Source organism: Chlorocebus sabaeus, chromosome 18 (assembly GCF_047675955.1).
Source record: "Chlorocebus sabaeus isolate Y175 chromosome 18, mChlSab1.0.hap1, whole genome shotgun sequence".
Classification (NCBI taxonomy): domain Eukaryota; kingdom Metazoa; phylum Chordata; class Mammalia; order Primates; family Cercopithecidae; genus Chlorocebus; species Chlorocebus sabaeus.
Window position 1 is genome coordinate 51,284,228 of NC_132921.1, and position 144,179 is coordinate 51,428,406.

Genomic DNA, 144,179 nt, shown 5'->3' on the forward strand with positions numbered 1-144,179 from the left:
TGTGGAAAATGGAGATAACAAAAAAGGATTAAAATTCTGGATTTATTGTGATCAAAGACAGTCTGATGGTTCGCCTCTTCTGAATCATAAAGCACTGACTATTAACTTTCAGAATAATGTTTAAACCTCTTACCCCTGCTGATATATATGCAAAAGAACCAATGCAAAATACTTGAGCTCAGAGCTTTACATATTTCTCCATATGGATTCTTAGACATCTATGTGAATACCTGAGACAGATCTGTCCTTGAATGCATTTGTTTAGTTCTGCTTTAATTCTCTATGTATCACACAGCTCCCCAGGCATGCTCAAAGCACAAGCTATTTAGGCTCATACTTTTCCCAATACTGGCTTAACCTCTGACCTCAAATATGGTGAAAATCTGCATCTCTCATGTACTGCAGAAGACTTTCTAGGGGCTTATGTTTTCTCAAGTCACGTTCTGTCCCAATTTCTGGTTGAGGATGAAAATTTCTCTTTCGTATTGATCTAACAGTAACTCTTTTTGATTCTCAGTCTTAAAACAATCCAAACAGGAAGCAGAGTCCCTATTCCTTTAATTTCTTCCCCTGACCCTAACTAACCACGTACTATAAACAAGGCAGTGGATGTGGCTGGCTTTTCTGAAGGCTATGCGTAATATAAAACTGAAAAATCTTGTCCTTAGAAATCTGTGTCATTCTTGTATTTTCTTTTCTCCTCAGACCCCAGCTACCCAGCATTTTCTGAGCCCTTGTATCTCTCCTGAAATTTTTCACTTTTCCCCACTTTCTGCCCATTCTTATGAAGACAGAATTGGTTATTTCCCCTCTTTTCCTTGCTCCTTTGCTTTTCAGACCTCCCTTTCTTCAGTTAAGATGACTGTCAAGATGCTTTGTCAAACCAAAGAGTTTTCCCTCTAAAAGAAATTCTGCCACCAGCTAATTTTTTAAATCAAAAGAATAATGCATGCATAAGATTAAAAAACTTTCAACAGTAAAAAAGAGAATGCAGAGAAAGTGTGATTTCCTTTCATCTTATACTGAAGGCCCCAATTCTCGTGGTTCTTACTCAAAGGCATCTCTTCGCGGCAGTTTCTTGGGTACGTAAGTGTGTCTATGTCCCCATGTTTTGAAAAGTATTGTGCTGCGTACCTCCCGTTTCCCCTCCATATCCACTCTTGACCTTTCCTTTCTCACTTAGAGCTCCCCTTGGATGCATCCTCAGGCTCCCATACCTTGGGCTGCGTGTTGGAAGATTAATGAAGAGAAGAGAAGTGAGGCCTTGGCCTGGTTTCCTGAGATCCCACTGTGGCTCTCTCCGGCTACTCTCTTTTTCCGTTTATGGTATTTGTGCCTTTCCTTCACCTGTTTAGGCCTTTTTGTGGTTACAGTGGCTCATCCTATTTCTAGAGGTTTCTCCGCACCCCACCCAGAACTTATAAACAGTCTCTGTTAAAACCGAGATTATCTTGCATGACTGTGCTCATTGCTGCCTATAGGGATCCCAAAGATACAAACGGGAGCACCACATATATGATTTTCCGGAGCTTAGCTGTCAGCCTGTATCAGCTTGCATGCAATCAACCTGAGGCCTTTATAAGCATAATTTCCAATTGCACCTATGTAATTTCTTTATTCTGTCCCTTATTCATGGCAATTAGGTTGTTTCCAGTCACCCTGTGTATAACTTTACTGCAAACATAGATCCCTGTGCTTGTATCTTTGCACATATGTATAAGTATTAACTGCAGGATAATTTTTAAAAATAGTAATCGTTACACCAAAGAGTATTTGTATGAGAAATATTAATAAGTACTGACAAGTGTGCCACTTAGAGATTTGTATTAGTCTATACTGCCACTGACAGTGTCTTGCCATTATAGCATATTATTTGCCAAACCAATAGGTGCAAGAAGGTATCTTATTGCCATTTTAACTTGCATATTCAAAATCTAAGATGTATAACAACTTTCCATGTACTTAAAATGATTTTTTCCTTGAGAACCTCCTTTCCCTATTTCTCTTATGTAAGTGATTTTAAAAATATTATGTAATATATTCTTCTTATATAAGTGCTTTTTAAAATATTATGTAATGTATTCTTATGTAAGTGCTTTTTTAAATAATAAGGAAATTAATCCTTTGTCTCTCTTACACATTTCAAATATTTATTTTCATATTGCATTGATTTATAACTTTACTTTTGAAACACTTCCAATAAAGAAAATTTAAATTTTGTATAGTAACATTCGTCAATCATTTATTTTCTTTGTTAGCAAGACCTTCCCCACCCTGAGACAATAGAAAGGTTCACACTTTCTCCTAGTATTTTAAACATTTTACTTTTTACATTTTTATGTTTAAAACATTGAACTGTGGAAATTTTTGATATAAAAAATTAAGCAGGCCTAGTTTCTTCCAGATGTTAGCATTGTTCCTTCTCCACTTAATGACTATTCCAATGTTTCCCCATGACATGAAAAATGCCACTTTTATATATGTATTAGTCTGTTCGTACACTGCTATAGAGAAATAGCTGAGACTAGGTAATTTATAAAGAAAAGAAGTTTAACTGGCTCACGGTTCTGCAGGCTGTGCAGAAGCATGGCGACTTCTGTTTCTAGGGAGGCCTCAGGAGATTTACAACCATGATGGAAGGTGAAGGAGAAGCAGGAATGTCTTACGTGGCCAGAGCAGGAGCAAGAGAGAGGAAGGGAGGTGCTACACACTTTACAACAACCAGAGCTTGTGATAATTTACTCACTCACTATCACAAGAACAGCACCGTGGAGATGGTGCTAAATCATTCATGAGAACTCTGTCCCCATAATCCAATCACCTCTCACCAGGCTCCACCTCCAACACTGGGGATTACGATTCAGTATGAGATCTGGGCAGGAACACAGACCCAAACCATATCAATAGATACTAAATTTCCATGTTTATTTGGGTCTGATTCTGAATTTCTATTTTGTTCCATTGTTTTTGTTAATCTAATTTATTAGTTGTCATAGGTTACGCTATGCCATGATGTAAATTAGTCCTGAAATATCAGTCGCTTAATAAAACGAAGGTCCATTTCTCCCTCAGACTCTGTATCAATGTGGATTGATTGCTGCAAATGGGTGTGGGGTAGGTCTTTGATCCACATCATCACTCAGAGAACCAGGTTGATAGAGGCAGCACTGATCTTATGACACCAAAGACCATCCTTGTAGTTTAACTAAAATATGGGCAATTTTGTCTGGGCATGGTGGCTCACGCCTATAATCCCAGCACTTTGGGAGCCCCAAGCAGGCAGATCACAAGGTCAGGAGATCGAGACCATCCTGGTTAACTCGGTGAAACCCCATCTCTATTAAAAATACAAAAAAATTAGCCGGGTGTGGAGGCGGATGCCTGTAGCCCCAGCTACTCAGGAGGCTGAGGCAGGAGAATGGCATGAACCCGGGAGGCAGAGCTTGCAGTGAGCTGAGATTGTGCCACTGCACTCCAGACTGGCCGACAGAGCAAGACTCCGTAACAAACAAAAAAAAGGTCAATTTTATAAATGTCTCATAAGCACTTGAAGCAAAAGTATATTCTCTTTCACAGAGTATGAAGTTTCACATATATTTTAGTTAGATCTACATGCTTAATTACATCATTTGATTCCTCTATATCTTACTCATGTCTACATGACTTTCTAAGATTAAGAAGAATAAATTATATTTATTCTACTATTTTTTTCATTTCTTTAGCTTTGCTGAACAATTTTTAAAAACTTAATTCTTTGAATTAAAAACATGTATTGAGTTATAATATACATATAGTAAAGGACACACCTCGTATGTGTAGAGATTGATGATTCTTTATGCGTGACCACCAGGATCAGAGGAGATGCTTTCTTGCCCTCTCCCTGTTAGTACCCTGCCAAAAATAATTCATAGATTAGTTTTGCCTGTTTTTGATCTTCATATAAACTTCCTTCTTTCCCATCATCTGATTTTGCTGGATTAAAATAATTATTTTGTAATTTCCTCTTTATTTTCAAACACATTAGATCTCTATCACTTGACTAATCTGCTTCAAACAAATTCCTTTTCTTCCCTCTATGATAGATGGGGAAACAAATAAACTTACGTAACTACTATCTATCTTCTCTTTGCTTCCTCCTCCCCATTTTAGTGAGTTATTACACATTATATACAATAACCTAAAATTGTTCAGTCTTTGTTCATTCTAAATTTCTATTGATTCAGTGGTCACTGTTATTCCCTTCACTATTGTTTCTTCCTTTAGCACTTTGAGAGCCACAGTTCTCGTATAGCAGGTTTTTTTTTCCCAAGAAGAGACTCATGGGAAGTGTATTTCCTGATTTCTTTCATGTTTGAAAGTATCTGTCTAGGCTGGGCGTGATGGCTTATGCTGGAAATCCCAGCACTTTGGGAGGCTGAGGCAGGCGGATCACCTGAGGTCAGGAATTTCACAACAGCCTAACCGACATGGTGAAACCCCATCTCTACTAAAGATACAAAAAATTAGCCAGGCATGGTGGTGCGCTCCTGTAATCCCAGCTACTTGGGAGGCTGAGGCAGGAGAATTGCTTGAACCCGGGAGGTGGAGGTTGCAGTGAGCCAAGATTATGCCATTGTACTCCAGCCTGGGCAACAGGGCAAGAAACTGTCTGGAAAAAAAAAAAAAAAAAAAAAAGGAAATTATCTGTCTATTGTCTTTATTCTAAGCAACCATATGTGTGGGTATAAATTTATTACATGGTGTTTTCTTTCCCTGATGAGTACTTCTGAAAATTATTTTACAATTCAATGTCCCTATAGACAAGTCTGAGCCATTAAAGCCAGACAAAAATTACTCTTTCCTTCTTTCTCTTTGCCTTTCTTTCTTTTCCTTTCTTTCTTCTCTCTCTCTCTCTCTCTCTCTCTCTCTCTCTCTCTCTCTCTCTGCAGTGGTACAATTTCAGCTCACTGCAGCCTCCACCTCCCTGGTTCAAGTGATTCTTGTGCCTCAGCCTCCCAAGTAGCTGGCACTACAGGTGTGCACCACCACACCTGGCTAATTTTTGTATTTTAGTAGAGACAGGGTTTCACCATGTTGGCCAGGCTGGTCTCAAATTCCTGACCTCAGGTGATCCACCCGCCTTGGCCTCCCAAAGTGCTGGGCTTTACAGGCGTGAGCCACCATGGCCGGCCTTACTTTTTCTTTTTAATGAGCTGACCTTTTTTTGCTTGGATGCCCTTAAGATGTTTTCCTTTCTGCTATTTACTGAGTATACTGGTCAGTGATGATCAAATCTATATTAATTTTTTCTTGGTACATGTTGTGTTCTTTTTTCCTTTTTTTTTTTTTTCTTTTGAGACAGAGTCTTGCTTTGTTGCCCAGGCTGGAGTGCAGTGGCACAATCTCGGCCCATGGCAACCTCCAACCTCTGGGTTCAAGCGAGTCTCCTGCCTCAGCCTTCCTGTAGCTGGGTTTACTGGTGCATGCCACCATGCCCGGTTAATTGTTTTGTATTTTTACTAGAGACAGGATTTCACCATGGTGTCCAGGCTGGTCCTGAACTCCTGACCTCAAGTGTTCTGCCCACTCAGCCTCCAAAAGTGAAGTGCTATGAGTACAGGTGTGAGCCACTGCAACTGGCCAATGTTGTGTTCTTTGAACCTGTTGATTTAAGATTTCAATTTCTTGTAAGATGGTAGACTGAGTATCTAAGAGGGAAGCCTTCTTTCCCTCTTAAAGACATTGTAAAGGTCAAAAACAAGAAGAGAAAAGTAAGGCAATAATTGAATTAAATATACAGCTGAGAATCTAACACAGAATGAAGCATATAGAGATGAAGAGATGGAAAATTAAAAGAGAAGGCAAAAGACAGGCAGAGAATGGGAACATCCAACATATGTGAAATAGAATCCCTGAAGGAGCCTATAGAGAGAATGAGGGGAAAGCAATATTCAGAGGGCTAATGGCTGAGAACTTTCCAGACTTTAAGAAAGATATCATAACACTGAGTCTCTACCAGGATAAATGAAAATACATTATTGAGAAACAAGATATTGAAACCACAGAGCATCAGAAAAAAAAATGTAATAGTGATAGAAAATTACCTACAAATGAATGAAAATTAGACAAATAGCAGCCATAGATACCATAAGACAATTAAATAATATCTTCAAAGGTTGGGGAAAAAACCCATCAACCTACATTTCTATACCAAGCTTACAATGTAACAGTGAAAAGGAGGCTTAGCATAACTAAATCCATTTTGTTCCTAGTCCCCTCATTCATGCAATATTTTTAGGTTAACTGTTTTTGCTTTCTTCTGCACATAGGCCAAGCTAACTATGAGAGGAATTTAGTTTGTAGTTTGACTTTAAAGCAAGGATGATAATAGTTCCCCCTAAACTAACCCAAAGAGATAATGAGGGTGTACACACAAGTAACAATGTTATGTTAAGGACTTCTAGAAGTAAGGACAAAGGACAAAGTTTCTCAATCCATCCCTCCCACCTACCCCCGACCCTTGCTGCCACCCAGATGTCTGTGATCACTGGTCATCTCTGTACCTCAACCCCCTCCTTCTTCCCCCTTCCCCTAACATTCAAGAAGTCTGAAATTTCTATTAATTTATGATGGTTCTTTAGGACATTAGTCTGTCTGCCATCTTCTCCATTTGCTGGCTCTCTATCTCTCTCTCTCTTTTTTTTTTTTCTGGGGGGAGACAGGGTCTCAGTCCACTGCCCAGGCTGGAATGCAGTGGCACAATCTCAGCCATTCTCTACCTACCAGGCTCAGGTGATCCTCCCACCTCAGCCTTCTGAGTAGTTGGGACTGCAAGTGTGCACCACTATGCCCAGCTAATTCTTGTATTTTTTAGCAGAGATGGGGTTTTGCCATGTTGCCCAGGCTGGTCTCTAACTCCTGAGGTCAAATGATCCACTTGCTTCAGCCTCCCAAAGTTTTGGGATTACAGGTGTGAGCCACCGTGCCCAGCCTAGCTGGCTCTCTTAAAGTCACTTGCTTTGCCCCAACACTTTGTCTCTCTGTCATGCTGTGAGTGGTATGAGCTTGGACTCAACTACACAATCATTAGTAGTGAGGGCAAAATAAAGACAAAGTTCTGTGTTAAATGACTCAGGGTTTAATATCCACAGACCTTTACTATTAGAACTATAAAGGCTATACTGCAGGAAGGAAGAAAATAAGCTCACATGAAGCAACAGATCTAAAAAGCCATGGTGAGAAGAGAAATGGGTAAAACCTCTTAGAAAAATCTACCTAAGTATTACTCCTAAAAGCAATAGCAACAATTTTTTAAAAAGCAATTTGATGGTGTTTAAAGCAAAACGAAATGAAATAGTAGACATGGCATGTTATATGGAATGGAAACTATTTGGAGAGAAGCTAAATTGTTCTGTATCTTTGGTTGAGAAACAGACACCAATAATTTCAGAACTACTTAAAAATAATAAAAATTTATACATTAAAAATTTGAAGATTATCAATAAAATAGTAGAATGTAGAAAAGTGAAGAAGAAGAAAAGGCAATGAAGTAAAACTTGATAAATCAAAGGCAAGACTTGATAGGAATAAAATAAGCCAAGAGAATCTAAATTGAATGGAGGGCCTCCTTCTTTTTAGTTTAATTGTATTTTTGAACTTTTTTTCTATTGCATTTGTTTTCTTCTTCAGCAATGCCAAATATGCATATGATGGATCATGTTGCCTGTCTTCCATATTTATTTTTTCTCTATTATTTTACTTTGCTCAGTTATCTCAAGCCTGCTATCTCACATCGAGTTGTGTTTTCAGCAACATCTGTTATCTTTTTATGTCTGTTCTCCATGTGCCCATGATTTTTGTGATGATATTGTCCTTGTCTTTCATTTTTCTTCTTGAGCTCTGCCAGCTCATTTTGCATCAGCTTTCGTGAACCCTTCCAACTCTCTCTCCATGTTTCCCAGGGATTGTGTGTCTGTGTGTGTAAAATTCATTTGAAATTAAAAAAAAATCAATTTCAATCTCATTCTTCATATAATCTTTCTGGCATTTGATTATCTATCTTTCATATGCCATATTCTTTTTCTTCCTCTTCTTTTTGTGTCCTGGCTCCTTCTTGGGTATTTCTGCTTTGAATGGAGTTATTCCTGGTCTATTTGGAGGTATGGTCTAAGGAGTGACCTGAGGAGCAACTGGATTACAAGATGTTGCCTATGAAAGTTTTCTCACTGACATTTTGCCTTGTGGCATGTTTCTAACCTGGTTGGAAGAAGTTGCACTATTTTTCCCATGAATCTCCATATTATATAGTTTTCTAGTGTGTTTACCTTTGCCTTAGCTTTCACAACTCTTCAGATTACAGAAATTGGCAGCTCAGGGCTGTGAGATGATCCAGGGTTTTGCCTCTAATTGCACATCAGTAGCTTGCTTCTTACAGAAACGTTGTGTCTATGCATTGCTGGTTGAAAACGTCTTCCATTCCCGCATTGTCAGAAGACGTCAGAGAGGTCCAGGCAGCCTAGATCTGGCCTCTCCTCCTACAGGAGGCAGTGGCTGCTTTGCCTCTGGGGGGGTTCCACTACAAAGAATTATGTTCTGTCCCAAGTGTACAGAGCAGGAATCCTCATGTGGCATTCTCCCTAACTGTAGGGACAATATTCCCAGGCTTTCTTCATATACCATTCTTCAGGATTTTAGGCATTTTCTGGCATCTTTGAATTTTTTTTTTTTTTTTTTCCAGGCAGGAGAAGTGGCAGAGCTATTTTTATTTCATTAGTTTAAACTGGAAACCACCTTCTGCCAGTCCCTCCTTTAACAAGTTTTTCTCCTGCTACATGTGTAAGACTTTTGTTCTAGCCTATTTTCTCTGTGGCAGTGGGAAATTTTTTTCTCAAAGATAGAAAAAAGTCACCCCTCTTTTATTTTAATGATTTGTACTTGATGGCATTAATATTCCTTCTCCATAGTATAGCATGATTCTTAAGAATTGTTATACAATGAAATCTCCTAGGAGATTTTAATGTCATTTTATAAACAGGGGTCAGGAACTCAATCAAGAATGTTTAAAATTAAATATCTATGTATTAATCACTATGCAATTCATATTTCTAAAATTATTCTACCATTAACAGTTTAAAGACAGGGTCTGGGATAACTAGTATGTGAAATGCAGAGGGGTAAAATTTGAGTTGTTTTGTACTCTTAGTTTCACAGTTACACATATTATTTTGAAATTTCATGTTGGTAAAGTGATATTTCAGTTGAAAATTTTCTATCATATAGCAAAAACAGGGAATATTTCTATTGAAAGATGTTATTTTAAGACAACTTATATCAGGACTACAACCTAAGTCAATTATAACTCAGTAATAATTGCCAGTTGCTGCAAATATCCCTGTGAACAAAAGTCCTATAGGCATGTTTCATTCTTTATAGCAAAGGACTTTGATTGAAGTCATTTATGGCCTCTCCTTGGTACACTGGCTCTTGCAACTAACTGCAGAGTTTAGAGAGAGACTCTGAGTGATTGTTCTTTATCTAGTGCTCGGTTGTCCTGAAGAGGTTGGTGTGTTTGAAGATGTTCAGTTTTGCTTGGGACACATCTGTGCCAAGGAAAGAAGTGTTGTGCTTAATGCAAGCAATAGTGTTTCCATCTACAAAGGCAAGTCTTGTTTGTATGTACTGATCTCTGTTTCAGACTCTAGAAGACTAGTCTGAAAGCTATTCCTGTTTACAGCTTCCTGGAGGAAAGACTTCATTTATTTATAGAAAGATTAATCTTCTTTCTCAGGCATATTATTCATGCCTAGTCAGGTGAAGAATAGTGGAAACATAATTGGTCATGATTGTAAATATTGTTATGTTGAAGGGTATTTTCTCTTGCCATGGAGGCATGCTTACTGTCCTGCCTTTATCTATTTTAAGATAAGTGATTGTAATTCTCTAGCTTGGTTATTCTCCAACATTCATGGTTATATTTAGGAAGAATTCACATCTTTATAGTATTGAATGTCCTATCCTTTTCATTATTTATTTATGTATTTTATTTTTTTAAACACAGAGTCTCACTCTGTCACCCAGGCTGGAGTGCAATGGCACAATCTCGGCTCCCTGTGACCTCTGCCTCCTGAGTTCAAGCGATTCTCTTGCCTCAGTCTCCCGAGTAGCTGGGATTACAGGTGTGTGCCACCACACCTGGCTAGCCTTTTCTTTTCTTTCTTTTTTTTTGAAACATGGTCTTACTCTGTCTCCCAGGTTGGAGTGGCACGATCATGGCTCACTGCAGCCTCGACCTCCCGGGCTCAAGTGACCCTTCCACCTCAGCCTCCTGAGTAGTTGGGACTACAGGCGTGTACTACCATGCCTGGTAATGTTTGCATTTTTTAAATAGAGACGGGGTCCCACTATATTGCCCAGGCTGGTCTTGACCTCCTGGGCTCAAGCAATCCTCCCGCCTCAGGCTTCCAAAGTGCTAAGATTACAAGCATAAGTCACTGTACCTAGCCAGCCCTTTTCATTTTCAAGCCTTCTTTTTTGTCTTCACTTTGTTGAGTATTTTCTTCATATTACTTCTGTATATTTCCTTTTCAGTTTATTTATAGTATTACGTACATTTTGTTGCTACTGCACTTGAGATCTTTTGGCTATTATCATGTGATCTCATGTTAACATTTGTATAAAGTAAGTTATAATATTTTATTAATTTTGTAATATAATTAGGTATATTATATCTCCCATTTGCTGTTTGTCTTTATGATATTTTAAAAAGTAGAATATGCTATATGTGTAACAGGTATTTACATATTCACCTATGATATTCTGTTAATAGGACTTTTCTTCATGCACTGAGTGCCATCATATGTTCCACCAGTGATGTACTGGTGTACTTGTGTACTGGTGTGTGCAAGCAATAAGCAAAGTCTAAACCATTGTGAGCTGAGTGGTTCCACAACGTGTGTTGTGTTCTCGTGTTCTCTGTCTCAGCCTCTCCTTCCAGTTTTTGTCTTGAGTTCTAGTAAATCATTTTTATATGTATTGACTTCCAAAGCTATGGTACCAACAAGGGCAGAGAATCAGAAGGTAGCTGAGGACACACATTTTCTGCCAACTTGTGACGCTTTTAAGGAAATATTTGAGGAAGCAGAGAATAAAGAAAATTAGGAGATTGGTAGAAGTCTTTGACATTTTGAAGGACATTCTAAATATTGCTAAAACTGAGGATTAAGCAATCACTTAAGTACAATACCTATACTACATCTCCATAGAAACTACAGGACCCCATATAAGTAAGTTCAGTTAGAGCCCTAACATCTAGGAATGTATCCCCACGCTAAACTGGGTAAGTGTGGACGTTTCTTGATTGACTGTCTTCTGTTAGTCCTAATGAGTTTCCTAGTGAACACTATTTTGGGGGGAATAGTATAAACTACAAATAACAATAATTTTTATAACTTTCTTTTCCTTACTTTTACCTCTTAATTTTCTCATCCACATGCATTAGCTAATTCTTACCAATCATGTCTTTTTTTGTTATTTGAATGGAGATAATCCTATATTAATCATGTTGATCCAACTTGTTTAAGATAGCTCTTTACAAAATAAGAACATATCCTCTTATTCTTAATTTATGAAGTTTTAATATCAGAAATTGTTTAATCATATCAAATGCTTCCTAGCCTCTATAAAAGACATTGTACGCCAAAAATGTATGAAAACTGCTCAATCCCATTAGCTCTTAGAAAGGTACAAATCAAAACCAAAATGAGACATCACTGTGCTCTACCTGAAATGGTAATAGTAAAATCGGGTTGGCTATAGAAAGTACTGATAAGAATGCGAGCAACTTGAATTTTTAAATGCTGCTGGTAGGAGCATAAATTGGTAAAACCAGTTTGGGAAAGTGTTTGCCAGCATCTCTTAAATCTGAGTAGACACACATCATAAAACCTGCAATTTTGACTACTAAGTATATAACCAACAGAAATGCATGCATGTGTGCATAAGCTAGTTCAATTTATTGACTCAAATTGAGAAGCAATGTTCATTAACAAATAATACGATAATAGATATTTAGAATAGATATTTATATAATCATTCTAAAAAAGAAAAGATACTGTGTTTTTCTCTTTGACTTTATATGTTGAATTATGTCAATAACTTGCTTAATGTTGCCAGGTGTTTCCATTTCTAGCTGTTTCATATTGGTCACGGCAAATTGGTATTATTACTTTGCAGACTGAAAAGGTCGGTTTCTTTCTCTCTTTTGAATAGCTCTGATATACCTAAACTTATTTTTTTTTTTACAGTAACTTAAATTATTCCTGTGACCATAAACTTGTGGATTTTAGCTTAAGAGAGGACCTTGCTATTCCAGAATTCCTGTTTCAGACACAGAAACACTGAAATCCTTTATCAAATTTACCTGAATCCTATTTTTTAATTCAATATTAACCCATTAAAGCTTAGAAACTATTTTTCCCCCAGAATGATTCAGTCACTAAAACAACAGACCGAGAAAAATTTATGAGCCTTATGACATTAAATATGATAATAAATGAATAGAAAATGGTCTAGAAATATTCTTCATTAAAAGTTATATTCTGTATCATAATTACACTTCTTGAATTGCTTCTCTTGGTTACAGGTATAAGATTCTTGATATGATAAAAGGACACTTTCATAGCATACTACCTTTCATCTATATATTTTATCTTTTGCTTTTGTGAGTCATTCACCTATGAAGATGGCCCTTTTGATAATATGCTCTGGATGAGTTAAGGTGAACTAACTTGTATTCCACTACACAAAACCTGGATATATAGAATTTTTTAACATATATATATATATAAAATTTTGTGAGAGGTTAAGACTATGTTAATCCACTCATTTAATAATTATTTATTGCCGTTTTTGTACTAGGTTCTAGGATAGTAACACATATCATGAAAATAGAATCATGTTCAGAAAATGACTTTTTAAAAAATTTAAGTTCTGGGATACATGTGCAGAACACACAGGTTTGTTACACAGGTATACATGTGCCATGCTGGTTTGCTGTACCTGTCAACCTGTCATCTAGGTTTTAAGCCCCACATGCATTAGGTATTTGTCCTAATGCTCTCCCTTCCCTTGCCCCCGACCCCACCGACAGGTTCCGGTATGTGATGTTCCCCTCCCTATGTTCACCTCCCTCTTTGAGTGAGAACATGCGGTGTTTGGTTTTCTGTTCCTGTGTTAGTTTGCTGAGAATGATGGCTTCCAGCTTCATCCATGACCCTGAAAAGGACATGAGCTCATTCTTTTTTATGGCTACATAGTAAGAAAATGACTTTTAAAAGCATTAAATGACTGGGGACTGGGCGTGGTGGCTCACACCTGTAATCAATCCCAGCGCTTTAGGAGGTCAAGGCAGGCGGGTCACCTGAGGTCAGGAGTTTGAGACCAGCCTGACCAACATGGTGAAACCCCATCTCTACTAAAAATACAAAAATTAACTGGGCGTGGTGGTGGGTGCCTGTAATCCCAACTACTCGGGAGGCTGAAGCAGGAGAATTGCTTGAACTCACGAGGCAGAGGTTAGAGTGAGCCAAGATCGTACCATTGTACTCCAGCCTGGGCGACAAGAGTGAAATTCTGTCTCAAAAACAGAACAAAACAAAACAAAACAACAACAACAAAATATTAAATGACTGCAGGGGTTGGGCATGGTGGCTCATGCCTGTAATCCCTGTACTTTGGGAGGCTGAGGCAGGCGGATCATCTGAAGTCAGGAGTTTGAGAGCAACTTGGCCAACATGGTGAAAACCCATCTCTACTAAAAAGAAAAAATTTGACAGGCACGGTGGTGGGCACCTGTAATCCCAGCTACTCGGGAGACTGAGGCTGGAGAATCGCTTGAACCCAGAAGGCGTAGGTTGCAGTGTGCCAAGAGATCGAGCCACTGCACTCTAGCCGGGGCAACAGAGAGAGAGTCTATCTCAATAAAACAAACAAAAAACTCCCAAAACATTAAATGACTGAAGGTAGGCTATTTTGGCTATAATAAGTTAATTCTTTTGAACTGTGTCAAGTAACAGTTCTTTTATCCTTTTAAGAAAGATGCATGTGTCTGCAAGAAAGCTATCTCTTAAGATTCTCAGGAGTAACACTGTGTAGAATTCAAGGAAGATCTAGTATTGTGGATACTGTTTTGTCTGTTCAGTAGCCAAGTTTATGAACTTTCTCTCTAGGGTTGAGTTGCCCAGCTGGTATGCACAATACCTAAGGTGCTCTGTGTGTCTGGGTTACATAGGTGCCAAGACTGATTTCCCTCAACCTTCAGGGGGCTGCCCGGCACCCAGACAGCTTACGCCTCAAGCTGGTGAAGGCAGCCTCTTTGTTTCTTGTTTTCTTGCTCTGTCACCCAGGATGGAGTGCGGTGGTGCGATCTTGGCTCACTGCAACCTTCATCTCCCGGGTTCAAGCGATTCTCCTGCCTCAGACTCCCAAGTAGCTGGGACTACAGGCATGCGCCACCATGCCTGGCTAATTTTTTATATTTTTAGTAGAGATGGGGTTTCACCATATTGGCCAGGCTGGTCTTGAGCTCCTGATCTTGAGATCCACCCGCCTTGGTCTCCCAAAGTGCTGGGATTACAGGCATGAGTCATTGCGCCTGGCCCAGCCTCTTCTATTTACCCTGGTGAGTGCTTATGTATCATCCCTCACTATGGAAGGCAGTGGGCACCATTTTGTGTGACTGGACTCTTTCAGTCTTCTATCTTTGCTTCTCCTTGTCTGCCTTCCCACCTTCCGACCTCATGGTTTTCTGAACAAATTCTCATTTCTGTTGGGCTGGCTTCTTTTTCCAGTCAGCCTAGGATTTGCTGGCCTTGAGTCCAGTCAGTGGCTACTGTTTGGCAGCTCAGATCCCCTGTAAGGCAAAACCAGCAATCTACTGAATAAACCTAGCATTAAGCTGAGAAAAATAATGAACAAAGCTAACACCATCCATTAATTTTCTCATTTTGACTTACCAACTGATGACAAGCAAGGACTAGATAGTGGGGCCTTCACTTTATGTACCAGTTTTTTCCCAATCAGTGTACCATGTAGTTGTACACTTTATATAGTTTCTTGGCAGAGAGGTCTAAGGCAAAATTGGTAAAGAAAGTTTGAAATATGGATTATGTATATTTATTTCTAAAAAATGAAAAAAATACATGAAGAAAACACCCTGATAGGCAAAATAATCTGTGTGAAGATGAGAGCTGGTGTGGTTTGTAGTAAGGGCAATGAACTAGGCTGATAACATCTGGGCTTTTTTCCCAGCTCTGCTACCTTTATACTATGTGACCTCAGGCCTGGTATTTTACTTCCCTAGCTTGGTTTCCCCATCTCAAAAGGACATAATAATACTTGCCATACCAACCCCAAAGGGATGTTGTGAAAACGATATCAAAGTGGTTGGAATGCCTGAAAATGCTAGGACATTCGTATGATGTCAAAGAATGATCTTGGATCTAAGATCAAAGAGTTCAGGCACTTTGAGATTAGTAAGAAATTTGGGTCAAATGCTGAAGTAGGGCTGCTACCACTACAGCGGTTTTCTTTCAAAATTTTAACTACAATACAGAATTATCATAGAGTTATATATTATTTCACATAAATAGAATTATTAAAATTTGGCTTTAAAGTGATCATATTTGTTCTGAAATGAAAATCTTATTTAAAATTTATTTTATATAATCTAAATAAGATACAAGGACCAATATCATTTTTCTCACCAGAGATCTGACCATATTCACAATGCAAATTTGTATTTATGAGAAGTATCTGTACCACAACATTCTGGAATTACATATGTATATATACATATATATACTCAATTATATGTATATAAATATTCCATTTTATGAATCATGCCAATGTCTTTTATATGATCTACAATTAAATACAAATCCAAGAAAGAAAATTCTTTAGCTGAGTCTCAGATGCTGAGACCATGCATTTAAACAGATAAAATTACTATTTTTAATCAGTGATTGTAACATGGAGATCTGAATCTTTAGCTACCGTAAAAGTGAGATTCTATATGCTATTTCCTTTCATTTCTTTCCCCCCAATTCACTGAAAAAAATTAGATATTTTTATTTTACCATGCTCACGAGCATATTCAAAACACAGTGTATATTGTTCATCCTCACTCAGATAGCACAGACCAAGTAAAATGCCATCCATCTCATTAACAAGTACATTTTTCTTTCTTTTGTTTTAATTGTAAACTCTGCGTATACTTCTTATTAATACAACTAGAAAACCATTAATTATGACTTAATTTATTGCGTTTGATACCCAAATATTTAAGAGCATGGTGTCCCTAGTGGACAGAAAATAATAAAAGGAATACTTGGTGGTAAAAAACTTAGAACAAAGCCATTAAAAAATATTTATTTCCGTCTTACTGTTGTAAGTTATATCTTACTATTATAGGATTAAGATCTTTTTAATGGCATTGAAAGATAGACTTTTAGATTTCTGCAAGGTCATTCCTCTGTTCTGGGGCTTACTTGGCTCCTGAGGAAGTATCAGTTGATATTGTGGGTTTGGAAAGGTTCAGTTAGCATTTCTTGGGCACTGAGTATTTAATCTATCTCTGTTTTAAACATGAGCTGAGACCCTGAGGCATCCCTCAGACTATTAGAGACAGACTTAACGGGTGACCCACTAGGAAATTTGGTGTTTAAACAGAAAGAGATAACCATCATTTGTTACTGTGGACAGAGAGTGACTGAGAGATTTCTAAAAATATATTTTACATATACTCAAATAGTACTTACCATGTACCAGCCTCTCCCATGCTCTTTACAGGCATTGATTCATTTAATTTAATCCTCACAACAATGACTGCACCGACTAGGCTTGTTTTCTGGTACAACAGATAAAAATCTACTCCTGGGGAGAGATAATCAGTCTTAACAAGTACTGTGGGGGACACTTGCCAAGAGATAGGGTTAAAATCAGGAGAGATACCGATGGCAGTCATCTATGCCAGCTAGGTTCATCTGTACAGTCTTCAGATTTCTTAAAGATGAATCATCAAATTCTACCATGTTACTACTTCTTAGTTTTATCGTAACCTTTCCTTTGAATAAGCCAACCTTGCCTGAGAATGGCCTACTACTAGGTGAGCAAAGGTATGTGACTCTCTTTTGACTAGTGGTATGGTGGTATCTGCTTTGTAATCAACCAGTCGAACTCATACAAATAAAGAGAAATGAAAAGTCAATGGGATTGGAGAGGGGAATACCACAATTTTTGCTTCCTCAGCATTCATGACTTCTTTTGCTTGCATAGGTTTTCTTTATTTTACAAGTGAGTTTCCTTTTAATGTTGTTCCACTTTGCATTTCAAATTTCCCTAAAGCAACTAAAAATGTTACAAAAGTGTCATTACCTTTCACATTAAATATCAAATTAGCCAAAGAAGTTGAGTTGTGAGTACTCCAACAAGCAAAATATTAAAAAATGAATTTCAACTTGCTGATTCCACCTAGTGAACTAACGGGATATAAGGGAACCTCTTACGTCCCAGACACCATGCTTAGCATTATGCACAGTTACCCATTTAATCTCACAGCCTTGCAAGGGGGTATTATATCCACTGTTTGAGGGTGGAGAAAACAGGCTCACACAAAGTAGTAGCTTCCAGGGTTCTCACAGTTAATACTAATGAAAGGCTTGGGCTTATAAATTAGGTGTTTCAGGTTCCACATTGCACAGCACTATCCCAGAGACTAGGGCATGGGCATCGTGATAAAAACGTACCAAATTTCTTGGTTATCAACGACAGTTCCATTTGCAAATACTGAGCAAATAATGGCAGTAGGGCATCCCGCCATTTCCTGCATGATTAGTTGAAACACAAACACCTGCGCACACAGATTTGAACAATGTGATATAGCTAAGGACTTGGACAAAGTCAGCTAGCAGGAAGAAGCATTTGAACAAAGGGTAGACCACGGCCTAGGACGTGGATGAAGACACCCGTCCGTTTGCCTCCTGAAGCAAGATGGGGCTGAGGAGCTCAAGGGCCTATTGGCTGCCCAGAAGCCTTTTCAGCCCCGCCTGAATACAGCAAGGACGACCCAGGGTTCACCTTCAGCGGTGAAAGCAAGTCCTGGTATAAGGGAGGCACATAGGTCCGCGCCACATCCTGACACAGTTTCTACAAGAAGGGCGGGATGGGAGGGGGGATTCGTTAATCCAGGTCAGAAATACACCTTGTTCCTCGAGGGAGGATTTTGGAAGGAAATTCCACCCGCGAAGTCTCCTTTTGGAGATGCCCTTTTCCTTTCAGGTACAACATCCTTCATTATGTACCCCCAGGGTAGAATGTATCCGGGGCTCGCAACGCGACCCTTAGTCCTCAGCAGTGCTGCCACCGCCAGGTCCCCGGGGCGGGATCGGCGGTGACGCAGGCGGCGGCGGGGGCCCGGTGCGGCCGGCGCGAGGGGGCTGCTCGGCGCGGACCTATCAGGACGCGCGGTGTTTCGGGCGCGGGGAGGGCGGCGGCCTCCAGGTTTCCTCGGGGCCCGGCGCAGCGCCGCCTGCCGAGTTCCGAGCGAGCCCGCGGAGCCCGCGGGGGTCTCCGGGCGCGCCCGCCGGTCCCGGTTTTCCTCCGCGGCTCCCCCGCCCTTTCACGTCCGCCTCTTTCTCCAACCAGACGCGGCTCCGACGGCGCTCGGCCTCCTGTTCTTCGGGCTCCCCGGCTCTGCCCGCAGCTCGCGTCGCCCGGTCGCTCTTCGCTTGGTGTCCGCGGGCCCGGCGGGGGCGCCTCACCCCGGGCGCGCGACGGTAATGCCGCTGCCGCCCTTGCGGCCAGGCAGGCAGCTGGCGGCGGCCGGAGTCGGAGCGCGTTCGTCGCTGGCCGGGACGCCGCCCTGGCCTGTGCTCAGCTCCCGCGGCGGCCGCGGGGCGCCGGGGCCCGGCGCGGCATGAGGAGGAGGCTCGGTGGAGGCGAGCGCCCAGCTCCTCGGCCCCCAGGGCCCCCGCGGGCCCCCGCGCGTCGCGCGCGCTGGTCGCGGCCCCGGCGCCCACGCTAGCCCCGCGCAGGCACGAGACGCCGCAGCCCGGAGCAGAAGGCGGAGCAGGAGGCGGTGCAGGCCTGCCGAGCGGACGCGGGCGGCGCGGACCCTGAGCGCGGAGCTTCGCGGCGGGACTCCGCCGGGCGCGGGTAGCGGTGCCGGGCGTGCTGCAGTTCGCTGTCCCTCTACGCAGGGGCGCAGCCTGCGCCTCTCCCCACCTGCAGCTCCTCCTCCCGCCGCTGTCAGGCGGAAAAAACGCGCCTCCTTGCCTTTCCCCGGCCTCCTAGGGTCCTGCCGTCCCCAGGCCCCCAGCTCCCGTCCCTTCTCCCTCCTCCACCTCTTCCCCCTCGGCCTCTGCGCCTCCCCTCCCCCGACTCTCTGGCCCCCCATTCATTCCGTCCGTTCCCTCCCATTTCCTCCTTTCCGCTCGGGCCCTCTCCCCAGAGCCTCCCTGCACGGACCCCGCTGCAGTCTCGGGGTTCTCAGCACATTTATGGAAGTTTAGGGCCTGGACAGTGGCCCCGAGTCCAGCGTGAGAGCGCAGCCTGGGCTGCTGGCCGGGAAGAGGAAGATGTCTGTGCTCAGGCGGATGATGCGGGTTTCCAATCGCTCCCTCCTCGCCTTCATCTTCTTCTTCTCCCTCTCTTCGTCCTGTCTGTACTTCATCTATGTGGCCCCGGGCATCGGTAAGCACCGAGACACACCCTCGCTTCCCCAGGTCACACCACAGCCAGCGCAGGCTGTTAAGGATGTTACTTCTGGGATTTGGAGGCTGTTTGAACAGGGGCCCGCAGAAAAGCGTTTTGTTTTAAATACTATTTCAGAAGTGTCAAACTGCTTCAGGGCATGGCTTTGGTATGTGAGTTTTGTTAATTCATGCATTTTGTTGATGCGTGTTTGTTAATAAAGTAAGAGATTGCATTAAATAGACATAGCAAAATTAGTGTGATGGCCCGGGATGCCCTAGTCGCGTTCTTGAGTGTTCATGACAGCTTTATCCATTTAATGTTAAGTCTTTAAGCCTAAACTCAGTGCTTAATCATAGTTTTATTCAAACACTCTCGGGTATAAGAACTGGTTGTAAAATTATGGAGGAGCCAACAGCAGGGAATGTGATTGAGTCCAACGATGTGTGTATTCTAGGGTCCTAGGTCGCTTTTTTAGAATGGGGTCACTGGACATTTGTGCCATACTTGGGGAATTTTAAGGCGATGAGTTGTCTGTAAAAACAATGCTCCTTTATTTTAGTCTGCTTGAGTCGGATTTTCAAGGGTAGGTTGCCTTTGCTACCTGTTAGGATGACTTCTGAGAAAATAGTGATTAAAATAACCATTATCTAAGGGAACTTGTAGTTTAAAATGTTAACCTGTTTATCGTTTTTTGGCCTTTGGTGCAAAATACACTTTTGTAAAACTACTTGAATTAACTGTATTACATATCCTAATTCCTTGTCCCCCTTTTGTTGAAAAGGAGCCAATGCGACGTTAATTATAGTGAATGAAAAATAGGAACTTCACATGCATATTAAAATAGGTCATATTTCCAAAACTTTTCTGAGTTTCTCCTGGCTATTATGTATTTAATGTTCAATTACTTAGTAACAGTGACCATCTTCTCTCATTTCTCCTTACACACTATGGTCGTTTGAGCCAGTGCTGTTTGTTCCGAGTTATCTAAAAATAAAATGCCCCTTACAGAGTGAAAACACCTGCAGAATTTTGAGATGGAATGATCAGGGTATTGTCTTGAGTGTAGTAAATTATTGTAATGAATTGCAGCCGGGAAGGAAGATGGAAACCTCACCCAGACTGCTTCATTTCTTAAAATTACTATGAGACTTTTCCTTTAATACATTTTTGGATTCAGTGAGATGTATAAACCCAGATGATGATGTTTGAGAAGAAGTGGATTGTGAAATGATATATCCCAAAATAGAAGTTTTAGGGTAAAGTTTGAAGAATATTTTAACATTATTGCAGTTTTCCTTTAGGCCAGAAAAAAACAAAAAAAAACCTCACAAAAACCTACCCCTTGAAGCCTATAGTACAAATGACAGTGGTAGCTTAGTGGATTTGATATTATCTAGATATTCAACAAGGGCTTGCTTTATTTTTTGCCCTTTTGGAGTCTTATAAATTAACTCTTCATTCTATAGCAATTTTTACTTTCTCATGTAACTCTTCAAAAGTTCGGACATCTTTGGGGTATGTTATTTTATAGGGATTTAACTTTGAAAGAGTTTGGAGAAAAAGTTTTTTTCACACTTACATAACAATTTTCCCACTTTCTTAGTATTATGAGTAACATGTTAGTTATATTACTCAAAAAGCTAACCAAAGGAAATCAGAATTCTAGTCATCCCTTTTTTTTTAAAGTTAGTGCATCAGCATATTATTTGTAGGTTCTTAATTCAATTTGTGTGAAATACTAATACATTTTTCTTATTTGAATGCTTAATGTTTGCCATAGAACGGTCACTGATATAATGTAAAAATTTTGGCAGATGTCTTGTAGGCAGTTAGATTGACATGGCTTAATCTACTCTGTTTTTGTAGGTCTTATAAATGATAATAAGTTATTAAAACCAGTTAGAAGAGTGTAAACCAAAAACTTATAAAATGCTGTGAACTTGTCAAGCTGAATCTGTTTCCAAAACCCTGTACCATTTAGCCAAAAGAAGCCTCCTTTTTAATCTTTTGTATCTTTAAGTATTGGGAAGCAGTTTTCCAAAATTCAAATTTTTGCTTGAAAGTTTGAATTTTATCATTGGTAACAAATACTGTCAGTTTTTCTTGAAGTGTCCGGCTCACTTTGCTCATTTTCGAGAAAATGTAGGTCAGATACACAAGTTTAAATAACCATAGTTTTTCAGTTGTTCTTTCAAGGAAAAATGATGTTCCATGAAAAATGTGGCTTGTTGAATTCATACTGCAGCAATCAATCAGTTGTGCAACTGCTTCAGATTTCTTATTTATGAGACATATCCAGAAGTAATTAGGTTCTTATAACTAGTTTTTATTCGATGTATGTAGATTTTTCTTGAAATAATAACTTCAAGAAAACAATTCATATTTTAGCCTGAATTACATCTTGGGGCAAAATGTGTTTATGACTAAAATATGTGTTGTATGAGTACTTTTTATGTGCCCTAAATAAACGTTTCAGATCTCCTCTGTTAAGAAATTACTATTAATCCTACCATATCAACCTGTTTGGTAGACTTTAATTCTATTTCCCTACTTCTTTTCTGTCCTGAGCCCTGTGTATGTCATGGGCCTTCTTCCCAGGTAGATCTTCTGTCATTTTAGCTCCTCCTCTTTGCCATTGTGAGCAGATACATCACAGTTGTAAACGGCATAATCTGTTTAGTTTCCAGTGTTTTCATATGTTCCTCAGCATTTCTGGACTATTTGGGTTGTCAACTGCAGTGAGTTCCGTGGAACTCAAAGCTCATTATTTTCAAGGAAACATTTTTCTTGAAGTGTCTAATGCATACAGGAAACACAGGGATTGTCTTTACATTATAAACCTTACTACTCAGGGAAACTGGATGGCAGACACCTGCCCCATCACCACACCATAGGAAGTCCATGGACAAATTGCTCTAGTCCACCCAGTAGAGGCCAGAGCCATAAATTATTTCTTACTCTGTGTCTACCTTTGTGCATGACTGCAAAGATGAGTGCAGTTTCTCTCCAAGGTTTTGACTTGGCTGGATTGAGAATAGAATTGCATTTAATAGGAAACCTTTATTAATATAACTTCCAATATAACATAGTCATTTTCTTGCTGTCATATCAAAGATGAGCTGACTTGTAAGTTCATTCAACAATAGGAGTGGTGCACCCAAGAGAGGCTGGACATTGTTTGAGGTATGGAAGACAGATGACTAAGACTTAGTTTCTTCCCTGAAGTACAATGGGATGAGCCCCATAAAACGGCTGTAGTAAATCATTGGAAGGCATGTGGTGGGGAGTGAGGGCTGGTTAAGGATTTCCAGAGGAGAAAGTGGTTGAAATGGGATGGATAGGATTTATCTGGACTGAGCAAAGGGATCCTAGTCAGAGGGAACAGCATGAGCAAAGCTTCTAGAAGATGGGAGTAGCTCCATCCAGCTACTGCTTAGGGCTTGGAGTGGCACATGGGCCGGGTTATGAAAGGTCTCTAGGGCTCCCGTGCCCAGCCCTGGTGTTCAGATGCATGAGATCTTTAAAATTCCTGGCAGAGAGAGATTGGTCTTTGTTCATACAACTTTATCAAAGCTATCTGTGATTACAAAAACGTGGATAGTGCCTCTAATCAGTGGGGCAATATAATGGGAGGAGATTACATAACTTCCCTGGGAGTGGGGATTTCACTGTCCGTTTGACTCACCAGAAGCCCTGACCTTTCCTGGACACACTGATGGGCTGTTTTACTCTCTGGGTAGAGGTGAAATCTGGTGGGGCCACTTTGGTCTGACTTATCTGGACCCTTAGAGGAATTATCTGGCTGAGTGCTTTGTTATTTGGGCCTCCCTGGGGTGTGTGCCCTGCTGGGAATGGTGGAGGTGATGGCGACGGGTAGTCAAAGTGTGGGGTCTGTGTGCAAGCATGTGTGTTGTAGGGGAGGTATCTTAGGTCCTTTGCTCAGAGTCCCTCTGGCATTTTGGCTGGGGTTCTTCCTGGGCTAGCACAGAAGGTAGCTAGTTACCCTGCAGCTTTGTTATAGCCCTTTAGCCTCCTGGCCCTGGCAAGTGGGCCTGGCTGTGTTCTTTGGAGCTGTTATAGTCTGCTTTGTTTCAAAGGTCTTTCAGTTTTATTCACCCAGTGCTCTGATCTGCATGACCCATTTCAGGAGTTCAGATTTGGGCCATGGTACTGGGCATGTCTTTTCTCTGGGCCTCCCTTACTGGCCACATATCCCATGCTTTTTTTGTCTTGTGAGTAGCAGGAAATGTGACAAGTTTTGAAAACGATGCAGTCCATTGTTTTAGAGTGACCCTTCTAGCATGAAGGTGGGTTATAGGGGGAAATGGACAATAGAAGATTAGAACCATTGAGGTTGGTAGTTCATCAGGGCAGAATTGAATGGATGGGAATAGTGGGTTTGAAGAAACAGGAACAGGTTTAAGATGAGGCTTGGATTCTAGCTTAGACATTCAGGTAGCTATTAGTAGGGAGTATAGAAAGGCACGTCTTTGGGGAGCTATTTTGATTTTAGAGAAATGGAGTTGGGATCCCTGTGTGATATCCAGGAAGAATTATTAGGTAGGCAGGTGGAAGTAAGGGCTTGCAGCCCAGGAGAGAGATTCGGTTGTCTTCCTCATGTAGGTGAATGGTATTTATCTATTTATCCTCCAACACGCCTGAGTAATAAAACTCACTTCTGCAACTGGAAGTGACTCACTGTGTTACTTCCTCTGGAACATGGAATCACAGGGGTTAAATTGGAATACAGAGGAAGACCAAGTATATTTTCAGAGTATCCAATGAGATTTGCTACCCTCCTTCTCACTCCCTGGCTTTGTTACAAGAGTCAGTGGGTCCACTTCACACTCAAGAGATGAGTTGGCCTTCTTAGAGATTGTTTGCACAGTCAGATTGCCATTCCTGAGTAGCATATGTAACTCAGCTATATCTCTTTAGTGTAAATTAATCCAAATCTCACGGCCTTGTGGGAAATTAGGCAATATTGAACGGAAACTTGATTCATTAAAATCTGGCAATGCTAACTGCTATTTTCCACCTTAGCCTTTCTTTTCTAAATACATTTGGTAGGTCTGTTAAACAATGTGGCAGAGTAAGGCAGTGATGTGTTTTTTTCTGCAGCAGTGCTTATCAGTACTGCCTTTAATGTTTATTAGAGATAAAAATAGCCATGTCTGTGATTACTTTTAGAAGAGAAACTTCTAACCTAGGTTTGTAGTGTCTGTATGTAATAGGTATTCCAAACACTATTTGTAATTTGCTTGAGAATAGAATGCATTTTCCTTTTGAGGCAATGTGGTACATAGTTAATTTGCTAACCCATCCTGTGGAAAGCCTGTTTCTCACAGGTTGTCCTGCAGGGCTTCTCAGGGCACTTGTTCTTCTGGGCCTCATCTCTGATGGTTCTAGCTGTGCTTTTCCTCTCACCCTCAGAACCCTTGCGTTTGCCCCTCTCTCCAAGGGCCCAAGGCCAGGGGAAACTTGGGCACGGAAGCATTGGTTTCTGGAGCCAGAGCTATGGGCAGAGAAGCCCCAGGAGTAAAATCCCAAAGATAGCCCACCGCCTTGTCCATATTTGGAGATCCACGTCTTCCCTGCCACACCCCTGCCCCCTTGCCAGTAAGGCTAGCCTTGTTTGTGAAATGAGAGAAGGAAGGACAGGCTCTGGAAGATGGCCACTTGCCTGAAGTGTCACACATCATTGTTGGAAGAGCTGAAGTGTACACCTTAGGATTCCTGACTCATTCTACTGTGCCCTAGTTGAAGGAACTGATCATTTTTGTCCTGGAAAATGGAAGATTTTGGGGAAATACAAGCTCACTCTTCTTCAGTTTGAAGGAATACTGTATAGACAAGTGATGAAATTTTTTGGATAGCCTAAGCAGTGAGGGTAATTACAATGAGACAGAGTTGAGGCTTATTGAAAAGAGAGACAGAAAAAAGACCAGCCTTTTAACCAACCTGCAATCAGTGAAATAAGTGGCCTTATGAGTGCTCCTTTCCTTACACATATCAGGTGAGGGTAGATGACCGCCTCTTAAGGCTGTGATTACTCTGGAGAGGGTGCTTTGTTTGGGAGACTGTACAGACCTCTAGGATTCCCTTAAGCACTGGTGCTCAGTGCTGTGTTTATACTGTGTGCTTAGACTCTGCAGCACCCTGACTTACCCTGCAAAAGGGCAGACCTGCTCCTCCACCTGCCTCCCGCCCACATTGTCTTTTGTGACTCCTTTTCCCTTTCAAGCCTGCCTTTCATGTTTGTCTTAGGTAGAAATGTGAAGGTGGAAGGGGAGGCTGAGGTGAGACGTGTGGGAGGAGTGATTTTTCTAGAGCTTGGGTTTCCTAGGTCGCCCTTGGGAGTTCCTCAGGCCTGTGTGTTTGCAACATTCTTTTTCTAGTGCATTTTCTTGGCCGCCTTGGACTAAGCTGGCTTTTGTCACAACTGCCTGAGTCTGCGGTTTGCCAGCCTAAGCAGAGCAGGTTGTCCCCACCTCTTTGCCTTTCTCTTTTCTCCTTTCCCCCTTGTCCCTCTGAATCTGTTTTGCCTTTTCTTAATTCCTGGAGGACACGGCGATTTAATATTTAAAAGGCGTTTTCATTCAAATTCTGCCTTTTATCAGGATAATAACAAAGAGAATAATATACAAGTAATATAGTGATTCAAGTTGAAGATCGATTCAAGTGAAGATTGAGAGTAGGTTTTCTGAGGATACCCATAATGCCTTTAACATGCCTTTGGAAAATTAGGCATTTACTCCAGTTATAATGAGATATTTTTACCTTATATCTTGGGCCCACTGGAGACTTTCAGGTAGCACCCTGATTCTGTTTTTCTTGAGCATTTACATCCTGTATTGGGCCAGTTTGATTTGCTGTGTTTCATGGTCAGACTGCCTGTGGACGTAATTATTTTGGGTCTTAGCAGAATTTAGCTGAGTTTGGTTTAAGATACAGCAATACCCCTCTTCAGTTGAAATAAGAGAGCTAGCTTAAAGGATGTTTATGTCAGTAATTATATTTTTGGCTGTGTAGCACAGCAAAATGTTTAGGAAAATATACTTGGTAATTTCAAATCTTAATTTTTAATTTTTTTTTTCCTCCAGAAATGTAGTATGACTTTTTGCTTGCATCTTTGTTTTTATGTTTGATTACTTGAATTAGTGAAAGTCTTTGGCTTCACCAAATTGTTGTGTTATATATTCATTAAGGCTGAAGCAGATACTCCTATGTCCAAATGAATTGTGGTATATTCAAAAGCTTTGTAAAAGAAGATACATTTAAGGCTGGGCGCAGTGGCTCAAGCCTGTAATCCCAGCACTTTGGGAGGCTGAGACGGGCGGATCACGAGGTCAGGAGATCGAGACCATCCTGGCTAACACGGTGAAACCCCGTCTCTACTAAAAAATACAAAAAACTAGCCAGGCGAGGCGGCGGGCTTCTGTAGTCCCAGCTACTCGGGAGGCTGAGGCAGGAGAATGGTGTAAACGCGGGAGGCGGAGCTTGCAGTGAGCTGAGATCTCGCCACTGCACTCCAGCCTGGGCGACAGAGCTAGACTCCGTCTCAAAAAAAAAAAAAAAGAAGATACATTTAATATAAGTTAAACTGATTTGGAAGGGAGGGTCTACTGTTTTACTTGTTACAAATGTTATGTTTAGAGAATTACTACAAGAAATAGTTTTCAAGTATGAATGTGCTTGAGGCTTATTTAAGGTGATACGCTTTAATAAGTTTATTTCCCAGGTCTTGAAGATTCTGAATCTGATTCATTTTTAACATATATCCAGATGATTCTGCACACTGGGAACGATATTTCTGAAAAATACCCCAAATGGTGGGGAAAAAATAGTGCTTCCTACTTTTCTAAATTGATTACTTACATCATTTGATATATATATATATTTTTTGAAGACGAGTTTTGCTCTGTTGCCCCAGGCCTGAGTGCAGTGGCTTGATCTCAGCTCATGGCAAGCTCTGCCTCCCGGGTTCACGCCATTCTCCTGCCTCAGCCTCCCAAGTAGCTGGGACTACAGGCGCCCGCCACCACTCCCGGCTAAGTTTTTGTATTTTTAGTAGAGATGGGGTTTCACCGAGTTAGTCAGGATGGTCTCGAACTCCTGACCTCGTGATCTGCCCGCCTCGGCCTCCCAGAGTGCTGGGATTACAGGCCTGAGCCACTACACCCGGCCGATATGGTATTTCATAGAACGAATCTTACCTGTTGAAAACCTAATTAACTTGTTTATAACATCATGTTTTACTGGCAATAGAGATGGCTATCATCGTGAAGAAACTTTTCCTTCAGAAGAGAAATGGACAGATACATTATTTATGCCTGCCAGGATCATGTGTTCCTTTATGAGTCTGCAGTGACTAGGTGATTGGGTCCTGGGTTATCCTAAATTTGTTTAGTGTTTTTAATTATTAGAAAGAGACATTGTAATTCACTTAAGAGCAGTAAAACTTATTAAACTGTATAGCATTATAGGTTGTTCAGTGGAAGTAATTTCAAAACGTTTCCTAGCATTTGGCTAGAAAAGTCATTTTTATAATATCTTTACAGTAGTATATTTAAGTAGCTATCTGAAGTTTGTTACTATAACATGATATCTTGATTGAATACTATGGCCTGTTTTTATATATTTGAGGCAAATGTTAATATGATTTTACTGAAATCTTGTTATGTATATTGCCTTCCTGATAATTAAGTTAATTGCTCAGAAATTATGACTTCTAATTATAGTGCAATTTTCAGTTTGACTCATAGGAAGATAAATTGGACATTATTTTCATTTGAATCAAGAGACCAAAGGTAGAGAATTAAAAGGTGCCTTGTTTACTGATTTGAAAATATGCTTTGAAAGTCTTTGAAATTCATTTCCTACCAGTTCCCTTCTCTGATTCTCGTTTTAGGCTCATTTTCCTTTCATGAATACTAAGTTGGAATTCTGAAAGGTATTTTAATTGTGAAAACACAAGTAAATTGAAGATGATTATAAAACATATTCAAATAGTTCACATTTTACTTCATTTTGATAGACTTCTTATATATTCTACACTTATATACTCTGACATCACTAATTTTCAACAATTTTATAATGTTTCCTGGGCCTGCTTATTTATGGCTTGGTCTTTTAGTCTGTAATGTCATTAAGTGAGTTTCCTGATTAGATTTTTAAGATCTGTTTAATTGCCTGCATTCTTCCTTCCCTGATTTCCTAATTTCCTCCTGATTCCACTTTCCGCAGTGTGGTTCATAACTCTTAGGGTTCCTGTCATGCTTTAAAAAAGCTATATAGTTATTTTAAGTGAATTATACGGTGCGTTAGCAAATGACAGGGCTGATAGTTATCTTTTGTTAGATAGTGTTTTCATATCACTAGGTTCAGAGTCTACTTTTTGAATTATCAGCTAGGGTTAAAGTAGGCTGAACTGATGATCTGGTTGTTGCAAAAGTCCTTCTGACGTTTTGGACAGTTTGTGCCTTTGCAGGATCTTGGTTCTTTACAGAGGAAGCCAAATGGCCCCTTAACTTTTGGCATTGCTTGGTAAACGGTAGGCACTCAATAAACACGTGGATAAACATGTTTCCATCCTGAACATTTTTAGTAAGATCATTGGAAAAGTCAGTTTTTATTAAAAAATGTTTAACCTTGATCAGTATTCCAACACAAAGAATCTCCAGAAATAACTTAAGATTGTTAAACTGCAGAGTGGAAGTTGTAAAGACACCTAAAGACACTTGTTACAAAGATTTCTTGTCAGTTTTTATGGGTTTGCATCTGCAAAATCTGCAAAGCTTGAGTTGTTAGCTAAGATCTGAAATAGATCTCCCATATGTGATCATTGTATTTGTTGTTTGATAAAGTGGGGCTCTGAACACAGAATTCTTGCAGACTTTGTCAGCTCATAACTTGAAAAGTAGAGGTAAGGATGTTATATGTTAGTAATAATTTGCACTGCAGATTTCCTTGAGTCCATACCTGGTTTTAAATTATTGTTACCATGGTCAGACAAATAGTACTTTGACATAAAAGAATTTTTTTTTTTTTAAAAAAGCCTGGCACATCCTTGATGTTTGTTATTTTTTTGTTTTTAATCTAAGTAGTACCTGTCTTCCTTAGTCCTAGCTGTAGTATGAATAGTATTTCATGTATAGTCTGGCCTAACCTTGGGGTTTACACCATAGTTATTGAACATAACATATTTTTCCTTTACCCACAGGGATGAGTAATTCTTGGGGATTTATTGAACAAGAGGCTAGATGTGGAAAGAAGAAAATTTTTCAGCGTCAGAAACAGATATTTAGAAGATTATCATAAATTCTTAGAAATTCTTAGAAAGAGATACCTGATTCACATATCTGTAGTTAATATTGAGTGGTGCATTCAGATTTTTACTTTTGTCTATATTATTTCCTGTGTTCTGTAGATAATACAGGAAATCATTTTCTCTTCTGTAACTTTTAAGGATCCCTTCTGGCTTTCTCCTCCTCTTTGTATTAAAGGAAATCTGGTTAATCTCTCATATGTTCACTTCCCTTATAACTTTTTACAATGAAGATTTCTTTTTCCTTGTCTCTCCCTCTCCTCTGTGGCCTTGAACCAAGGTTTCTTCCAAATCCCTTCCCATCAGAGTCACTCAGGCTTGTGCTTGAATCCTGAGTTGTTAATTCTACCTGTGTTAACTTTCTTTTGAGTTTGTTTTCTCATCTTCTAATGGACAAAGTTGTACCTGTCATGGGGTGGTGTGTTATTTTCCTAGGGCTGCCGTAACACATTACCACATGTCGGCTTAAAACACCACGTTTATTTTCTCAAAATTATGGAGGCCAGAAGTCTGAAATTAAGGTGTTAGCAGGACAGTCCCTCTGGAGGCTCTGGAGAAAATCCTCCTTGCGATTTCCAGCTTCAGGTGTGTGGTGGCCATATCACTGCCTCTGTCTTCACATTGCCTGTGTGTGTGTGTGTGAAATCTCTCTCTACCTTTCTGTTAGAAGAGTGCTTGCCGTTAGATTTAGGGTCCACCTGGGTAATCCAGGATGATCTCCTCATCTCAAAATCCTTAGCTTAATTACATCTGGAAAGACCTCTTTCCAAGTGTCACATTCACAGGTCCCGGGAATTAGGGTGTGGACATATCTTTTTGGGGATTTCCATTCAACAAACTCCAGGTGGTTGTAAGAATGAAAGAAAATATAATTGTGTATGTGTACTTACATATATTTATATGTGGACTTCAACTCAGTGCCTGACCAAACTCAGCACTTAGTAAATGTTAATTCATCTACTGCTCTTCAGAAACCTATGCCCATCAAGCTTCTATATCCCTGGAAGATTTCAGCAGTCAGTGCTCAGTTCTGAATGTTCCCTTCCACTTTGTCCCCCACCTCCGTCCTCGTTGGTGACCACCAGGATGTCTAGCTCTTGTCTTCTGCCCTCACTCCGCCTGGCCATGCCCTGGGTGTCAGCATAGCTGTGGCTTGCTCTCCTTTGCACCTCTCCAGACTGCAGCCTTCTTAACCTTCCGCTTCTAGAGGTTTCTCACCTCTGTTAACAGTTATGTCTCATCCTCACAATGACTTCTTGTCCTCTCACTCTCCTTTGCTTTTTTTTAAACTCTCTATCCCACTTGGCCCTTCCTAACTTCCGTTACTACCCATCTCCACTCAAGGCAGATTGTCATTCCCTGGGTGTGCACTGCTGCTGTGCACCTCAGAGCCTCTGCTTAAACTTTCCCACCAACAGAGTGGTTTTCTCTCCTTCCTCTTGCTTCCTTTAGTGCCTAAAATTATTCACCCTTTCTTCTAGTTTTTTCCACTCAGGCTGCAGACATGCTCAGGGCCCTCCTCTTACAGAAAACCTTCCCTTGACCTTGCTAATCACTTGTTTGCCTTTTCTGAAACTTGCTGCTTTCACTTTGTCAGTGTCCACTGAAATCTTTACTATTTTCCTTTTGTTTCCACTGCTTCCTGAAGCTGCTGTCTTGAAGGCTTACAGTGATCTCCTATAGGCTTTTCAAAGAGGCTGAATGGTATGATGGTCAAGGGCTAACTTGCTGGAGCCAGACTGCTGGGATTTGAATTCTGGCTCCACCACTTCCTAACAACTGTGTGACCTGTGGCAAGTCATTCAACTCCATGCTTCAATTTCTTTATCTGTAAAATGGAAATAATAATAGTACTTGCCTTATAGAGTTGCTTGTGAGGATTAAATAGGTTAGTGTATGTAAAGTATGCTTGACAAAGAGAGTATGCTGAATTTTTTTAAGCTGTTGTTTTTAAGTCCTCCTTAGCATCTGCAGCATTTGATATGGTTGACCTCACCCTCTTCTTTAGTCCATTAGCTTTTTCACTGTGTTCAAGCTGAGATTAATTCACTTTGGGATCTTTTATCTTTGTGCTGCCTATTTGTGGTCTGTTTTCACCTTTTTATCTCCCTTTTGGATAATTTTTCCTCTGGGAATTTATCACGATAGTTCCAGCTTTAACATTTATTGAATGTCTCTCCAAATGGTATTTCTAGCCCTCTTTTAGCTTCGGTCCTACATTTATAACTGCATCCCAGATTGCCTGACCAACATCATCATCTCCCTCTCAAAATCATTTATTCACTTGACTTTTGTTAAGAGACCTGGGAACTGTGGCAGCATGTCATAGCAGCTAGGAACAGAGATGTCAGGATCACAGGGATGCTGCGTTGGTGTCCTGCAAAGCCCAGGAAACAGTTCTGGATCCCTGCAGGCAGGCAAGTTCTTCTTGTCTTGAATCCTTGCAGCACTGTTAGTGAGCAAAACTGGATATGGAAAGGGGCTGGGAGGCAGTTTTATAGCAGATGTGTCCCTTAATTTCCTTAAGTGAAGAATTAGACGAGTTCATAAATCTCTTGCCTTGCAAACTCGGGATAGAATGCCTGGCCTAGAAGCTTTCATAAACTGTTGGAAATAGGTTTTATTATTTTTATTTTTTAAATTTTTTGAGATGTTATCCCCTGGGAAGCAGAACTGGTAAATAAGTTAGATTTATGTCTCTCAATGCAGAGTCAAATAGAAAATGAATGAAATTAGAGAACAAACAGCATGGTTTTAATTGAGCAGTGGTAGGTTTCCCTATTTGTTTTCTGAGATGAGGGTTCTTATAAATTGGAATAGAAATTTTAGACAAGGATTTTCTCTACCTAAAGACTTGCCAATATGACATTACATTTTATTTTTTGCAATCTATCCATCGGACAAAGGGCTAATATCCAGAATCTATGAAGAACTTGAATTTACAAGAAAAAAACAACCCCATCAAAAAATGGCAAAGGATATGAACAGACACTTCTCAAAAGAAGATATTTATGCAGGCAACAGACATGAAAAAATACTCATCATCACTGGTCATTAGAGAAATGCAAATCAAAACCACAATGAGATACCATCTCACGCCAGTTACAATGGTGATCATTAAAAAGTCAGGAAACAACAGGCTGGAGAGGTTGTGGAAGAATAGGAACGCTTTTACACTGTTGGTGGGAGGGTAAATTAGTTCAACCATTGTGGAAGACAATGTGGTGACTCCTCAAGGATCTAGAACTGGAAATACCATGTGATCCAGCAATCCCATTATTGGGCATATACCCAAAGGATTATAAATAATACTGTGATAAAGACACATGCACACATATGTTTATTGTGACACCTCGCTACAATAGTGAAGACTTGGAACCAACCCAAATGTCTATCAGTGATAGACTGGATAAGGAAAATGTGGCACATATACACCATGGAACTATGCAGTCATAAAAAAGGATGAGTTCATGTCCTTTACAGGGACATGGATGAAGCTGGAAACCGTCATTCTCAGCAGAAAACTATCACAAGATCAGCAAACCAAACACTGCATGTTCTCACTCTTAAGTGGGAGTTGAACAAGGAGAACACATGGACGGGAACATCACACACTGGGGCCTCTCGGGGGTGTGGGGGTTAGGGGAGGGATAACATTAGGAGAAATACCTAATGTAGGTGACGGGTTGATGGGTGCAGCAAACCACCATGGCATGTGTAAACCTATGTAACAAACCTGCTCGTTCTGCACATGTACCCCAGAACTTACAATTAAAAAAAGACATTACATTTTATCCTACTACTGATAAGCAAGTTTTGGGTTTGGGTTAACATAGTTTTAAGTTTGGAAAGCAGACAATTGGAACCATTCTCGTGCTGGTTTAGTGTGTCTTGCAACCCTTTGACATAGCACTTTCTTCCTGTTAACGACCAGTCTCTATTTAAACACAGCTTCATTCCCTAACTGGTTTTGGTCTTTAGGGATTAAACCCATGAGGACCATTAACCTGAGGAATGTAACTCAGCTGTAAATGATTTGGAATAAAATAGATTTTCCATTTGGAGAAATTGGTGTCTAGCTTAATTTTGGTCTTCATTTGTCTAATGAATAGTAAACGCACTCTTTTTCACCTTTGTTAGAGGTACCATAAAAAATCATTTTTAAGGCCAGGTGCGGTGGCTCACGCCTATAATCCCACCACTTTGAGAGGCTGAGGTGGGCGGATTGCCTGAGCTCAGGAGTTCGAGACCGGGCTGGGCAACATGGAGAAACCCCATTTCTACAAAAAATTAAGTGGGCGTAGTGGCAGGTACCTGTAGTTCCAGCTACTTGCGAGACTGAGGTGGGAGGATCGCTTAAGCCTGGGAGGTGGAGGTTGTGGAGAGCCAAGGTCGAGCTACTGCACTCCAACCTGGATGACAGGGTGAGACCCTGTCTTAAAAAAAAAAAAAGAAATCATGTTTTTTAACGGTTTTGTTACCTACAAGTTAGATAAGTTAAAAAGTTGTTTCCAGGAAACACAATAATGCATCTAATGCTCCTACTTAGCATCTCATTTCTTAGGCCAGGATCAGTCCTGGAAGTAGAACTTTTTTGCCTTAGGCTGAGTTCTAGTACTTTGTAGCAGGTTTTCTTTTCACAGTTTGGTGTAGCACAAATATAAGATGTTTATGTTACTGACAACAAATTTCATATGTAACTTTAGGATTAAATAATCCAAGGTGTTGGAAACCAGGTGTCATTAGTAATCTGTGTGAGGCTGCCCCACCCACATCATTTCAGTTGAACTTTGGGTCTTCATTTAGGCCGAGTTGTTAATGTTAGCTTGTCTTTTATTGAACATTTTCCTGCATTTTTGTTGGCTGTTCTTTTAGTTTTCTTTTTTCTCTTTGTGTCTTTTCTTCCAGTTTTTCATAGTTATCAAAGATGAATTTATTGTTGTAGATACTTTCATTATTAAAAATTAATATGGATTAATTCAATTAGAAAAAGTCTAAATGTACAAGAATGGGATCAGGAACTAATACATTTAAAAATAGAGGAAAATAGAATTGAGATATTCAAGACAGATTATTTAAATATAAGCAATGGAATACACAAATATGACAAGTCTTATAAAAATAAAAGGGAGTGCTTGCTCTGGCAGCAAATATACAAAAATGGGAACAATACAGAGAATATTAGCATGGCCCCTGCATAAGGATGACATGTTTATTTTCAAATTTTACATAGAAAAGAAAAGGGAGAAAATAATTAAAAATCAAAAGTAGAGGAGATTCAAAAATTATATAAGATTATGCGTAGCTTTACCTAATTTGAATATCTCAATGAAATTGTTGAATCTCTGGGACGAAATACTCCAAATTGAATCAAGAATGAGTAGAAACTGAAATACGTCTAATACAGTTTCTGGCAGAGGGCAGGCATTCAACAAATCAACAAATTGAATACATGAACAGACAGGAATTGGAACAGGTGTCTGATTACAGCTTCTTTTTTTGACAGAGAGTCTCGCTGTGTCACCCAGGCTGGCGTGCAGTGGCGCAATCCCGGCTCTGCTCACTGTAACCTCCGCCTTCTGGGTTCAAGTGATTCTCCTGCCTCAGCCTCCCGAGTAGCTGGAGCTACAGGCATGTGCCACCACGCCTGACTAGGTTTTTTTTTTTTTATTATTTGTTTTTAACTTTTTAGTAGAGATAGCATTTCACCATGTTGGCCAGGCTGGTCTCATACGCCTGTCCTCAAGAGATCACCTGTGTTGGCCTTCCAAAATGCTGGGATTACAGGCATGAGCCACCATGCCTGGCCAGATGACATCTTCCTTTTATGAGAAGTCAGTTCAAATTTTTAAGGGCTTAATATCTGCCACACTGTATGTTGTTTCAGAGTTCAGAAAATGACAGCAATGTGTACAGTCTATTTTATGAAACTAACATTAAGAACAAAGCAGAGATGGCGAAAAACCCAAAAACCTTACTTATGAATATATATTTAAATTGTTAGGAATAAGTTTTTCCCCCATATGGTCTATTTATTTTAATTATTTTCAACTTTTATTGTAGATTCAGAGCATACACGTGCAGCTTTGTTACACGGGTATATTGCACGGTGCAGAGGTTTGGAGTATGATTGATCCTGTCACCTAGGTAGTGAGCATGGTACCCAATAGGTAGTTTTAAACTTCTGCCTCGCTTTGTCCCTCCCTCTTCTAGTAGTCCCCAGTTTCTGTTGTTACCATCTTTATGTTCATAAGTACCCAGTGTCTAGCTCCCACTTAGAAGTGAGAACATGCGGTATTTGGTTTTCTGTGCCTGTGTTAATTCGCTAGGATAATGGCTTCCAGCTGCATCCATGTTGCTGCAAAGCACATGATTTTGTTCTTTTTTATGACTCTGTTCTTCATTCTTTTAAAGTCCACTTAAGTACAAAAATGTAGTCAAAATGTGTTGTATTTGTAAACTAGTATAGTAAATTCAGGTGTAAGCAAGTTAAATCTAATTACAGGACTACTTTCTAGAAAGCCTGTAGACATGCTCTTAAAAATGATATCTGTAAAGCTTAGGTGAAACCTGGATTTCTGTTTCTCTCTTTTCTCTGGAGGTGAAAGAAAAGTTTTATTTTACTCTGTTTTTCTCGTAGTTTTATTTATGCTCTGCTCGTATGTACTTTGAGCAAGTTCACATTTACATAAGAAGTGGGAAAGACGGTAGTAAACATTAAATTTCTCTCATCCCTCTATTCCATCTGGAGAAATTAGAGCAGGACTCAGAAAATTAATCAGCATTCTTAATTTTTTTTATTCAGCATTCATCTTTTGAGAGTGTCATTACTGTATTCAGAGACAGCTTATGTTAAAATTGAGTCATTAACTGAGACTTGCAGTTTCTTGGTTTTTGCCATGATAGTGAGCCTCTGCCTCTCACCTAAATGGAGTTTATGATTTTTAGCTTTGTGTTTAGAGACTTTAAAGAAGAATGCACTACTTGCACAAGTGCCTTGTGGAAATGAGGAAACTGAGATCCAAGGAGCTGTACAAAGTTATGCACAGCGCTAACAGAATTGGGACCAGGAAAGGAGTTTCTTACTTAGTTCTGTGCCTCTGGGGAGTCTGGACATCTCAAAAGTTAGGGATTTTTGTGATAAAGCTTTGTCAATTTACCAGTTTCTCCCAGCAGAGGAAATTTGGAGCCTATTTTTGAAGCACTTATTGTGAAGAATTAAATTGACTCGCTTTAAAAATACACATTGATTTTGATTTTATTTGCTTTTACCCTGCTGGTAGATAGATTTGTGATTGAAAGGGAGTGTAAAAGTTTAATTAACTCTTAGAAGTGTCCCAAAGAGGTACTTATCCTAGATCACCCCTCTCTGCAAACACATCAAGAATTTTCAGGACCATTGCAAGATCTTTGTTCATACATTATGGGATTTATAAGGAATCCTAGCTTTTGTGAAGTTGTTGGTAGGAGGAAATTAATATTATAATTAGAGAAACTGAATTATAACTAAGATTGAGTACTTGTAATAAAATGCCTTTTTGAAATTTCTAAGTATATTTTATAGTAGAAAATCACTTATGGATATGGGATTTCATTATGATATTTTAGTTTGTTCAGTTAGTTTCATTTTATTTGATAGGTGGATATTTCAACTTTTTTTGTTTTTATTGCTTTTAAAAAATCAGTTTGTTTTTGTCAGTTTTTATAGTAGGCAATATTTTGTATTTCTCTTTCCCTTTGGACGTGCTGATTGAGTCATTTTATGTTTATTGGGCACTTCACCAATTCTGAATATTATTTTATTAAATATTAAAGCTTACTGAGTTATGACATTTTTTCTCTATTTTTCTTTTATAGCCAACACATATCTCTTTATGGTACAAGCTCGAGGTATAATGTTGAGAGAAAATGTGAAAACAATAGGTCATATGATCAGGCTGTACACAAATAAAAACAGTACGCTCAACGGTACAGGTAAGACTACTTCCTGCTTAACCCCTCGTAGTCACAAAGCAGTAAACCAAATCTTTTACAGTCTGTTCTGCCTTCAGGTAACTTCCTGTTAAAGATGAAGGTATCTTCCCCTAAGCGTCCTGGCAGATTATTTTACTGTGCAAATCAAGACCGTTACCTATTTTAGGATGTATGAAGGTGTGGTCACAAAAGTGATGAGATTTTGTACAAACACTTAAGTTAATTCTTGCAAACAAAATATAGAAAGCAGCTTCTACTTTTTCAATTCACATATTGTATTAAAGAGAAATTAACCAGAGAATAATTTATTCATCTTAGTAAGCCATACTACCATCTGTCTTTATGTTCATTCTAGTTCCTAAGTTGTTCTCCCAACTAGGTCTAGAAAATAGTTGCTTTTAATTGTAGAAGATTGTTAGTAGTTTTATGGCCTTTTTAAGGAACTAAAGGAGAAATTTTATAAAATTGGAAATTGGTAACTACTCTTGTCTTTTTATTTTATTTATTTATTTTTTGAGACGGAGTCTCGCACTATCGCCCAGGCTGGAGTGCGGTGGCGCAATCTCGGCTCACTGCAAGCTCCGCCTCCTGGGTTCACACCATTCTCCTGCCTCAGCCTCCCGAGTAGCTGGGATTACAGGCGCCGGCCACCATGTCTGGCTAATTTTTTTATTTTTAGTAGAGATGGGGTTTCACCGTGTTAGGCAAGATGGTCTCGATCTCCTGACCTTGTGATCTGTCCGCTTCAGCCTCCCAAAGTGCTGGGATTACAGGTGTGAGCCACCGTGCCCGGCCTACTCTTGTCTTTAAAATGTCACCTGGAAGTAGAAGCTGCATTAGAATCCCAGGAGGTTAAAATCTAATAGGCTGAACCAATGATTTAATGATGGTAGAATTGATGTAAATAGATCTCACTGTTGTGGAAGAATGTTAATGCTCTTTTATGGCAGCGTTGCCACAGTGTCTCCCAAAGTTATTAGGTGTTACTTTAAAGGATTCAGTGGGGTTGTCAGTTGTTGTACCCTTTATGGTCTCATTTTGAAGTGTTAAAAATAAAGATTTAATTTGTGTTAGTAATTCTTCCTTGTGTCACTGTAAACCTACACATTCTACTAAGAGAAAGTCAGTCTTCCAGCTGTAGGTGTTCTTTCTTAAATGTATGTCAAGGTGGGTGATAGTTTTAGACCCTTCTAAAAATTCAAGATTGTGACATATTGATCTCAATGTAATATCACATGTGCTTTTATAAAATCCAGTTTAGTCATTTGCCTAATATGTTTATGATGCCACAAATCAAAACACTCTTGTTTTATTTTAATTTTTTAACCTTGAAGGATTTTTTTCTTTAGAAGGACTGTCTCAACATAGTTGATGTTTTAATACTACAGTAAAAGTCTCGTTAACTATTCTTTAGCATGAATGAGTCTTCTGAATAGTAGATCAATTTTAGAAGTTTAAACATTTTAAAAGCTTCTGTAGGATTTGTGCTGGTTGAATAAGTTGATTGTAAAAATGTTCACTGAAAGTTTGTTCAACTGAAAGGAAACAGACATCTCTAAGTTGGTATATTTGTGGGAGTGCTAAAAATTTGTGCATATCAGGTTGTTTTCCCTGGGGTATGAATAAGGTGTATGTGTGGATGTTGAGCATGATTAGGAGGAATGATTATATGGACAAGATAATCTTTCCCCATAGTACCCTGCAACTGAAAAAAAAAAAAAACTTTGAAAACTTTTCATAGGGTTCCTTTACTGATGGTAAAACTGTTCTCAGGAAACAGTCATTGTATACATTAGGGATTAAGTTTGGATGTAACAGAGACTTGTCTGTGGTGGTTTAAACACATGAGTCTTTCTGTTCTTATGTGAAAGAACTCTGCAAGTTGGATATCTGTGGCTGGTTGTGGAGGCTCCTTAAAGTAAGTCATCACACTTCATTTTCTGCTATCTGTCATGTAGCTCCGTGGTTAACTCATAGTCTAAGATGGCTGCTTGGGTGCCATCTTGGTGTTTGAACTTGGGTCAGTAGGAAGGAGGAAAGGGAGAACAAAGAAGAACAAATAAGGGACCCCTTTTCTGGAGCCTTCCCAGAGGTCCCATACAGTATTTTTTCATACAATTAGTTGGCTAGAACTTAACTGCATGGCCACATGCGATAACACTGGGAAATAAGTCTTTGACCAGAGTGTGCTGGAACTCTAGTGAAAGTGACATTCTGTTACCTAAGGGGAAAGGGAAAAATGGAGTTTGAGTCAGCAATGAGGCTCTGCCATGTTCATTTAACCAACATTTACTGAATATGGGTAGTATATTTAACCAGATATTGGAAACACAATATTAAGAAAAACAGTCTCCTTTAATATGAGGATCTCTAGGCCTCTGGGAGAGATGGAAACATAAATAATTATTTATAATGCAACAGGTTATTTCTGCATAGACTTCTATAGATACAATATCCAAAAAGGAAGATAATGGTCTATAAGGTGTACAGAAAGCTAACTGAGCTCTAGAGGAGAATTGATTAATATGCAGTGGCTCATTTACAGTTTAACACTAAATGATAAACAGATTGTGATCGTTATAAGCACATTTGATTTCCAAAAGGGGTTTTTAATCCTGTACCTGCCTTTCTGTGGCATCAAAATACAAATAGATGTATACTATTTTTGTAAAGAAATTACACACTCTCATAATCAGATGATGCCGTGTAGCCCACAGAGCCAGTCAAATTATGAAAACAAGATGTATTCAGTGAATTCATCTAATTACTGAAGAAGATAAGGGCCATGCAATGTTAGAGTGGATAGGTTTGTTGGAAATAACCCAGCATGCCTCCTCATTTGATGGATGTATGAATTGAGGCCCCCAGACACTGCCAGACTGACAAGACAAGTTAGTGGGAAACAGACTAGAGCTCTCATCGGTTTCTAACACCTGTTTTAAGCTGCTGTTTAGCAGGAAAATAAAGCCATTAAAAGGTGTTCTTGGGTCCTGTTCTCCTTTTCCTTTAGGTGATAAGGTCCAGTGAGAATTACTAGGGGATCCATCTGGCAGTTTTCATTCTTTGTTTCCCTTTTCTTTGGTTGTGTTTCTGGAAGGGAGGAAGAAAGTAGGGGGCCCAGAGCTCATCTTATTTTTATCCATTCGTTAGATGAAATAATGTCTACCTTTTGTAGCAGTTGTGGTGGATCCCAAATGCATCTGTCGTGTATAACCTTTTAAAATGGTTCCTGACTTTGAAAGCAGTGGTTATACATGATGGACATTGTTCACCTAACCACTTTTGTAGGAATAATAATTCTGTGGGTTTATTACAGTGAAATCTCTAAAAGCTTAAATCATTATTGGCTGTATTATCATTTGTGAGGTGTTTATTTACGGTATGTTCCTACTATGTTGTAGGTACTTTTATTAGGTGCTAGAAATCAAAGACAATTTGATTTTAATTAAAAGAGATATTCAGAATAATAGATGAGTTGGTAGATAGACTATATACACATAATATATTGAGAAGACACAAACACCACTGAACAGAGTACTCCAGGAGTGTGGAGGTGTTTCTCTAAGTCTGGCAGTGAGTTGAGCTCCTTACGATGTGGCCAAGAATAGCACGTTTAGTTCTAAAACTTTGTATTCAGTGAAGTGAATATAATGATATTGCGTAACTTAAAGGCACTTAAATGTGGTTCTTTAAAAACTAATAAAAGTGATGGAATGTTTACTTTGTGATTCAGTCATTCTAGCACTAAAATAAAAAGTAGAACAATTCTTTCTGGCCCTCCTGTTGCCATTTGACTCTCCAGAAGGAGTTAACAGTTTGTTTTGTGGAAATGTCTAGAGAGCAGAGCACTTCTGTGAATTGGATGCGGGTTTAGAGAATCATAGCATGTGGCTAAGAGAAGGAGCCCAAGCATTAATGACAAAATTAATAAATCATGCAGTATAAGAAAATACTCTATTTTAAAGTTAGTGCATGACATTAACAAAAGGATTGAATGAAAACGTAGATATTTTTCTGCCTCAGTATTACAAGACAATGAGCCTTGTAACATCTCAAGGCAGATGACCCCCAGGGACAAACTTACTCTTTTGGTTTTTTTTGTATTTTAAAATATTGTTATATCATAGTTGTACATCCAAGGACAACCTTATTTATTGTTTCATTCTTGTGAATGTGTAGTGTATAGTATGTCCTTAATAAAAATTGAAGAGATTCAGAAAAATTATCATCTCTATATAGCTAGCCCATCTTTTTCTGGTGGTATGTGCAACAAAAGCTATAATATGAACTCTGTGTGTGTGTGTGTGTGTGTGTGTGTGTGTGTGAGAGAGACAGAGACAGAGAGAGAGAAAGTGAGCACACGCTAGCTAATTAGTGAAAAACTTGCCATTCACTATTGTTTTAACTGCTCACTTATTCATATTGAAAAGCACACTAACTTTCTTGCATTTTTATTTTAAGTAGAACTTTTTATATTTTAAAAGTAGAAAAGGTTATACTAACAACAGTCTCCTAGCTTACTCCTCCCTGAGTCCCAATCCTCAGAGAACTAACAATTTATTATCTTTAGGTTTCTATCCTGCTGTCTCTTGATTTATCAATTTTAACTACTTCTGTTATGGAAGAAAGACATTTAGTGTTATAGTCTCACCCCAATTTTACGTATCTTTATCCCCAGTATAATTACATCACAATTTAAGTTCAATCGATATTGTTAATGTTGTTAAGAGAATGTAGATAATGGTTTGTTTTCCTGAGTCTAATTGTAATTATGTTTGTTTTGTAGACCTGTTTATTTTTGTTGATGTTACTTGTTAACTCTTTTTTCCCTCCAATTTGCAGAACCTTCTTAATCTGTCGCTGATTTTCCCTTAGGCACATAAGTTGACCACTCTAAGGGGGGTTTCCAAAATTCCCATGCCATTGTCTTCTCTCTTCCAGTGCTGCTTTTGAGAAGTCTGTTGACTATCCTGATTGCAATTACTGTTCATGGACCAGTTTTTTCTTTCTGGAGACTTTTGGGATCTTTTTGTATTGTTAAATTTCACAAACAGCATCTTGGAGCTTTGTTTTTCTTCTCTTGCTGGGAGCAGTCCTATCAATATGAAATATCTTACCCTTCAATTCTCCAAAATATTTTTGTGTTATTTCTTTGATAAGTTGTCTTCCTGCTATTTTCCTTTCTTTTTGGAAATCCTATTATGTATCATCATTTCTCTCTTGTTTTTCAATTCTTTTTCTTTCCTTTCTGTCTTTCTGGGAGATTGCTCTGACTTTATTACAATGCTTTGATTTGATTTTTAAAATTTTGGCAAACTTACTTTTAAGAATTCTTTTTGTGTGTTTTTCTTTTCTTACTGTCTCCCTCAAATAAGAATGCCTTGTCTTCCTTTTCAGGAATATTGAAGATAAATAAGTAACTCTAAGGTATAAATCAATGAACTTGACTAGACACTGTTACAAAACTCATAACAATAGTGATCTTAAGCAGTTTTGGTGGGAGTGACAGAAACCCAGTTCATGCTTATTGCACTGGCTCCTACCACTGGCAAAATAGGAGTCCCCATAAAAAGAGAAGCCCTTTAAAAAAAAAAAAAACTTGAATTTTGGTATCTATCTATCTATCTATCTATCTATCTATTTAAAGTATCTTAAGTAAAGAATCAGGCCAGGCATGGTGGCTCACACCTGTAATCTCATCACTTTAGGAGGTTGAGGCAGGAGGATTGCTTGAGCCGAGGAGCTGGAGACCAGCCTGGGCAACATGGCAAGACCCTGTCTCTGCAAAAAATACAAAATTAGCTGGGTGTGGTGGTGCGTGACTGTAGTTCCAGCTATTAATAGTTGGGAGGCTGAGCTGGGAGGATCACTTGAGTTGAAGAAGTTAGTGCTGCAGTGAGCTGTTATCATGCCACTGTACTCCAGCCTGTGTGACACAGCAAGATCCTGTCTCAAAAAAAAAAAAAGAATCAGAACTTTATTGGACTTCCTTCCACTTGCTTTTGCTTGGTATCTTTAAATCTTTCAGACACATGCGGAATGCATTGAGCATGGGCTACCAGAGTAGCGTCTGTGGTCTTGGTGTGTCACTGGGCATATAAAACGATTAATGTTCACTGAATTTCTCCTCCCCTTGTCATTTGGAAGATTTTCCTTGTCGAATGCTTGCCAGCACTCCTACAGGGAGAGACAGTGGGGAGGATTGTCTCATTGGGGCTCTCCCACTTCCTGATAGAATAGGCCTTAGCAGTTGTACCATCATTGATCTCTCTCATGTTGGGGTTTTCTGGGAGTGCATTTACCTTAACACCTTACTGATGCCCTGTGAAATTTGTAACTGGGGTTTCCATGCAGTTCTTTGGAATTGGACCTTCTCTTGTGGCTTCTGTTTCTTCCTTGGTGCCCGACCTGGAACCTTCGTCCATCCCAACACCCTCTGCTTAGCAGCCGTGGCAGGGCCTCTTTCATTCGACAGCCTTGCAGGTGGTGTGAGGCTCTGCCCTGAAGTACTGTCCTGACTCCCACGCTGCATCCTCACCGACTCCATTATGACAATGACTGAATATTGATGTTAGGGAAAGGTGTGCAGGGGAGGTGCTTAGTTTTCTTTGGCTCATCTCACATACTTCTTATCTAATTTGCAGGATTAGCCTATGGTCAGAGGGTTTAGCTCCTACATTGTCTCTCATTGGAGCAGATTACTCAAGATTCAAAGAATATCTTCACATTTTCCTAAAGTGTCTGCCTGAGTTTCACTTTCTGTGGTACATAGTTTGTGATCCAGGAGACAGATACTAGTTTAATGAGCTGTTTCCATCTCTCATTTCTTACTCATTGCACGTTGATGTCATTCTCTTAGACCAGCTTCCCTACATAACAGGAAACCTGCGTTTCATGATTTCTAGAGTTGCGTCTCAGAACTTTGCTCCAGAAAGGGACTGAAATGTGATCTCTCTGGTTCCACATTCAAAAATTCTAAGCCTGTGACTCTCTCATGGGTCAGGTGCTCATCTCTAATCGCTCATAGCTACAGTTACTAACTATTTCTATGGGCCAGGGATTGTTCTCAGCACCTTACACATTTTATCTTATTGAAGTTGAAAAATGACAGTATGAAGTAGGCATAGATGGGAAACTACATCATGTCCTGCCCTGTGTCACACAGCTGCAGTGTGTTGGAGCGAGGATTTGAACTCAGGCATTTGACTTTGGTGCCCTGTATGCAGTTTAACTTGCTAACTCTAAAGATCATGGGCCTAATGTAATGATAGCTCCAGGGCTCCCGTGGGGCTGCAGCCCGCAGGCTGGGAATGACTAACTTAAAGGTTTAGAATGAGCTGTATTACAAAAGTAAGTTGAGTGGGTAAATCTCAGTTTCTACAGTGTGAGGTGGTAAGAAAACATTACTCCCACCCCTCTGCTCTGTGGATGCTAGTAGCAAGCACGCAGCAGTTTGGAACACCCATGGCTGTGCCATAGTGGAGGGGATTCCCTGTTATACTTTCACACTCCCTTTAGATCGGGCTCAGCCAGAGGAGGGATGGGAGCAGGTGTTCTCACATGGTTGCAAATGGGACTGCTATGTCTGTGTGCAAGGATAAGGGTGTGCTGCTCTCTAGATGTGTCTTGGGAAATCATGCGGAGAGGTCTGTTCCCAGCAGCAGTTTGCTGTTCTCTAGTTCTTTAAAGATAATTGATTTTAAGTACTTCTGTAGATTGTGTGCTGTAGTTTTCTCACAGTGACAGTGACGTATTTCATTCCAGGGACAAAGCAAAAGGCCTTTTTGTTTTTGTAACTCTTTTCTCTCTCTCCAAGATTATCCTGAAGGCAATAATTCAAGTGATTATCTTGTTCAAACAACAACGTATCTTCCGGAAAACTTCACATACTCACCATACCTCCCCTGTCCAGAAAAACTGCCTTATATGCGTAAGTCGTCATCTAATTTTGACTTAACTATTTACTTGTGTTACAGTACGGTCATAAAAACCACATGATTTGAGTGCAGCAGGATCAGGTCATGTGCACCTGGGTGCAAATGTTTGTATTATGCAGCATGTTATTTGAACTTTTTTTTCTTTTTTTTGGCAAAGTGCTTTTTGAAGGGGGATGATTGAAAAGCTGAAGAAAAATACAAAGGGAGAAAATGACAAATACCTATCTTGCTCCCACCCAGTTTTAAAAACGAATACTTTGGCTAACCTATGTCTAAGTTCTTTTAAAACAGTGTTTAAGAGAGTAATTAATGTGTAGTCTACTTTTGAATATGTTAAAATGTTCCTGGTTAAGCAATCCTTTTTGACCACCATCCCCAGCACCGACTCTGCATTCCTTCCTCAGAAGTAACCTCACCTCTACTGAGAGTTTGCTGAGTATTCTTACCGGTTATGAAAATTGTTTTTTACATAGATAGATGTCTATATAGAAAATAGATATTGTTTCAAAGGAGAATTTATGTAAGTTGGTCCTAAAAAGTGCATTTCATTCTTATAACTTGCTTTTTTACATACTTTTTTGAGAACTACCCATGTTATTACATATAGATCTAATTTTTTCCCCTTAACTATTACTGTGTAGTAATAGTCTTTGTATAAATGTATCACATCTCATTTACCTGTTTTCCCACTGATGGACTATTTAGGTTGTTTCAACTTTTTGCTATCACAAAATAGCAAAATATATATATATGTGTGTGTGTATATATATACACATATATATGTATAAAGAACAACAGAGTGTGGGTTTTCCTGTGCATATATACTTGAGGGTTGATGGCTAGTGGTAGAATTGCTGGGTAGGTTGGCTCAGTTTTTCCAGATTTTGTTAGTTGCTCTCAAAAGCAGCTCTACCAGTTTATATCCATAACAGCAAAGCGTGAATGTACCACTTTGATACAGACGGACTTTTAAATTCCTGCTAATCTGAAAGATGAACAAATGGTTTCTTATTGTTTCAATTTTCACTTCCCTTATTCCTGGTGGGTTTGAGTAGGTTTTCCCATGTTTGTGTTCTTAAATTTTCTCTCCTGTGACCTGCTGCATCATGGGCTTTATCAGTTCCTGGTTGGTTATTGTGTGTTGGTATTGATCTGTAAAAATTCTTTATATTCTGGCAGGGGCCTGTCGTCTGCTATGTGTTTCGTAGGTATCTTTTCACACATTCCCGGGCTTCTCATTTTATTTTGTCTTTTATTTTATGGAAGTTTAAAATTATAACATTTTCAAATGTTTTTATCACTTTACCTAGGAGTTTTGCTTTTTTTTTGGTCTTAAAGCTTTTCTTACCCTGAGGCCATACAAATAAATACCTTTATTTCCTTCTAATGACTTTACTATTTTGTTTTTAACCTTTGTGTGTAATATGTCGTAGTGATAAAGCTACTGTACTTTAAATATATATTTTTAAAATTATGAAGATAATACATTATCATTATTTAAAAAACACTATACTGTACTCTCAACACTCAGAAGCTACACAGCTATTAGTTTGGCATTTCTTTTTTTTTTTTTTTATGTCTTCTACCCCTGCCCCATGATTTTTAAGCATACTTTGTACGCGTAGGTTTGTATCTTGGATTTGATATAATTAAAGATTTATATAAACATCTTTTTGAATTGCTTATTTATCCATATTCTGATGTATTTGGTATCTGTTTTTCATTCTTTACACGAGCTTTTTAAATTGAGGAAATTAGCCTTTGCCTATCATATCTGTAGGATTTGTTTTCGTTTATTGTTTATAGATATTATATATCGATAATAAAAAGAAAGATTGACCTAATATCATATAAGGCCATGGCTTTTAGTCTTGAGGGTACATCAGAATCACCCTGATCATCTTGTCAAGCCCCATTGCTGGTTCTTGCCCTCAAGAGTTTCAGACTCAGCAGGTGTGGAGCGGGCCCGAGAATCTGCATTTCTAACAAGTCCCAGGAGGTGATGCTGTTGCCGCTGAGCCTTGGGCCATGTATTGAGACCCACTGATCTAGAGTAGTGGGCCTGGTCCCTGGTATTTAAGAAAAAATAAATTCTCAGGTGATTCTAATCTTGCTGTCTCTTTGCTATACCATAATAAAGAATGGAACTCAGTGATTTTTGTGGTTGTCATTACTTTGTTATTGCAGCCTTGTTTTCTTAAAAATGAATACTTTTGTCTGTGTAATACCGAAACCGCTGGGTAATGCTCTGTTGAAATATTGATTACAATAATTTCATCTTCATCATTTTCATATTCAAGGTTTATAGTTTCAGGAAATCTTTCTGTTCTTGATTTAGTTGCCATTTTCTTTAATTAGTGCTTTATGAGTACTAATTAAACTCTATTTCAAAGCATCTGTCTGCCACTTCCTCATTCTGGTACTCCTCTCCTCCTGCCTCACAGCCCATTGTACCGTCTCTGTCATGGTGACTGAGAGATTGCGTCGTGCGTGGCTGCTGTGCACTGCCTTTACACTGGGGGTGGGGAGCGGCCTCAGCACTGCTGCCCCTTCTCTCTGCTTCCCTGGGATCCTTGCATTCTTTTGTAAGAGAGGTTCACACTGGTGTGGCCAGCCATCTTTTCACAGCAGACCCTCTCATGGGCTGCCAACTTTGGGTCCTGTCCCAATTTTGTGCCCAGTTAGTGGTGGCCATGGTGGCCATGATGGCAGGGTGATTTGGTAGAAAATACAGCCACATACAGGTAAGGCTTTAGAAAGGGGCCATGGGTACAGCCAACATAACGAGGCTTCTGCCAAGAGAGCCTTGCACGAGCTGTCCAACAGAGCGCTTCATTAGTCCTGTGACCTCCGCAAAGTAGAGGCTTAGTTTACGTACCTGTAAAACCTGGGTTTCTAATATCGCCTGCAGAGTGTGGTAAGGATAGAATGAAGCACAGTGCCTGAGTTTGATAGGCGTTAATTTGATTCTCCCTTTCGTCTCCCTCCTTCTTTGAATAATAGAGCCAGACTTTACAATGGTCAGGGGAGTGAGACACCTAGGAGAAATGTGTGGAGTTTAGAAGTTTTATTCTTAGCTATGTATCCTTACATTTTTTTTACTTAGAAAGATAGTTTTCATTGATAATAGAGAACAATGCAATAAAATACATAAGTATAAAATCTTACAATAGTCACACAGAATAATTGAATATGATTCTTTCCCAAATAATAGAAGAGATTTGTGTAAGAATTAGATCTACTTGGATGAAAACCATTCAAGTACAAGTGATATTTACTTATAGTCACTAAAAGTGAAGTTAAGGCTTAACATTGGTGTATTTGATTATCCTGTTGTAAACTTTGATTTTTACCTAATACAGCAATGGAAACACTGGCACTGGATTTCTGTAAAGATAAAGTGAATTTTTCAAACTAGAATGCAGATAAAATGTGTTTCATATATTTCAGCAATGTTTCATATTCAATAGTGGCCAATTACACTGTAAAATCTATTTTAATGTGTATTTTTATATAAAGAATATGAGTGAATACTTCTTTCTTGTTAGTATTTATAGATTCTCCAAAGGGCAAATCCACATTCAGCTTTATTGCATTTATGTAAGATTCTTTGTGCTAACAAAGTAAAATAGAAGTTTCACCTTGTCTGAGGCTAAAAATTAATAAGTGCTTAGTGTGGATGTTTTGATTTTAATTTTTATGGTTGAGGTAGAAATGGAAAATGTCAATTGCATACTCTGCATTAGACTGAAAATAGACTTACCTTTAGTTTTCCTATCTTTTAATTCTTATTCAAATAGAATACGTTTGCAGTGACCTTTATATATTCTGTTCTTACTATTTGTGGAATAGTTCCCTTTATGGTTTAACCCTGATAGTTTCTATAGTTGCTAACCTTATGAATATAACAAAAGCTCCAAGGACTTTTTGAGATGAATTTAAATAATTCAAATGAAAATCAGCAAAGAAGGAAAAGATAAGCAAACAAACTTCAGCAAAGCTCAAATAATGCTCATGTAACAACCATCATGCATATGTTTATTGTAAAAAAAAAAAAACAATTAGATGGGAGCCATTTGCCATTTTAGAGTCAACCAGTCATTGATGAACAGCTGCTGTACAGCAGTCCCTGTGTTGTTTATAGAAGCAGGCACGGGAGAGACAAAGCTGAACATGGTCATGTGTGTGGCAGCCCGGTGCAGGTAACACACTTGGAGAAAGGCACGCTATGAAAAGCTTATCAGGTCGGGCGTGGTGGCTCACGCCTGTTTCCTAGCACTTTGGGAGGCCGAGGCGGGTGTGTTACCTGAGGTCAGGAGTTCAAGACCAGCCTAGTCAACATGGTGAAACCCGTCTCTACCAAAAACACACACACACAAATTAGCTGGGTGCAGTGGTGCGCGCCTGTAGTCCCAGCTACTTGGGAGGCTGAGGCAGAGAATTGCTTGGAACCTGGTAGGTGGAGGTTGCAGTGAGCTGAAGTCACACCACTGCACTGTAGCCCGGGCGACAGAGTGAGACTTTGTCTCAAAAAAAAAAGTAAAAAGGTTATGAATGTGACAAAAGGGAGACAGCAGTTTATTCTGCAAGGGAAAGGATGATGTCAGAGAGAGGTGTCATTAGAACTGGGTCTTGCAAGATAACTGAGAGAAAACAGCATCACTATGAGGAGGCTCTGTGTATTCTGGGACTGGAGAGTGGTCGGCTCTGCCCGGAGAGGGTGTGTAAGTGGCGTGTATGGGAAAGGAGGCTGGCCAGAAGGGTCTTGTGTAAAGGACTGAGGAATCTGAGGGCCTTATGGGTTCCATTATTCCTAGGCATCCATGAGGTGAGCTTCAGAGGGAGAAGAGCCTGTGAGCTTATATGCAGATGGTTGATTTATGAGCCTGTGTGCATTTCTCTCAGGCGAGAGTGCATGATTTTCAAAGGGTCTAGGGGCAAAACAAAAACAAAAAAACAAAACAAAAAACCAAAAGCAAAAATAAACAAAAAACCCCACTGCTTTAGGGAAATGGAGAACCATCAAAGGCTTTAGGCAGATGAATGATGGACTAGGATTGTATTTTAGGAAGATTATTCAGATGAGAAGCTGAAAAATGGGTAAGAATGGAGAAATACTAGGATCACCAGGAGACCAAAGAGGAGCTTGCTGCAGGGAGCCCACAGGCAACAACAAGGGCATGTGCCAAGGCTCTGGCGTTGGAGAGAGGAGGAGGCACAAAAAAGAACCTACAGGGTACCGTTGGCCAGATGTGGTGACCAATTGAGAGGTGAGGATTAATTTCCAGGTTTCAGACTTGGTGACCATGAACTGAAGCGATACAGAGTAACCATCGCATTTGGAGGATGGGGAAGTTAGTGGTTTCTGTTGGGGCTGTTTTGTTTGAAGTTCACGAGGGTTAACTTGGGGTCTGACTTTCATAAGAGATCTGGACTGAAGATTAGAGGAAGTGAGGTGGGAAGAAGGCTGAGAGTGGGTCCCTGAGAAGATCCATACTTGTGAAGTGAGTGGCGGTTAACAGAAGAAGGGGAGACAGGAACCTAGAGAAGCCAGAGGATGGTGTCTGGGGGGCCAGGGAGGAACACATTCCGGAAAGAGACTGCTGTGTCTTGTCACACACCTGCAGACAGCAGGGAGAGTGAGAAACTGTGAAAGGCCCACTGAATTTGGTGCAGAAAACGGATGGAGAATACAGCAAGCACGATTTCAGTAAAGTGGTTGGGAAAGAAGCAAAGTAGACTGTCTTGAGAAGTGAGTCAGATGTGTGTGAAGACTGTAGGTGAAACGAGAGAAATTTGGTGGCAAGGGGAAGGAGATTAGAGGAATTGAGGTGGGAAGAAGGCTGAGAGTGGGTCCCTGAGAAGATCTGTACTTGTGAGGTGAGTGGCGGTTAACAGAAGAAGGGGAGACAGGAACCTAGAGAAGCCAGAGGATGGTGTCTGGGGGGCCAGGGAGGAACACATTCCTGAAAGAGACTGCTGTGTCTTGTCACACACCTGCAGACAGGAGACAATGCCTCAGGTTGAAGAGTGAGCATGGAAAGCCTCAGGAATGCCTCCTCCCCTGAGGAAGCCTGAGGTTTATTTGGAGATGAGGTGGAGAGGTAGGGTTCTTGTGCCTGCTATGTCTGTTTTCCTGAAGCAGGAGGCCTTGTGTCCCTGAGGGGATGGCCAGGAAGGACTGAGCAGCTTGAAAGGGAGGAGTAAGTATTTAAAAAGTTGTTGTAGGGAATGAAAAGTGGAGTCAACTAATCATAAATTAAAAGGTGACAAGTTAGCCTAGAGAGCCCCACACCCCACCCTGGTGGGGTCACAATACAAACAAAAGTGACACTTGTTTTTGCTGAAAACTTACTATGCTTAAGGCAATATATTAGGTATTGCCACCCAAATGATGGGATTAATCCATATGCTTATGTGCTTTCTTTAGTTGTGTTTGTTAGGTAGAGAATTGGAGCATGGATAATTGTCGCCACAAGGATGGGACCTGTAGCCCAGGTGTGGCAGGTTGGGGCGGTGGTAGATAAGGTGTTTGTCATTGTGTAGGTGCTGTGATCGGGTGAAGGTCATAGAGCTGCATTTCTCTAAGTGTGATTCAGATGACATACACTTGTTAAAAATGCAACTGGGGGCCGGGCGCGGTGGCTCACGCCTGTAATCCCAGCACTTTGGGAGGCCGAGGTGAGTGGATCATGAGGTCAGGAGATCGAGACCATCCTGGCTAACATGGTGAAACCCCATCTCTACTAAAAATACAGACAATTAGCCAGGCGTGGTGGCGGGCGCCTGTAGTCCCAGCTACTCGGGAGGCTGAGGCAGGAGAATGGCATGAATCCGGGAGGCGGAGATTGTAGTGAGCCGAGATGGCGCCACTGCGTTCCAGCCTGGGTGACAGAGCAAGACTCTGTCTCAAAAAAAAAAAAAAAAAAAAAAAATTGTGGCTGGGATACTTGTTAAAAATGCAGCCTCTGAGCTAAACCCTAGACTGTGAAAGTCAGGGCTCTTGGTTGCAAACCACAGAGTATAGTTTATCTGATTTAAGAGAAAAAAGAATTCATGAAAATATATTAGAGAGCCCAGAGACAACCTGGGTGGCTAGAGAATTAGGTTGAGAAATTGAGCAGCCAGAACAAGGCTCAGACCACTTTGAAGCATCCCCTGCTGCCACTTGTCAGGGCTTACACCTCCTACCAGCATTGCTCAGGTCTGGAGACCAGAAGTGCCACTTGTTGGTTCCCGTAAAGCTAGAAGCTTTTGCCACCACTTTTACTTTTGAGAGATAGTTTTGCAGAGTACCCTTGTCCTGATATTGTTTACTACTGCTTCATTCTCCTGTGGGTGCATTTGGTCACATGACCACTCCTACCTGCTAGAGGGGTTTGGAGAGTGGGTTCTCGTTTTTTCCTTTGAAAGGCAGGACTCAGTGGTGGGTAGTTCAAGCTGTTGAAATGTGTTCAGTTAAAGCCAGTGGACAAAACCATGACCCATGAGCTTCAACTGACACAGAAACTTTGACAGTGTGGCCAGTCACCTGCATTTTAAACAAGCACAGCTGGCAATTCTTGGACACACATCAAAATTAGCAAACCACTTTATACAGAGGCCAGATAGAGGAAAATGTGGATATAGCAGAGAGGACTTCAAGTCTTCATGAAGTTGAAGAGGGACTTCATGGGAGGGGAATGGTAGAAGGTGAAAGGGAAAGAGGCTTTAATGAGAGGGTGCAGTGTCAGAGGTGAAAGCCAGTCATTTCTAGGTGACTGTGATTCAGGGTCTGTACACAGAGCTGGGTGTCACTGTGAATTCACTATCATGAATATTGCTGCAATGAACATAATAGTGCATGTGCCTTTTTGATAGAATGATTTATTTTCTTTTGGATATTTACGCAGTAATAGGATTGCTGGATCAAATGGTAGTTCTGTGTTTTTTGAGAAATCTCCAAACTGCTTTCCACAGTGGCTGAACTAACTTACATTCTCACCAACAGTGTATAAGCATCTCCTTTTCTTCCCGAGCGAAGCCAGCATCTGTTGGTTTTTGACTTTTCAATAATGGCTTTCCCTATTGGTATTTGATGGTGTCTTATTGTGGTTTTAATGTGCTATTTCTCTGATGATTAGTGGTTTGGAGCATTTTTTCATATGTTTGTTGATACCTGAATGTTTCCTTTTAAGAAGTTTGTATCTTTTGCTCATTTTTTAATGGGGTTATTTGTTTTTTGCTTGTTTAAATTCCTTATGGATTTTGGATATTAGGCCTTTGTTGGATGCACAGTTTTGCATAAATGTCTTAAAGAAATATTTTAGCACCTGATGGAGCCAGGGAGTAGACATGCAGGTAGGTGGAAGCAGGGATGAGACAGGACTCTTCCTACTCATTCATTCATTCATTCGTTCATTCATTCATTCATTCATTCATTCATTTATTCATTCATTCTGTGTCCAGGCATTGCCCTTGGCAGTGGGGATGTGTGACTAATACTCTGTCTTATGTTTAGAATGCTCAGGTTTGGTTGCTTCAAGAAAACTTGAGTAAGAAATCATTTGTTAAGCAGCGGTTGTAAAATTTTAGAAGTCGAGAAGCTTAAGTAAAGCATTTGAAATTAGCAGTGTCTAGTGTTGGGTTCAGAAAGGACAGGAGATGACCGATGGCTGGATGCGTCATAACTGTTCAGTCTCAGAGCTATGCTCAGGAGGCAGCGCAGAGGCTGGGGGAGGGAATGTCCCATCTTATCATAAAAATGCTTTTCTAGCTTTGGAGAGGAATTTACCCTAAGGGACATTTCTAGGGGAAATTCAGGTCTTTCTCTGACACTGTCATCAGGTCTTTGAGCTGTGCACATTTAAAACCCTAAGGGTAAAACAGACAAAACCAACATATCCAGAATTAGGTTTTAGATACCAAAAACTAGATATAGGCTCCAAACAAAATGAAACAGTCATTTAAAACTATTGATTTATAGAGCAAACAACTCTGTGGAGATTATATGCCTTAAATTTTACTTGAAATGGTAGAAAAATATAAATGTAGGTAATTCATAGGTTTTGAATATTTGTTATTTTAAGAATTACATTTTAATAGAAAAATCCTAAATCATGTCGTGTGATACATTATCTACAGCACAATAAGCCTGTTGTTTTGGCCCATGCATGCCTGGCTTTCCCAGATGGGCAGCATTGCTGCATATCTTGCAAATTCAGTATTAGGAAATTATAGTAAATGTCCTACATAACCAATGGTGGAACTAAGTTACCCTCACACATGACAGAAGCAGTTTGGCACACATGACTGGAAGGTAGCTTCCAGCTGACTTGAGTTCCCTATCCTTCACCTTGACCCTCTAGGTGCTTGGCAGCCCCTCCACTCTTCAGACACTCAGTTCTCCTGGTCTTTCCTTTCTAACCCCAGCACCACCTTCAAAATAGTGAAATTCAGTAAATTTACATTCGCTGATTGTGATTACACTACTGGGTAAATGGATTTCAGTCAATGTATTTATTTTCTGATCTTTAAATCTCTAACTGGGAAAGAAACCACTTGTGCTAGTTAAAAATCTCAGATTTATATGATCACATCTGGGATTAAGAACAACAACAACAAATCTCAGATTCACCACAGAGGAGAGCGAAGATTGGCTCTCCAAGGAGTTCAGTGGATCTCTTCAGTTGCTCTTGAAATCTCAGCAAGTGAAATAAAGGGGACTGGCCCAGTTGAGGGTGTCCTTCTTTACAAGGACATTCCCTCTCTGGCTTCATTCATAGCAGTTGGTTTTCCGAAGCCTTTTGTTTTGTTTTTAAAGCAGTGGAAGGCTTTCTTGAGTGAAACCTAAAGGGGACAAAAGAGTACGTGAAAGAGATGAAAGTGGCTGTGTTGGGGGAGCCAGAGTCCTCCCTCCTCCAACCACAGGATCCCTGAGAGAAGTCCTTCCTGAGGGCGGTTTGGAAACCATACCATCATTAGTTTATCTGCAGTGTCCTTCTTCCCGGCCACTCTTTTTATAACATGCCCTTTTCCCTTCCCTTCCTGTATAAAGGATCTTCTCCCTAATACCACTCCCCACAATGTTGCGTGTTTGTTGTTCCTCTCTTCTCTGATCATACTTTTGCTGTTCCCAGTGGTGGCAAACCTGTCCTGGGAGGCCTGCCCCGCACACTCCCCAGTATAGCGATGTTGCTGTTACCACGGGTAGCATGCCACCGGGTCAGTCTTTAGCCTTCCATCAGCAAATTATTAGGATTTCAGAGCAAAGGGCAACAAGCACATAGGAAAGCTCCCGATGGACTCTGAGGGGTGTGGATGGGGTTGGGGTGGGGGGCGGCGCACAACCCCGAGGAGTGTGAACTTAGGATACCTCAGGCATGGGGATAGTGATGGACAGAAAAAGCCGTCTCTACTGAGGGAAAGAAATAAAGCCTGTCTCTTGCCAGCACATATGCGTTGGAGATGGAAATTAAACTGCAAATGATGCTGGAGAAAACTGCTGACAATAATGATGATTACAGCTGTTGAAGCAATAAAGCTGGAAAAAAGACAAAAAATTTGGTTTAACAGCACAGAAAGAATACCAGCTTCTGTTACTTATATGAACTGCTGATTATTTAGCCTAATTACTATCATTTTAGCAATCATGCATACTATTAAATGTATCAGATTTATTTGTGTAAATTTTATTTGATTACAATGTTAGATTCCGTTCTTTGTCAGCTGAATCATGATAGTCTGTACTTATGTTGACCGATCAATCTTACATTTTACTTACTCTTTCTCTGCAAGTTCATAGGTTTCTCTTTCTTTTAGATGACTCTGACCTTTGTAAGATTAGCTCGTTTGCGTAGCTTGTCACACTGAAGGCTGAGTGTTTTGTTATAAAAGACTGCTTATGTTGTCAGTAGAACAGGCAGGCATTAGAAGATAGCAATTCTTTTTCTAACTTGTTCTGGGAAGCAGGTATTTCGATGTAAAATAGTCTAGCATGCCTGCGTGGAGGCTACTGACAGTGCTGCCTGGTTAGGATGAAGTGGGGACAGGAAGAGAGGCTATTGTGAAAACTCATAAAATATAGAATAGCAGGAGCAAAGAGGCTCTCTGGAGAGGAACTGAGTGTTTTTTATGTGAAATTGTGGCTACATGAAACTCAGAAGACTCGAAATGGGAAACCTCAACATTTGTTGGTTTGTATTTTATGAGATGAGGTCAGAGAGAAGAATTTGGCTGGAGGGCGCTCCAGAGCAATTTGTACCTATTTGGAAGTTAACAGATGACATTAAAACTGCTAAAAAGATGATCTGTAGTTTTGCTCCAATAGCCTTTTACATCCTGTTCTCTCTAACAGTGAAATCATTGAATATAGCATTGCTTTGAAGGGATGTGAGTGATCATGCAGCTATTTTAATTCAGGGGGAGATACAGAGACTTCCTGATTCTTAGTTCTGTTTTGGGGTTAATGGAAGTGGTTTTCCATTCAAGATTCATTCCTGTTTCAATGGTATACATTAGAAAAGCTGCTAGTAAGAACACCTCCAGTAATGTCATATATTTGTTAATTTGGAGAACGAGTGTCTGTTAGACCAGGAATATCTCAGAAGTAGTTTTTCAGTTTTGTATGCCAAGGGGCCTGATATATGGTAAGTGCTCAGAATCAATGCTTTGAATTGTGTTTGCAAATTCCCTCTCTTAAGGAATGTCAGTAGGTAACAGTAATAGTAGCTAACATTTGTTGGTTGTATCTAATGCCTGACACTGCATATGATGCTTCACACAGGTGATTTCTTGGAATGGATACAACCACCTTGGGAGGCAGGCATTACTGTCGTTTTTACAGAGGTGAAAGCTTAGGCACAGAGAGGTTAAATAATTTTCCCAATAGACAGAAGCTAGGAATCAGTTCCCAATCTGACTGCTTATTTCATTAAGTACTGTGCTATTGTGTCCCCTATGTTGAAAATGTTAAAATTAAAAATGGTATTAAAATATTTGAATAGTTGTTAAATTGCAGTGTTAAGTTATAATGACATGCAAACATTTTCCAAAGAATATTAAATTATTTGATATGTTACCCAAAAGCAAAAAGGTTTTTAAAAAGAATTTGATTTTCTTTGGCTGATTTACCAAACATAGTAGGGTGACCATATATATTATTGAAACTAAAAGTGAAAGGGGGTGCTATTCATAATTTTGTGGTGGTAATAGGAATAAACTGTATTTTCCTGGCAACTAAGTTACGCCATCACCCTGCTGATTATTATTTGTTCTACTAGATCTTTGAGGCAAAAAATATTAAAACAATTCTTCACATTTTTAATTTGCAGGAGGATTCCTCAGTGTCAATGTAAGCGAAGTCAGTTTTGATGAAATCCATCAACTCTTCTCCAAGGATTTAGATATTGAGCCAGGGGGTCATTGGAGGCCAAAAGACTGTAAACCCAGATGGAAGGTGAGGTAAATTCTTTTCATAAGCAATTTGACTGTTACTATGCATTTGAGGAAAGAATGTGCTTGATTCAAAATACAGAGACAAATGTCTTTAAGTCTTGATAAATTTAAAACATCAGTATTTTTGTCTTTAATGTTTACTATTTATAATTCAAATGTGATTTAAGTGTTAACATGTGAAGACTGTAAATGCACCTGTGTAGATACAAAATAGATGCTCGGTTCATTCTCTTTGAGTTCCTGGTAATAAATACGTGACTTGAGTTTGGCTTGGAAAACAGATTTTTTCTGTTGTTCTGTTCTATTTGGAAGAGAGGCTGTGAGTTCCCTGCCTCCTGCAGCTGTCCCTAATGATTACTGACACCTGCAAGCATAGCCTCACCTATTTCTGGAATCGTGAGAACTCACTCGGAGGATATTAATATCCTGATTTTCAGTTTGGTCTGGCGTTGGGGTCTTCAAGCTGTGTTTCTCAGAATCCAAGATTATAAAGAGGCTGCTCAGAGATCACTGTGGGACTTGAAAAGTTGGACTTTGGGCTCTTCTTGGCTTCAGAAGGCACAGCCCAAGCTTTCAGTCTTTTTGGTATGTCAGAATTCTATTCAGTGTTTTGTTTGAAAAACTGTAACGGGGTGGGTTTGCCTCTGCTGCTTTTGAAAAATTGAAAGCGATAATTTAAACCAGACTTGCCCTCAAAGCTGTGAAATTGGTTAATAAGTGCATATTCATCTAATGTTATTACGTTTGAGTAAGAAATAACATTTATGTAATTCCAATGAAGACTACAACTGATTAAATCAAATGTTATTTCCTGAAGAATTGTGATATAATCTTGATCTGGAGACAGTTTCAGTTTTCTCTTTTAAAACATTAGTATACTTCTAGAATATTTGTATGTTCACCTCCCCCGCACAAAAAAAACCCCACTGGTAGGAAGGAAAATCATATGCCGTTAAACTCATGAAAAAGACCCTCTGACTTCATCTACCATGAACTCTTTGTGTTTGAAGATGTGTATTATTTGTATCTGTATTCCCAACACAGAGCACATTGGCTTGTGTGAGTTAAGCACTAAACACAGTTTTGTTGAATTAATTCTATAAGGCAAATAAAAGCCTTTTTGGCCTTGTTACAAATGATTCAGTAAATGGTCAGCTTTCTTATTGCCTTGAACAAATTATGAAGCTGCTTAAATGGATTCCAGTACCAATTTTAGCAAAACATTTTATTTTATAATTACCTTACACTATTTCTCAGATCAGATTCATTTAACAAATGAATCTCTTCATATTTCTTGATTGATTTTCCTCACATTTGTATCTATATGAAATGCGGCCCAATTTATGTACATTCCACCTTTTAAAAATAACCTGGGCACATAAATTATTTTTAACATTTGGGTATTGAGGGTGTATATTGAGTGCTAATAGAAAAAGAAGCACACTCAGTCACCGAGGCTGTGGGATAGCACGGAGGCTGATACTCAGATAGTTGTTTGTACAGGATATGGCACACCCCTCAGGTGTGCTCTACTAGTAGCATACTAGTAGAACAGTTTGGGATAGGAAAAGTGAAGTCTTCTTGTCCCGTTTCCAGTGATCTATACCAGATGAATTTTAAATTTTTTTGTTTTCTTCTCGTTTTCCAGGAGACCGGTGTATCACATGAGTAGTTCCTACTTAAGAGATATTAGTAGACTATAAACTACATATGACTCAGTAGGTAACAGTATTGAGAAGAGTTCCTGGAAAGAAACTAATTCAGGGATCTAAGATTCATACCTGTAATCCCAGCACTTTGGGAGGCTGAGGTGGGCAGATCACTTGAGGCCAGGAGTTTGAGACCAGCCTGGCCAACATGGCGAAACCTCATCCCTACTAAAAATACAATAGTGGCACATCCCAGCTACTCAGGAGGCTGAGGTGTGAGATTTGCTTGAACCTGGGATGTGGAGGCTGCAGTGAGCCAAGATTGCACCACTGCGCTCTAGCTTGGGTAAAAGAGCAAGACTGTCTCAAAATAAATTAACTTATTTTATTTAGGAACTATATGATAATGCTGCTTTTATTTCAGCTTTTAGCAAACCCTTCTCAGAATATAGTCTGTAGTTCAGAATTACACAACTAAAGGTATGAAAGGAATTTTGGAGATTATTCAGAAGTGAGCTATATTCACATAAATATTATATAACTATCATCTCACTAAATAGTTAGTTACACAGTTTCTCCCCCTACCCGTCCCTACCTGCTTACTGATAATGTTCCATTCTCATATTGGAACAGTAGAGAGAGAGGGAAGTAAGAAATGACTAGATTTATGTTAAACATCTGTCATCAACTTGATTCTTAATATTTGAGGCCCCTTTTTTAAATGAGAAAAATACCAGTGCAGTTAGTTGATGGCAAATTAGATAGAACTGAGATCTTTCAAAACGAGTAATTTCAGCTGGCCAACCTGGTGAGACCCCCCCCCACCCCAATCCCTCCTAAAAATACAAAAAATTAGCTGGGCGTGGTGATGCAGGCCTGTAATCCCAGCTATTCGGGAGGCTGAGACAGGAGAATTGCTTGAACCCGTGAGGCAGAGGTTGCAATGAGCAGAGATCGTGCCACTGCACTCCAGCCTGGGCAACAGAGTGAGACTCCGTCTCAAAAAACAAACAAACAAAAAATCAGTAGTAATTTCAGCGATTCCTAGATATTCCTGAATGCTGCAGGTTTGAGTAGAAGATTTCTGCACAGGTTGGACAGCTTATGGGGCAAGCTTATATCTAAAGAACATGAGGATGCTTTGCAGGTCATTAAAAGTGAAGCGTTTACCTGTGACATTGACTTTCCATTCAGATTTCAAATGGAGGGCTTGATGAACAACTTTGGTCTGTCACTTCCAGGCTTAAAGAACCAGGCAGCTGCTTGATGCTCTTGTCTACCCAGAGGCCTGGAGTTTCATTTGTAGTCCAATGTACCTCAAAGATGGGTCTTGGCCTCCCTGTTTCAGAACTACTTGAGGCATATGGTAAAAATGCTGATTTTTGGCCAGGTGTGGTAGTTCAAACCTGTAATCCCAGTGCTTTGGGAGACTGAGGCAGAAGGATCATTTGAGCCCAGGAGTTTGGTGCAGCTGTGATCACACCACTGTACTCCATCCTGGGCTACGGAATGAAACCCCATCTTAAAAGAAAAAAAAAAAATGCAGATTCTTGAACTCAGTCCTCAAACATACTGATTCTATTGGTGGGAAGGAACAAGAACTTGCATGTTTGACCAGGTGCTTCCAGTTTGAGAATTGCTCCTGTAGGTACTGGAAATTGGGAGGAATAGGAAGATGGAACTAAAAACACTGAAGGAGAATAAGGGTTTACCAGCTTCTGATTACTCAGTGGCAGATAGCTAGATTTACCTTAAGGTTCCCAAGCCTAAAGCCATGTCATTTAGGGACACACCGTAGCTGCTGGTGTGCTGAAAATTTGAAAGTAGGACAGAAACTTGGTGGGAGAATTTGATGTGATACACATTTTTCTTGATGATCTCCTCATGGTGTATATAGGAGAAAATAAGCAAGGGAAAAAATGGTGCACATGTTCAGCAAGATTTGTGATTTTAAAGTAGGAGCAAACTGAATGGAATAATTTTGCTTGATCAAGAGGTGGTGAGGAGAGATTCAGGAGGATGAAGTGTTGTTTTATCAGAAGATAATGACCAGATGTTCTTGGTCTCCACTGGAGGTGTATCAACAAGAGAGTGGCTCAAACAGCAAATTAGGGCACATAGAAGAAAGAATGTCCCGAAACAGGCTATTAAGCCTTAAAATAAATGATCACAGAACACTGAGATATTTTCTAGACAAAAAATTGTAAACTATGCAGGACATTCTTCCACAAACACAAGAACTGATGTGCCAGATGAATTTTTAAGATATTGTTTAGCTTTACTTTAATAAAAGCTTTGCTTTAGATTGATCACATATTCACAATCTTTAATAACCCTCTCATTAAAATTTGGACATCTGTTTGCTGTTAGCACAGTGGGTTAGCTTATTTGAATTTGCCAAGACACTGGTGATTTCTTTCTTTCATTACTGTCTCAGTTTCCTTATAAGATTTTAAAAAAAAAAAACCTCTTGATATTTAAATACTTCATTGAAGAGGTTATTGTATTGGGAGCTAGAACTTTACCTTTTATTTATCCTTATATGTTCAGCTCATCACTCAGTCTAATTGTCTTTAATTAATATGCACTGTCTTTAATCGGGCTTCTGTAGCCATTTAATAATTTCTTCCCTCAAATATCTATAATTGGCATTAACTGCTTTTACAGCTCATTGACATTATGTCATAGGTGGCCAACTTGTGGCCAACTTCCAAATCAAGAAGGGCAGGCTTGACTTATGAAGCTACGTGTTATCACATGGATATGCTTTAGATAAGGTCAGTAGTGGGATATGTACTCACCATCTAACCCCTTTTATTCCTTTTACTTTTCATAGCACTTTCCTATCCTAAAAGCAAACCCCTGAGCTGGGTTGGCAGTTGTTTTGATTTGGGAATTCCTTGAATATGCCAGCCATTGGCAATGAAGCCCAGCAGTAAGTCCCGCCTCAGTATATAGTTCCAGTACAGTTGGCAGCCATTGTGCGGGGGCAGGAAGGAGGTCTTGGGTGTGTTGGGCGGGTGTTGCTGGGGTAGCCTCGTGGTCCTCAGGCTCCTGAGCCAAGAGAGACCTTTAAATGGGAGTGGAACCCAAAGTTGGGCTGGCAAGGGCACCAGACCTCTTTAGTTCGTACCATTTGCCAGACAGATATGCCGTAATTAATATAATCATGAAAACGTCAACCTCATAGCAGCCATTGTCTCTCTTTTTTTTTTTTTTTTTTTGCTATCCCATCAGCATTAGGGGAAAATGAATGGTGGAGTTTGTAGTTTAGACATCTTCAATTTTACTAAATCATTTTTTGTTCTCTTTATAAATGAAAATGTTTGAATAATTTAAAAATTTCTGCCATCTGTGATCCTGGTAATGTAAAATACATGGTTAAGTATTATTTTCGTTTGATGATGTCTAATATCAGGTCCTGATTTTAAAAGGATTAGGTGTACAACTTATGCATTCTCAATTATTCTCAATTATTTATCCATTTATTAATAAACTTTATTTGGTATAGATAAAATTTTAGATTTTTATCTAAATTTTATCTAAATCTAGATAAAATCATAGATTTAATGTTCTTTCACAATATTCTGTTACAACCAGTTTAGATTGTATGTTTTAAAAATCCAGATTATAGAGTGACAGAGGTATTTTGGTTAGATATACTTTCACTGTTGTCTTTTTTTGAAAATCTAATGATTTGGAATTTATGATCTGTGGAAAACTTGCTTTAATTTCAGTTTCCTTAGAAAATTCACTATAATAATAAAGCTAGCTCAGCTAGGAAGTTGCTGAGAAAAGTAATTTAGAAAACACTTTAGGTTTTTCAAAGACAAAATCTAAATTATAAGGAGATATAGATTGTATGACAAAGTTTGGATCCAAGAAATGGAGGATTTGAATTAGTGATGATTGATGATTATTCATTTATTCCTGTATTACATTAAAACATTTTATATAGATGGTGTTTTTAAGTGTTGGGTTTGAGAATTACATTAGGTTTTTTGTTTCATATTAGAAGAAAGATTAACATACTAGAACTATTTTCATTTCTATGTACGTTTTTTTTTCTTTTACATTTTGGGTGAGAACAAATTTCTTTGATTGGTAAAGGACAAATTTCTGTGCTGCTTACATCATCTTTTCTTGTTATGGATTGTTGCCAACTTCATTTTAAACTGAATGTTATCCTACCACTGAAATACATTTTAAAAATGTATCAAAAACTTAATTCTACATTTTGATTAAATGAAAAACATTATATTATCAAACTTCATGTGTATTTTGGGGCAATATCATGTATGAGTGAGGTTTTCTTGTATGCTATGGCTGGAACCCCATGTTTGAAGATTTTGGTTTCTATTATATTTCTGAAAATATCTCTAGGACAGAGAAACCATGTGTAAGACAGTAGATATTCAAGTGAAATGTCTTTTAAATTCAATTCAAAATCCAGAAAGTTATTATTTAGGATCTACTCTAAAACCAAGAAGTTACTCTTACGATACATTCCCCTCCCTTACTTTTCATGCCCAGTTGATAGCCAAATCCTGCTAGCTTACCTCTTAGATGTGTTGAAAACCCATGTACTTCTCTTCTCCTTTATCCTCCTCTTAGTTTAAGCTACCATGACCTCTTTTCTCAACAGTTGTATTAATTGCCTGACCAACTTTTTCGTCTTCTCCAATCTGCTCTCCGTACTGCCACCAAAGTAGTCTTTGCAGTCACCACATCTGATTTATCACTCTTTCAAATCCTTCCACAATTTCTCTTGGTGTTCACAGGTTAAAGACCACAATCCTTAGAAAAACCTTCAGAACCTCTTCTACCTCTCAGCTTTATAAGAAGCATGCAGCAAGGACTCTTTCCGTGTTTGCTTAATGCTGTATTTCTGATGAGAAAATTTATAAGGGCGTGGCTTTAAAACCATGAGAAGTTTTCAAGGATTAATTTTTATACTGACCTCTAGGATGTGCTACTGTATTTACTTACATACATGGCTATTTTGTTTTAAAGGTGGCAGTTCTTATTCCCTTCCGTAATCGCCATGAACATCTTCCAATCTTTTTCTTACATTTGATTCCAATGCTCCAGAAGCAGCGGCTGGAATTTGCCTTTTATGTCATTGAACAGGTAAGAATACCTTTCACAGTGGTCACTAAGTATACTAGAGTCTAAACTCTTAGATTTGGTTAAACATGTTAGTAGTTTAGGATTAATAAGGTAAGTCAAATTCTTTGTTTTATGCTTGGGTGAAATTACATTTTGGATTGGGCCTATATATTTCTTATAATAGTAATTTGGTCAAATGAGTTAATTAGCAATCATGTTTCACTTTAGTATGATAGCCTTGTTATATTTTAATGACATTCTAAATATTGGATTGTCAATCTCTGGTTTTTAAAATAGCTATACAGCTGATACTTACCTTACAGGATTAAATGTGTCTTTGACGTGTAGTATTATTCCTTTTGATGTTTTCGTTAGGCTTATGATCTTTATTTTTGAAAACCTCTGTAAAGTTTCATTTAATTGAGAAACTGCTTATTTTCTAATTTAGGCTACTTGGCAGCATTTAGACTCATGTACAGACATCTGGACTCATAACTGGTGCAACTCAAAGTTCTTTTCTGAATTATACTGAAGCACCCTACAGTTACCTCAGCTATATTTGCAGTGTTTGATTTGAAAAAACATTTCAGTTTATGACTCCTGAATTTAACTACAGAAAAGGAAGGAAAGTTTTTTTTCTTTTTTTAACTCAATAGCAAAGCATAGGTTATTCTCGATTGAGGATTTCTTTGTACTGTGGGATAGTTGCTGGCTATCCCTGAAAATCAATATTGGATTAACTTTATTAGGTAATCAGAGACACCTAAATGAGAGCCAGTTATTAAACCTAAAAACAAAAAGTAGTATACATTAAACATTTTCTGTCCTGTTTTCAGTTTTTCATTTTCAAAGTCATCTTTCTTGGTAGAGGAACCTTGACTGTTTCTGTTGTAGGATATAGACCCAGCTCTACAGTTGGTAAGTAAATATGCATTCAGTGAGCTGACAGGTCAAAAAAAAAAAAAAAAAAAAGCGTACATTACATGGAAGACTAAACGATGTGATGCCCAAGATCCCTTCCAAATTTGAGATTCTCTGATTCTTTAAGAGATAACCAGGTGGAGAGTGGAATTTTAAAATATTGTCAAAAAAAGCTTATTCCTTTTGTTTCTGAACAGAGGCTATCAAAGCTGAATACATCATAATTCTTTAACATAGTTAATTCAAATAGAGTTGAAATGACCCTGACTTACTTTTTGTAGTCTTTGTTTAAAGGCTATAAGGTGTATATATAAAGAAAGAATTTGGCCTGGTGTGGTGGCTTATGCCTATAATCCCAGCACTTTGGGAGGCCGAGGCAGGTGGATCACAAAGTCAGGAGTCAAGAGCAGCCTGGCCAAGATGGTGAAACCTCATCTCTACTAAAAATACAAAAATTAGCCAGCCATGGTGACAGGCACCTGTAATCTCAGCTACTTGGGAGACTGAGGCAGGAAATTGATTGAACCCAGGAGGTGGAGGTGGCAGTGAGCCAAGATTGCACCACTGCACCAGCCTGGGCGGTAGAGTGAGACTCCGTCTCAAAAAATTTAAAAAAAAAAAAAAGAAGAAAGAATGTAATTTTCTACATTATTTCTAAACATGGATAGAGTGATGTTTTGGAAACCTAAAAAAGATCTGATAACACCTGAAGACCAGTTATCCATGCCAGCTTATATCACTTTGGTATTGTCACCTCATATTTCACATTTAAGTGTATGTGATAGATGGTAATTTTCTGTTAATGTGTACTGACCTTTCCAATTGCTTTACATCATTGCCAGCACTTGGTATGGTCAGTCTTTTTAATCTTAGCCATTTTAGTGGGTCTGTGGTAGTATCTTATTTCCCTGATTACTAATGTCAATCATCTTTTCATTCACTTATTTGCTACCCATAGGCCTTCTTTGGTGAAATTTCTGTTCAGATCTTTTGCTCATTTTTCAATTGGGTTGTCTTTGTTTTACTGAGTTGTAGGAATTCTTTATATATTTTAAATACAGGTCTTTTGTAAGACATACGTTTTGCAAATATAGTCTATGGCTTGCCTTTTTATTTTTTTGACTCTTTTGAAAAGCAAGTTTTAAATTTTGATGGAAGTCCAATTTATTATTTTTGTTTTTATAGCTTGTGCTTTTTGTATTATATTTGAGAAATTGTTCTCTATGATTTTCTCATTATTCCAGAAGCTTAATAGTTTTAAGCTTACACTTAGGCTAATCATTGAGTTAATCTTTAGATGTGATATGAGCTAAGAGTGAAGTTTTATGTAGTTGTTTCATCACCACTTGTTGAAAAGACTGTTTTTACCATTGAATTGCTTTAGCACCTTTGTTGAAAATCACTTAACATATACACGTCATATGTATGCAGGTCTGTTTCTGGTCTCTGCGTTCCATTGACTCTGCTTGTCAGTTTCTACTAAAAAGTCCGCTAGGCTTTATTTCCTTAGTTTTCAATAGATAAGTAACAGTATAAATGATAGACAAAGTTACCTGGCTTGTATTATTAGATACTTTTATCTTTTCTTTTGGTAGAAAATACTCAAAAAAATTTTTGTTTTTAGGATGGAGTCTCCCTCTGTCGCCCAGGCTGGAGTGCAATAGCGCAGTCTTGGCTCACTGCAACCTCTGCCTCCCGGGTTCAAGTGATTCTCCTGCCTTAGCCTCCCAAGTAGCTGGGATTACAGGCACTCACCATCATGTCCGGCTAATTTTTGGAAAATACTCAAATTTTTATTCCTAAGATGGTTATAGTTTCTCCAGTTCCTTTATTCTAAATCTGCCTTTTTTTTTTTTTTTAAGTTTCTCACTCTTAGCTTTTTACCTCTGCTTTTTCTCCATGGAAATGCTTGGTATTTAATATAACATACCATCCTTCTGTGTGTGTAAACCATCCTTTAGGTTTTGTGCCTTATGTACTTTTTAATGTAATAGTCTATACTGTGAAATGTGACTTTTTTTACCTAACAAGTGAAAATTTTTATCTGCTTTCATGGTAGCTGTGGTTGTAGATTTGTACCTCAGTTTTACTGATCTAGGAAAGTGCTGGTTTCTTTTGTGTAAAATTCAATTCCGCATAATGTGTTGAGAGGTGAGAGAGCTGTCTCTGTGGTTGGTTGGTTGGTTGGTTTTAAGACGGAGTCTCGCTCTGTTGCCAGGCTGGAGTGCAGTGGTGCGATCTCGGCTCACTGCAACCTCTACCTCCTGGGTTCAAGTGATTCTCGTGCCTCAGCCTCCCAAGTCACTGGGACTACAGGCACGTGCCACCACACCCAGCTAATTTTTGTATTTTTAGTAGAGAGAGGGTTTCTCCATGTTGCCAGGATGGTCTCGATCTCCTGACCTCGTGATCCACCTGCCTCAGCCTCCCAAGGTGCTGGGACTACAGGCATGAGTCACTGTGGCCTGTCTCTGTTTTTAAAGGCATATTATTCTGAGAGTTGACTGGTTATTTGGTGTATGTGATGAAGCAATCTTTGCAAGGCAACTAAGGTCTGCATTTTTATTTTCAAACCTTTTAAGTCTGAGTCTCAGGCTTGATCAATATTAATTCAGGACCGTGTATTTGATAGAGTGAGGTTTTGAGCTAGAAACATCTTCACCATATTTGAAATAGAAAAGTAATTTTTCTGCCAGACAGGTGCCCAGGGAGTGCTAAGCAATTGAAGAGCAGCTCAGGAATTCTAGTTAAATATGGAGGATGGACATGGGTTCACTACTTCTTTCCAAACTCCTAAAATGAGAGTGAGAGGAAAAACTTTTGAAAAGTTATTAAACCTCAAGGACAGAAAGTCGTGGGTGAGAGATTTTCACACGTTTCTGTTAAGTCAGGAAGCAGATGGAGTGCTGACGCCTAGCAGAACAGAGGATGTGCAAACCCACGTGCTTGTAGAGGGTGATGTGACAAGACTAGAGTCAATTAGCTGGACACACCTCTGTCTCAGTGCTGTCACTGAAGGTAGGCTGAAGCACTGCGCTAAAGTAAGGAGATGGTTTAAAAGTTTGACTACAAAACAGCCACATTCCCAGTTGCTCATCTTTACTTGTACTGCCAGGTGATTACTCTGTTGTATCTTGTAGCAACTTTTTCCAGTTGAACCTGTGGAAAAAGTGTAGCAGGAAGCTCCTGAGAGTGCTGACGCAGCTGTGTGGTAGGGCCTAAAACCAGGGGGATTGAGTAAGTCTGCATGCTGATCTTAGGGACCCCAGGCCTTCCCTGTCTGGCCTTTTGAAGCCAACAGCCAGGTGTGAATCCCCCCACCCCTCAAGCTGTGGCAGGGCGTAGTGGTGTCTTCGCCAGAGAAATAAATTATCTCCGGGAAGAAGAGTCCAAATCTGATATTTGAAGGTCTCGAAAGGAAAAGGCTAGCCTGTCACTTTATCAGCTCCCTGCAGCCCAGTTTCATTCATTCAACAAAAGGAATATGGCAGTGAACAAACCAGACAAGGTCCCTTCTTTTGCTGGCCCAGAAGGACGGGCAGTAGTAAATCATTGTGCAGTATCTCCATGGCACTCAGGGCAGAGAGTGGTAAGGGCGGGTAGAGGTGCTCTTTTTTGCAGAGCATTTGGGGAAGACCTCTCTGGGGAGGTGAGATCAGAGCATCCTGGAATGATGTAGAGGAGAACGCCATGCTGATGTAGAGGCTGTGCACTCTGGAGAAGGCAGGAGAATACTTGGTGTGTTTGAGCAAAGAGGTCGGTGTCGCCAGAGCATCAGCTGAGGAACATTCTGGGGAGGAAATCAGAGAAGCAGATAAGCAAGTACAGGCTGAGGGCTTGGATTATCCTGTGTCAGGTAGGTTAAGTCATTCCTCTACGTAAAACCTTCAGAAGACACTGGATAAAGTGATGTTTTAGAAACCTAAAGAAAGTCTGGTAACACTTGAAGACCAGTTCTCCATGCCAGCTTGTACCACTTTTGGTATTGTTACCTCATATTTCACATTGAAATGTATGTGATAGGTGGTAGTTTTGTATTAATGTATACTGACCTAATGTAAGTCTCTCCTCCACTTAAAACCCTCCACTGCCTTCTAGAAGGTCTTAAGTAGAGGAACAACTTAATCTAAGTTTACAAAATGGCTATGGCTACTGTGTTAAGAATAAGCTGTAGAGGGACATGGCTAACGCAAGGAGAGCGTTAGACAGCTTTAGCAGTTGTCCAGGTAGGAGATGGTTACCATTTGGGCAGCTGTGGTGGTGGAGGAGGTGGTGAGCAGTGGTTGAGTTTCAGCCACCTTGGGTTTTAAAGTGGTATGAGTTGCTGATGAATTGGATATGTAGCCTGAGTGATGGAGAAAAGTCAAACATGATGCCAGGGTTTTTGTCCTGAATAAAGAAAGGCATTGCTACTTCCTGAGCCATGCCTACTTTTGTTTGTTGTTTCAGTTTGGTTCAGGGATGTGTGTGTGTCTGTGCTTGTATGAGTCAAGAGTGGTTTGCAATAATACTTGCATATGTATTCCTCTTGATACGGGAGGTGGGCAGGGAAGTGCTTGGTAGAGAAGGGTGGATCCCTGGTGAAGGCTTCACTGCCGGGCCTGTCCCGTGGACCTAGGTGAGGACAAGCATATCTGTTTTCATGCCCAATTGTTGCATTTCCCAAGACCACCCTGGCCTATCACGCCCCCATCCTGTGCCTATAAAAGCCCCCGAGATCCTGGCAAGAAGAGAAACAAGCAGGTGGATGTCGAGAGGAACACACCAGCGGAAGAGCATACCACACCGGCAGGCGCTGGCAGGCCACTGACTGGTAGAACAACACCAAGTTTGACCAGGGCGATTGGAGGAGAGCCCGGCCTCTGAGCAGCCCAACTCCAGGGGAAAACCACCTTCCCGCGCCATCTCCCTCTGGCTCCCCATTCATCTGCTGAGAGCTACTTCCACTCAATAAAACCTTGTACTCCTCCAAGCCCCCACGTGATCTGATTCTTCCAGTACACCAAGGCAACATATGGGATACAGGAAGCCCTCTGTCCTTGTGATAAGGCAGAGAGTGTAACTGAGCTGATAAACACAAGCCACCTATGGACGGCTAAACTGAAAGAACATACTGTATGTAACACAGGCCCACCAGGGCTTCAGCTGCAAACATTCACCCCTAGACACTGCCGTGGGCTCAGAGCCCCACAACCTGCCCGTCTGCCTGTTTCCCCTAGAGGTTTGAGTAGCAGGGCACTGAAGAAGCGAGCCACACCCCCATCGTATACCCTGCGAGGGGCATAAGGGAACATTTCCCATTTCACCCTCACCTGTTGTGTGCCTTGTTCTCCAACATGATTGGGCAAGTCAAGGATCCCCAGATATCTGAAGAAATCCTCCACAGGAGGAGACAAATGCAAGCCAAAAAGGAAGTGTAGAAAATACAGATAATGGAGGAAGCAGAGGAAATTTTGAAAAAGGACAAAATCTCATCATCAGGATCTATAATGAGGGAAGGAAAGATAATCTGTGGAACAGAAATAGTATATCATGAAGAATAATCAGAGAACAAGAAAGTTATTGAAAAAATGAAAATAACTGAAACAAAACTTTCAATAGAATGGCTGGAAGATAAAATAACTCCCCCAAATAGAACCAAAGCTAAGAAAATAAAAGAATCTATCTAAGAGTACCAGTATGTCATGGAAGTAACCACCCTCTAAGGTGGCCCCCAGGGGTCTTTGCCTCCTTGTAATCAGACCCGGTGTAGTCTCTTCCCACCACGAATAAGGACTGCTTTGCACGGGAAGCCGCATACTGTGGGAGGGACAGTACATGGCTTTTGAGGCTAGGTCATAAAAGACGTTGCTGCTTCCGCCTTGATCTCTTGGATCAGTTGCTGTTGGAAAGGCTGCTGCCCTGTCATATGGATGCCCAAGCAGCCCTGTGGAGAAGAGCCGCCTTGCCAGCACCATCTCACAGCCATGCGAGTGAGTCACCTTGGAAGTGGATCCTTCTGCCCCTAGTCAAGCCTTCCAACGTGTCCAGCTGCCCAGCCTTCAGTCTTCCAGCTGAGGCCCTGAACTTAATGGAGCAGAGTTGAGGCATCTCCACGCTGCTCCCAGAATTCCCTCTCCCCAGAAGCCAACAGCATGATAAATGATTATTTCATTCATTCATTCATTCATTCATTCATTCATTCATTCATTCATTCGACAGGGTCTCTCTCTGTTGTCCAGGCTGGAGTACAGTGATGCAATCTCGACTCACTGTAGCCTGGACCTCCCGGGCTCGAGCTATCTTCCCACCTCAGCTTCCTGAGTAGCTGGGACTACAGGCACGTGTCACCATGCCTGGCTAATTTTTGTATTTTTTGTAGAGTTGGGGTTTCACCATGTTGCCCAGGCTGAGACTATTGTCTTTTTAAGCCACTAAATTTTGCTATGATTTGTTACACATCAGTAGATAGTTAATAACATTCACTAATCAAGGTACTGTAAAAAATACAGCAGAAAAAAATTTGAGGGGAGTGAGAGACAAATGACCACAGACCATGAGAAAATTTCCCCAACGTGAAGGTGGGAATCTTTACATTAAAGGGGCCCCACATGCACACATGAGTAAGATACAAATCTGCCTTGAAATGTATTATTTAAAAATTTTAGAATATAAATGGAAAAGAGAAGATATTACAAAAGTTTTAGAATGCTGGGAATTCTAGGAAAAATGACAAATGATTATGAATCAGAAACCTGTGAACATTCTCAGCAATACTGGAAATTTTTTTTTTCCTGGAATTTTTTACCCAGTCAAAATGACAAATGTGAGAGTCGACTAATGGCATTTTCAGTCATTAATTGGCTAAAAACATGTTTTCCATGGGTCTTTACTTAGGAAGCTCCCGAAGAATGTGCCTCAGCAAATTGAGAAAGCCAAGGAAAAGGCGTGGGTGATTTAGGGCGTGAAGACGACCCAGGTGATATTCACACATGGTCTGGAGACGGCAAGGGAGAGTTGGGCTTGAGAGATGGAGAAGGAATTGATAGATGATTTGATGTGTTTGAATGATTACATCAATTATTGATAGGTGTAGGGCATATTTCTTGGGCCTTTTGTACAAAGTAATAATATGGTAGTTATATAGAAAACTATAGTTACTCCCAGTTTGCAAAAGAAGATAGAATCAATTTATTCATCACTGAAGAAATATTAAATATTTACATAGTCCTAATAAGGTAAATTCTTGATTTAACCAAAAATTATGATAAAACTGTATTGGGAGAATAGAGGTAGGGGCAAGAAGTGTGGTGGTTTAACTCCTCCACTACCATGATAAGAAGTCAAGAGACAGTGTCTAAAGTGAAAGAAGCAAGAAATATCAGGACTCTAATTTCCTCAAAATATGTGGATAAATACCAGAATAAACGGGAAGAGTTGAAATGTATTGCTCTTGGGGGATGGAGATGGATTAGATATGGAACTTTTAATTTCTGTTATAAGCCTTTGAGTGTTATGTCCACGTTTAATAAAAACTATTTTTAAAACCTTAAAGGAAAGTAGTTTGTTAAAGCGGATGTTGATGTACTAGTCATAACATTGTAATTTAACTCCCTTTTCTTTTTATTCTCTTTCACTGGTGAAAAAAGAGGCTGTAAAAAATAGTGACTTCTATTACCTCAAGTTAGTGCAAGGCCTAGGGCTAAAAATTAGTAATTTTTCACTCTTGAGGCAGCGCTCTGATGATGACTACAGTGTGTGTCTCGTTCACTTCTGTAATAATCCTTTTTTTAATATATTTTAGAAATGGTTTTGATGAATGTTGCTAAAATATTGGTAAATGCTCTTTAATTTTGTTTAGATGCAGAATGAAGGTTTTTTTATTGCCAGTGCACCTTAATATATGTTCACTGATAAATAAAGGAAAATAGTTGTAATATAGGGAGTTGGGTTCTGTATAATAAAATTCTATTTTTCGTTCCTTAAAATGCCCTTAATCTTTATCATAAGCAATAATAGAAACTATTTATTGCCCATGTACTTTAATGTATTTTCTGTAATAATAAAAGAAAATGGTTGTAATAAAGGAAGTTGGGCTTTGTGTAATAAGTTCCAATTGTTTTTTCTCTAAAATGCTCTTGATATTTATTATAAGCATTAATAATAGAAAGTTAGACCTCCCTGGTGTTAGTACTTTAGAGATGGGTCACTGTTGAGTCGTTTCCACTTTTCTCTTCTCTTAGTCTTGACAGCATATGGCAAGCTCCACTAAAAAAATAAAACCTATATTATTTTTAATGACTTTTTTTGCTCGCCACAAGTAATCTATATCCTGATGTATTTGAAGTAGAGCAGAAATATCAATTATATAAATGTGCTGATGTACCAATGGACTATACACTGTTTTCTTCTATGTTGTTAAATTATAAAATAATATGGTAAGTAAATTTAAACAGTATATTTGAAAATCCTAAAGTATGTTTATTATTTGTCTGTTTCATTTGGGTCTAATTATTGTAATCATTTGACCATAATGCAACAAGTTTGAAAAATAATAGAAAAAAGTCAGATGGGGGCCTGGTGTGATGGCTCACGCCTGTAATCCCAGCACTTTGGGAGGCCAAGGCGGGCGGATCACGAGGTCAGTAGTTGGAGACCAGACTGGCCAACCTGGTGAAACCCTGTCTCTAGTAAAAATACAAAAAAAAGAAAAAAAAAAAGTCAGATGATGAAGTGTGAGTACATTTCTATTTTCTTCTCTCGGTCTGCTCCATGAAGACTGGCACACAACCCTTTAACCGTGCGATGCTCTTCAATGTGGGCTTCAAAGAGGCCATGAAAGACAGTGTCTGGGACTGTGTAATCTTCCACGATGTGGATCATCTACCTGAAAACGACCGAAACTATTACGGATGTGGAGAAATGCCACGTCATTTTGCTGCAAAGCTGGATAAATACATGTATATGTAAGTAGTGTGCACTATTCCTGATACTGTACGATGTAATTGCACAGTCATAGCATTGAAATGGTAGCTGCATTATGTCCCTAAATCTGAGAGAACTCAGGAACCCCAAGAACATCATCTTTAACTCTATCATGTCCTCCTGGGGAGCCAGGACACAGAGTGGCTTTTCGTTCCCGTGGGTGCTTCCTTACACAGAAGTTTGAATGTGGTGTGGTGGGAAAGAGAGCCTAGTTTCTGCAGTCAGACACACACAGATTTAAACTTGGGTTCTCACACTTACAGTTCCAGGACTTACAGGTTAGTCACTTGCATCTCTGAAGGTATATTCCTTGTTCACTGGGATAATAGATCCCATCCATATAGCTGCTGTGAGATCACATGTGCTCTGTGCCTGCTGTGTGGTAGGTGCATAACTCATCTTGACTCCTGTCTGCTCTCCCCCAGTGATGGTTTGGAGGGCCACAAAGTGCTGTTTATCGTCTTCAAACTATGCATTCTTGACCTGCCCCTTCATAATAAGAAAACCAAATCTTTTCGTTCTCTAATTGGAGATAATTTAAAATGTGAACAGTTATCAGAGCTGAGATAGTAACTTAAAAGGACATGAAAGAATGCAGGTCTAACCTGGGGAAAGGATCACAGTTTTCATTGGCTAACGGGAGTGGAGAGAAAAGAAAGCTTTTTGTTGCTTAGGGCAGGAAGATGTTGCCTGTGTCACAGTTTTGCCTAGTGCTAATCAACAGAGTAGAGAGAAGCAAAAAGTCTGACACAAGCAGGAAAATAATGCTTGCTTCTTTCTTCCTCTTCTTCTTCCTCTTCCTCTTCCTCCTCCCCACTCCTGCTCCCCTCCTTCCCCCTCCCTGCTTCTTCCTCTTTCTTCCTTCCTTCCTCCTGCTCCTTCTCCACCTCTTCCTTCTCCTCTTCCTCCTTCCTTTTGTTTTTGTTTTTGTTTTGTTTTGTTTTGTTTTTGCTAGTCATTGTTATCATTAGAAAACCTTTTTCTTTGTTACCTCTGTATCTGAACTTTGAGTATGGGGTTACCTTGAAGAAGGCCATCAAGGTTCATAATCTGGTTCTTACCACTTCTGGAAACTTGATTTTGGTCAGTTTGCTAGAATCAAATTAGATACAGGGTAACCGATTTTCACACACACACACAAAATGATAAAGGTCATATAAACTAGGAATTCTAAATTAATTTGTTGTTAAATTCTAAATTAATTTGTTTTTTGTCTAAATAATTTGTTGTTAAGTTGTAAATGTCAATTTCTAGTAAACAAAATACAGTTGACCCTTGAGTAATGCAGGGGTTAGAGTGGTGACTGCCCCCTCCCCCACCAGAATGCAGCTGAAAATCTAGTATAACTTTTTACTCCCCAAAAGCTTAACTACTAATAGCCTACTGTTAGCCAAAAGCCGTATCAATAATGTAAACAATTGAGTAACACATATTTTGTATGTTGTGTGTATTGTATACCATATTTTTACCGTAAAGTACGCTAGAGAGAAGATGTTATTAAGAAAATTAGAAGGAAGGGAAAATATATTTACTGTCCATTAGGTGGAAGTGGATCATCCTAAAGGTCTTCATCCTCATCGTCCTCACGTGGAGTAGGCTAAGGAAGAGGAGGGGTTGGTCTTGGGGTCTCAAGGGTGGCAAGGTGAGAGAGTTGAAGATGGAAAAGGAGGCAGGAGAGGCACATTCAATGTAACGTTTATTGAAAAAAAATTGTGTATCCGTGGACTTGCGCAGCTCAAACCTGTGTTGTTCAAGGGTCAGCTGTATTCATATCCATCTAGACTAGTCCCTGGGTTGGTTAGGCATCTTGGATGTTTGGATAGTAATTAGAATGTAGCTCAGGGAGAATGGCAGTAGATCAAGGCCTGGGCTGGACAGTGCATAGACTTCAGCTGTGGGATGAAGCCTGGTGAAGCGTCCCTGCCCCACAGTGGTGGCCACACTGCTGCTGACCAGAGAACTCAGACCCTCAGGTGTGGTGTCTCTCCCACTTTGGACAGTGTAAGATAAACACTGCAAGAGTTTGACTTGTTGGATTTTGTTTTCTCTTCTTTAGTTTATCTGTTATACCTTCATTTTACCTAATAACTTTCCATTCTTTGTATAGTACAATTGATTATTTCCACTTAGAGCAGTAAATGGAATTGATAGGCTTGCTGATTTATACATGTCAGTAAACACACAGACACATTTATTCATGTCTCCCTATCTGACGATCTCAGGTTTTTCCTAAACTACTAGCCTGGGCAAGAATAATCCATCTGATGTGGGAAGTACACGGTGCCAAGAAAGTGTATTGGCCCTGTGGAACCCTCAGCTAGTCTTACTAAAATACCAGAACACTAAGCTCCCAAGAGTGAACCTTGAGAGGTCTCAGGAGAGTATGGTTGTCTTTAGGGTCAGTGTTGCTATTACTATCTTGGAGTACCTTTGACCTAGGGTGAGGGCAAGACTGCTTTCTCCTACAACCCTAGGCTTCCATGAAGGAACTACTCTTCCTTGGTCTGTGTGCCACACAAGACCTCAGCTGGCAAACAGCACGTCCTTCTCAGAATGTGAGGCAAGTCTCTCTAACGAAAAGCTCCCTCCTCTGAGACAGCTTTGCTGTGGTCGCAGCCAGGTTTCCCTCAGCTTGAGTTTTGGGTACTCTGCATGCTCACGTTTTCTGTGCTCTGACATCTGCTCCCCAGGGGCATGTTTCAGTCCACGGGAATGTATTCAGGATTGCAGGTCTAGGGACGCTGCCTAAACGTCAGAAGCCAATCTATACCTAAACACACAGTTTAGCTAAGTAAAAATACAGTTCAGAAAAGTTTAAACACATTGCATTGTTTGACACATTCCTTGGAATATGAGTTAGGGAAGGGTAAGGGAAATAAAATCCAAATAAAAATATAGTTGTTTCTGTAAATATCAGTGCATTGAAAATGAATATATTTGTAAATATCCGTAAATATTTTAAGAGTATAATCCTGACAGATAAGATCATTATAAAATTAGACAACTAGAAAATTAATGCTAGAGTTGTCTTTTGTAATTGATATTTATCCTGCTTTATATAATAAATAATGCATTTATAATTCAGTTAATTTTTTAAGTGTTACTAGTTTAGGAACATCTGACATGCATTGACCATTATTAATATATTTAATCATGTTTACTTTTGTTGTCAAAATATACAATTTTGGGGCACTGGGGTTTGAGCCTTACAGGTTTTGTTTTGAGTCTTATTTGTATACTAAATATTAAATTTAGGTTTCCATAAGTGCTTTACATTTAACATAACACATTTACATGTACTTGTTTCACTAGAATATAAAGATGTTTTGTATCTTGCTGTACTTCACATTTTCTAACATATTTGTCTATATAGAATATAAAGGCATATTTTGCAAAGCACACAAAAGACTGAAACCTTCATTTCACGTGGGAAACTATTATGATCTTATTTTTCGAATACTGTATCTTTCTTTTCTAGTCTTCCATATAAAGAATTTTTTGGTGGTGTAAGTGGACTGACAGTGGAACAATTTAGAAAGATCAATGGTTTTCCTAATGCCTTCTGGGGATGGGGAGGAGAAGATGATGACCTTTGGAACAGGTATGTTGAGGTACAAATTGTTCACTAATAGAATTTTTATAAATCTTATTTATATTAGGTAAATTGTAATACTTATCTATTCCAAGAAGATTCTTAAGGATGGGAAATGTTTGAGGTTTCTAAACCCTATTTTGTGTTTCTCCTTTTTTTCATTAAGACTGCTTTCTGAAATTACTGGCAACATATAGATTAGAGCAGCAGTCCCCAACTTTTTTGGCACCAGGGACCAGTCTCCTGGAAGATAATTTTTCCATGGACCGGGGAGGATGGTTTCAGGAGAAAACTGTTCCACCTCAGATCATCAGGCATTAGATTCTCATAAGGAGCACGCAAACTAGATCCCTCACGTGTGCATTTACAATAGGGTTTGTGTTCCTCTGAAAATCTAATGCCGTTCGGTGGTCTGACAGGAGGTGGAGCTCAGGCAGTAATGATTGCTCACCTCCTGCTGTGTGGCCCAGTTTTCAACAGGCCATAGACCTATACTGGTTTGTGGCCCAGGGGTTGGGGAACCCTGGATTAGAGCATTCTGTTGTGTTTTAAAATTGAACTCACATAACCCATTTTCAAATTTTATTTCCCTGTATTTTCATTTCCATATATGATATTGTAGAGTTCACTATGCTGGATATAATGTAACCAGACCAGAGGGAGACTTAGGAAAATACAAGTCAATTCCTCATCACCATAGAGGTGAAGTCCAGTTTTTAGGACGGTAAGTTGAATGTCATCTTCAGATACCAAGGTTTCCAAAGCTGTTGAATATATGAAAGGTAAATAAAAATGCATTGAACCCCAAAAAAGCTGCTGAAGGGAATTTTCATAATGGAAGGGAAGTGTTTTTTGCTGAAGGGAATCTTTACAGAAGGAAGCATTTTTGGTGCTTGTTTTGAAGAGATATGTATGTGTTAATAAATATATATATTTACGTTAAAGAGCCTGGTTAACTATGTAAAAGTATTTATGTAACAAAACGCAACGTTTCTTTTACTAAAAATGTCTAATTGTAAAAGTGCAAAATAATGTTTTCAGGTGGCATTTTTTGAGTAGTAAAATTGCTAATTTAGAATAATGGTTTAGAGATTCTTAAATTATGTACAAGAACCAGAAATTGTAAAGAGCATTAAGTGCTTTAATTATAAGATGACCTTGAACACAGTCCTTATCAGTTTTCCTGTTTGAACATGTTTTGTTCCTTTTTTTTTCCCCTCTAAAACTATAGGTATAAATTACTAAGGTATTCCAAGGAGCGTCAGTACATCGATGGGTTGAACAATTTAATATATAGGCCAAAAATACTGGTTGATAGGTTGTATACAAACATATCTGTAAATCTCATGCCAGAGTTAGCTCCAATCGAAGACTATTAAAAGAAATGGCTGTCGTGGCAAGATAGACCACAATGCTGGATCATTAACTTGGAGCACACCCTTAGTGGAGGTCAGCGATTGGCTGTGTCACAGTGCCCTTTTCCTTGAGAAGAGCCAGCAGTCCTCAATGTTTACAGAGTGGGATTATATACAGTCACCCTTCTCTCACCCGTCCTCCCTGCTCTGAGACACACCTCTATGGCGAACATCGCAGAAACTGGAAGCCACTACTTAAGGTTGGAAGTTAAGAAAGCTCCCTATGAAGAGAAAAATTTTTATACTAAAATCTATAATTTAATTCAAGAGAATGCTTTTATTTCCGTTTAAACATATTTTGTATATATGTGATATAAATTAATGTGTGCAAATTGTTGAAAAATTAAATGTGTTGCAGTTTTGCATGTAATCGGTTATACCTTTATTGGACTTTTATAGACATTTTTTATTTGCATGAAAAAAAAACTCACTAAATTTATGTCACTAAACAAAGGTTAACCCTTGTGTGAAATGAAAGAACTGTCAATAATTGACAGCCAACTAATACAGTAAACTGTTATACTAGTTTTGAGCTTTAGACCTCAGCCTTTTGTGTGGAAGAAGTCATAGCTTTCTTAGGCTTTAAAGGGAAAGAAGAAAGGACTTAAACAGCTTTTCTTCCTACCGGGATTACCTATGTTTTTCCTTGCTTGCAATCTCATCTGATTTTGCTAGAAATCACAACCATATTGTTTATGCATATTGCATGAGTATTACCAAGAAAATCTTAAAAGTTGTGATGTGACATGATATAAAGGACCTCTTTATGTTAAATGTCTTTCATGTATCTCTGGTGTGTCAGGGATTTTGTGCCTCAAAAAATGTTTCCAAGGTTGTGTGTTTATACTCTGTATTTTTTTTTTAATTCACAGTGAACAGCACTTTTATTATTTCCAGTTCAGAAGAGCCAAAAAAAGTATCTTCATTTAAAAAGAAATCAAGTCAGTGTTTTTAAAAGAATGATCTATGGAAGAAAACCCAATAGTGCTTATAATATACAAATGAATTATACTATTAGATAAGAATGAAATATTCTATTTTTATGAAGATAAATACTTAGTAGATAAAAACAAATTTTAAGTTTAGTTCTCAGACAGAATTTCACTTTTGGAGGGGACCCTTGAATGTTAGTTTCATTCAAATTATATTTTGTTTTTTTCACTTTTAAGAGATTATATCTCTGGTATTAATTACTAAAATTTTCTTTCTGAAAGTGTAATTTTTAGAATTATCTTAAAATACATGATCAGTTATTCAGTGCGCTGATACTATTATGTCTTCTATTTATAGTATCTAAAAGTATAATTTAATAGAATTATCTTAAAATACATGATGAGTTATTCAGTGCACTGATGCTATAATGTCTTCTATATGTAGTATCTTATATGTTTGCATGATTGTCAGGGCTTTGTCCAGTTATCTTCATATGACTGTTCTCTGAAAAAAGGTCTTACTACCTGATATCAAGTACATATCTTAATTTTGGATGAACTTTTCCACAGTAAAGCCAAAAGGTATTTTTTTTTTTTTTTTGAAAATTAGCAATTGTAAAGATTCTTTAAAATATCTTGATATTTTCACAAATTTTAAACAAAAAATTAAATATCTATAAAACAAATCTTCAACAACAATGATGAACAATAGAAATCTATACATGAGAGACGTTTGGATAATATTTGTTTGCCTCAAGGATTGTTTACCTAAAACAGAACTATGGTTATTTATCTCAGATTGTAAGTTTTATTTTGAAGTGTCATTTTTATGGCAATAGTGATAACACAAATGACCACAAACTAAATCATAAAATAATTGAATTCTTACACTTTGAGAAAATGGATAGCTTCTCTGTTATAATACCAAACAAAATATTTTCATATTTCTTAGAACTATTTCCAAAATATTTATATTTCAGTTTTTTGTGGTACTCAAAATAATGAAAAATCAAACCTGAAAATTACGATATTTTTACTTAATTTGTATATCAGTTCATTTTCTGTTTCTATTACGTAGTTTTTTAAAGTCAATGAAAGATTGAGAATGTTAACATTTGTTGATCAATGTGGAGCTGTCCACAGTCGGTATCTTTTCATTTTTATATATATTTTACAGTTTCAAGAAAACTTAGTACTACTAGTATCTGCCTTATTTTCTTAAGTCTGACGTTAATTTTTGTTTCAGGAGTGAGACATAAACACTTTTCTTTTTTTCCGTTTTGAATATGGTTTGTCATCTCGTGAAAACCACCTAATTAGTTTGCTTTTTGTTTGTTTGGTTTGCTTTTTTAGTGTAGACCTAAAATTACTTCTGCCTATAAACGGTGACCTTAATATGTTTCTGTAAGTGACAGAGCTGTGCCCATTTATCTTCATTGTATGACAATAAATTATTACATAAAGATTAACAAATATATTGCAAATGAAAATTATCTTCTTTATACTATGCTTGGAGGATTTATTAATGAGCATATATTGATTGCCTATTCCATATCCAGTGCAATGCTAGGTATGTCTATGGAAAGAGTATTATTACTTCATTTCTAAACAAATGAGGTCAAGCAAATTGAGATCTTTCTGAAATTATGAAGACATCCTCTGATAACTTATCTGTTGTATTTCTTAGTATCAAAGTCAAGAAACCCGTATATGTGGACTTAGGGCTACTAGGAGGTCCCTATGGCACTAACTGGGAAAATTACATGGTGCTTTTCAACTACAGAAAGAAGTAATGACTAATGGGCCTGTCTGTAGAGAAGAAAAGGAAAAGAGTACACATTTGCTGTAACATGATATCTAATTCACAGTGGAGATAGTTAATTTTTTGCCAAAACTAGGGTTTTATGAGTATTTTTTAAATCTACATTTAAGTTTTTGTTTTTGTGAAAAGGTATTCAGTAACAAAACTTTATAATATTAAGTAGATACAGTTATGTATTAAAAACTTCCTTATATACCCTTTTGCCAGCCAAGATACTGATATCTGTTTTAAAACAAAGTGGAAAAATGTCTAATACAATATTCTCTTTCTGGAGGCTTCCTACAAGTGAAAGCAGATTTTGTCATTTTATTTGGCCTTTGCTTGTCTTTGATATATTTCTTTATGTGTTTTTCAAATAAATACTATTCTAGATTTATTGTCTTGGATTTGCAAGTATGCCAGTTGAGAGAACTAAAATGGTCGTAGTACTGTTTATCAGAAAGAGGAAGTGTACTTAAGATTATTTTATTTATTTAGATGAAAGGCTTCTACATAAATGCACTGAAATACATGCTAGTAATTTCTTGTATCCCACTTTTCTTCTTCTTTTGCTTCTCATGGAAATGTTTGTACTTTTTTATCATTGTCTTTTATGAAATATAATGTTCTAAAGACTTTGTGTGAAGATGTAATTATTTTCCTCTCAGGAACTTTTTTGGGTTACCTGGGATTTTTGTTTGTTTGTTATCCTAAATTTTAAATGAATTATTGGTGAATATCTTGGTTGACACTAGGGTTGCAATGTAAGCATAAGGTAACCACAGCTTAAATACATTTGGAGATCACTTTATTCCTTTATCTCAAAAGGTAGTATTTAAGTATTTTTCATTAGTGCAACAATTAGTAATCTACTATATCAAGATAAATATTTAAGAATTCATTTTAGGATAAATTTTCTTCTCCCTGCACAGCTTCAATAAATTAAGTTGGTGTGTTATGCTCAGTTTACTACGTGTTTTTCAGGTATCGATGACTTTTAAGGCAAAGACCCAAATCTCAAAAATACCTAGGGACTAGATTTGTATTTGAGACTAGATTGTGAGATCATGAGTTTTATCAACTATTTGTGAAATGAATTGTAATTACTTTATGTATAATATGATCTATAGGGATATTATCACTGCATGTCACAACTAAAACCAGACATTAAATCATAATCATTTAAAGCCATGAAATTTAGTCAGCTTAGTCTGCCCCACCTATGGTATTTATATGTCCTCTTGTGAAAACATAGTAACTTCATTTAATGATCATATGTGTGTGTGTGTGTGATTATTATATATTTTGTATATATGATCATTATACCTCCTTGATATCCTATACATGTAACACACATTATACATACACTTTTTGTGCTATCTTTAGACAAAGATTCAAGGTTGTTGGGTATCTTCTGGACCAAAATATTATTTAGAGAAGTCTGTTTTTAAGGAGCATGTACTGTGTTGCTCTTGATTTAAATGACTTCAGAAAAGTGATTTGCCACTCAAGTATACAATGAAAAGAAAAAATACAGTGTGAAAAATAAAACTTGGATCTTTCTCAACACATTCCCCTAACAGATTTTGGTTGCATGCCCTTGCTAATATAATTTTCCCAATTTTATCAGTTTAAGTGTGTGCTCTGAAGGATCTTGAGAGGTATCAGACATTACCTACCTTCAAGGAGTTCACGTCTTCTGTATGTAAAACTGATGTAGCGGAAACACCTGAAGAACCATATGCCATCAAATCAGGGGCTCATTTCTGTCCTTTGCAAACGTTGGTTGTCTGTTTCACTAATTGAGGATCTTTGTAGGAGCAGCTTTTCTCCAGCACATATTTCTCAGCTATAAACATGTACTTCAGAAGGAGTTGTTGAGATAATTGTTCTTTTGCAGTAGACCTTAAAGATTTGCTTTAGGATTTTGCATAAGGTGGGCTCTGCGGAAGGTGGGGATTAGAAGCAAATACTGTGGAATTTTTACTTATAATTTAGACTGATCTTTTTTTACTTATAACTTAGACTGAGTTTGAATCCAGGGGTCCTCTGCCATTATCTGTGAAACGTTAACACATTTTCAAACGTCTGTTGTCCTCAGTTTCCTGTTCTCTCAATCAAGGATGATGTTCTGCCCGAGGATAATTCAAATGATTAAAAATAAGCTAACTCTAGTAGAGCACTCAGTGCCACTGTGTCAGTGCCTGACACAGGGAACAAAAACTTGGCTCATATTAAGTCAGTTTTTCAGCTTTAGGTTAGCAAGCTTTTCTTTCATGCACATTCTTGGCTTATATTTAAAGAATGATACTGCATTCTTTAATGCAACTAGAAAATGAAGTCAGTGATTACCTTGTATGGGATCATGTATGTGAGCAATTAGTAAAACGGCAAAAGTGTACAATTGAAATTTGTCAGTAACAGTCATAAGAAGAAATGTAGCAAATAGGAATCAGGGTCCCTTTCCTCACTGGGTTGTGTGGTTTTAGATGGCATGGAAAGTGCATATTATAATATGTAGTTCAAGGAAGGCATTTAGTAACTCAGAGCTTCTCCCAGTATCATACCAGAAGAAGTCAAATATCCCCAATGTGCTGGAGTCCCTGCTCTCTCTCTCTCCAACCTTGGCTTTTGAATTTGACTTTTCATACATACCTGCAGTTTCCTTGGAAGGTCCTTCCTTTGCCTTCCACTCGCCCTCTCTCTTTGGATCAATACTCACTTTTAATAGTGTCCAATAGAATGTTTTGTGATGATGAAGATGTTTTATGTCCATGCTGTCCGATGTAGTAGTCACTAGCCACATGTGGCTGTCAAGCACCTGAGATGTCAGTAGTAAGGGTAAGGAACTCAATTTTTGATATTGTTAAGTTTTAATCAGTCAAATGCAGCAGGCAATCTCTTGTACTTCTAGAGCTTTAACTCCATGGAGTCACTAAGTATATACAGGAAATTCCTAAGCCTTTATCTCCAGCTCGGAATTATTATTAGCATCTGACTCATTATCAATTTATTGGTCATCCCCACCTGTTTGTTCACAGAAACTTAAAATTCACCAGGTCCATAGGTAAATGTATCAAATTCCTCTGCAAAACCTAGTCTTTTCTGGTATTCCCATCCCTTTAGCAAGTCAGGGCATGTATCATCCTCCCTTTTTCTCCTCCCCATGGTTAACATTACCTTTTAATTCTCTCTCCAATCTGCCTAGGTCTTTTGTTTCTTCAACAGCTGCCCAAAACCTTCCCAATCTGTTTGTTTGTTTAAGATAGGGTCTCACCGTATTGCCCAAGCTGGACTCAAACTCCTGGACTCAAGTGATCCGCCTGCCTCACTCCATCTTCTCACTGCAAGGATATATCTTCTTCTTTGACTCCGTTTTCCATATTGCCACATAAATTGTCTCTTTTGAAATGCCACCTTGCCAAAAGTCTTCCTGGGGCTTCCCACCGCCTACGGATAAGGTCCAGGTGTTTCTGCTTCTCATACGAGGCCCTTCATGATCTGAATTCTCCTTGCCTGTCCAGGACGGATAGCTCACCTGTCTCCTGTTTCCATTCTTTCCATTCCTTAGCTACCTATGGGCTGCTCCGAGTGGCCTCTTAACCGTTGCCTTTGTACACAATCTTCCCTATCTTATCCACCAGAGAATCTACTACATAGCTTTATTTGTTTTTATTTTTTTGAGACAGGATCTGGCTTTCTTGCCCAGGCTGGAGTGCAGTGGCACCATCTTGGCTTACTGCAACCTTCTCCCAGGTTCAAATGATTCTCCTGCTTCAGCCTCCTAAGTAGGTGGGATTACAGGCACACACCACGACACCCAGCTAATATTTGTACTTTTTTGTAGAGAAAGAGTTTCACTGTGTTGCCCAGGCTGGTCTCAAACTCCTCAGCTCAAGTGATTGCCTGCCTCGGCCTCTCAAAGTGCTAAGATACAGGTGTAAGCCACCAAGCTTGGCCTACACACCTCTTTGACTCAGTAAGCTCCTCTGGAAGCCTCCCTGGCCAACCAGTTTGCCACTCTCTCCTTTCACCTCTGCCCACAGTACCTAAACGCTATTAAAAGCATGGCTTACACTGTTGCATGTGTTTGATTAACAGATTTTCTTTTCTCCCAAAGACTGCTAACTATCTGAGAATAGCAGTGTCTTATTTATTTTTGTATTTCTAGCATCTGGCATAGTACTCAATGCATGAGTGAGTCTGTCAGGGGAACACTTTGCCCTCTAATTAGGGAAGAACTAAATGTCATTCTAAATTACTGTTCTATTAAAACATATACCTCATCAGGAGATCGAGACCATCCTGACTAACACGGTGAAACCCTGTCTCTACTAAAAATACAAAAAATTAGCTGAGTGTGGTGGCAGGCGCCTGTAGTCCCAGCTACTCGGGAGGCTGAGGTGGGAGAATGACGTGAACCCGGGAGGCCGAGCTTGCAGTGAGCCGAGATCGTGCCGCTGTACTCCAGCCTGGGCAACAGGGCGAGACTCCGTCTCAAATAAAAAAAAAAGAAAAAAAGAAAAAAAACCATATACCTCATAGTTGATTATGTTAGGTAGGACCAGTATCTTCATTAGGACTATTAAAGGCCATTGTCAAAATGTGTGACACACCTGTGAATAAATCTGAATAGAGAGCCTGGCTCTTTTGTACTCAATATAGTTTTAAAATTAAAAGATATGTTCTAAGTCAGTTGATAGAGGTTAATATGTAAGAGAAAAAATAGCAAAGAATTCATTGCCAAGATCATTTTTATTGTTTTTTTAAAAAATCAAACATGAAAAGTGAAGTCACCCTTCCCACAAAATATACAGTGTTATGTGACCCTAATATTTTGATGAAAGATTATATTTAAAGAATGATACTGCATTCTTTAATGCAACTAGAAAATGAAGTCAGTGATTACCCTGTATGTGATCATGTATGTGAACAATTAGTAAAACTGGCAAAAGTGTACAATTGAAATTTGCCAGGAATAGTCATAAGAAGAAATGTAGCAAATGGGAATCAGGGTCCCTTTCCTCACTGGGTTGTGTGATTTTAGATGGCATGGAAAGCACATGAGAGCAGATTGTGAAAACACCTATTTGGCTTATCAAAGAGAAAGTGTTAATTTATCTCTGGAGTGTAATTTTCATCTGAGGTAGTTTTAGCAATGTATCTAGTTAATTTCCAAGGATTATTAGATGTTCTTCACACAGTTCTCCCTCCCCTTCCACCCCTCTGTTGCCTGCTTTTCCTTCTCCCTTCTTCTCTTCCACCACTGTCTTTGTCAGAATCAGTAACAATCATGATGGCTATTAATTCTTCGTTAAATCCTGTTGAGTGTTTTTGTTTCAGCAGAACAGGGTCACTATGGTAACTAGATTCCCCTTTTATTATACTTTTTCCCTTGCCCTTGGTATGAATGTCATTTTGCATAGGGTGATTATGCAGCCTTTTAGCCTATTTAGCAAATCGGGTAGCCTTGTCTTTATTCTAACACCAATAATTTTTTGTCATTAATTAACACACTACGTCTCAGCATTGTGCTTAGTGTTGGGGGAATGGGGGTAAATGAGATACAGTTTTTTTCCAAGTAGCCCATAACCAAGAAAGGGAGATGCTTGCCATGGGCTTCTCAAAAGGGCCAACCCCCTTTTCTTCTAAATGTTTTACAGCCTACTTGTAGACCTGATGGAAAATTGGGCAAAAGTCTTGGACAGGTCCCATAAAAGAAGGAAGGCTTCCAGAGTTCTACCTTAGGCTGTGTCAGGGAGGGGCCTCGTCTGGTTACCACAGAGAGGGTGTGAGTGAGGGTGGGAAACAGGTCGTCCACAGCACTGCAGGCTGGGGCAGAGGAGGGGCATAGCTTCTTTGCTGGTGCCGCTCTGTAGAGCAGACAGGTATGGATAAAAGGGATGCTCTTCACTATTTACAATAGCAAAGACTTGGAACCAACCCAGATGCTCATCAATGATAGACTGGATAAAGAAAATGTGGCACATATACACCATGGAATACCATGCAGCCATGAAACAGAATGAGTTCATGTCCTTTGCAGGGACATGGATGAAGCTGGAAACCATTCTCAGCAAACTAACACAGGAACAGAAAACTAAATGCCACGTGGTCTCACTCATAAGTGGGAGTTGAACAATGAGAACACACGGACACAGGGAGGTGAACATCACACACTTGGGCCTGTCAGGGGCATTGTTGACGAGGCTGTGGAGAGTCTGGGATTGTCATACATTGCTGGTCATATTGCCTGCTATTGTCACCACCTCTGTGGAGGGAAAATTGGCAATATCCAACAAAATTACTAAAGCATTTACCTTTTGTCGCAGAAATCTTCTTTCAGGCATGTACCCTAAAGAAACATCTCGATAGATATGAAACAACAGATGTTCAAGTTTATGGACACATTGGTTAGCAAAAGATTGGAAGCACTTGAATGTCTATCCAGAGAGGACTGGTTGAATAAGCTCTGTTTACCCACACAGTGGAGCACTTTGAAGCCGTGTAAAGGGGGCTGGGGGGTATTAAACTTTTAAACACACACACATTGACTTTTCTGTCCACAGCCTGAAGGACTTCATTGCTTCTAAGTGAAAAGAATATGGCATTAATTTTATAGTATATTTTTATAAGGAAATAAAAGCTATCCAAATGCATATTAGGGCTCATTGGGGGAAATGATGGAGTATTTTTTTAATAATGGTTTTTAGTAGCTACATATCTAAAAACTTCTTTTAAAACTCATTTCCTGGGAGTAAATGTAATTTTTTTCCTCCAGGCCCAGAACCTATTTTAATTACTAATCTCATTGGGGGAACAAATTGAGTAGAAATCATGAAATCACAGATCAGGAAGGGAACTTCAAAGTCATCTAGTTTATTTCCCTTACTTTTTATTAAATATTAATAATAACGAGAAGAAATACAAGGGAAATTTACCACCCTTTCACCGGGCGATTGTAACAGCCTTTCGGCTCCACTCATTCAGTCTCCCCCAGCCACAAGACTGCACTTGGGAAAGCACCAATCAGATCGATCATTACCCTTCCTACCTTCACCAGCTTCCCCATGACACACAAGCTCTTTTATTTCTTAGCATAGCCCTTCAGTCTTCTGCCATTTCCTAGGAAATATCCGAGCCTCTAACTAAACCGAATTGGCTCGCCTTTCTCTGAATATTGCAGTTCTGTCTCAAATCTTAGTCCCACTGCAGCTTCTTCGCTCCAGGAATGACTTTTTCCTAGTTATTTGCCTGGTACCTCCTACTTAGCTTTTAAGAACTAACACAGATGTTCCCTCCTCTGTGAAGCCTCCAGGCCCCCAGGAATTAGAAAACATTTTTCTCTTGTGCTACCATAGTATTTTAAGTATTTCCATGGCAATGCTTTCCTTCTCCCTCCTTTCCTCTCTCTCTCCCACTCTTCCTCCTTCCTTTCTCTTTCTTCTCTCTCCCTTCTTTCTTTTTTCCCTCCCTCCCCCACATTCGTCTTTCTCTTTTTCTTTCTTTAATCCCTCCCTCCCTCCCTTTCCTCCTTCCCCTCCTCTCCCCTCCCCCTTCCTTCCTTCCTTCCTTCCTTCTTCTCTTTTTTTCCTTCCTTCCTTCCGTTCCTTCTTTCCATTGCTAAGAATGTTCCTTGCCAACAGGCCCTGTGTCTCCATACACCTTTATAGCTCCAGCACCTGGAACAGAGTAGGTGCTCAATTAATGTAGGTTGAACGAATCAATACATCTATGCTGTTTTAGGCTGAATAATTGACCCTCAGAGCTGTCCACATGCGAATTCTCAGGACCTGTGAATATGTTACCTTACATGATAAAAGGGATTTTGTATATGTGATTAAATTAAGGATCATGAACTGGGGAGATAATCTTGAATTGTTTAGGTGACCCGATATAATTACGAGGGTTCCTATAAGAAGGGGTCATAAACCAAGGAATGCAAGTTGCCTCTAGAAGCTGGAAAAGGCAGGGATATTGATTGTCTCCAAAGCATCCAGAATGAACACAGCCCTGCCAACACTTTAATTTTAGACTTCTGACCTCCAGAGGTGTAAGACGACGATTTTGTGTTGTTTTAAGCTACTGAATTTGTGGTGACTTGTTACGGTAACAGTAGGGAACTAATACACATGCCTATACAAATTAACAAGTCACAGTCCCTTTGGACTATTAGACATACTTTATAAAATCGTCTATTAAAGGACATAGACAATACACACAAAAAATAAAAGACATGGAGAAATGGCCACCTTCAGTAATTAAGTGAAAGTTAAGATAATTATGAGATATAATGGTATGTCTGTTAAAGTGACAAAATATTATTAACAAGCAGCACTGGTAAGGCCATAATGCCATAGAACTTAATATATTAATGTGTTCATACACTAATATTACTTCAAACAGTAATAGATACAGCTCTTGAGAATGTATTATGTACCATACATTGTTTTAAGTCCCTTGACATGTATTATGACAACTGGTTTCCAAAGTAACTCTCTGGAATAGGTGCTATAATTATTCCCATTTTACAAATGGAAAACAAAACAAAACAAAACAAAAAAAAAAACAAAAAAAAAGAAAGCTTATGTGATCTGTACAAGATAGTAACAAGATAATACTATTTGCGAGAATGGAGCCAAGACTTCTTCCCAAGTAGTTTGATACCCAAGGCCTTGTTTAGTCTAGGAGTTGTATACTCCTAGAAATGTTAGGTCATTCACTTAATAATTCAAATTCAACAAAAGGAAAGAGCTGTATGCTGCGTAAATCTGTTAATTGCAGCACTAATTACAAATACAAAAAACTAAGTATGTATCACATTATGGGGGTGGTCTAATTACAGAATATAAATAAGATGGTAATGTTTTCAAAAAATGAAAATTATAAAGATTACAGAGAAACATGGGAAATTGGTTATGATAAAATCATTAAAGCATAAAAGTAATTTAACAGTTATGATTGCAACTTTACATAAACGTTTTTAATAATCTATTAATAAAAAACAATCTACTGTGGTAAAACCATGGATTACTGTATTTTTAATTTCTTTAACATGATTAAATTCTTTTCCAGAGGAGTATAATAAAATAGTTACCTTTGAAAAAATTCTGACAATTTTGTTCTCAATAAATCATAGGATTGACTCTTTCAATTTAATGTTTTGTGTGAGGAGAAAGCCTATTTCAGATCCATTACTGATTTCTTTGTACTTCCTTTTATCTTACCAAAGAGAAGATGATGAATATTTTTATAGCCGTATCTGTTAAGACTTTCTTGGTCGTAAGTAATGAAATAACTGAATCAAACTCATTTTAAAAAGGAAACTCTTTAGTTAATGTGGTGAACATTCCAGAAATAGTCAGTGCTTCAGCCACTCAGCAGTGTCATCAAGACTGGCTTCCTCTCTTCCTGGAACTGCCCCCTCTCCCAAGGATGGCTCCCCTCGTAGTCCTAGGATGGCTGCCAGCACCTGCCAGGGCTGCCTTTGACCAGGGACGTACCATATTTTTATCTATTCATAAAAGAAAAGTCCTGGGTTTCCCTCTGATTGGGCCATTTTAGATCCCTGCCATCCCTAAATCAAGTGCATGGCAAAGATGATGAGACTTCCCTGATTTAGACCAATGAGTTCCTCACTTCCATTCCCCTCCTCCTGGAGCTATGGCTGAGATCATTTTCATTCCTACTCAGTGGGAGAAGAATGAATGGGATGGACGCTGGTGTTGCAGCTATAATGTCCCTTATGGAGCATTTGTGAATTTCCCTTTTTTTGTGTTTACTTTTTTACAGAGGAATCCCAGGCAAGGGGCTGACTCTCTGTGAGGCTCCCAAATCCCTATATAGGACTCCCATTCCCCGTGCAGGCCCCAACTAGCCCAGCAGTGCCTGGATCCAGGCAGTTCTCCCATCCCTTGCTGCTTCTCGGTGAAGAGGCCTAGAAGAGCAGAGGGTCTCTGCAGTTCAACTCCCTCAACCAACACCTTCTTAGCAGGCTTCTTAGTGGTTGTTTTGAGAGGCAACCCTTGTTGTTTTGATTCTGGCCCTAGTCAGGACACTTTAAATACACTAGTTCTATTTTTAAATATTTCCAGTGATTAAGTTGTTGAAATCAATCCACGGATGCAGAACCTGCCAGTCGAAACTTGAACAAGGTTACCCACAAGAGCTAGTAGTTTTCTAGTGTTTCCCAACAAAATGGTCAATTTCTTATATGCTGGTGGGTCATGATGCCATTTCTCACATCTGAACAAGAGGAAAAACAACAGCCTCGTAAAACCCATGGGCTCAGGAAGGGTTCAGTTGAGAGCTATTTGCCTACCTGGAGTCAAACCTCTCATTCCTTCCTTCCAAGAATGCTCCTCCATCCTGCTCAAATAGTTATGGAGCATGGACTGCGTGCTAGGCACTGTTCTCCAGAGACTTGGAAATGTATTCCCTTTTCTAAAGACATTTCTAAAAAAAAGTATATCTTTTCTAAATACACTTTCCTAATGAAGCCAAGAGTAGTGTTCACTGAGCTCAGCACAAGTGCTTCTTCAGGCAGCGACCCAGGCTCTGAGTTCAGCCTCAGCATGCGCTCCTGAAGCCTGTTACTGCGCTTCCACACCGTGCCTTCTACCCAGTTCCACCACCTTCCGTCTCCTGGGGAGTGACATTAATGGCAGCAACAGCAGGAGGGTGACCGCTGAGCCTGGAGGGAAGCTCTAGGCAAGTGTTGATTTAAGAAAGCCCGCATGTGACCCGTCTCTCCTTCAGCACTTGCATTGATTGCCAAAGATGAATTACCATCTGCCTTGGCTTTAAATTAACTGGGGCAATTCTAACCCAGAGAGAATGGGGAGCCAGGAAAATGGAATTGATTCTAAGCTTATTTCCATTTTGAAAGGCAGTAAGAAGATGTAATGGGGCTCAGGGAGGGGTGTGTTCTATGAAGTGTGAAGTCAGAGGAAGGAATTGGCTGTAAAACTAAGGGGTTGGGTGGGAAATAAACATTCTTAGGAAGTGCTGCCTGTGCTGTAGCTCTTGGTGGACAAAATGCAGTTAGAGGCATAAATACTCTAAATTTTCTTGTTTGACAGGTGCTATCAAAATGTTTCAGGAGGTATTTGTGATTTGTGATTACGCTTTGTGATTTTTGTTTTCAGAAGATATCTCAATATTAGTGGTTTTTTGTTTTTGGGCTGTGTGTGTGTGCGCATAGTGCCAGCTTCAAAGCTATGAGATTGGAAACTGCCTGATTACCCCAGGCTCAGTGTAGCTAAAATTGGACTCATTATCTCTGACTGCAAATCTGTTCTTCTGCCCGTATCCCTGAACTCAGTTACTCTCTCATCCATTCACACGATTAGCCAGGACGGAAGCCCGAGGCTTCCTAGACTCCTCTCATTCTCTCACAGCCCACAACAAAGCTATCATCACTCATCTGCTGATTTTCTATTCAAATACCTCTATAGACATCGAGGAAAAGAAGGAAATATTTAAACATCCTGGTATCTGAGAAGTGGCCTCAATGTTATTACAAGCTAATCTGGCTCTCTCCTAGCTGAGCTGTGTTGATACCTTGGATGTAATCTCACAGAACATCAACACCAAACAAGGTCGCTCTGAGACTATGACAACATAAGACAAAAACAAAAATCACTGTGAAACCCACAAAATACCAGATGTCACCCTCCCACTAAAATGAGTAACTGCTGCTGCTTTACAAATCACGCCTTTATCTCTACTCTGGTCTGCCCTTCCTGTAGAAGTGCTTGAGATACTCAATCATAGAATTATCCCCAGTTCCTTAGACTCTCCCCAAAGTCAACCAACCAAAGCCCGAGTCCTCTAATAGGTTTTCTTCTAACACCCTCTTAGTGAGATGCCCCACGGTTTCCCATGGAATATGCTTTCTCTTGCTGGAAGGAGTAATAAACCCAACTGATTCAACCACAAAGGTGTGTTCCTGGGGCTGTGGGCTGTGTAGCGTATTGACACCATTCTCTCCTTTCCATTTTTAGTTAAATCCTGTTTTTTATCATCACCAGCCTTTATTATCATCAGCAACAACATCCTGTGTAGTTTTCCAGGTTCCATTGTTCTTCCCCTCTCAGCCTTTTTCACGCTACCATGAGATTACCTCACCCACCCCACCAGTGGATTGTGTGAAACTTTTTGTTTATCAAAAATGGGCCATGGAATATAATGTATTTACAACATAAACTCCTAGATATTATGCACTGAGAAGAACACTATCATTTCTGTAATATCCTTGCCAAAAATGCATAATCCCATTTCAGTCATGAGAAAAACATCAGGCAAATCCAAATTAAGGGATACGCTCAAAATAACTGATCAGTACTCTTCAAAACTGTCAGCCATGAAAGACAAGTGTTGTAAGTTGAATTGTGATCCCCCAAAACAGATAAACACATTCTAACCCCTAGTAACTCAGTGTGTGACCTTATTTGGAAATAGAGCTGCTGCAGGTGTAATTCACCAAGACAGAGTCATACATGTCACAAAAAAACAGATGCTACATGATTCCACTTATGTGCAACTGAAGTAGTCGAATTTATAGAAACAGAAAGGAAAACGGAGGTTACCAGGGGCTGAGGGGTGGGAGTAAAGGCGAGTTGTTGTTTAATGGGTATAGAGTTTCAGATTTGCAAGATGACGAAGTCCCGGAAATCTGTTTCACTACCATGTAAATACACTTAGTGCTACTGAACTGTACACTGAAAAGATGGTAAATTTCTTGTTATATTTAAAAAATCAGATATATACAAATACATGTGTGTAAATATATATTGATTTTAAAAGATGAGATCATGCTGTTTAGGGTGGCCTCTAGTCCAACATGGCTAGTGCCCTTATGAGAAGATAGCTATGTGAAGGCAAAGACACACAGGGAGACTGCCCTGTGACAACAGAGGCAGAGATTGGAGTGATATAGCTGCAAGCCCAAGAAGCTTTGAAGAAGCAAGGAAGGATTATCCTCTACAGATTTCAGAGACAGCACAGCCCTGCCAACATTTTGATTTTGGACTTCTGGCCTCTAGAACTGTGAGACAATACGTTCTTGTTGTTTTAAGCCACCCTGTTTGTTGTTACTTGTTATAGCAGCTCTAGAAAAATGCTGTAGCAAAGAAAGACTGAGAAGCTGCTATAGGTTGGATGAAACTAAAAAGTGTTTCTATCAGTGTTCTTTTCCTGGTTTTGATAATTGCACTATGGTCATGTAAGTGGTTAATATTAAGAGAAGTTTGGTAAAGAGCTCTATGTACTATTTTTCTAACTTTTTTGAAAGGCTAAAACTAGTTCAAAATGAAAAGTTAAATAAACACGGTGTCTTAGGCTCTTTGTGCTGCTATAACAAAATACTTTAGACTAGGTAACTTATAAAGAACAGAAATCTATTTTGTACAGTTCTGGGGACTGTGAAGTCCAAGATCAAGGTGCCAGCTGGTAAGGGCCCAGTCTCTGCTTCCACAATGGTACTTTGGTGCTGTGTCCTCCAAAAACGGAGAGATGCTGTGCCCTCACATTTTGGAAGGTGGAAGGGCAAGAAAGCTGAAGTCTGTGTGAATTGTCTTATATAAGGGCCTTAATCACATTCCTGAGGGAGGAGCCCTTATGGCCTAATCACCTCTTAAAAGTTCCACCTCTTAATACAGGCATCCCTAGTCTGAAAATCTGAAATCTGAAACGCTCCAAAACCCAAAACATTTTGAGCTCCAACAGAATGCTCAAAGGAAATGTTGAGTGGAGCACTTTGGACTTCGAATTTTCAGGTTAGGGATGTTCAAGCAATATCATGCAAATACTCAAAAAGTGGAAAAAAAATCTGAAATCTGAAACACTTCTGGTCCCAAGTATTTCAAATAAGAGTTATTCAAATAGTACCATCACATTGGCAACACCTGAATTTTGGGGGGAATACAATCAAACCATAGCACATTGTACAGATTTTTTTAAAAATAAGAAACACTGGTTTGGAATACTAGTCTAAACATGACGCATCTCTGCTTAAAAACCTGCAATTGATGTGGGGGAAACAACTCCTCTATGTTGCTTTCACTCACAAAGTGCCTGGCCTGACATACAAGGGGCAAGGTTCACGAGCTATCCACATCCATCAAGCTGCCCTCTGCTCTCTGACCTGGGTTCTCCAGCAGTTCTGACCACACGTGCTCATTTCCATGCCTCCCCTGTTTCACATGACTCCATTCATCTATTATATCGTCTCCAGTAATTTCTCTTTTGTCCTTAGGCAGCACCACTCCACAGCTGCTTCTAATTGGGCTCCCAAAGCACAGCTCTGGGCTCTGGGAAGGAGGAGAAGATGGCAAGAGAGAGAGAGAGACAAACACATTTAGAGGTAGGGACTAAGTGTGCATCCTGTTTTGTTTTTTCTTTTTTTCTTTTTTTTTTTTTTTGATGTTTACATCTAAAACAATAAGAAAAAATAGTACCATCTCTGGCATTGCTTCCATCTCCAAAACTGCTGAATATCTGTTCTTATCTCAGAAATGATTTTCCAGGCTTTGGCAATCAAGCATCTTGAAATATCAGGATGGTTAATGGGAAAAAATCACTAATCAACTTCTGTATGTGACCAGACCAATGATTTTTTATCTGTAAAGTCTAGATTCATAGTCTCAGGGCATCTACTGATTTCAATGGGGATCCCTGGTTCCCTAAAGATAGAATATGTGGCAAATGAGAGCCTTTAGAAGAGGTAATTGTGAAAGAGCCTCTCACATATAAATGTCCCATTCAAATATTACGTTTATTTGAGTGTGCCTTACATAGACATCATACATAGCTTTTTCTTCTTGTTAAAAAGGGTAGGGACATTTTATGAGAATGAATACCCTTCTTTTAAATGACACTGTTGTTTAAACTCTCCCCCTCAATATTCACACACAAACACACTCACACCATTATAGAAAGGAGTTGTAACACAGAGGATATATGCAGTAGTGTGCTGGAATCAGCAACTAATGGCTTATTTTAAATTTTCAGAAATTTCGTGAGCTGGTTATTGAACATAGCATTAACTTATATTCAAACAAAGGTAATAAACAGTCAAATCTTATTGCTTCCTAACTACCTTACCAGTACTCTTGAGGCTGTTTCTATCTATTGTATCTGTATGGTGGAAATACTACACTAGACTTCTATACAACTCTTCCCAGCTGTGCATTTAGTGACATCGTGGTGGTAGTTTGAAATTGCCATGGTGAGATTGTTTTTACCATGAAAATTGGCAAACATAACAAACCTGAGCTAGCTTTTTTTCTCCAAAGAGCCAGTTAAACATTTACCGTCCACCGTACCCACAGCACACACACTTTCTTTACAAAGACTGACTTTATGTTTTCATATTGGGATACAAATGATTGATTCACAAGGTAGAAAGTTCACACAGGTAAGTGGGATCAGAACCTCATCATTCATCCCCCCGTCAGGCATTGGTTACTTTTTAATCTACCTCATGATTTTTCCCTGAGGAATGCAAATCAAACCTCTTTCCATCACATACACATTTTAAGATCTGACATGCATTCCTTTTCCTGCATTTCTGTGTCTGCCTCCCTAATGCAGTGTCACATCAACTCAAATCTTCATTGCTACAAATGTGTCAGTGTGATTCCTCTACCTTCTCCCAATCGGTCCTGTGACGTTCAGTCCTACAAATTTTGTTTTGGTTTTTAAATTCATCCCCTCAAGCATTTATCCTTTGAGTCGCAAATAATCCAATTACCTTCTTTAAGTAATTCTAAAATATACAGTTAAGTTATTATTGACTATAGTCACCCTGTTATACTATCGAATAGTAGGTCTTATTCAGTCTTTCTGTTTTTTGTACCCATTAACCATCCCTGCCTCCCCCCAGCCCCGCACTGTCCTTCATAGCCTCTGGTAACTATCCTTCTATTCTCTATGTTCGTGAGTTCACTTGTTTTGATTTTTAGATCTTACACATAAGTGAGAACATGCATTGTTTGTCTTTCTGTGCCTGGCTTATTTCACTTCACATAATAATCTCCAGTTCCATCCACTTTGTTGCAAATGGCTGGATCTTATGGCTGAATAGTGATCTGTTGTGTATATGAACTTATTTTCTTTATCTATTCATGTGTTGATGGATACTTGGGTTGCTTCCAAATCTTTTTTTTTTTGTATTTTTTTTTAATTTTTTTTATTTTTTTTATTTTTTATTATTATACTTTGAGTTCTAGGGTACATGTGCATAACGTGCAGGTTTGTTACATATGTATACTTGTGCCATGATGGTGTGCTGCAGCCATCAACTCGTCAGCACCCATCAACTCGTCATTTACATCAGGTATAACTCCCAGTGCAATCCTTCCCCCCTCCCCCCTCCCCATGATAGGCCCCGGTGTGTGATGTTCCCCTTCCCAAGTCCAAGTGATCTCATTGTTCAGTTCCCACCTATGAGTGAGAACATGCGGTGTTTGGTTTTCTGTTCTTGTGATAGTTTGCTAAGAATGATGGTTGCTTCCCAATCTTAAATAGTGTCCACAGTGCTGCAACAAACATAGGAGTAAGTGCAGATTTCTCTTTGATATACTGATTTCCTTTCTTTTGGGGATGTACCCAACAGTGGGATTGCTGGATCATGTGGTAGCTGAATGTTTAGCTTTTTGAGGAACCTCCAAACTGTCCTCTATAGTGGTTGTAATAATTTACATTACCACCAAGAGTGTACGAGGCTTCCCTTTTCCACACATTCTTTATTATTTATTTTATTTTTATTTTTTATTTCCATAGGTTTTTGGGGAATAGGTGGTATTTGGTTACACGATTAAGTTCTTTAGTGACAATTTCTGAGATTTAGGCGCACGCATCACTAGAGCAGTATACACTATATGCAATTTGTAGTCTTATCCCTCACTCCGCTCCCATCCATCTCCCCTCCCTGAGTCCTCAAAGTCCATTGTATCATTGTTATGCCTTTGTATCCTCATTGCTTATCTCCCACTTCTGAGTGAGAACATACACTGCTTGGTTTTCCATTCTTGAATTACTTCATTGAGAATAATGGTCTCCAATTCCATCCAGGTTGCTGCAAATGTCATTATTTGGTTCCTTTTATATCATACTACTCAGCCATAAAAAGTATATGTACATATATATAATGGAATACTACACAGCCATAAAAAGTAGCTTTATTAATAAATGAGTGGATAAAGAAATTGTGATATATATATATATGTGTGTGTGTGTGTGTGTATATATATATATCTCCACTCATTGATTGATGGGCATTTGGGCTGTTCCATATTTTTGCAATTGCAAGTTGTGCTACTATAAACATGCATGTGCAAGTGTCTTGTTCATATAATTACTTCTTTTCCTCTGGGTGGATAGATACCCAATAGTGGGATTGCTGGATCAAATGGTAGTTCTATTCTTTTTCTCCACATTCTTGCCAGCATTTGTTATTGCCTGTCTTTTGTAATGTAAACCATGTTAACTGGACTGAGATGATATCTTATTGTAGTTTTGATTTTCACTTCTCTGATGATCAGTGATCAAATGCTGTTTTCTTAAACTCAGCTTCCATCATGTTGCTCCCCTGCTCCAGAACCTACAAGTCCTCCCCATTACCATACAAAGGGACCTTCAAAGGGTGGATGATAATACAGTACCTGTATAAGTTCAGGGTTCTCCAGAGAAACAGAACAGTGTGTGAGTGTGTGTGTGTGTGTGTGTGTATTAGAGAGAGAGGGAGAGAGTGATGCTATACATATATCTGAATTAAACTTAGTTTTCCTGTCCATAGTTCCTTTGGTATCAGCATACTTAATCTTATCTGTTGGAACCAACTCAGTTTGACTTCCAGTTTAATGCTTAGCTTTCTTCGTTTTTCCGTGAATTCCATCCACCTTTTGGAGGCTATGGAGCATCTTGACGTAAAGAGGAATGTGTTGTCTGGTCACTGACTGTTTTCTGTCCATGCTGCTTCCACTGAAATGGTTGTTTTCTCCCTTGGTCTGTAACTGCCTGATGCATTTTTCCTGCTGTGCATACAAAACCAATTCACTGAGACCATAGTATTGCAGTGAAGCAAGAGTTTAATTAATGCAAGGCCAGCCATGTGGAAGAACTGGAGTTATTACTCAAATCAGTCTCCCCAAAGGCTTGGAGGTTAGGGGTTTTTAAAGGAAAGTGTGGGCCAGGTGTGGTGGCTCACACTTGTAATCCCAGCACTTTGGGAGGCCAAGGCAGAGGACTGTTTGAGCCCAGGAGTTTGAGGCCAGCCAAGGCAACATAGTGAGAGCCTGTCTCTATAAAACATTTTTCAATTAGTCAGGTGTGATGGTATACACCTGGTGTCCCAGTTTCTCAGGAGATTGAGGCAGGAGGATTGCTGGATCTCAGAAGTTTGAGGCTGCAGCGAGCCGTGATGGTGCCAGTGCCTTCCAGCTTGGGCAACAGAGCAAGACCCTGTCTCAAAACAACAACAACAACAAAAGCAGCATAATTTGGTGGGCAGCGGGCTAGGGAGAGGGAATGTTGATTGGTTGGAGATGAAATCATAGGGATATGGAAAAAAACGGTCCTTGTGCACTGAGTCAGCCTCTGGGTGGGGGCCACAGGACCAGTTGAGTCACAGTTGTGGGTTGAGGTGAAGTCCAAGTCAGCTGATTGTCAGAAGTGTAAAAGTTTGAAAAAACCTTTTAAAAGGCCAATCTTAGGTTTTGTAACGGTGATGTTATTTACAGGAGTAATTGGGGAAGTTATAAATCTTGTGACCTCCAGAATAGTGAGTGGTTGGTTAGTGTTTAATTATGCCTGTATCTTAGCATAATTTAGCATAATTTAGGCACATCTCAAAATCCTAACCTTGTGCCGTTTTATTAGTTTTACAATGATGGTTTAGTTTTGGAAGAGCTATTATGATTCTTGCTTTAAGTTTAAACTATAAAATAAACTCATCTCAAAGTTAGCTTGGCCCATGCCCAGGAATGACTAAGGGACAGCTTGAAGGTTAGAAGCAAGATGGAACCAACTATGTCAGATTTTTATTCAATGTCTTTTCCAGGGGACATAGTTTCACCCATAACGATGGCCATGAAAGGACATAAGCAGAAGATACTAATATAGAACAACAAAGACCTAAAAGTGCCTTTGCAAAAATTATGACCTGTGAATGTGACCTTATTTGGAAATAGTCTTTACAGATATATTTAGTTAAGAGCAGGTAATTAGGGAGGACCCTAATCCAGCATGACTGGGGTCCTTAGAAGAGGAAAATTTGGAAAAAGACACAGGGAGAGCATCATGTGATGAAAGAGGCAGATCATGGAGTGATGTGGCTGCAAGCCAAGGAACTCCAAAGATCAAGTGCCACCAACAGAAGCTAGAAAGAGGCAAGGAAGGATTCTCCCCTGCAAGGTTTGGAGGAAGTATGGCCCCAAAATACCTTAATTTCAGACTTCTATCCTCCAGAGCTGCAAGACAATACATTTCTGTTGTTTTAAGCCACTCTGTTTTTGGTGCTTTGCTATCACAGCCCTAGGAAATGAATAAAGCCTCCTGCGGGGTTCTTCCAAATTTTGTCCGAGGTTTATATTCATTGAAATCTATGCCATTCTGAAAGTCAAAAATTACTCTTAATATTTAGCTCAACTTCTCTTTTTGCCTCGCAATACTGAACATATTTTCTCATGGTATTGGCCATTCGAACCTCTCCTGTGGACTGCGTGTCCACTCACATCTGTCATCTTATACAGATACAGGGGGCCCATTTATTTAATGTTGATTTACTAGAACTCTGTGTCTATTAAAGAGATATGAACTGTATTTCAAAGATGGGACATGTAGAGGAATAGTCGTCTAGGTTGTAGAAAACCACATCAGCTAAGATGTCTTGGTGGGAGTTAGTGTGATCATAGCAGAGAGGGAGACGAGAACTGGATGTTCAGAAGCAGAGAGCTGGAAACTCCTGATGGAAAAAGTTGGAGGGGTAGGTTAGGTTCAGGTTAGAGAGCCACTGAATGCTAGGTTTGGAGGCTTGTTTTAGGATAAGGAAATAGATACGTACGGTTAAGCAATTTGCCCAAAGCCATCCGGGGAGCTTTGGAAAGCCCTGAAAAGCAGAGAAACTTAAATTTGCCAGAGTAGTTATTGAGTTCTCAATTAATTTAAATGGCGAGGAACTACTCACCTAAAGCCTTGAAATGCCAATGAATGCTTATGAGAAAAGCCTGCCAATATCCTGCTTCTAACATATCAACCTTGGTGGCCTCCAGCCAGCCCTACACTTGATTCCCATAAGATACCCCAAAAGATAAATGAGTATGTTAATTAATTCCATTCATAACCTTCCCCACTAATCAGAAACAGGCATCTCTTAATTCCCTAAAGCTGGAGGGATCTTCTTCATGGTATATCAGTTTTCCCCATGACCTCAAGAATAGGAATGTGGCCAAAGATTTCATTCTATGACGAACAAATCTGGGGAAGGGGACTGTGATGGTTAATTTTATTGTCAACTTGGTTAGGCATGTCTTTGGTCAAACACTAGCCTAGATGTTGCTGTGAAAGTATGTTTTAGACATGATTGACATTTAAGCCCATAGACTTTGAGCAAAGTAGATGACCCTTCATAATGTGGGTGAGCCCCTTCCAATCACTTGACAGCCTTAAAAGAATAGACTCAGGCTCCTCCTCCTGATCCATGAGGAAAAAGGAATTCTGCTTCCAGATGAGACTGCAACATCAACCCTTCTCGGGGTTTCCTGCCTGTGGGTCTGCCCTATAGATTTTAAACCTGCCAGCTCCCATAATTGCATGAAACAGTTCCTTTAAAAATACATATATGTTTTTTATTTTCTTTCAGACAGAGTCTTGCTCTGTTGCCCAGGCTGAAGTACAGTGGCATGATCTCAGCTCACTGCAACCTCTGCTTCCTGGGTTCAAGCGATTCTCCTGCCTCAGTCTTCTGAGTAGCTGGGACTACAGGTGCCCACCACCATGCCCGGCTAATTTTTGTATTTTTAGTAGTGATGGAGTTTCACCATGTTGGCTAAGCTGGTCTTGAACGCCTGACCTCAAGTGATCTGCCCACCTCGGCCCCCCAAAGTGCTGGGATTACAAGCTTGAGCCACCACACCTGGCCATATGTATATAGTTTTAAACTGATTAATATTTTCAACCTGTTTTGATTATGAAAATCCATAGCTATTTAACAACAGCCAAATGAATATGTAGCATTCTCAAAACAGGCAGGTTAGTGACCAATACAATCATGGTAGTAAGAGAGTGAACCTTATGAAATTGCCAATATTTGACCATTTGATCTATAAAAATGGCAATTTGCTATGGATTAATCAATATGCGTGGAACAAGGACTTGCTAACAACTTTGAATAGAATTGGAGACATTGATTTTGTTTTGTATTTTGGGAAAAGTGCTTGTGAAAAAGTCTAAACTTATACTGGATTCTCTTCAAGTTTCTTCCTCTCTCAACACAGCCAGTTAGAGGGTAGCAGCAAGATTTGAGATTTGAATTTGGAGGAAAATAGAAAGACCACCCAGGTAGGTTTAGGCCTAAACCATGTGTCTAACTCAGGTTCTACTGGAGAATCCTGGTTGGAGATTATGGGCAAGTGGTAACTATTCTTGTCCCAGCCATATGACTGATGTCAAGGTTCCCTTCAATGGAACCATGTTGCTTTTAAGACAAATTCACAGCTGTAATGGGTGGTAGATAAAACCAACCTTCACTCTAGCCTCATGTCCCACCAGTTCCAACCCTACTGTGGTAGAGATGGTTGTTGGCCAACTCAGATTAGTGCTCCTCTTCTATAACATAGAGTTAGTTGTTCTGGGAAATGGCTCCCAGCCAGGGGCCACATTTCTCAGCACATCTAGATTGGGGCATGTAACTAGCTCTAGCCAGTGAGATGTCAGTGGGACTCATGTGTGACACTTCAGCACAGAGGGGTCTAACAACATACTATGTTCCCTCAGTCTGCTGGCTAAATGTCACCAGAGTGACCTTGAAGCCACAAGACTAAATCAAACTGTCTCAAACAGTCGCCATTAGAAGGAAGGCCACCCTAAATAGTCTCTAGAACAAGGAGTTCTGCATTGGACCTGGCACAAGTGAGACATAAACTTTTACTTTGTTAAGCCTCCAAGATTTAAGGTCATTTGTGATAGCAGCATAACCCATCCCACCTCAATACCTTTGCCCTTCAACATTCTGAATCATCGTCTGCTCTCTCAACTTATCAAATTGTTTCACGTGGCTGGGCCTTGCAAACTGTATTCTCTCTGCCTAGAATACCTTTTCCCTTCTCTATCTGACAAATTACCAACACTCAGATTAAGTGACACCTATTCAGAGTCATTTTCTGATTTCTCTAGGGTGTTGGTTTTTTCTCCTTCTTACCTTTGCTGTGCCTTGTACCATAGCCTCCTGCCAAACCATGATGAAACAGTTATCTTCTCAAAAGATTGTGAGTTCTTTAAATAAATGCAGGTACTGGGTCCTATTCTTTATGTTCAGATCACCTAAAATAGTGCCTGCTGCATGTGAGTTCTCCATACATGGATTTTGGATCAGCCTAAGTAAATTGGGTGTGTGGGGTTCTTTGGTTTGTCCCTGACCTGGCTGATTGCAGCGTGGATCTAGCCTGAACTGACCGGATGGCCTGAGTCTCTGCAGTTGTGTCTTGTTGGAGCTGCCCTTCTCTTAAATCAAAGAAATGCCCAGAGTAGGGGCCGGGTGTAGTGGCTCATGCCTGTAATCCCAGCACTTTGGGAGGCTGAGGCAGGTGGATCACCTGAGGTCAGGAGTTCGAGGCCAGCCTAGCCAACATGGCAAAACCCCATCTCTACTACAAGTAGAAAAATTAGCCAGGTGTGGTGGCGGGCGCCTGTAATCCCAGCTGCTTGGGAGGCTGAGGCAGGAGAATCGCTTGAACCTGGAAGCAGAGGTTGCAGTGAGCTGAGATCACACCACTGCATTCTAGCCTGGGCGACAGAGTGAGACTTTCTCTCAAAAAAGGAAAAGAAAAGAAAAGAAAAAAAAAAAAAAAAAGAAATGCCACAGTAAAGAAGTGGGCCCTTAGAATGTGTCTTTTGCTATTCACTGAAGGTTACAGGAAAATAAGGCTTTCTCATTTACAGAATGTGTCTTTTTAATGACTGCAGATCATATTTAATATGTGCTTTGCTTGCAAGAAATTGGAAATTTGGATCTCTCCTAGCGTTCTGCCCAGATACATTCTAGAATTCCTTTGCTTCTTTGTAGAATTTTGATTCTTGTTTTTTTGGAAGGGACAATAAGGGAATTAAAAAAATCAAGTTAAAATGGAATGAAAAGTGCCTTTCACAGGAATGTTTTATTGTCTCTGCCTGGACTCCTAACATAGCTTATGAGGTGAAAACACTGCTTTAGTAAAAATGGAATACTCTTGGTTACATGAAATCCCATCCCTCGTCCTTCAGATCCTCTGGAGGAGAAGTCCCTCATTCCTTGGGATTGGTGATGACAGCCGTGGTGGAATAGGAGTAGGGGCTCAGCAGGGCGGCGATGGTGTAGTGGCGGGGGCCGGAGTCATTGGCTGTGAATACCACCTATGAGAGAAGACAGACAGTATCCATTTCCACCAGAGCCCGAAAACCGTACAGATGACACACATGACTGACCACCGGAAGTCCAGTGCCAACTTAATTAATTTTATTCTTTTATGTTTTGAACAGTTTGAACAGAAGGAAAAAGCTCAAATACGCTGGCAAGCCAAGCCTTTGGAACCATGCACAGCCCTTAGAGCAGGAGTACAGAACCAGGTCTTCTTTTGCAAATTCACATCAAAAGTCAGGATGGCCCTAGCTTGACTAAGGGAAATTCCAGAGAGCCTAAAGACTGTATCTATTTTGTTGGTTTTAGAAAAAAAAAAGGTGGGGAGAATGCAAACATGCACTGAGTCATTGAAAAGCTGCTGCAATAGTGGCTGCCAACCACAGACTTAGAGACTTAGCATTCTGGAGCTGGAAACATTCTTCCCATTTTACAGATGAGCAAACCAGACTTGAATTATTGTATTGCCCCAGTCTACATACTGATGGAGCCACAGTAGGAAGGTAAGTCTCCTGTCTCCAAGCCCAGAGATTCCCCCACCCGCCTATTCTTTGCATTTTCTAACATGAAGAAGAAAAAGTATATTTTTATGTATAGCAAGCAATGAAATATGAACCAAAAGCATTTCAGGGCTCTATTTACAATACAGAGTGTGGAAGATCATGGTGAAATTTTGAAATATACATGCATGCACTAGACCTCATTTAAGCTTTGTAACTGGGCAAATTGTGGATCAAAATGCTGTTCCAGATAGTCACACCGTTCTGTCAAATTCAGTAGAATATCTGCAACTCATGTGCTGGGACAGGCTTGATTCTCAGAGTGAGGCAAGTTGGGATAAATTGAGGTCAGGAAAGAGGTAGAAGACAGTAAAGATGTGTTTAATTTGATTTATTTTGTATACGGGCCTTGGGTTGAGTTTTGGACACACTCTGCATAAATATATTTCGTTCCAAATATGGGGAAAAGAAGCCCGGATTACTTAGGGATAGGACGGAAAAAGAGCTGAGTGAGCCATACCAAAAACAAAAATAATATTAGGGCAAGAGGAAGTGAGAATCACCTAAGAATCTCTTAAGAAGAAAGGGCTCCCCTTAAGGCCAACTCCCTAGAATCAACTAATAAAAATATCTTTTATCTTATGGTGACATTGACCTTCAGCCCACTTGATTCTTCTTAAAAATTATAAGAGGCATAATCTGTGATCAAAAATCCATGAAGTAGCTGGGTGTACTGGCTCACACCTGTAATGCCAGCACTTTGGGAGGCTGAGGTGGGTGAATCACCTGAGGTCTGGAGTTCGAGACCAGCCTGGCCAACATGGTGAAACCCTGTCTCTATGAAAAATACAAAACTTAGCTGGGTATGGTGGCGCGCACCTGTAGTCCCAGCTACTCGGGAGGCTGAGGCAGAAGAATTGCTTGAACCTGGGAAGTGGAGGTTGCAGTGAGCCGAGATTGCACCACTGCATTCCAGCCTGGGTGACAGAGCAAAACTCCATCTCAAAAAAAAAGAAAAAAAAAAAAATTCCATGAAGTGAAGAGGCCTAAGAGCTCCTAATGAAAGTTTCCAATTTCCCTTGGTAAATCTAATATGACCACCTGGTCACTGGCCAAGGTAGAGGTGACCAGTTCTGAAGGAGGCATTTATCAGAAGAAGCTGCATGAAGCCCACCCTGCGCCAGTCACCAAAGTGAGGCACTGGGACTCATCTCTCACTACTCACTCTCTCTCGTTCTCCATATTTATCTGGGCTTCAAGCTGGGCTGATGGTCCTGCCTAGTCTGTCTTACTTCAGTCCTTTCCCCTCCACTCCAAGGGTAGGGATGTATTTTCATTTCTGAATCTCCAGCCTCTAGCAGAGTTTTCCACACATAGAATGCTTTTATTTTTTAAATGTTTGTTGAATGAATACTGCAAGAGTGAAGAGCAGTCAAGGACGCTGAGATCTAATGAAAGAGAACAACACGTGGGCAGTATGGCGATGAACTTTTTAGATGGTTCCCATCAGGCTGAGACCCAGGTCTTAGGCAAACAATGGTCTCAGGTAGGCAGTTCTACTCCTCAAGGGTAGGGGCTGAGACTCTAGGGGCAATGTCTTGTGCTGGGCACCACGGAAACCCTGCTGCTGCCCTGACCGGCGTCCGTGTCTTGCTGCCTGGCTGAGGGGTAGTCAGGGACATGCTTCTTTGTAGATGGGGCTCCCTTGGTGACTTGTGGGCCCCAGAAGTCAAACAAGCCCCTATTGTTTCCCTGGTAACATTGCCTAATAAAGGAACCGCGTTATACCAATTGAAAGTCTCATCCATGACTAAGCCAGAGAATAGTTCCCTTTCATGCTGAGCTATTTTTGATGGAATTAGTTGATCTTTAACTCTGACCAACATGTCTGGATTCTATTTCCATGACAGCCATCTGTTTCAAATGACTGAAGAAATTAAGACAAGGGGAAGACAGGGAGATATATAACTGTTCGAAGATCCTCACCATAGGCAGGGGAACAGAGCACGTCACAAATGTGGCTTTTCTTTTTTTAAGCTTGGCTTTTCACAGGGGAACAAATTTCCTGGGTCACAATGCGAGGCAGAGCAGAATTGAGGGCAAACCCAGCCTGGGCCTTGTTTGTAAACATCTCTACTTGTGTGTTTCCTAGCCCTGTGACCTTTGACAAGTTATTTGACTTCCTGGTGCCTCACTTGCTTCATCTATGAGATGGGGATAATAATAGGACTGACCTCAGTGGCCTGTTCCTGAGGATTAAGTAGGTTAAATATGGAAAACACTTATAATTGTGTCTGCCACATGGTGTATGCTTAGTAAATGTTATCTATTGTGTTGCCATTATTACTTTGATTTTATTGTCTCTCTATGTATGTGTTGCCAAGAATCACTTGTCCAAACCTCCGAGGAGCCAGATGTGTTTTGGAATGAAGAATGTTACAGGTTTTAGAGAAATAAAATGGTGCATCTCTTGTTTCATACACTCTACGTGGGGTCTGGAGGTCTGCCTCATAAACATATTATTTCAACAGCAGATACATCAATATTTATATAAAGTGGAATGAATAGACTGTGAATAGTGTCATGTAAGTTCAAGTCATGTTACTAAATGGGTTTTCCTCAAAGTCAAAAAGAAATGTGCTTCTCAGAGTGTTGTGAATTTGTTCTCGTATAAGAGGAGAGGGAACCTTTGGTCATTCATCACCTTCTTTAGGACATTTCTGTGGTACGCTAAGTAAAACTGTGCATTTCCTGGTATGCCAAAAGCAAAAACCAACACCAAAACAACCCTCGAAGGTTTATATACTCACCTCTGCATGCTCATGGAATGGGGAGATGCCAAGTGACTTCCAGTAAGATTTGGTGTCTATTTCCACTTTGTATATCCCTTCTACAAATTCCTCCTCAGTTGTGAGCCCATGCAGCTCTCCAGACTCACTGGTTTTCCTATAAGGTGTGAAAGTCTGGGTTAAGTTAGGCATGGAGGAAACAAATGGCATGGCAAAGTAATACCCCCCACTCCACCAACACACATAAACGTGTTATATACATTTCCCCTCAACTAAGTCAGAAGTAGGGAAAACTCATAACTGTCTGAAATTAAATGGCAAAAAGTTTATAAAAACTTTTTGAAAAGCTCACTGTAGATATTTTTCTCTGATAAGAAGAGAATGTAGGTATAATTAAAATTTTTTTTTTTTTTTTTTTTTTTTTTTTGAGACAGAGTTTTACTCTAGTCACCCAGGCTGGAGTGCAGTGGCATGATCTCAGCTCACTGCAACCTCTACCTCCAGGTTCAAGGGATTCTCCAGTCTGAGCCTCCCGAGTAGCCGGGATTACAGGTGCCTGCCACCACGCCTGGCTAATTTTTGTATTTTTCATAGAGACGGGGTTTTGCCATGTTGGCCAGGTTGATCTTGAGCTCCTGACCTCAGATGATATGCCCACTTCAGCCTACCCAAAGCGCTGAGATTTACAGGCGTGAGCTGCCGCGCCCGGCCGGGTATAATGTTTTCTTAAGAAAGAGTCCTTGTTGTTCAAGATTGATGATTGGATGGGATGTTGTGACCATCCCTGGAAGTGGCCACGGCTCTTCTAACTCTGCACTTCTCCAGGACAGCAGGGTCTCGCTCCTCTCCCTTGTGGTGTGAGGATACCTTTCAGAGCATCTGCACACCACCAGGGAGGGTCATTTGCACACACAGTGGAAAACCTAAAGTAGGAAGAAGAACCTGTATCTGACTCTTCCCTTTTATGTATTTAACCTCTCTGATAACTCTTTGCCAGCAACAAACACTAGGCAACTTCTATTTCCATGTAAGTACCAGCTCCATAGTTGCATGTTGGAAATTGCTTCCCATTAGACTGCAACAGCTATGACAGATAAAAATAGCAGTTGTCTTTACTGACTCTGATTGTGCATCTCCTCCTTTCTTCTTTACTTTTTTTTTTTGTCCTGACGCAAGGGAAAAGATTCACAAGAACATCGGAATATTTTTGGTATCCATTTTCTCTCTCCCTTAGAATAGTCCCGTAACCACTCTTCATGTTATGCTTGGCATTTTATATAAACATAAATGAATTACCAAATAAAAAGTCAGTTAAAACCAGACCTAAGAAAATGATCTCACCAATAATGGTTGAAGAATCATGTGGTTCTTGGGGTTCAATTAAAATACAACAGAAATTCTTCTCTGAGGAGAAGTAAGTACTTAACAGTTCCTCTTCTGCTGGGTGCGAAGGGTCTCCTGATTGCTCTGTCTTTCGGTCAATTCGCTTAGGTTTATCAATATATATTTTCCTTGGAGTTTTTGCTAGTGCAGGTAGAAAAACTCCATGAAAATTGTAAACTGGCTAATGAAGGTTAGAAGTCACTCTTGCACATGAAGTTGGGTGATCATGGGATTAGTCTGGGGCTGTACTTTGCCTCATGGATCCATTTCTTCTGTCTTTTTTTACATTTTTTTTAACTGAGCTTGACAGCCTCCAGCCCTGCACACAGTAGGTGCCCCAAAGTGTTCATTAGGCAAAAGCCCTGGGTTTTGGGGTGATCCAAATGAACTACAGACAGATGCCTAGTCAATAATATATCTGAATTCCTTTCCTTTCGTTAGTGGGTTAATACACATTGTACCTCTTTCCTAAAATTCTAAGACAAGGACTCTCCCCTTTGGTGTTACCCAGGGACACCAGGGAATCTGTGAAACTCCTAAAATCACATATATGGTTTTGTGTGTGTGTATCTGTACATTTTTTCTGGGCATAGAATCTTTAGTTTTTATCACCTACATAAAGTGGTCTGTGACCCAAAAGGGTTGCACACCACAGCCAGAGGGGAAGAGTTCTGATTCCTTCTTTTCTCTACTGTCTGCCCCTAAATGATGCTCAGCTTCCTGGTCACTTCCTAGCTAAGCAAAACAAAAAGAGGGCATCTTCAGAGGGCACACTTGACTTCTGCTCATGTTTTTCAATCTACTTGTAAATTCTTTAGCAGATGATGTGAGCCCCTCTCTACCAAGTGAGGGGCCAACAGGAAGATAAAACCAAGTCCCGTGGGAGGGTTCTTTGGCAACTTACCCAGAGGCAAATGGCGCCCAGGTCTCATCAGCAGCCTTTTTGAACACGTTCACAGCCACGTTGACGGCAGGACTGCCTCGGACGGCATCTAGAACTTTGACCATCAGAGGACACTTGGATTCATCAACGCCCTGGGTGTAGGGAAGACAGGTGAGAAGTTAACAACATTGATCAGAGTGAAAGGATTTATTCTTTATGGTGTTAGAAATCTGGAACAAAACAAGAATTACACATTGATTCCATTATCAGGAACATAAGTGTTGACAGTTAATGAGCTTCCCTACTCAGCATAACACAGACATAATTGTTTCCAAAGCAAGAATGGTTTCTGCCTCCAGACACGCTGCTATCAACCAGGGATGTGTATAATGAATTTTAAGGGAGAGAATAGGCCCCCTGAGAACAGTTGCCTTGTTAAACTTCTCCATTTGAATGGAATTACTGAAAAGATGTAATGTACTATACATAGGACCAAAACAGTTTTTCCTGAGATCATTTTAGTTGTTGCTCTAGTCACTCCCTCTTACTGGTTGTTATAAAATTATGTCAGACTACATCCAGACCCATTTTATAGATTAGTTAATTCTTCTAGAGGATTTAAGAATTAGATATCTGACTAAAATATTGTTCATTAAGCCTTTTAAAGATTAATCAATAAACACATTTTGATTAGCTATAGGGCCAGAATATAATCTCATGCAGTTTGCCCCCCAAATACATTTTATAAAGGGATACTTTTCTGAAAATTCAGGATTAACAGCTTCCTTAATATCATATCTTTATCTCTATCATCGATCTGAGGAAGTGGAGATACCAGACATTACAAACCCAAAGCACCAAAGCAATGAGGTAGAATCCCCAGAGTTCAAGTCCCAGCTCAGTAAGCTCAGTGGAACTTCATTCTTTTTGAAGTTTGAATTAATGATATTAAAAATAGATGCTGGGCACCCTTGCCCTAGTAACAAAAGCTGGTTGGTAAAGCTGGAAGGAGTCACTCCTACTTCATTTAGCGTGCATTTTAAATGTAGGAGCGGGATGTCCCAGAGACACTCACCGTAGGACCAGCCTCAGACACAAATACCAGTCCAGCGAGGCAGAGGAGGAGCAGACGATGAGAAGCCATCCTGCCAAGAACGAGTGGATTCTGTGATGGCTGCTCCCAGCCTGGGGCTTTTATACTCACTTCTCCTGAGCTAGGCTGCTTATCCCTGCCAATCCGACTCCAAACCTGCTGATTCTGATTATTGACTTAGTCAACAAAGAGAGAATAAGTAACCCATACAAATATGAACCTTGTCTAGAGAGATTAGAGCATCGGAACATTAGCTCTATGAAATATTCTTAATAGGTCATTTGACCAGTTAGGTCACCAGAACAAAACAATCAAAACAAAACAAAAATAGTCTTCTCCCTGTGTGACTCCATGCACTAACATTCCTGGGGATATTTTTTTCCTCCCTCACATATTTCTATGCATGTTTTCCATTTTTATACATTTTTGTCTTTCATTTATGATGCAAGATTTTAGACAGATGCAAGTTGTAATAATGTATTTCATGTTGAATGACATTTGGCTGCACAGGCTTAAATATAGTGCATTAGAAAATGTTTGCACTTGACGGATCCATGGGTCAACAAGGAAAAACCCTTGGCAGTGCTCACATTTTTAAAAGCCTACATTTTAGCCAAACTCAGTCATTTGGAAGCTTTGCTTAGTCAGCAATTTCTCCACAATGTGTGTGTGTGTGTGTGTGTGTGTTTAAGACAGAATGGCAACTTCCCTCCCTCCCTCCCTCCCTCCCTCTCTTCCTTCCTTCCTTCCTTCCTTCCTTCCTTCCTTCCTTCCTTCCTTCCTTCCTTCCTTCCTTCCTTCCTTCCTTCTTTCCTTCCTTTTTTTTGACAGGGTCTTACTCCGACGCCCTGGCTTGAGTGCAGTGACATGATCACAGCTCGCTGCAGCCTTGACCTCCCGGGCTCAGGCCATCCTCTCACCTCAGCCTCTTGCCCAGGCTGGTCTCGAATTCCTGGGCTCAAGCGATCTGCCTGCCTTGGCCTTCCAAAGTGCTGGGATTACACGTGTGAGCCACTGAGCTGGGCCAGAATAGCATATTTCAACCTGGCATTGATGACCCTGAAATACAGAGAATGAAATCTTCTTTACTGACTCTCCTGCACTGGGCATGCGGGAACAAAGCTGCCAGTTGGTTTTTGACAGAATCAAACTTGCTGGAAGAAAGTAGAGATGACCGTGAGAACCAGAAGCCATGATTGACAACAGATTCTTTTCCTCCTGGCCGACGTATTAATACAAGTCCAGAAATTATGATGATTTGATGATTCATTAATCACGTACAAAATCCTCTGTGTGTGTGTGTGTGTGTGTGTGTGCACTAGCATGTGTGGCTTTGTTCATGGATAAACAAATCAGGTGTGTGTTCCTTATGAGATAAATATGTAGAAGACATAAAGCAGACAAATATTTTCGACAAATACATGCCAAGAGCGAGTCCAGTCTGGAGCACTAAGGGTTGAGGGAACATTCCCATAACTGAGAGTCAGATTAGAAAAAATTCAACAAGAAATCATGAAGCACAGGAGTTTTCAGGGAGTAGTGGAAGGGATGGAAAGGCCTTTCAGGAACATGGGAATGTGCAGGAGAGGACTCCGGGAGGTGGGTGGACCCCTCACAGCAATGAGCAAATGTAGTTGAGACCATAACTAGGAATAGAGTCTTAGACCCTTAGAGTTTGACTAGGAAGCAGCAGCAGAAAGACTTTTGCATTTGGAGTTGGATGACCTTAGTCATTCGATCCCAGTTCTGCTGCCCCGTTTCCCGGATGACCTTCTACGAGTTATTTACTATCTCAGATACTTGGTCAACTCATTTGTAAAATAGAAATACCTACTTTTCTACTGCAAAGGACTGTTCTAGTAATCTTTAATATGAGATGATGTACAAGCCTTTTGTAAACTGTAAACCACTATCCTGGTGTAAAAGCATAACTAATAGAATTTGGTTTAACACCTATGCCTCAGGGGAAAATCTTTTCTCAAATAACATCCTTATATATTGTCATCCAATATCCTCTTGGTAATTTCCTATTGCTCAGAACCTGGATAGAGAGCATTTTCTCTGGCTATGAATCATAAATATGTGGAAGCATATTCATGACCCAAGCAAATCTACTATGCATGTGTTTCAGCATTGTACCCTGTTGAAACTAAGAATCATCTCTTGTAGACCCTGTGAACTGGCAACCCTGGGCTGCCATCAGCCAATAGATATGTTATATTTGGGCTGCACAGTGTCTCTAAACATTTTGTAATAATTGCTAAAATTAAAAATTGAGACGTGCTGCATAAAAATTTGGATTTCTGGCTTCTCTTAAGAAATCAAAAAAATTGGCAGCATTAGGCCCACATTTACACATGACAGTGATCGTCAGAAGGTCACTCTCAGACATCACGACTCCCCAGGTCTCCCTGCCAGTGCTGAGGCTAGGTGATTTTCTGGTGGCATATCATGCTTGAGCTTTTATCTTTTCTTACACATGGCCCATTTCTCTCATCTGGGCTTCTGCCCAGCCTTTGGAAAACTGAGTTTGTGGTGGCTGGTCTTCCAACAACTATGTAAGTAGTATTTTCTTTTTGCCAAATAGACATTCCCACTTCTGTGAATGAATCTTGTTTAGACATAGTTCCTAAGATCCTCAGCATCCTGAACTTCCTTCTCTGGCATACTCCCCTGGTCAGTTTCTCTTCAAATGTGATGCTCTGAACAAGACACAGTCCCCAAGGTAGATCAGGCCAACCCACAGGATGTTGAGACTGTTGCCTCCCTTGGCAAAGGCACTTTAGTGCAAATGTTGTACCCAGAATCCATCTGTAACTGTAGTAACTGTGACCCTCCCTTCATCAGAATACTACCTACTGTGATCTGTTGGTCACAATAATCTAAAATGACCTACATTATCTGTCATCCTGTGCTTTGATCATTTATGAATTTTAACCCAAATATGGGACCTTGTGTTTGTATCTGACATATCTCATCCCGTTAGTTTCAACCCACCACTTGATCCTTGATATGGTTAGGCTTTGTGTCCCCACCCAAATCTCATCTTGAATTATAATCTCCATGTGTCAAGGGAAAGATCAGGTGGAGGTAATTGAATCATGGGGGGCGGTTCCCTGAAGCTGTTCTTGTGATAGTGAGTGAGTTCTCACAGGTTCTGGTGGTTTTACAAGGGGCTTTTCCCCCTTTGCTTGGCACTTCTTCCTGCTGCCTTTTGAGGAAGGTGCTTTGCTTCCCCTTCACCTTCTACCATGATTGTAAGTTTCCTGAGGCCTCCAAAGTTATGCTGAACTGTGAGTCAATTAAACCTCTTTCCTTTATAAATTACCCAGTCTTAGGCAGTTCTTTATAGCAGTATGAAAACATACTAATACAATCCTATTGACATCATTTAATAGTTGTTCTGTAAATTCCTCTCTTAGAACACTTTCAGGCCATGCCCTTGGTCCCTTTGACTTGTTTGCTTTCTGAACTATCATTGATCTGGAAATCATTAATGAAATTTGCATTTGAATAAGACAAGGAAGTGGGGAGAAAGTAAGGCAATTCAGGGTACACAGAAGATCCTAAAGTTCATTGGAAAATCATTGATAAAGCTTACAGAGACAAAGATTATTTTTTAACATGAAAAGACGAGAGGGTACAAAAAATAGAATAAGATCTACTATTTGATAGCACAACAGAGTGACTATAATTAATAATTGTATATTTCAAAATAAAGAGTGTAATTGGACTGTTTGTAACTAAAAAGATAAATGCTTGAGGAGATGGATACCCCATTCTCCATGATGTCCTTATTTCGCATTGTATGCCTGTATTAAAACATTGCATGTTCCCCATAAATATATATACCTACTATGTATCCACAAAAATTAAAATTAAAAAGATATAAAAATAACAGAAGATTTTGGTAGAGAATTAAAGATTAAATGTAGGTAGTCTGGAGTCAAAGTGAGAGCTCTGAGAGAAGCAGCTTGCAGTGTTTTAGGTGAGAGAAAACCAAGGCTAAAGCATGAAGGAAAAAGCAAAAAACGGAGATGGAATGCATCATTTGTTAAATGAATGCTTGCATGGAACCAATGGCAATGACAAATACAAGAAAAATCCAATGTTTCTTGCCTAAGAAGCAATTTATGATAAGAGAGTGTTATAGGGCTAAACATATGCTCTCAAAGATAAGAAGGTCTTCCTTTCCTGTGTTTATTTGAGTTTGCGAAAGCTCTTTTCGGGGGATGGTTACAAAGGATCCATAAAGGGGAATGAATTAGGGTCAATGGTCACCACATTCCTGGAGGCCTAGTGGTTGCTGCAGATACCGTGTGCTTAGGCACGATCAGTGGCTATCAAGATCCAATGCCTTAAAACAAAAGGAGCTCCAGTGAAGCATTTCAGCTACAAGTTTATGTCTTTTCTTAGCCACGTACTGTTTTTCCTCTCAATCTGACTGTGGGGCTGCAGCATAGATGTTTAATTGAGGTGAAAAAGATGAATTTGATGACAACATTTCTCCTCCTCCTACAGAATATGCTGTGATTAATGAACAAGTTGCCTGGCTCTTCGTTTAGGGTTCTTCTGCCCTCTTCCTTATAATGGGCAGGTTTATCTATGAAAATTTTTGATATTATAGATAAACTCTTTCTTCTTGGTTTATTTTCTGAGGGTGCATGTCCGCTGCCAGACAGTGATCTGTTGTCACTGAAATGCCCACTAATATTAATGTGTCTAAGCTGATTACCCAGAGTGGGGCATAGATTAAATGTAGGTAGTCTGGAGTCAAAGTGCTGGGACTCCGAGTGCTGAGACTGGGCTTCATGGTGGAGTTAGGGGAGAGTGGAAATGATGGTATTTGGGGGCCCTGGATCTTTGCAGGTTGAATAATTCAATTTTGTCAGCTCCCCTTGAGGTGAATAAGCCTCAGGGGTTTGATTAATGGTAAGCAAATCATAAAAGATTCATGTTAAAACCATAATACCAATTTAATTAATAGTTAGATGGTTGCTAGGTAAGCGAGAAATTGGAGCAAAGGGCCCGGGCTAATTTTTTGAGTATTTCATCTGGACTGCAGGAGACCCTAGGAAAGTTATCTGACTTCTCTGTAGCACATACTTTTCTTGTGCTGGGAATGCCTGTGTCTGCCTTATCTGGCATGCCTCTCCTCCGCCAGTGTTGAATAAACACACAAAAAGCCTTTTCCCTTATCTTCCCTTCTTCCCTTGTCCATGTAGATAACCATCTAAGTAAAGGCAAACATTATCTAGGATATATTAATTAGACCATATTTTATATTTGTTAATTGTAGTTTGAGTTTCTTGGTTGAATTTTGGGGGCCAACCTAGTTGGGAACAACCATTGAGAACTCCCTTGTGTAAGATTCTTCCACAACCCTTAACCTGCAAGTTGCCATGCCCCATATTTGTGGACTGTATAACCAAGAGTGGCAACTTCAGTCCCACCCATGGCTTGAGAACACACCTGTCACTGTCTGGGGGATTTTGCTGTGTATCAGTAGCTCTGATGATTCAGGCAGGACACCCATGGCCTGGTCCAGGTTCCTATCTGTCTTAGTGATCACACACGTGTTAGAAGATTTTATCCATAAACAGTTACTACACACAGTTAGAGTTTTGACTTCTAGAGTTACTCAAAACTCACCCACCCCTACCTACGAGGTGTGTATGCAGACAAAAGAGGAAGTTTAAAATGTTAAGATATTTTTTTGAAAGAATCTAGTTGACAGGTTTCCTTTGGGCTTCTTTTTTTTTTGCCCCTGCAACTCTCATGCCGCTAGTGTAGCAAAACAAGTTCGAGGTTGGAGGCTACCATGATCTGTGAAGGAAGGAGGAAGTGGGGTGTGGCCTTCGGAATACGTGATATGATATATACCATTTCCTCTCCAAACACATCCTTGTGATGTGGAATAACTTACCCCATTTACCAGGAGACTGCACTAGAGTATGGGTCAATTGCACCAGCCAGAATTAAAGAGGATTTATTTGGTTGACTCTGTGTCTGTACTTACATATCCCTTAGATCAGCTACACTGATTCTGTGGCCATAATCCACTGTGCATGGTTCAGGATATAGATTTTGGTTACTTCTATTTTCTTTCAACCTTGGAACTGAGAGCGATATTTTAAATTCAGCAACTAATTTAAAAGAAGAAACTATTAAGCGTCTTATGTGAGTCAGTGTGCTAGCCATCACTGTGAGAGCTATCCAGAGAGGCATGGCCTTCAAATTGCTTATAATTTAATTATTAAGAAAATACTCATATGAAAAAATGCTCAACATCACTGGTCCTTAGAGAAATGCAAATCAAAACTACACTGAGATAGCGTCTCACACCCGTCAGAATGGCTACTATTAAAAAGTCAAAAAACAACAGATGCTGGTGAGGTTGCAGAGAAAAATGAATGCTTTTACACTGTTGGTGGGAGTGTAAATTAGTTCAACAATTGTGGAAGACAGTGTGGCAACTCCTCAAAGACCTAAAGGCAGAAATACCATTTGACCCAGGAATCCCCTTACTGGGTATATACTCAAAGGAATATAAATCATTCTATTATAAACACACATGCATGTGTATGTTCACTGCAGCACTATTCACAATAGCAGAAATATGGAATCAACGCAAATGCCCATCAATGATAAACTGAATAAAGAAAATGTGGCACATACACACCATGGAATGCTATGCAGAAATAAAATAAAATAAAATAAAATAAAATAAAATAAAATAAAATGAGATCATGTTCTTTGCAGGGACATGGATGGAGTTGGAAGCCATTATCCTCAGCAAACTAACGCAGGAACAGAAGACCAAACACCACATGTTCTCACTTGTAAGTGGGAGCTGAATGATGAAAACACATGGACACATGGGGGAACAACACACACTGGGGCCTCTTGGACGAGGGGCAAGTAGAGGAGGGAGAGCATCAGGAAGAATAGCTTCATACTTAGGTGATAGGATGATCTGCACAGCAAACCACCATGGCACACTTTTACCTATGTAACAAACCTGCACATCCTGCACATGTACCCCAGAACTTAATAAAAGTTAAAGTAGTAGGAAAAAATATGCCCAGTCAACAGGAAACAGTTGATGAGGTGGATGATAATTCACAGAGGGAGGAAGTAACTTTGTGGTCGTGGAAAGCGTCTGTGAAAAGGTGAGATTGAAGCTTGATCATCAAGGAGAAATACAATCTACAGAGGAAAAAGAGAACAGTGTGTGGAATTCCTCTCCCATACAAATGGGAAAGCATTTGAGAGCTTCAAGTTGTTGGGGATGGAAGAAGAAATTAATGGTGTGAGTGCTGTGGAACCAGGAATGAAGGAAAATCCAGAACCCAGGTGTGGTAACCAAGCATAGAATCTGATGAAACATAAGTGTTAATGGGCTAGGGTGAGAAGGTTGGACCAGGGGTGAGGCAGTGGGATAGTCATGGAGACAATGGAACAAGCAGGTCAGGAGGGGTAGGAGTAGTTCTAGAGCCTGGGATCTGATGGATTATGGGCCGTAGAGACATCTGAATGCTGTGCTTCTTCAGTTTTCCACATGCATAAAAATAATTTTTATATAGATAAAATTATATATATTATATATACACACATATTTATTTTGTGTGTGTGTGTGTATATGTATCAGCATTTTGGGATAAATAGAAGATGACTGCTCCATTTGGAGATAATGAGCCCAGGGAATCCAGCTGCCCCAGGCCTCATTTGGCAACTAAACCTGGTTTGGCAATTTCAGCATAACACACTGAGGCCTAGTTAAGAGTGTTTGGCTATGATATTTGTTATTGCTATCATAGATGTTATTGGACTCTTGGAGCCTCTTCAGAGAAGGAAGGATGAGGGAGTGTCTCTGAGCACTAAGTTTATAGGAAAAGACAATTTGTTTTTCAAGACGTAGAAACCAGAATGAGCACAGGTGCAGAAGTGGAAGAACACTAGGCGTGGCCTGAGAACAAGGAGTAGAGCAGGGCCTACCATGTGGATTAGATGAACCTAATGAGATGAGCCAGAGACGCCATTTGGAGTCAGACTGTGGAGGATCTTTAGTGCTCTCCTGAGAAGTTTGAGTTTTCTCTGTAAGTAAGAACATAAACCTATCTGGTAATTCGGGCTGTTACCCACGGAGCACTCTACCTCATGAGGTGGGGCGCCCCGTTGCCACTAGGGTACCCAGGTAGAAGCTTGCTGACCCGCAGGCAGGAGTACTGGGGATGGGGTTCGGCAGTGAGTCGGAGTTGGCAATTCATGACCTTCAAAGTCCTTTCCACTAACAAGCCTATATAAAGGGGTTATTGAGAGTTCTGAGAGTTCTGGGTTATTGACAGAACACAAAAAAAGGGTTATTGAGAGTTTTGGGTTATTGACAGAACAACAGGGTGGAAACTGGAGAGACTAAGCCTGGAGGAGGCTGGAGGAGAAAAATATACAGGCTAAGTGGCCATTTAGGACACTAATATGGTTGTATAATCAGTAGGGTCCAGCCTGTGGGTCAAGGTTACCTGCACCCCTGCCCTTCTGGAGTTATTGCAGATTCTCGAGTCTACATGCACGCTTGTATTTTCTCAACAAAACGTTATTAAAAAGACTTCTATTATGTGAAGGTCTGAATATATTTTATCATACTTTTAAAAGATATATTGCACTATACTTTACATATGGTAAAATTCTTTTTTAGGTGCACAGTTATATGAATTTTGACAAATGTATGCAAGTCATGTAATTAACAACAGAATCAAGAGTTGTAATATTTCCATCCAAAAAGTTTTCTCACACCATTTTGTAGTGAATGTCCTCCTTCCTCCCAGCCTCTGGCAACCACTGATTTGTTTTCTGCCCCTATAGTTTTGCCTGTTCCACAAAGTCATACCCATTGGGTCCTACGGTAAATAGCCTTGTCAGTATGGCTGCTTGGAGTTGGCGTAATTCCTTTTAATATTCCTCCATATTGTTGCATGTTTTTATTAACTTTTTCTTTAATTTACTAGTAGTATTCGATGGAGTAGATATACTGCAATTTATCAGTTCACCACTTAGCAGACATTTCAGTTGTTTCCAGCTTTTGGTGATTGTCTCATACATTTGCAAATGTAAAAAACAATGTTTATGCAAAGATGGAGAATACACCTAATAACGATAGGTAGTATTTATGAAATGGAATGAGTTGCCCAAGAACTTAGAAACTGTGATGTGAGAAATACACTAGGAAATCAGCATGTCGTGAGAAAAGCAGAGCCATGCCACATCAACTCAGTCGGGGCTCTTAACCCGGGCTCCACAGATCCTTGATGTCTGTGAGCAGAATTCAGGAAACCTGTGATTACTGAATGAGAAAAAAATTATATCTTTATATAAGACTTTGATTGCAGTTTAGCATTTTCTTAAATTATGAATGTAGATAATAAGCCAGAGTAGTTATGAGCAGTAACTGTGACTTTATCACCAATAGAAATCACAGATATACTCATATCACATACAGTTGATGGATACATTTTGAAATATTCTTTATGCTCATTGCTACTTTAAAATTATGACACCCAGGGCTACATTTTGTAACTAATAAAGATGCACATATATTACTATATGACAATTTAAAAAATATTTTAATAATGGCATTTCAACACATTTAGTTTCCTTTGTCATCCTCTGTATTTAATTTTATGCACAATAAGGTGAAGAACCTGGACACAGAGACAGAATAACCTCCCCCGGGCCATCAAGGCTTGACTGTAATCGAATGGTATCTACAAGCACGTGTAAAGAAAATGGCAGTCATCCCTGGGATTTGTTAGCAGTGGAAGGAAATAAAAAAGGAAGTTGTAGTGTGTTGGCTTTTTGGACTGAAGATTTATAGTCTTATGGGCAGGACGTTTGCTGGAGCAGGAAACACTGCTGCAAAGACTTCCTACACAGATATGCCAGAAAGAGAATATATTAGTCATTCTGGCCTGTGTGGCTGCAGGATTTCTTATGGAATATTACTACATTGAGATTCTTACTTATGCTTTAGCATTTGTGAGCTTGGTTAGTGAGTCCATTTCTGAAATTTCTAATGAAACTGTGATTCTGAGCCTCCCCAGTGGACTTTGGGCATTGGTCAGCCTGAATGAATTGGTAAATTCATCCAGGTAGCCCTGGAGAGAGAGTTAGCTGGCCTCCACTTGGAGACATTGACCTCAGTAAGCACCTCTCCTACAATGTCAACAATAGTAATCTCGGTGGGGGTAGTGCCACTGCTTATAGAAGGAAGGAATGGATGCAACACACAGTGTTGAGCAAAGACTAACAGCAGAGAGACAGGGTGTTGAGGAAGGTGAAAGTCAGAATGATTCTCTAGGACCCAAGAGGATTAGAGAGGGTCTCCCCGACAGAGACCCAAGAGAGTGAATCAAAGTAACATCCAAGTAAACTGAAGATTTCATTTATGACAAGGGACATCATTGACTATTTAAAGGCAGAAGCTTAGGAGACAATGCAAGTTTAACTTTAATTCAATGTCCTTGCAACAAACACATGCTTTCCTCAAACAAGGCCTTTGGTGTCCTGGAAGAGACAGTCTTAGACAAATGGACCACGAGAATGGAACAATAGAGGAATGCTTAGACTGATCTACTTCATCCCTCAGAGATGGAGAAGTATGACTGGTTTTTCCAGTTGGCAGGATCCTGAGACCTGAGTGAACAAAAGGGATTGACCTACAGGTCAGGCTCCATCGCCTTCATCCTCACAGGTGCAAACTCCTCCCTCTTCCCTGACTTCTCAGGCTTTCTGCTCTCTTGTGCTCACTTAGACTCCTCCACTCAATCCTTCCAGTGAGTACCAGACAACTTCAATCCCACTGTGCCCAAATTCACCAGTATCCTCAATCAGTGCCCTAGGTGCTCTCTGTACTTCATCTTAGTTGGGATCTGGGTTCTCCCAGCAAGTGCACTTCTCTTGAGCTTTCTTCAGTGGTACCAGTTCCCCCATCTGATCAAGAGATCTTGGAGCCCTCAGCACTCCTATTTGGGATTCGCTTATTTTCCCTATCAGCCTATGTCCCGTGATCAGTTGTTTCTCTCACCTGGTGCCCTACATGCCTTCTGTCCTTAATCTTCGCCACCTTCTGACCGAAGAACATCCATGGGAGGAGGCAATGTGCTAAGCTTGCTTAAGGGAAAAGCAACAACGTTGTCTTGATCATGCCCTCAAAACATTCATTTAATTCATGTATAACCCTTATTATAGCTTGGTAATTCGTACATTCATGTGCATACTGTATTTACTCCTTGTTGCATTTTCCACATATTTTTAAAGACTTGCTTTAAACATTCAACCTTCATTTCTTTCGTGAACCATTTCTTAACCCTTCTTTTGCTTTCCTCTCCCATTCAGAAGGAAGTTCATTGTTTCTTCTGTGTTACCCCGTCTTTCATTCTTCCAGACTATTGTTCCTATTTTGACCTTGATCTTAATTTATTTGTCTTTTTCTAACATTATCTATTATCTACTCTCTATTGTCCTTTCTCCTTCTTTCTCCCTACCTTTTCTAGGTCTCTGGGCCTGAAAACTAATTCACGTCACCCCAAGGCAACATATCCTTCCCAATCTTTCTAGAGCCTTTGACTAGGATTCTGCCTCTCTTACTTCTATCGCTGCTGATGATTAATTTACTGTGCCACTTCTACTTTCTCATCATGAACAGCAGTGATGGCAGTCTAGTTTCCCCACCCCTTCTTCTTACAGGGCTTTTTCTACTTCAAGGGTGCTGGTATTCTGATCATCACCAATTACAAAAGCATTTTGGGGCCGGGCGCGGTGGCTCACGCCTGTAATCCCAGCACTTTGGGAGGCCGAGGCGGGCAGATCACAAGGTCAGGAGATCGAGACCATGGTGAAACCCCGTCTCTACTAAAAAATAGAAAAAAATTAGCCGGGCGCAGTGGCGGGCGCCTGTAGTCCCAGCTACTCGGGAGGCTGAGGTAGGAGAATGGTGTGAACCCGGGAGGCGGAGCTTGCAGTGAGCCGAGATTGCGCCACTGCACTCCAGCCTGGGTGACAGAGCGAGACTCCGTCTCAAAAAAAAAAAAAAAAAACAAAAAACAAAAAAAAAAAAAAAGCATTTTGGTCAGGCTTAAACCTTGATCAGTTTCACCCAGAGCTGCTCTTCACCTCTAAGTAGGGCTGTGCGGCTCTGGTCTTTCTGTCCCAGCCTCACAATCTGAATCCCTCAACTCTCTTAGCATTGCCAATAGTGCCTCAAGCTCGGTCTTTCTGTCCCAGCCTCACAATCTGAATCCCTCAACTCTCTTAGCATTGCCAATAGTGCCTCAAGCTCAACATGCCTACATCTGAACATTGCATTTCTTCATTCCCTTCTCCCCTCGCCCCATCATTCTTTCCCTAAGTGAAATCCCCATTCTCCTGGCTAGTCAAGGATAGAACCTCAAGAGTTAATGCTTGAATTCTGTCTCCCTTAACACCAGACTTCAAAAAGTAATACCAATTCTACTTCCAAAATATTTCCCCCATCTCTTACCTTCTGTTTCCACAACTGCCAACTGAATTCAAACCTTCCCTGTTAATCATATGGCCTTTTGCAATTATGTCCTAGCTGATCTCCTTACTGCTAATCTATTTTCCATATAATCTTTTCTATAAGCTACTGCCAAGTTAATCTTCTTAATGCATACCTCTGATTACATCACATCTCTCTACAAAAGCTTTTCCGTACTCCTCATGGCCAGCCAAATAAAGTCAAATGTCCTTAGTCTGACATTCAGAGATGGCCATGACTTGGTTTTTTGCTTTGTCCCTTCAAAAACCAGTTGAATCCTGGGCAGAGCCTGTGACAGACCAGCCCAGGGCCCTTACCCTTTCCTCATCCATTCTCCCTCACACTTCTAATTGTCTGAAGGAGCCAAAGTAGTGGAGTGTTGCTGAAGGCAGTGGTTACAGAGAGAAAAGGCCAGGTGAGACATAGTTACGGGAGTAGGAATAAAAGATTCTGGTGACATCAGAAATGGAAAATGAGTGAGAAGAGCCAAAAATGTCTCCAGTATTTTATTTAGCCTGGAAGGATGTTTAGATAGAAAAGCCATTAGCTTATATGATTAAAAGTATGAAAGAAAATGAATCTATTTTTGGACATGTTGAGATAAAAAGGTTGATATGTAGGTATCCATGCCTAGAGGACAGCTGGAAGTGACAGCCTAGGAGATGGAGCTTGGACGAAATCAGGCTGGAGATGAAGATTTAGCATGTGAGTTCAAATACAGCATTTGGAGGTCACCACTAGACTAAATTATTTTATTTTATTTTGTTTTATTTTATTTTATGGACAGGGTCTTGCTCTGTTGCCCAGGCTGGAGTGCAGTGGCATGACTATAGCTCACTGCACTCAAACTCCTGAGCTCAAGTGAGGCTCGTGCCACAACACCCAGCTAATTTATTTATTCACTTTTGTAGAGATGAGGGTCTCACTATGTTCCCCAGATTGGTCTTGAACTCTTGGCCTCAAGTGATCCTCCCACCTTGGCCTCCCAAAGCACTGGGATTACAGGCATAAATACCAGGCCTGACCCCAAAAGCCTTTAACAATAAGAAGTCCAAGGATAGAGCACTGGGGTAAACCAACCTTTGGCCAGTGATAAAAGCAAGAGAAACCTCAAGTAGAGGTTTCTCCAGGCAGAAGTTAACTCTCCTATGCAGTGCTTCGTACCTCTGTTGAACATTTATGCCATTCCATCAGAGTTGTTTGTTTTCACTATTTCTCTTTCTTGGGCAATGCCTTCTTTTTGCATCCCCAGTCCTGGTGCAGGGCCTAGCATGCAGGAAATGCCCAATAAATGCTTGCTGAATGATTCAATAAATGAATGAAGTCAGCTGCAATCACAGCTGGGTCTTGCTTTCTCTCTCAGTGAACCAACACTTGCACTGCCCTCTATCCTATTTCTGGCATTCCTGATTCCAGCTCAACAATCCAACTGCCATTTTCCCATGTTCTTGATTGCATGTGCCCAACTGAGCCAGACTGCTTCTGAGCCCCAGTGCTCCTTGTTCCATCCACTAATCGTGTCCTTCTTTTCCCACTTGCATTAGTTCATTTTTACCAGGCTGATAAAGACATACCTGAGACTGGGTAATTTATAAAGTAAAAGAGGTTTAATGGACTCACAGTTCCATATAGCTGGGGAGGCCTCACAATCATGGCAGAAGGCAAAAGACACACCTAACATGGCAGCAGGCAAGAGAGGATGAGAGCCAAGGGAAAGGGGAAACCTCTCATAAAGCCATCAGATCTCGTGAGACTTGTTCACTACCATGAGAACAGTATGGGGGAAACCAACCCCATGAGATTCAATTGTTTCCTACTGGGTCCCTCCTACAACACGTGGGAATTAGGAGAGCTAAATTTCAAGATGAGATTTGGGTGGGGACACAGCCAAGCCATATCACCGCCCACATGCCTGTGCCCACCTTCCATTGCCACCCATCCTTTTCCCTGGGCTTCTATATTTGTCTGAGGATTATTTCTTCATCTTTAATTTTCAGACTGAAATGTAAAGCTTCTTTAGGATGGTTTAGCAGGATGAACAGAAGCCTTTCCCCCTGACATTTAAAAGCCTCTAAAATGTGCATTCTAGAAGATAAATTCCCCCTAAGTTACATAGCCTAGAACAGATTTGGAAACTGGAACAAACTTCTTCGTTCTGAGTTTTTAGATAAAACTTTTGTGTCCGTGCGGTCAGATGAGCAACTTTTCCCCCCATCTAATCACACATGCTACCTCAGTGGATCTCCAAGTACGGACCCTAGGCCGAAAGTATCACCATTCCCCCAGGGAACTTGTTAGAAATGTAAATTCAAGGCCCCAGTCCAGAAACACTGAATCTGAAGCTCTGGGAGTGGGACCTGGCAATCTGTGTTTTAACAAGCCCTCCGGATGATTCTGATGCTAAAGTTTGAAGGCCATTGTCTTAGATGCAACCAATAACCAGGAGTGAGGTTGCGCCATGGAATCTAGAGTCTGGTGTCTCTGAAAGCTTTGCCATCTCCTAGCTGGGTAACTTTGGCCTAGTCACTTAACCTCCTTGGACCTTAGGTTTTTTTCCTCTAGGAGATAAAATTTTTGAGTCAGTTGATCTCAAATTGTAGTCATTTTATTCTATGGCTTTGTGAGCACCTCTAAAGACAGCAATGGCAAATTTCTATTTTGTTAACAGGGCAAAACTTCAGGGATGACTAGGCACATTAAAAGGGTAAGCTGACTGGGGACCAGGTGCATAACTACCTCTGGTTTCCTCTGACTTTGCTTAGAAACAAATCCATTTGGCCTGGTGTCCAAGGAGGACATCTGGCCTCCGTTCATCCGATGCTAAAGTTCTGTGTTGAGAGAGGCAAAGCAAATGATCTGTGACATGTGGGTTCTACTGAATCAGGCTCTCTTTAGTCTGCACAGAAAGATTTGTTTGCAGACAGTACTAGCTTAGGAAGGCTGGTGCAAAAACAACGATCAACACAGGTTTCCACAGGCAGATGAGTTACCCAGATAGTGACTTGGTGCTGCTGTGTCATAGTTACTTATAAATTCACTAGAGGAGCTTGTTCATTGTGCTCTCAATTCAAAGAGTTTAGACTATAAGGTCACTCTGAAAATGAGTGCTGATTCTTCCAGAGAAGTAAACCATGTCATTAGCTGCTTGTGTAGTCAATACAATTCCCTCGGAACACAATACAGCTTCTGTTCTTTTAATGCATATTCATGCCAACACTGTAATTCTTCAGTTGGGATAAATGTTTGCACAAGAAAACAAAATTAATTTATCCATAGCTTTATCTGAGTCATGTATAACCTCACTTGGCCTTCTCTCCACTACTTAGTTCTGAGAACTGCTCCAAAGTCATCCTGAAGATCAAGTGTGATTGCTGCTGATTGGGGTTCACAGTTTTCCTGATAGCACAGTTGCAGTCAGCCCACTGCGTTTACAGTCTCTTACCTCCAGCCCTGTGGTGCTGTGGGGCTGAAGCCAGCTCCTGAAATGGGTGAGCTGTCCACCTTGCATTATGCCCATCTCCTAGAGTCCTTCCTTCACTGCCCGCCTTGGTCTGGAGACCTCAAAGGCGGCAGACACAGCGTTTGTACTTGGAGCTCCATATGGTAACTCATTGCCGAGTTTTTAAGTTTACATGAGTGAGTAAGTGGAACATGTCTGTGCATATTTGGTTTTTGAAATCTCTGTCTTATCAGGGTCAGCTGAGGGAATATTGATTTAAAAACTCAGCTGGGACTTCTGTGACAGGGGATAGTTTGGATTTTTGGTGTTTGAACACTTTTTTGAGCCTTCTAAACATCTCCCCACTTTCTTATACTAGAGCCATACGCAGATCTGTCCACAACCACCCTGGCTGTAAGTGAAGGCTGCTAGGCAAAGAAATGATATTTCACTTGAGAGGCAAAGTAGTGTAAGAGGAATTTGTATGGGCTTTGGATTTTTGGAAAATGTTGGTCTGAGTCTGACTTTGCCTGAGTCTGATTTATACTAGATTATTTACTTGTGTTTTCTTACACAGCCGACGAGGCTTAGTGTGCTCGTCTGTTAAACAGTGACAAGAATAGCATCTGCCTGTTAGGTTGGATTGAATTCAATAGTGGATAAGAAGCACAACACAGTTTATGGGCCATAGTCATTCATGAATACTGGTCCCATCAGGTAGAGGTGGAAATGGGGATTGGCAGACCTGCCCTAATTTTTATTTGATCACTTTAATCTTTGACTTTGTTTGTTGTTCAGTAGAGAAAGTTGCAAGCCCATGGCTGTCTGGATCCAGGCTCCAGCCTTTTGATAGCAATCACTTTATCATGACTCATTTTAAGACCCATTTCATTTTTGCTCTGAATGCAAATACAGTGTCGACAATATAATATGTAAATCCATCAGAAGTTGGACATTTATTAACTTGATAGTTGCCTCATGGTTTATAAACATGTAGAAATGTAAGGAGTTAGTGTGGCATTTAAATGATGCCCCCATTTATTTTAGTGGGACACACTATGCTAAATGGCTTTTGCCCCGAGCAGTTTGTGAAAATAAAGGCAGTGAATTGGGTCAAGGAAAGAGAGTTTTGTTGTGTCTGTTAATATCATGAAATATGAAACTTGGTCCTCACCTTTCCTAGCTATGCAAGGGTAGGGCTCTGAATAATCCTCACTGGGGAGACAGAAGGATTGGAGCTGGGCCTTATTGTTTATTATGAACTGAAATAGAACTATTTAAGTCATATTTATGGATTGTGCATGATTTCAGTTCCCAGCAAATTGGTCAAGAGTGACAGTTGCATCAGTTGCCTTTAAACTTTTCCCTAAGCTTTGAACTTCTGCAAATTCAGAAGCTAATTTTTGGCAGACTCAATGACTGTGTGTTCATAAATGGGGAACCTGGATTCTGGGCTGCAGCTAGCAGCATGCCACCTGACTGTGAATGAGGAGAGGAACAGCATTCATGTATGGATCAGTAGTTCCAAAATGTTCTAATATAACATTGAAATTCTTTCAAATGTCAAAAAATCCTGGGACCTGAACTTCTAATATCTACCCATTTACAAATGTTTATAACAAAATGTTAATAAAAAGTCAGTAATGGCTTTAAATGACTTTGTATTTTATTATTTTAAATTATTATTTGAGACAGGGTCTCACTTTGTCACTCAGGCTGGAGTGGTGTCGTGTGAACACAGTTCACTGCAGCCTCGACTTCCTGGGCTCAAGCAAACCTCCCACCTGAGCCTCCCAATTAGCTGGTACCACAAGCATGCACTGCCATGCCTGGTTAATTTTTAAACAATTTTTTTGTAAAGACAATGCCTCTTGGCCAGGCATGGTGGCTCATGCCTGTAATCCCAGCACTTTGGGAAGCTGAGGTGGGTAGATCACCTGTGGTCAGGAGTTCAAGACCAGCCTGGCCAACATGGTGAAACCCTGTATCTACAAAAATACAAAAATTAGCCGGGCATGATGGTGGGTGCTTGTAATCCCCACTACTTAAGAGACAGAGGTGGGAGAATCGCTTGAACTCAGGAGGTGAAGTTTGCAGTGAGCCGAGATCACGCCACTGCACTCTTTCCAGCCTGGGGGACAGAGTGAGACTCCGTCTCAAAAAAAAAAAAAAAAAAAAGAAAAGAAAAGAAGAAAAAGACAATCCCTCTTCATGTTGCCTAGGCTGGTCTCAATCTCCTGAACTCAAGCAATCCTCCCGTCTTGGTCTCCCAAAGTGCTGGGATTGGATACAGGCGTGAGTTCTCATGCCTGGCTTGTATTTCATAAATCAAATGTATGTATATGCGTTTGAAAAATGGTAACCCATTTCTGGATGAATGTCGGCTCCAGACCACCTGAAATGGTTAGGCCAAGGATTGGCAGGCCCTCTGCTGTACCTTTGTGCCCTCCGACTCTGGAAGCCCAGGGGTGGGGAACAAGAGCACTGCCTTCCCTTGGTCCTGAAGGGAAGTTCTCCAGGGTTCTCCTGCCAGTGCCTACATAGATGAGAGCATGCTGGGACGTGGGGAGGGAGTTCAATCAGTGAGTGAATGGCCATCTTGAAGGGTGAAGTTCTGTCCTAGGTCTTGGCTACAAGGAAAGTGTCTAGCATAACTGTCCTTGAGCAAGTGAAGCCTCTTGTTTGGAGAGTGTGTCAGGAACTAAGGTTATATACTCGAAACCAGAGGCACGTGATTAACTGCTCTGTTGGAGCTTCCGACTGAAATTGCCCAACACACTTGGGAAAGGGGGAGCTCTCAGTATTCAGGTGTGGCATTAAAGAAGACTTTGTGGAGGAGATTTCACTGGGGTCTGGAGCAAATGATGAGATTCAAAGATACAGAAACGAAGCAGGGAGAAGGAGAGGGGAGTTCGATCACTGAAATTTTCATTACCCTTTGGCCATCTAGAGACTGTGTGCACTTCCCCACTTTCCCTCCTTCCCTCTCTTTCCTTGTTTTCCCCCTTATCTCCCACATATCCATCCTGAGAGCTTGTTGTCACTTGTAGCTTGCTAGTAGCTCTAGCAGAGACTGTGAGAAAGCATAGAGAAGTAGATCTTCTACAAGAGTATATTAAGTCAGATGTGGTTTGCTCCTGCTTGGCTGGGATAGCAGGTTAAAGTAGGATCCTGGACCCTCTAGACCATCCAGGGGCTAGTGTCCATAGCCTCAATGCTCAGTTTTTAGAACCCTTGGCACAATTGTTCTGGAAACCCTCTCCTGTTAGATACTTCTTGATTTTGCCCCACAGTTATTGCACTGGGTGCTGCCTGAGCAGCCTTTATAGCCAAATCGGAGATTAAGATCCAAACCTTGACAGCAGCTAGACTGTTCCCTGACCTGGACTCGCAGGAGGAATCTGCACTGTGCCTGCTGCCCTCACCCAGACCTCGTCTGGCCTGGAAGGAACCTCCTCGCTTCCTCTAGGGCTGTCTGCACAGGCCCAAGGCCCAAGGCAGTCTGAGGAGGAATGGGCCTGGGAGCCGGTAGCTAGGAGGGAACAGGAAGCATGCTTGGGGCCCTGGTACACCATGTTCAGTTGGATTCTTGGCTGGGATTTGCCATTCAAAGTCATCAATTTTACTTCATGTGTTCCTTCAGTCTAGGGCTTGAACTTTCTGGGAAAGCAGTACAAAAAATGGTACAAATGAAGTTGGGGGATTATCTGGGGATTTCAACAATGGTTGATTCCCTTTAAGAAGGATAATCTGGAATTGAATGTATAAGGGTTGCAATTTCAAGTCTCATGCAGGCTGCAGGGGGCTGAGTGAAAACAAGTGAATACAAGAGAAATGTATACACAGAAGGGGATGTGTCTCTTCTTAGGACTGCGGAAAATTGATCTTCTCATTGTGGCTTCCTCTGAGCGCTAGGCTGGAGTTGCCAGATCAGCAAGGAATCTGCAGTGAGAGGCTCTCAGAAAACACCCCTCTTCTCTAAAGACAGCAGACTCATCATTCGATGCTGTCTTGCTGGGCTATCATTGTGACTGTGACGTTTTTGGGTGTTTGCATCGCTGTTTACCTCTGTGATTTCTCTCATTCATTAGGAGAATTCATTATCCTCTGTTCTTGCAGAGAAAATCTCATTAGGCAGCTGCTAGGAATAACTGTTAAGTTGTTCCTAGTATTGCCATGGCTACCTCTGTCCCAAGTAGAAGACAAGCTGGTATCTCCTATAAGTAGATAAAGTAGGGTGGGGTGGAGGAAGGATCAGGAGCTGTGAGTCGGACCTCGTCCAAACCCTGCTTTTACCGCCTTCTAGGTGTGTAGATGAATCTCAGGTCTCCCAGAGTTTCTAGTTCCTCCTTTGCATTGCTGAATATTGGTAAAGATTGGAAAGAACAAGGCCTAGAAAGCACGGTTTTAACAAAGAATTGGCTCTCAGTCTATCCTTACATTTCTTCACTTGAGTGGCTTCTTACAAAACCTCTTTCCAATATGTTGCCTTCTTTTAGCCAAGTCTTGTTCTTTATCTCCTATATAGCATTTATCCCCTTTATCCACGTATCTCCTCAAATCTTCCACCTGACAGCTTCCCCGATGATAAACATCTTGCATCAGTATGGTGCATTTGTTGTAATTGATAGCCAATATTGATTCATTACTCTCAACTGAAGTCCATGGTTTACATTAGGATCCATTTTGTGTTGAATGAGGTTTTGACAATTGTATGATAACACATATCCACCATCACTGTATCATGCGGAAGAGTTTCACTGCCCTAAAATCCCCTTGTATTCCACCTATTTATCCCCCTCTCTTTTCCTACCTCCCCTGCAACCCCTGGAAACCACCGGTCATTTGACTGTCTCCATGGTTTTGCATTTTCCAGAATGTCAGATAGCTGGAATCATATAGTATGCAGCCTTTTCAGATTGGCTTCTTTCACTTAGTAATATGCATTTAAAATTTCTTCATGTCTTTTCATGGCCTGATACCTCATTTCATTTTATCATTGAATCGTGTTTTGTTGTATGGATGCACTACAATTTGTTTATCCACTCACCTATTAAAGGGCAACTTGGTTGCTTCCAAGTTTTGGCATCAACAATGCCAAATTATAAATAGAGCTACTATAAATATTTATGTCCAGGTTTTTGTGTGCAGGTTTTGATTGGCAGCTAGAATGACTGACCTAGCTTTAAGAATAATCTTAGCTTCTCCAATTATATGTGTTTATTTTAGCATGGTATACTTCACCTGCTACACACAGGGATTTCTCAGTTCTCTGAGCACATGCTTCTTTGTTTAAAGAGAAACAATCATTGTCATATAACTGCAGGCATGGTGGCTCATGCTTGTAATCCCAGCACTTTGGGAGGCCAAGGCAGGAGGATCGCTTAAAGCTAGGAGTTCGAGACCAGCCTGCGCAGTGTAGTCAGACCTCATCTCTACCAAAAACAAAAAACGTTAGCTGGGCATAGTGGCATGTCTCATAGTCCCAGCTACTTAGGAGGCTGAGGCAGGAGGATTGCTTGAGCTCAGGAGTGTGAGTCTGCAGTGAGCTGTGATCAAGCCACTGCACCCCACCCTGGGTGACTGAGTGAGACACCTTCTCAATTAAAAACAAAATATAAATGAAAGTCATATAACTGGCAGAATTCTGGGATTCGGGAACCTCTCAGAGCCCAAGTCCACACAATGTCCTCTCAGTTTGCAGGCTTGATTAGACTTAGGGGACTGTATCACTCTCAGAGAAATTAGCAACCATGGAGCTTTAGCCCAGAGAAAGGTCTCATGTGGGAGCTCGTGGAACATGGAAGGCCATTCATAGCACTTGGCCATAGGCTAGTTCCCTAGTGACTTTCAATCCCACTGTTCCTTCTCCTAAAACTGGCTCAAGCAAGGAGAGCTTCTCACCAGCTAATGCACCCCAGAGCATTGCTCAGGTGTAGGTGAACAACTGTGAGAACTGTTAAGGTGGAGTTTTTACTGGTTGGGGACATAATCCACATGTAGACCAAGAGGGAAATACCTGAATCTTGTTTGCCCCTCCCTATTTAGGCAATAGGGCTGTGGAATCGGTTTCCTGATCACTCTGCTGACCTAGCCCTGCACTTTTCTTTTACTTGAGGGCTGAGATGGTAAGATTACCATTTTCTTTTTTTTTCTTTCTTTCTTCTTCTTCTTCTTTTTTTTTTTTTTTTTTTTTTTGCTAGGCTAGAATGGAATGACATGATCTTGGCTCACTGAAACCTCTGCCTTCCAGGTTCAAGTGATTCTCCTGCCTCAACCTCCTGAGTAGCTGGGATTACAGGTGGCCACCACCACAATCAGCTAATTTTTATTTTATTTTATTTTTGAGACGGAGTCTCACTCTGTGGCCCATGCTGGAGTGCAGCGGTGCAATCTCGGCTCACTACAAGCTCCGCCTCCCAGGTTCATGCCATTCTCCCGCCTCAGCTTCCTGAGTAGCTGGGACTACAGGCACCTGCCACCACGCCTGGCTAATTTTTTTTTGTATTTTTAATAGAGATGGGGTTTCACCATTCATAGGATGGTCTCGATCTCCTGACCTCACGATCCACCTGCCTCGGCCTCCCAAAGTGCTGGGATTACAGGCGTGAGCCACCACGCCCGGCCAAATTTTTTGTATTTTTAATAGAGTCAGGGTTTTGCCATGTTGGCCAGGCTGGTCTTGAACTCCTGACCTCAGGTGATCCACCCACCTTGGCCTTCCAAAGTGTTGGGATTATAGTCATGAGCCACTGTGCCTGGACATTCTTATTTTCTATTTGCTCCTATTTTTACACAGCCATTTCTTCTCCTCTAACTTTTAATTGCCTCAATAAAAAAGAATCTTGCAGGCCAAGCATGGTGGCTCATGCTTATCATCCCAACACTTTGGGAGGCCGAGGTGGGCAGATCGCTTGAGGTCAGGAGTTCGAGACCAGCCTGGCCAACGTGGTGAAACTCCATTTCTACTAAAAATACAAAAAATTAGCTGGGCATGGTTGTGTATGCCTGTAATCCTAGCTACCCAGGAGGCTGAGGCAGGAGAAGCACTGGAACCTGGGAGGCAGAGGTTGCAGTGAGCTGAGATGGTACCACTGCACTCTAGCCTGGGTGACAGAGTGAGACTCCGCTCAAAAAAAAAAAAAAGAGAGAGAGAGAAAGAAAGAATCTTGCTGGAAATAACTCCCCTCGATGGAGGTATTAGTAAACAAAATTAGTGTATACATGTTGTTCCAAGCTATTAGGTTTTTCTGTTTCTTATTAATTTTCATTCTTTTCAATAGTTTTAGTTAATTTTAAATGAAAATAAAAATATGGTCCCAAGGTTAATTGGGATTGATTTTCTTGGTTGATTGAATTAAAATGCCTCTTTCTTGAGTTGCTAGTATCAGAAATAAAGGAAGGAGCTGAGGTGAGCAAGGCAAACATAAAATGAAGCAGATGCTTTTTTCCTAGTGTATAGATAAAACAGCCCCAGTGACACGCACATTCTAACAAGCTATGTGTGAAAATGCACGTATATATGTGTCTACATTTATAAACCTGGATGTCTAGGTGTCCTACTCCATTTTGTGTTGCCATAAAAGAATACCTAAAATGGGATAATTCATATAGAAAAGAGGTTTATTTGGCTCATAGTTCTGTAGGCTGTAGAAGAAGCATGGTGCCAGCATCTGGTTCTGGTGAGGGCCTCAGGCTGCTTCCGCTCATGGCAGAGGGTGAAGGGGAGCTGGTGTGTGCAGAGATCCCATGGCCAGAGAGGAAGCGAGAGAGAAAGGGGTGGTGCCAGGCTCTTTTTAACAAACAGTTGTCGTGGGAACTAAGGGTGAGAACTCACTCAGACTCAAAGGAGGGCATTCATCAATTCATGAGGGATCTGCCTCCATGACCCGAACACCTCCCACTAGGCCCCACCTGCAACGCTGGAGATCAAATTTCCACATGAGGTTTGGAGGGGACAAATATCCAAACTATAGCACTAGGTGCAGTTTACCACTGAGAAACACCTACGTAGAGGGACCCAACCAGATATGGAGTAGCGCGTGGGTGTGAGGGTTGTGGGGGCAGAGGATAGGCCGGGAGAAGAGGCAGCCCTCAGAGACCTGGATGTGGATTCCCAGGGCAGGGAGCAGAACGGTAAACCTTGCCAGGCCTGCCTGCATAGGTGACGGTGCTAGATCAGGGACTAGCTCAGGTGCAGGTAATGGGGAAATGCTGCACGGCCAGGCCCGGTTCTTCTCTAGCTAAATAAGGCACTTAGAATAATTTGTGCGCAAGTGCATTTAATTTAATGTCAGAGTTGAAGCCAAGATTAAGGTCCCCAACCAAGAAGAACGATTAACAAAATTCAGGCACCAAGAACCTGCTTTTTATTGTGAAGTATAATGATGTGCAAACTCAAGACAAATTGGATGTCCTAATAATAACTCATAAATATTACAAATACTGACTGAGATCAGGGTTTAGCTTTGAAACTGATGGCAGTGAAATTCTCACCTGTGCCCACTGTGGAAGTTTAACTACATTCTCTATATTAATAATGACAGCATTTAGCATGTAGTGGAAGAAAAAAAATCGTTTGTCAAAGGCATGATATCCATTAACAGGTATCAGTATTGCCCCAATTATTAGTGTAGAAGACCTCCAAATAAATAAATACATAACTAGAGCTAACATAGAGGAAGAGTCTGGGACTCTAATGAATTTGGTATTATTCCTTCTCTGGGCATTGATTTCTTCTTGGTACTATAGCTGATTTTCAAACTTTCCCCTTTCTGGTGTCTGTGCATTCAACTCTAAGGAATTACATAGGATAAAATATTGTTTTTAATTTTATTTTATTAATTTTTGAGACAGGGTCTCACTATATTGCCCTGGCTGGTCTCAAACTCCTGGCCTCAAGTGGTCCTCTGCCTTGGCCTCTCCGTGAACCACTGCATGTTCAGCTGAAAATATATTGTGACTCTAGAAAAATTCCCATGAAGCTTTGTTATACATAGTCCTATGGACTAGCCCCACATGGTCTCCATTCATCTTTTTTGTGCCCATAGGAGGAGTGGGTTGGGACAGGTTTGGTGGGCATGAGGTAGACCCAACTTGGCAGTATCAAGGCTGGGGCATGAGGTTACCTGGGGTGGAAGGATGCATGGGGCAGGAAATGGAATTCTTATTCTGAAGGAGAACAAAGGGCAAAGTTATGTTAATACATCCAAAGCCTGACGATTAAGTCACCAGAAGCCAAGGTTCAGAGCAAATCTCTGGCAAGAGAAAGTAGCAAAGCTAGGAGGTGGAAGAGTCTGGCAGGAAACACGAGAGGCGGCCTGAGGAAAGCATGGAGATTGTATACAGAGCACGTGGGTTTTTCTGTGGCCCTAAGTGGCCTTGCTTGGACACCCTAGTTAAGTCCAGTGGGCTGTGAAAAAGCAGTGAATCCCTTGCAAAACTGAAAATGTTAAAAATGTATCAGGCATAAGTGTTGGTGTGCATCTACCCAAAAACACCTACCCAAGAGTGGCTTGATCATCTGGCATGAGAGGAGTCAAGCGGTGGGTGCTCGCAGGTTGCCTCACAATGTCAGTGGTGTCACAGGTCTGGGTTTTGCTTCTCTGTGATTCTCCTGACTTCTCTCACAGCTCTCAAGATGGCCACCAGAGCTGTCTTCTGCAGAAGCTTGAGGAGGGAAAAGGATGTTTCTTTTTATCAGGGAGAAAGCAACACCTTCTCACAACTTTCCCTCTGATGCTGGGAGCCAGGATTGGGACACGAGGCAGGTCCTGGCTACCTGTGATGATAGGACAGCCAATGCCTGGCATTTTGGGCTTTTATCATCCAGAAAGGAAGATGGTCCAAGGAAATGGCGATTGTAAGAGTGAATGACAGCCACAGCATTTTAATGTTCTGCAGCCTTTAAGGTCTTGTTTAGAAAATATAAGGAAATTGCAGCCACACTGCTATTTCACGTCACAGCCAACCTTTTCAATTGCTCTCCATCCTTGTTGAAAGAACAGTGATTGACTCACCAGAACTATTCTTGAAACCATGAATGCGAGGCAGACAGGAAGCTTGGAATTTCCTCTTCCGCCACTGTGAATAACTGGAGGTGGCAGGTCCTGGTTGAGAACTCTCTGCTAAGGAAGAAGGAAGGTTTGGGGAAAATGTTGTTATCAATAGCAGAGCATGGGTAGGTCATGAATTATATTGCTCATCAGAGACTCCGTTACATGTCAGCTACTATGTGATGAACGTTCAGTGCATGAAAAAAATTTTAGATAGAAAATATATTGGGTCCACTCCAGAGTCAGCTTTTCCATGGCTTTCTCCGAATTCAACCAGTGCTATTCGGCACTGCCACATGTACATATGTGTAGTAACTTTAAAGTTATAAATCCCGGAGCAGGATTGAAATGTACTCAGTGTGCTGGATTGTTTCATAGTCACCTCTGGCTATGTTAGGAACTATGTTTTTCAGAATCCCTTCCCTCTACGGATCCTAAATAGAGTTGGCCAAAAGAGACACTTGCATAAGATTTGAGAGGCAGAAGAGAAATCGTGGTCGTTTTTCTCTGGAACCCTTTGCAGGCTGATATTGTGGCTATCAGATGGGCAATGCCCTGTGGGTCCCAGCCCGTCTTTGCTCTTTTCATCTCCATGTCCAGGTCTTCTTTCTGATTGTTGGCCCAGCACCAGCCACTTGGCCGTAGACCTGCAGTGGCCAATACTCCCTACCCACACATTCCAGCTCTCCTACTGTCGTCCTATTTCAGCAGCCCAATGGCACTTGGCCTTCCTTCCCTGATATCTAGCAAGCTCTGATCCGGTCACTTGGCCAGGGCTTCAGGAGGACTGGACAGTGAATTCTCTCTGATACTCTCACTTCCCTTTCCAGATCTCTGCCTTCCCAGCTTCTCCCACAATTGTATCAGGTCTAATCCCTATCCTAAGTCTCTTCTTCCACAATATCCACATACAGTGACTCTACTTTCCTGAATACATGCTGCTACATACATGCTGTTATTCAAATCTGCATAGATTTGGCCTTCATTTATTTTCTGTAACTTCTGTTTAGAGCCCCATTTCTACCAATGCTGGAGGCTGGGGTGGGATACTATTTAAACTTGCCAAAGCAAGAAAATTCTGCTTCTTATGGTTTAAAGCAGTCATTTATGAGTTAACTTAAGCTGTCTTGCATCTCCCTCCTGTTTTCCTACAATGCCCCTGGGTACAGGGAGAGACCTACCCGTACTCCTGGTGGGACTGGCCTCTCCCAGCATGCTGGTCTCTGCTGTGGAATAGAGAGGCTGTCCTCGAATGTTCTGCACCATTCTTTCTTGAGATGTGTCTAATTGCACGTGTCCTTTGGACCAAGATGCTGAGACTTGCTGCTGAATTTCAAGGCCCCTGATGTTTGCCTCTACTGATGAGGGGGCCATCCTCTCTGGCCTCATCTCCTGACCCTAGGCCTCCCCTGGGCCACCTGTTCTCTCTGCATCTCCATGTTGCCCTCTGGGACACTCCTGGCTTCCCAAATTTCATGCCAAAGCTGTGAAGGAATCTGGGTGCTATCTCAGAACCACTTCGAGGGTGTCTGCAAGTTAGGGGGCATCTGTAAGCAGGGAGGAAAGGGTTTCTAGAAATCACCAGGAAGTGGAAGGGAAGAGGTGATGGGAATAGAGCCATACCCTGGGGCTTGAGATAGAGGTTTCTGAGGTGGAACAGTTTTAGGAGCTGACAGGCTCATGGATCTGGTCCAGGAGAGGGGAGTGAACTGGAGTATGCGGGGAAGTCCAATAATTAGAGTCATCAGACCTTGTCTGTGTGTCTAGGAGAGAGTTCAAGGAAAGCAGCGGGGAAGCACTAGGGTTTGCAGAGAAAGCAGAAGGGAGCTTAGGAGAGGAGAACAATTGTGAACTCTGTAAGCCATCCTCCTGAGTTTAAACGCTGGCTCTAAGGTCAAGAGTGGATCCTTCCTTGAGCCTCCCATTCTCCAGGTGTTAAATGGCTAAAATGATATCCCTTTTGTGGACAATTGTGAAATATTCAGCATATAGCAGGGACCGGGTGCGTGGTAATCCCCATCATTAGCTGCACTCACCACTCATCATCAGCTGCCAAGTGTTAGAAAGTAGTAAAAAATGAGCGTATTTCCTTAAGATGCCCCTCACTTCTCCTAGGATTTCTAAAATCCAGAAGATGTGTATATTTGTTGTATTTGTTTCCATTTTTGGTCTTTTTTTCTCTTACTAAACCAATGGTGCATCTTACAATTTTTGATACCTTGAATCCAGGAAATATATTTCTTGTTCTCCTCCATGTAGATACAAGGATGCTGGTACAGTTTGGTGTTCTTTTTGTCTCATTTTGCCACCAGATGGCAAGCCCGTTCTGTTATTCCTGCACCCCGCCCCCCGCCTCAACCCCATCAGTGGAAATGAATACATTTTGTAATAAAATTGTAGCTAAAAATTTGAAATGGAAAAATAAGGTAATCTTGAATGGACAGATATCAAAATGTAAAGTTGCAAAAACAAAGAATGTCAGAACTTTACACAGTAGCACTCTGCTGCCATCATTTCTTTAAACATCTACTTTACCCCATGAAAACATAAGCTCCTTGCAGCCAAGGGCCGTGTTATACACCTTTCTATGTTCAGGACTTAGCAAGTCCAGTCCTGCTGCCAGGCCCAGTGGATTTAAAAATTGAACCTGGAGAAGAGAAAGGTCTTTATGAATTAATAACGCACCTCAAGCAAGACTAAGATAACTTAAGAAAGATTGATGCCTCCTTTACGAAGAGTACAAGGAGAGATTAGCTTGAAATAGTAGCAAGAGGGACTCCAGTGAGACTTAAAAAAGAACTTCCTGATACAGATTCTGTGAACCCTGGGAGTGGATAACCAAGAATGATAGACAGTGGTCCCCTTTCTCCTTTCACTGGTCGGGAGGTATCTCCTAATGGGAGGATTGGACTAGTTGACCTCTCAAGCTTCTTTTAATTCTCTTTGTGATTGTAAATGTGTTTTCCTCACTTATTACAAATTATTGCTGTTATTTGCTCCACTGGTGGAAAATCTATTGTACAATTAATTTTTTGTAGAGACTTCAAAGAATTTCATAGCCGATCTTCATTATCATGGGCTGGTGTAGATTTCTCTACTGAGCAAGCTGGGGACCCTCCCCTAGTCTAGGATCTGTTCTCTTGCAAAGATCATATGTTTTATAAACCAAATAAAGAAAACTTGTTTTGCTCTGAAGGAAAAAAACAAAAAAGACAAACAAAACCAAACCAAAATGAACAGCAACTTTGTCTGACCTTTCCTTCGCCTGTAAGCCTCAGAGCTGTTGGCCGTGTCTTGTAATAACTCTGATCTTTTGACTAAAAAAGCATGCTAATCAGCCGGGCTTTGCCAACCTCCATTTGTTACCCAGTTGCTAAGTGATCGCTAAAGATTAGCCAGTCATAGGTGAATGGAAATTTCTACCCGGTGCTTTTTTTTAGAGATGAAAAATAGCTTAGGGCATTTAAAGAAAAAACAAAACAAAACAAAACAAAACAAAATTAAAAAAAAAACCACTTGTATGTCTTTGGCTCTTGAATTGTTTTTAAACAGCCTTTCTCTGTCCCAACAAATCCAAAAATTGGAAGAGGCAACAAACGTTTTTCTGAAGTTCTGAAGTGCCCTTAACCTTGGCTTTTTTCTTGTTCCCGTCATCATTTCTTTAGCTGGGGTGAACTGTCTGATGATGCAAGAGCTACGAGACAAACCACCAGCTTTATATATTGTATATCTTCTCCCCGCCCATCAAATGGGGGCCAAATAATAGTACTCTTCCCTAGGACTGTTGTGAGGATCGAATCAGACGATAGTATGAGAAATGCTCAGCATAGGACTTGTCCAGAGAAGGTACCCAGTGCATACTGGATTCTTTATCAGTGGTGTGATCACCATCACCCTTGTTGTGTGCCAGGTTCTCTCTGTGCTTCAGAGTATTATTATTCCTAGGGGAAATGCACACTGAATTTTCTCTCTTAAAAACTACTTGCAGTAGAACACCCTTTGACCGGGGTAAGAACCCTTGAGTAACGGAGGCCACTGTGTCCGAAAGCTTTACCTGTGTACAGGTGTGCCACAGTTGCATGAACCTCACCTTTGGCTTGCTCATCTAAAAATCAGACCAATAAACCTTGTACTGACACACAAGTTTAGAAAGGTCAGATAGCATGGTGGATAGATCTATTCCAGGTTCCCTTGCGATTACCAAAAGGAGTTTGGGAGGATCTCTGTCTTTTGTAACCTTCAATGCTTCATTAATCCACATGTAGCACTGCACCGAGCTGATTTTTTTTTTTTTTTTTGAGATGGAGTCTCGCTGGAATGGAGTGGCATGATCTCAGCTCACTGCAAGCTCCACCTCCCAGGTTCAAGCAATTCTCCTGCCTCAACCACCTCAGTAGCTGAGATTACAGGCATCTGCCACCACACCTGGATAATTTTTGTATTTGCAGTAGAGACGGGATTTCACCATGCTGTCTAGGCTAATCTCGAACATCTGACCTCAGGTGATCCTCCCATCGTGGCCTCCTAAAGTGCTGAGATTATAGATGTGAGCCAGCACACTAGGCCCACGGCTCATTTTGAAGGAACTCTACCAAAAACCTGCTGTTTACAATTTTTACATGATACACAGCATAGTAACAAACATCCTTATATGTATATCTTTTCATAATTTTCAGACTCTCTCCTGAGGTAAGATCCTAGAAGCTGGGCTGAAGACCTTGGTTCTCTTTCCATGGGTCGGATCATTAGAATGTACAGAGGATGCACCTGGTAGCAGATGCTTTTCATCCCTAGTTATCAGGGCTGTCAGGAGTAGGAGGAAGGAGATATGAGGAATTTTTTTGCCTCTATGTTCCTTTTACTTCCTTGATAGTTTGTCTTGGTTTATCCTATTTCTTTTTCTAACCCCCTGGCTTTTACTTATGGCCAAATATTACTGGAGTATGTATGAGAGTAGAGGGAGACAGACAGGGTAGGCATGCAGGGAGCGGAAAAATTCAGTGAATATTCCTTGTAATCATTATCTTCATTTTTATTTCATCCCAGCTTCTCAATGTGGATCAGGTAGGTGGATTTTTCCAAT

At 40.3% G+C, this 144,179-nt stretch overlaps 2 protein-coding genes and 1 pseudogene across 4 annotated transcripts; 2 read left to right on the forward strand and 1 right to left on the reverse strand.

The window, feature by feature from the left end:
- Nucleotides 1-19,081: 19,081 nt before the first annotated feature.
- Nucleotides 19,082-83,419, forward strand: B4GALT6 (beta-1,4-galactosyltransferase 6). 3 transcript variants are annotated; one of them, XM_007974364.3, is made up of 9 exons: nt 19,091-19,725; nt 37,913-38,029; nt 45,846-45,959; nt 58,278-58,402; nt 65,064-65,180; nt 74,838-75,025; nt 78,523-78,645; nt 79,259-79,360; nt 79,868-83,419. In XM_007974364.3, exons 1-9 carry the CDS (start codon nt 19,611-19,613, stop codon nt 80,013-80,015), a joined length of 1,149 nt encoding a protein of 382 aa, XP_007972555.1. In that variant the 5' UTR covers nt 19,091-19,610; the 3' UTR covers nt 80,016-83,419. The 3 variants fall into 3 exon arrangements, with proteins under 3 accessions (XP_007972557.1, XP_037838350.1, XP_007972555.1); XM_007974366.3 differs by lacking the exon at nt 45,846-45,959 and having other exon boundaries at nt 19,082-19,725; XM_037982422.2 differs by lacking the exons at nt 37,913-38,029; nt 45,846-45,959 and having other exon boundaries at nt 19,082-19,725.
- Nucleotides 35,191-35,283, forward strand: LOC119618637 (U6 spliceosomal RNA; annotated as a pseudogene).
- A 22,721-nt stretch (nt 83,420-106,140) lies between the features above and the next one.
- Nucleotides 106,141-113,284, reverse strand: TTR (transthyretin). Its single transcript, XM_007974367.3, has 4 exons — nt 113,029-113,284; nt 111,975-112,105; nt 109,709-109,844; nt 106,141-106,394 (listed from the first exon to the last, which is right to left on the reverse strand). Exons 1-4 carry the CDS (start codon nt 113,095-113,097, stop codon nt 106,287-106,289), a joined length of 444 nt encoding a protein of 147 aa, XP_007972558.2. The 5' UTR covers nt 113,098-113,284; the 3' UTR covers nt 106,141-106,286.
- Nucleotides 113,285-144,179: the final 30,895 nt, after the last annotated feature.

Bases quoted from the DNA above. Each gene is read 5' to 3' on its own strand.
- B4GALT6 (XM_007974364.3), top strand. From the start codon at position 19,611: ATGTCTGTGCTCAGGCGGATGATGCGGGTTTCCAATCGCTCCCTCCTC. The intron at 58,403-65,063 runs GTGAGGTAAATT...TTTGTTTTAAAG, and splicing joins ACTGTAAACCCAGATGGAAG to GTGGCAGTTCTTATTCCCTT. The intron at 75,026-78,522 runs GTAAGTAGTGTG...TTTCTTTTCTAG, and splicing joins CTGGATAAATACATGTATAT to TCTTCCATATAAAGAATTTT.
- TTR (XM_007974367.3), bottom strand. From the start codon at position 113,097: ATGGCTTCTCATCGTCTGCTCCTCCTCTGCCTCGCTGGACTGGTATTT. The intron at 112,106-113,028 runs GTGAGTGTCTCT...CCCTACACCCAG, and splicing joins TGTCTGAGGCTGGTCCTACG to GGCGTTGATGAATCCAAGTG. The intron at 109,845-111,974 runs GTAAGTTGCCAA...CACACCTTATAG, and splicing joins TGGGCGCCATTTGCCTCTGG to GAAAACCAGTGAGTCTGGAG.